The 105,269-nt window shown below is 47.4% G+C and overlaps 1 protein-coding gene across 17 annotated transcripts; it reads left to right on the top strand.

The window, feature by feature from the left end:
• The first annotated feature begins 16,319 nt into the window (after positions 1-16,319).
• DAG1 (dystroglycan 1) lies at positions 16,320-87,853 on the top strand. Of its 17 annotated transcripts, none has more exons than XM_078350860.1 (5): positions 16,320-16,462; positions 26,216-26,272; positions 40,479-40,600; positions 64,720-65,120; positions 83,049-87,853. In XM_078350860.1, the coding sequence occupies exons 4-5, from the start codon at positions 64,836-64,838 to the stop codon at positions 85,449-85,451; spliced, it is 2,688 nt and encodes an 895-aa protein (XP_078206986.1). In that variant the 5' UTR covers positions 16,320-16,462; positions 26,216-26,272; positions 40,479-40,600; positions 64,720-64,835; the 3' UTR covers positions 85,452-87,853. The 17 variants fall into 17 exon arrangements, with proteins under 17 accessions (XP_078206986.1, XP_078206987.1, XP_035131408.2 ...); XM_078350861.1 differs by having other exon boundaries at positions 26,216-26,267; XM_078350859.1 differs by lacking the exon at positions 16,320-16,462 and adding an exon at positions 16,477-16,766.
• Positions 87,854-105,269: the final 17,416 nt, after the last annotated feature.

Genomic DNA, 105,269 nt, shown 5'->3' on the forward strand with positions numbered 1-105,269 from the left:
AAACCAAAATAGAGTCAATGACGCTAAATGCCATGTAATTAAGCTGAAACTTTAAGGAAGCAGATATATCCCAAAACAGATGAGAGTTTTTTTCTAAAAACCAGAAATTCTAATCTACCTGTATTAGTGTAATTAGGACGCTCCCTCTGCTTTAACCCTTAAGTAATCTGATGTTAACCAATAATTTTTTTTTTATTCTATTTCCTTGTTCCCACCTTATAAACTTTCCCTACTTTTCTGCTCCTGCCTGGTGGGAGCTCCCACTCTGTTTTATAGAATGGAGGCTGCCCCAAATATATATACATTTTAAATAGAGACAAGGTCTTGCTATGTTGGCCAGGCTGGTTTCAAACTACTAGGCTCAAGCAATTCTTCTGCCTCAGCTTCCCAAAGTGCTGGAATTACAGGCATTAGCCACCATACCTGGCCTGTCCCAATTCTTGAGTGTCAAATAAAAACCAATTCGATTAGTAACTAAATTTGTTGTAATTTTGACTTCTGTCTACCGCCATACCACCCTGAACGTGCTTGATATCATCTGTTGTAATTTGACTTTGGACAATTCCAATTTTATTGAGTATCTTCTAAGTGCCAGGCACTGTCTCCAGTGCTAGAGGTTCCCAGGGTGGGGAAACAAAACAGATAGACTCACACTCTCTGGTATGTCCTAGTGATAACCTAGTGTGTGGTGGCTCACGCCTGTAATCCCAGCACTTTGGGAGACTGAGGCGGGTGGATCACGAGATCAGGAATTCGAGACCATCCTGACCGAAACGATGAAACCCTGTCTCTACTAAAAATACACACACACAAAAATTAGCTGGTCGTGGGATTCACGTCTGTAATCCCAGCTACTCAGGAGGCTCAGGCAAGAGAATTGCTTGAACCTGGGAGGCAGAGGTTGTGGAGAGCCAAGATCGCACCACTGCACTCCAGCCTGGTGACAGAGCGAGACTCCATCTCAAAAAAAAAGAAAAGAAATTACACATAATCTCACACATAATTAGATAGTGGGCTAAGTAGGGGTCTAGTGCATGGACACTCTGCCCATTCCAGAAGCTAAGACAGAATGAGCAAGACTGAGGTAGGTCAAGTGGGTAAAGAAAGCTGCAGATGGGCCAGGTGAGGTGGTTTATGCCTATAATCCCAGCACTTTAGGAGACTGAGGTGAGAGGGTTGCTTGAGCCCTGGGAGGTCAAAGCTGCAGTGGAGTGGTGATTGCACCACTGCAATCCAGCCAGGGTAACAGAGGGAGACCCTGTCTCGTAAAAAGAAAAAAAAGAAAGACAGCTATGGGTCAAGGGTCAGCATGTGGGAAGCCTTGAGGGGAGCCAGCAGATGCCTGGCATGTTTATAGAAACTTAAAGAGGGACCATGTGGCTGGAGTTATGCGCAAAGAAAAGCTGGAGGAAAGAGGTTGAGGTAAGTATTGAAAGAAGTGGAAGTGGAGAGGTATGGGGAGAAGTGGAGGGTGAAGAAGCAGGAGAAGGTAAGTAAAGTGGAGGCGATAGGACCAGGAGGCTGATCAGGGGGAAGGTGAGGGATTTTTATCCTCCAGCAGCTGGAAGTTGGGAAGAACACTGAGCAGGGCAGGATCACAGATCGATTTGGGTTTGAAAGTTAGCTCTGGCTGCTGCCACAGTGGACTGGATAAGCAGTGTGCTGCACACAAAGTCTCCAGCTGAGGACAGGGCCCTGTAGTCCCTCCTTTCTGCACACCACTATTCTTCGGAGGGAGAAGGTATTCAGACGACCAAGGCCCAAGAAGAAAAGAGGGGAGTGCAGGGTAGAGGCTGGCACCTCGGGCGGATAGGAGGCAGGGGGACCTCGGCCCTTGAGGAGGCTGAGAACAGCAGCAGCTGTTGCTGCTGGCAAGGAAGCGGATAGGCAGCCCATGTCTGTGGTGGCCAGTGGGTGCCAGGGTATCCAGGATTTAAAGCCAAGGACATCTGAAAGGGTGGGCAGCAGAGCCAGCAAGACAAGGGAGAAGGAGGTCCTGGCAGTTCAGCCAGGGACAGTGTCCCACCCTGATCCAGCTGTCTGGGAACAGCTGCAGGAAGAGGGAGGGAGGAGGCCTAGCAGCAGCAGGTGAGGAAGCTCTCTAGTTGCATGAGCATGGGAAAGGAGAGCTGGTGCCAGTGGGAGGGAATTGAGGGAGGGGACCCAGGAAACAGGGATAGAAGCATGTCCATACCAAAGGGACTGCCTGGTTCTCATGAATACAAATGCTGCTGGAATTCTTCAGGGAAAGAATGTATGGGTGGGCGATTGGAGTGGGGAGGGAACCAAGTACTCTCCTCTTCCTTCCAGAGGTTTCCCCAAAGGCCATCCTCCTAGGCTGCTTGCTCCCTCTCAGACCCCTCCCATCACCTCATTCCCAGATTGAATTTTCCTCTTTCCCCACACTCCTCTTTTCTTATCCACTTCTGTGGTTTGATCCTACTCCTAGGAAGAAAAGCAAACAGAAGAAGCCTGGGTGTAGTGGCTCATGCCTATAATCCCAGCACTCTGGGAGGCCAAGGCAGGAGGATCACCTGAGGTCAGAGTTCAAGACCAGCCTGGCTAACATGGCAAAACCCTGTCTCTACTAAAAATACAAAAATTAGCTTGTGTGGTGGTGCACAGCTGTAATCCCAGCTACTTGGGAGGTTGAGGCAGGAGAATAACTTAAACCCAGGAAGTGGAGAGACTGTGCCAGTGTACTCCAACCTGGGTGACAGAGTGAGACTCCGTCTAAAAATGAAAAGAAAAAAAGAAAAGCAATGGCCGGGTGCGGTGGCTCAAGCCTGTAATCCCAGCACTTTGGGAGGCCGAGGTGGGTGGATCACGAGGTCAAGAGATCGAGACTATCCTGGTCAACATGGTGAAACCCCGTCTCTACTAAAAACATAAAAAATTAGCTGGACATGGTGGTGCGTGCCTGTAATCCCAGCTACTCAGGAGGCTGAGGCAGGAGAATTGCCTGAACCCAGGAGGCGGAAGTTGTGGTGAGCCGAGATCGCGCCATTGCACTCCAGCCTGGGTAACAAGAGCGAAACTCTGTCTCAAAAAAAAAAAAAAAGAATGAAAAGCAAACAGAACCTAGGATTCTTAAGGGCCCTTTGGAAAGCTCTGGTCCACAAGGATGGAAGAATACAGAGAGAGGTCTTTGCCCAAGGCCCTACAGGCCCCACAGTCAGTCAGAGGCAGGGACCAGAGCACCTGCTTGTATACACCCAGCCTTGGGGCCCTGACCCTGGGTAAGACCTTGACTGTAAGAGCAAGTGGGCCTGGGTACCCCTGGGCTCTGCCTCCTGTGAGGTGAGGGCTCTTACTAGAAACAAGTCAGTTCCCAGTGGTTGTAGGTGTCCTGAGGAGGCCTGGGATTTCCCACTTCTCTGCCGCCCAGGGCCTCAGTGCTGCTGACCTTGAACTAATCGCTGAGAGCCCCAGGCAGCAGAGTAAGTACAGGGGGGTTTTGGGTAGAGGGAGAGTAGGGGGTCAGCTGAGGCCAGGCTTTCTCCCTGGGATTTCCCCAAAGTAGGAGGAGCAGCTGCTGGGCCCTGGAGCAGCCTTCCTCACACTTAAATGTTTTCACCTTTACATTGTATCAGCTGCTACATTCTTTTTTTTTTTTTTTTGAGAGGGAGTTTTGCTCTTGTTACCCAGACTGGAGTGCAATGGCACGATCTCGGCTCACCGCAACCTCCGCCTCCTAGGTTCAAGCAATTCTCCTGCCTCAGTCTCCCGAGTAGCTGGGACTACAGGCAGGCACCACCATGCCCAGCTAATTTTTTGCATTTTTAGTAGAGACGGGGTTTCACCTTGTTGACCAGGATGGTCTTGATCTCTTGACCATGTGATCCACCCATCCCGGCCTCCCAAAGTGCTGGGATTACAGGCTTGAGCCACCGTGCCCAGCGAGCTGCTACATTCTTTTAAGTATCCCAGGGCACAGAGATGATGAAATATTTCTTTTAATCTTTTCTGGAAAAACCCTCCACACACTATGAATGGTGTGTGGCACTGGGGACACGTCAGTGCCTCTGCAGAGAGCCACTACCATGCTCATAGCCAGTCAGACCCACCCTTGAAGGCCCACAGCCTGGACTTCAAGCTGGGGTCTCTCTCTTTCTTACCTCAAGGGCCAGTCCTGAGCTCAGCCCCCAATACCTTCCTAGTTGCTGGGGTCCCTTGCCAGGTCCAGCACAGTTAACTCATCTGGTGGACATAGACATTTTCCTGAGGGTCACGCCTATTTGCAGGAGACCCCAGCCAGAACTTCTGTCCAGCTTGGTTAAGTGACAGCTGCTGGGGGGACGTTTCAGGGTCACCGGCCCAGAGCATCCCAGAGATGGATGGGACAGCTGACTGGGGCTTTGTGCCTACCAGGTTACCCTGCACCTGTCCTGAGGGCCTCCTGCACGCTGGTGTCAGGCAGTAGCTCAGGGGGAGGCAGGTGGGGGGTTGCCCTGGAATCCATCTTAGGGCAGGACCTTCTGCCTCTGTTCCCTGCTCCCCACCTGCCCCCTTCTCTCCACTCTTTCCTTTCTCCCCATCTCTGCCATTGGCCGTCTCCATGGGTTTCCTTTTCCGAGGTAGTTGACGCTGGGCCCTCTCTGATGGGCCATGCTGGGTCTGCCCTGAAGACCTTACATACAAAGTACACCAGGAGTTATCCAGGCCCTATGGAACCCTTCCTCCACCAAGTCCCTTCCCCTTAGACCTTTCTCTCCTGGGGCTGGAAAGAGGGGAGTGGCCTCTCTGCATTCCGGGGAAGCTGGAGGTAGGGAAAGTGAGACATTTTCTCTCTAAATGCTTGTTCTGATTTGACTTCCTTGGGGCCTGTTGTCTCTCCTTCACATGACCCCCATCTCTGCCTCAATTCTGCCTGATCTCTCCTCCCCGACCCCCCTCTGTGCTCCCTCATTTCTTTCTCCACCTATAGGGGAAGGAAGGACTGTAGGCCTGGGGCTCAGCTGCTGTTCCCTCACCCCTCACCCAACTGCATTCCTTCCTGGAGGCCTGAGGGCACTGCCTGCCCTGGCCCTCTCACCCGCCTTCTTCTCCTTCTCCTCCTTGCTTCCATCTTTCAGTTTATACCCCTTGCTCCTGGGATCCTACATTTCTGACAAAGCCCAGTCTGGTTAAATCTAGTGCTGACACTGGGTGTGGTGGCTCACACCTATAATCCCAGAACTTTGGGAGACCAAGGCGGGCAGATCAGGAGGTCAGGAGTTCGAGACCAGCCTGACTAACATGGTGAAACACCCCCACTCTACTAAAAACATAAGAATTAGCTGGGTATGGTGGCATGTGCCTGTAATCCCAGCTACTCAGGAGGCTGAGGCAGGAGAACGGCTTGAACCCAGGAAGCAGAGGTTGCAGTGAGCCGAGATCATGCCACTGCACTCCAGCCTGGGTGGCAGAGCGAGACTCTGTATCAAAAAAAAAAAAAAAGCCTGGGTGCGGTGGCTCAGGCCTGTAATCCCAGCACTTTGCGGGGCCGAGGCAGGCAGATCACCTGAGGTTGGGAGTTTAAGACTAGCCTGACCAACATGAAGAAGTAACCCCGTCTCTACTAAAAAAAAAAAATTAGTTGGGCATCGTGGTGGGCACCTGTAATCCCAGCTACTCGGGAGGCTGAGGCAGGAGAATCGCTTGAACCCAGGAGACGGAGGTTGCAGTAAGCTTGCAGTGAGCTGAGATTGCGCATTGTACTCCAGCCTGGGGAACGAGTGAAATTCCATATTAAAAAAATTAGCCAAGCGTGGTGTCGCATGCCTGTAATCCCAGCTCCTCAGGAGGCTGAGGCAGGAGAATCACTTGAACCTGGAGGGCAGAGGTTGCAGTGAGCCATTGCACTCCAGCCTGGGCAACAAGAACGAAACTCCATCTCAAAAAAATAAGAAAAATCTAATGCTGTTCTCCCATCTGTTGCTCTCTCCTTTATTCCCACTCCATTTACTGCTCAGGCCTTGGCGATCTCCAGGGTCTTTGAGGCCTACCCTGCCCACTTTCTCTTAAGCTTTCACTGTGTGGCCTTTATCTTGGCTTCTGCCACTTATTCTCCAGAAAACCTAGGGCTTCCTCCTTCACCTCCTACAGGCTCTGCCTTTAAAGAGTGGATTTATCTTATATTCTGCACCACACAGTACACCCTGGTTCCCTACTTCCCTCTCATCCCATTTGTAACTACCTGATTAGTACATTTGTATTTACTAATTTTATTTACTGTTTATATTATTTGTCTAGAATTTGGGCTCTACCAGGGCAGGGCTTGTCCCTTTTATTTCTTGCTGTGTTCTCAGCATAAAATAGACTCAGTAGGGGCTGGGCACATATCCCAGCACTTTGGGAGGCTGAGGTGGGCGTATCACGAGGACAGGAGATGGAGACCATACTGGTTAACACAGTGAAACCCCATCTCAAAATAATAATAATAATAAATTCAGTACTTTGGGAGGCCAAGGCAGATGGATCATGAGGTCAAGAGATTAAGACCATCCTGGCCATCACGGTGAAACCCCATCTTTACTAAAAATACAAAAATTAGCCGGATGTTTGGCGCGTGCCTGTAGTCCCAGATACTCAGGAGGCTGAGGTGGATGAATCGCTTGAACCTGGGAGGCGGAGGCTGCAGTGAGTCAAGACTACGCCACTGCACTCCAGCCTGGCGACAGAGCAAGACTCTGTCTCAAAAAAATAAGTAAAAATAAATAAATAAATAAATTCAGTAAATATCTGTGGATTGAACAAGGAGGCATGGATGAATGTTTCACCCTGGCCCTGACTCAGTTGCATAATCTGGTCTTCTGTCACTTTCAGTAAGCAGGCAGGACCGCAGTCCACATATGAGGTCACTTGATGATGAGGTGACCAAGGGGCTTAGAGAGGGCAACTAGCTTTTGTAAAGTCATACAGTGAACTTGGCTGTAGGTCTCAGCAGGGGCTTGTTCTTTATTTTTTTTAAAGATGGGGTTTCACCATGATGGCCAGGCTGGTCTTGAACTCTTGACCTCAGGTGATCCACCCACCTCGGCCTCCCAAAATGTTAGGATTACAGGTGTGAGCCACCACGCCCGGCTATTCTTTTCTTTCTTTTTTTTTTTAGACAGAGTCCTGCTCTGTTGCCAGGCTGAAGTGCAGTGGCATGATCTCGGCTCACTGCAACCTCCGTCTCCCGGGTTCAAGGGATTCCCCTGCCTCAGCCTCCTGAGTAGCTGGGACTAAAGGCACACGCCACCATGCCCAGCTAATTTTTTGTATGTTAGTAGAGACAGGGTTTCACCATGACCAGGATGGTCTCAATCTCCTGACCTTGTGATTCGCCTACCTCGGCCTCCCAAAGTGCTGAAATTATAGACATGAGCCACCACGCATGGCCTTTTTTTTTTTTTTTTTTGATATGGGGTCTCGCTATGTTGCCCAGGCTGGAGTACAGTGGCTATTCGCAGGTGCGATCCCACTACTGATCAGCACGGGGGTTTTGGCCTGCTCCATTTCTGACCTGGGCTGGTTCACCCCTCCTTAGGCAATGTGGTGGTCCCCCGTTCCTGGGAGGTCACCATATTGATGCCGAACTTAGTGTGGACACCCAATCGACATAGAGCACTATAGTCCAGAACTCCTGGGCTCAAGCGATCCTGCCACCTTAGACTCCCGAGTAGCTGGGACTACAGACACGTGCCACTGTGACCAGCCTTTTTTTTTTTTTTAAGACAGAGTCTTGCTCTGTGGCCCAGGCTAGAGTGCAGTGGTGCAACCTTGGCTCACTGCAACTTCTGCCTCCTGGGCTCAAGCAATTCTCCTGCCTCAGCCTCCCAAGTAGCTGGGATTATAGGTGCAGCACCTGCCACGACACCTGGCTAATTTTTGTAGTTTTAGTAGAGACAGGGTTTCAGTCATGTTGGCCAGGCTGGTTTTGAACTCCTGATCTCAAGTGATCTGCTTACCTTGACCTCCTAAAGTGCCGGGATTACACGCGTGAGCCTCTGTGCCTGACCTCAGCAGGGGCTTATTCTTTACGTGGACACACTGGGGAATGTGACTGATTAGCTAACATTCGTCTTTTATTCCTTTATTAGTTCACTTCAAGATGGCCAGAGGACCGCTCTCATTTATCCCAGAAATGTTGAGGATTCCCTAGACTAGAGGTAGGGCTCTCAGAGGCCCTTCCTGTCTCTGTCAGCACTCAGCCTACAGGCAAAGGCTTTTTCACTGGATCCAACACTTTCCAGTCTTCCAGAGGCATACTCATCAGCCATGACAACAGGGTCAGAGTCAGTGTTTGCTTGGTGGCCCATAAATATCTCTGACTAAATGGCCACGGAGGGGTGCCCAAGCTGATGAGAAGGACAGGCCCAGTTAAGATCTGGCCATCTCTGAAAGGAAGAGGTGTTTCTGCCCTAGACACGCCCCTGGCTGACCCCTGAGCCAGATTTGGACTGACATGCAATGGAGAACACAATTCTGTTAAACTGGACAAATGTGGTGGTGTCCTCCACAACTCTGGGTTTAGGGGCTAGCTGGTCAGTAACTGAAGAGAATGAACAAACAGAGCCCCCAGTTTTGCTTGCTTCCACTGACTGCCTGGCTAGACTGAACCTAATCTAATGTTTAGTCCAGTGCTCAAGGCCACAGACGCAGTGTTTTGGGAATAGCCATGCAAAGTCAGCCTTGGGGGACTATCTTATCCCAGAGCCATCAGGGAGCGGAATGTAGCTAAGGGAGGGGGCATTGGATATATGCATCCACTCACGGGGAAAGGTGTCTTTTAGTTATTCAACCAACACTCCCCCTTGCTATGGGGTTCCTGCCCCATAGGACCCTATGTTCCTAGAGGGACAGGTGTGGAAGATGTGGCCCAGCTGACTGGAGGAAGGCTCTTTGCCAGCCATGTATGGAGGGGTCTGGTGGAAGTGCTGGAGTGGAGGGCCCTGCAAGGGGAGGAACTGGCTTCCGGGAAGACTGGTGGTGACCCACAAACATGCCTACTGGCAGTTTCTCCCAGATGAACTTATCAGTCCTTTCTTTCTGCCAGAGCAGCCAAACAATCTGCCTTCTGTTAAAGCCAGACAAAAGGGGCTCCTCCCTTGCCCTGACTTGGCTGGCCCTGCTTGCTAACCCTCTGCCTCAGGCAGGCCTGTGGGTCTGGCATTTGGGTTAGGAGCCTCCACCCTTCACCAGCACCCGCCCCTGCCCCTCTCTATCAGGCCTGGAGAGAAATCAGCAGCAGGGGCATCCCTCCCATAGGAAGAATCTGAGGATGAGCACTGGTCCCTGACCCTAGGCTTCTTGAAAACATGCCAGAGTAAAAAGCCCTGGAATTCTAGGACCATAGGAAACTTTGGTCCAGGTAATGTCCCTGGGATTTGTTCTGACTAGAACCATGGTCTTAATTTAAGTCACATGAGCCCCAAGCAAACACTAGGACATTTGCCTTGGGCCTTGCACAAGGCATGAACCCTTGGAGATAAATGCTGACAAGGAGGTCAAGCAAATAGGAACTTGCTTCCTTCCTTCCCAAACCAAAATTGAGCCTCTGCTATATGCCACTTGCTGTTAGGTGGTGGTTACAATGTGGGGCCAAGCAAATTGGCCTCTGGCATCAAGGGCTCATACTTCAGTATCAGATACTTAATCAGATAATCTTCCAGGAGCCTCGGGCTAAGGGTTTAAGTGTAGGAAACACTGGGGGCTGAAGGCCTAAGAGAGTTGGGGACTGACAGGCCCGAAGATCCTCATTCTTTGCCTCTTGATCAGTCCTTCCAAATCCATACCACAAGGGTTCTTTGAGTAGCTGCTCCTGGGAGTAACCTAGGACTCAGTGTTTTTTTTTTTTTTTTTTTTGAGACAGAGTTTCACTGTTGTTACCCAGACTGGAGTGCAATGGCATGATCTCGGCTCACTGCAACCTCCGCCTTCTGGGTTCAAGCAATTCTCCTGCCTCAGCCTCCCGAGTAGTTGGGACTACAGGCGCGCACCACCATGCCCAGCTAATTTTTGTATTTTTAGTAGAGACGGGGTTTCACCTTGTTGACCAGGATGGTCTCGATCTCTTGACCTCGTGATCCACCTGCCTCGGCCTCCCAAACTGCTGGGATTATAGGCATGAGCCACTGCGCCCGGCCTGTTTTGTTTTTGAGAAGGAGTTTCACTCTTGTTGCCCAGGCTGGAGTGCAATGGTGCAATCTTGGCTCACCGAAACCTCCACCTTCTGGGTTCAAGTGATTCTCCTGCCTCAGCCTCCTGAGTAGCTGGGATTACAGGTGTCTACCACCATGCCCAGCTAATTTTGTATTTTTAGTAGAGATGGGGTGTCTCCATGTTGGTAAGGCTGGTCTTGAACTCCGGACCTCAGGTGATCCGCCCACCTCAGCCTCCCAAAGTGCTGGGATTATTATCATTATTTTTAGGAGGGAGTCTTGCTCTGTTGTCCAGGCTGGAGTGCAGTGGCCCGATCTCGGCTCACCATGCCTGGCTAATTTTTGTATTTTTAGTAGAGAGGGTGTTTCACTATATTGGCCAGCTAGTCTCAAACTCCTGATCTTCTTCTTCTTCTTTTTTTTTTGAGAGCTCCCACTATGTGGGAGGGGATTCCAAAAAGCTGGAAATCCTCAAACTCCTGAACTTGTGATCCACCCGCCTCAGTCTCCCAAAGTGCTGGAATTACAGGTGTGAGCCACCATGGCCTTTTTTTTTTGTTGTTTGTTTTTTGAGACAGGAAATTGCTCTGTCACCTGGCTAGAGTGCAATGGCATGATCACAGCCTACTGCAACCTCCACCTCCCAGATTCAAGTGATCCACCTCAGCCTCCTGAGTATCTGGGACCATAGGTGCATGACATCACGCCTGGCTAATTTTTCGAGTTTTTGTAAAGATGAGGGTCTTGCCAACATGTTGCCCAATCTGGTCTCAAACTTCTCCTATCCAAGTACTAACCAGGACTGACCCTGCTTAGCTTCTGAGATCAGATGAGATTAGGTGGATTCAAGGTGGTCTGGCCATGGACAGATCTTGAACCTCTGAACTCAAAAGATCCACCTGCCTTGGTCTTCCCAAGTGCTGGGATTACAGGTATGAGTCACTGCGCTTGGCCAGGACTTCACTTTTGGCTCTGCCCTCCAACTGGTTGTAAGCAGCAAGCCTGGCCTGGAGTGGCCTAGGCTCTGTTGGGGTTCAGAAGGTGAGTTACTGGGGACCTTGTGCTGAGCTCTAGGGTGGGCTGTGCAGTACCTACTGAGGGAAAAGGCCTTGACTCTTAGAACTAAAGGGAGTAATGAGACTTTAACTTTACAACGCCAACCCAGTCTAGGGGACCATGAAGACAGCTAGATCTTTTTTTTTTGAGACGGAGCTTCACTCTTGTTACCTAGGTTGGAGTGCAATGGTGTGATCTCGGCTCACCACAGCCTCCGCCTCCTGGGTTCAAGCAATTCTCCTGCCTCAGCCTCCCAAGTAGCTGGGACTACAGGTGAGCGCCACCATGCCCAGCTAATTTTTTTTATATTTTTTATAGTAGAGATAGGGTTTCACCGTTTTGACCAGGATGGTCTCGATCTCTTGACCTCGTGATCCACCTGCCTCGGCCTCCCAAAGTGCTGGGATTATAGGCGTGAGCCACCACGCCCGGCCTGAAGACAGCTAGTTCTATCTCAACTTTGGTATGGACTCCAGTGGGGCTGGTTGGGTTCTGCTCGGGGGTGGTTAGGCCTCCCAAGTGGCTTGTTCAGGTCTGGCTAGCCAAGCCTCCTGACTTCTAAGGTCTGAAGGAACAGTGGGTTTGGGGAACCTTTACTCCAAGAAAAGGGAAGAAAGACCACAATGAAGCCCAGAGTTTAGGTTATTCTGGCCTGGGATCTGCCAAGGTTGGAGGGCTGGAGAAGAGGGAGGAGGAAAGCATCCTAGTCAGCCTGGGGCCTCAGCACCTTCACCTGAACCCCAAACCTGGGACGGCAAGGACTGGAAAGGATTTGGCTAGCAGGGCTTTAGACAAACTTTGGTTCTTTCTTTCTGCCCCTAGTACTAGAAAGGGCCTATCCTATCCTCGGGTGCCAGATAATTCAAGTAAAGCCCCTCTCTCCAGTGGAACTCTGGAAATGGTTGGGCATGGGTACTGGGACCCTGTAGGCCACCACAATGAGTCCTTATACTTCATCTAGCAAGACCAACCCCAAAAAGGAAGACGGAGAGCTACTCTGGCATCTATGAATGCTCAGTGAGGTCTGAAGAGTGATGCTGCTTTGTTTCTCTTTTTTGAGATAGGGTCTCACTCTGTTGGCCAGGGTGGAGTGCAGTGGTGTGATCATGGCTCACTGTACTCACTATAGTCTTAACCTCCCAAGGTCAAGCACCTGACTAATATATATATATATATTTTTTGTAATTTTAGTAGAGATGGGTTTTACCATGTGGGCCAGGCTGGTCTCGAACTCCTGACCTCAGGTGATCTGCCTGCCTTGGTCTCCCAAAGTGCTGGGATTACAGGGGTGAGGCACCACCCTGCAACCTTTTTTTTTTTTTTTTTTTTGAGACAAGAGTTTCCCTCTGCTGCCGGGCACCAGACTGGAATGCAGTGGTACGATCTCGGCTCACTGCAATCTCCGCCTCCCGGGTTCAAGCAATTCTTCTGCCTCAGCCTCCTGAGTAGCTGGGACTACAGGTGCACACCACCACACCCAGCTAATTGTTGTACTTTTAATAGAGATGGGGTTTCACCACGTTGGCCAGGATGGTCTGGATCTTTTATTATTATTATTATTTTTGCTTCTGCCCTTTATAAAAATCACTTTAACCCAGATGGGTCTCGATAACCTCATACAACGAGCACCCTGAATTATACTTTCTGTGCAAACACGCTGGTTATATTTAGCCACAAATTACAAGTCTGTGTTTAACAAGCACCTTCGAGGCGGGGCTGGGCAGCCTCCTGACCTGGTTGGACAAAACCCGCATGATCAGCCATGGAGCTCCCTCGCTGGGAAGTGAGGGGAGGGCGCGCAGAATACCACGCCACAGGCTTCTGAGTCTCTCTCCTCTGCGGCTCTGGCTTCTTTTAAAAACTTACAACCTGCCGGGCGCGGTGGCTCATGCCTGTAATCCCAGCACTTTGGGAGGCCGAGGCGGGTGGATCACGAGGTAAAGAGATCGAGACCATCCTGGTCAACATGGTGAAACCCCGTCTCTACCAAAAATACAAAAATTAGCTGGGCATGGTGGCGCGTGCCCGTAATCCCAGCTACTCAGAAGGCTGAGGCAGGAGAATTGCCTTAACCCAGAAGGCAGAGGTTCCGGTGAGCAGAGATCCTGCCATTGCACTCCAGCCTGGGTAACAAGAGCAACACTCCGTCTCAAAAAAAAAAAACCAAAAACAAAAATTTACAACCACAGCCAGGCCGGGCGGTGGCTCACGCCTGTAATCCTAACACTTGGGGAGGACGAGGTGGGCGGATCACAAGGTCAAGAGAGCCAGACCATCCTGGCCAACATGGTGAAACCCAGGCTCTACTAAAAATACAAAAATTAGCGGGGCATGTTGGCACGCACCTGTGGTCCCAGCTACTCCGGAAGCTGAGGCAGGAGAATCGCTTGAACCCAGGAGGCGGAGGCTGCAGTGAGCCGAGATTGCGCCATTACACTCCAGCCTGGCGACAGAGCAAGACTCTCAGGTTTATTATCTCCTCTCCTCTCCTCTCCTCCTCTGTCCCCTCCCTGGTCCTCTTCCCAGTGGAAGGCAAGGCTGCAGATCCCCACACCATGTTCCTCTGCTAGCTCCGGGCTCTGCGGAGCTCCCCTCCCAGCCGTGCCGCCCGAAGCGGGCGCTGGCGCAGGCCGCCGGTCTTGATCTCTTGACCTCATGATCCGCCCACCGCTGTAGTGCAATGGCGCAATCTTGGCTCACCGCAACCTCCAACTCCTGGGTTCAGGCAAGTCTCCTGCCTCAGCCTCCTGAGTAGCCGGGATTACAGGCACGCGCCACCATGCCCAGCTAATTTTTTGTATTTTTAGTGGAGATAGGGTTTCACCATGTTGACCAGGATGATCTGGATCTCTTTACCTCGTGATCCACCCGCCTCGGTCTTCCAAAGTGCTGGGATTCTAGGCTTGAGCCACCGCGCCCGGCTTGCATTTTTTTTTTTTTTTTTAGATAAAATCTTTTGCTTTGTTACCCAAGTTGGAATGCAGTGTTGTGATCCCAGCTCGCTACAACCTCCCATGTTCAAGAAGTTCTGCCCCAGCCTCCCAAGTAGTTGGGATTATAGGCGCTGACCATCATGCCTCGCTAATCTTTGTATTTTAGTAGAGACAGGGTTTCGCCATGTTGGCCAGGCTGGTCTCAAGCTCCTGGCCTCAGGTGATCCACCTGCCTTGGCCTCCCAAAGTGCTGGGATTACAGGCGCGAGCCACTGTGCCTGGACAAATTTTTTTTTTTTTTTTTTGGTGCTGTGACTCAGATGCGAACCGAAGTTGCTGCGTTGCTTTTTAAAAATTTATATTTATATTTATTTATTATTTTTAAAAAAGACGGGGTTTCACTATGTTGGTCAGTCTGGTCTTGAACTCTCGACCTCAGGTGATCCGCCTGCCTTGGTCTCCAAAGTGCTTGGATTACAGGCATGAGCCACCATGCCTGGCTTTTTTTTTTTTTTTTTGATACGGAGTTTCGCTCTTGTTACCCAGACTGGAATGCAATGGCACGATCTCAGCTCACCGCAACCTCCGCCTTTTGGGTTCAAGCAATTCTCCTGCCTCAGCCTCCCGAGTAGCTGGGACTACAGGCGTGCACCATCATGCCCAGCTAATTTTTGTATTTTTAGTAGAGACGGGGTTTCACCTCGTTGACCAGGATGGTCTCGATCTCTTGACCTCGTGATCCACCTGCCTCAGCCTCCCAAAGTGCTGGGATTACAGGCATGAGCCACCGTGCCCGGCTGTTTTTTTTTTTTTTTTTTGAGACGGAGTTTCACTCTGGTTGCCTAGGCTGGAGTGCAGTTGTGAGATCTTAGCTCACCACAACCACAACCCATGCCTCCTGGGTTCAAGCGATTCTCCTGCCTCAGTCACCTGAGTAGCTGAGATTATAGGCATGCACCACCACGCCTAATTTTGTATTTTTAGTAGAGACGGGGTGCCTCCATGTTGTTTAGGCTGGTCTCGAACTCCCGACCTCAGCTGGTGTGCCTGCCTTGGCCTCCCAAAGTTCTGGGATTACAGGTGTGAGCCAGTGTGCCTGGCCAAATTTTTATTTTATTTTAGGTATTTTTTTTGGGGGGGGAGAATCGCAAACAGGTATGTGTTTTTGCGAGATGGGGCATTCTTTTCCTTTCCGTAACTTGCTTCTTCTAGACACTCCTGAGGAAGGAGAGAAAGCCAGGGAGCCCCAGAGCTCTCTGCCAGGTGGCATTCAGTTCTGTGTTCAGAATGTGCTTGCTGTCAAGAGTGCAGGACTAGAATTCCAACCTGGCCACAGGCCAAGGAGGGAATGGACCCATCCTGCGCATGATGTGGAGATGAAAAGTAGCTAGACTCCACCACGGGTCTCGTTCCCAGACCCATCCAGTAATTGTCAGGTTCAGTAACTGTAAAGTCTGGGGCCTTTGGGGTGGGGGGCTGCAGGAAAGACTGGGGAGAGCTAGAGCTATTTTAGGACCCCCACCTTGAATGTTCCAGGCAGTAACCCCCGTCTTATTTTTCCCCACCCAAAGAATGCTGGCCACTAGGAGTGAGTGACCAGCGCCTGCGGGTTAGAGCTATTTTGGGCAGGAGGGCAGGCATCAGATTCCAGTGTTCCAGGCAGGGGGAGGGGAAAAGGGTTAGGCCTGAAGTGCTTTCCGACTCCCCAGCCTGCTGTGGGCGAGGCTGTAGGAGATGAGCTAGCTTCCCGCTGCTCCAGGTCCTAGCCTCAGTCTTCCCTTAAGGCCAGGAAGCAAGGCTTTCATCCTTTGCAATTGAGACAACACTTCCTGATTGTTCTCGTGGCTTATAAATACCCCTTGATTTGCATTCGAGGGAAATTAGGAAGGCTGAACGCAGTCGACGGGCGGCCAGTTGCTGGTCCAGTTCGCAGTCCTGATTATCCCTCGTTTACTCTTATAGGTCCAAAGGCCTGAAGTTGGGGGGGATCGCCCCTCCCCCACACTCCCGGTCCTGAAGGCTCCCGGTGACCGGCACCGGCCACCGGGGTGTGTCCCGGGACGGACGGGCCTGGCCGTGGGGGCGAGGCTTCCATGATGGGGCGTGACTTTTAGGGCAGGGGCGTGGTTAGCCAATGAGCAGAGAGGTGCGGGCTGGGGCGGGGCTTGCGCGCGGGTGCGGCGCGCTGCGGAGCGGCAGACGCAGGCAGAAGCGGGCGGCGCGCGGACAGCCAGTCGGCGCCGCGCGGAGCTGGGCGCTGGATTGGCTACTGCACTCGCGTGTCAGGCGGTTGCTAGGCTCCGGCCGCGCGCCCCGCCCTCGCGCTCGGCGCCCTCTCACCGCCCGGTACGTGCTCGCGCGGAGGCTGCGGCGCTGCGCTCGCGCTTTTTGGGCTTGGCGGCGGCAGCGGCGGCAGCTTCGCGCCGAGTCCCCGGGGAGCGGCGGTGGCGGCGTCCTGGGGCCGGAAGGAGCGAACACCTGCCGCGGCCCTCCCGCCGGCGCTGGGTGAGTGCACCGCCCGCCCCCTGTCGCTGTGCCTGCCTGGCTGCTCGGGCCCCCATCCCCTCTGCCGGCTGAGCCTTCCGCGGAACACCTGCTGCTGCTCGCTGTTCTGCCCGGGGCGGGGACATTGCCGCGGACGTCCTTGTGGGTGAGGAGGCGGTGCCGCCCGGGCGGAGCCGCCCCTTTGCTCTTGGTCCCTCAGGCAAAGGCTCCGAGCGTTCGGCTGCAAGGCCCGGGCCGCGCACCGCGGCGATGGGCCAGGCCTTAGCTCGGCTCGCGCTCCCGGGAACGCGGATCCTGTGTCTTGGCCGCGGTTGTGAGCGGGCCGCTTCCCGGGCTTTCTATGGGGGTCGTGGCCCACTTGGGCCGGATTCCGACTGTGGGGCGTCGAGCCCCGCCAGAGTCAGGGAAGGGCACCGCTGCCGCCACTGGTCAGAGTTGTTGAGAGCCTTGGTGGGATCCCTCACCCCTACTTGAGCTCCTTTGGAAGCCAACTTACTACCTTTTCACCTTTTCACTTTGTATTTGGCAGAGTAGGTTTATCTGGGAGTGTATTTGGACAGTGTTTCCATAGAAAATGTCGTCTCGGGTCGCAATCTTTTTGCCATAAATTCCAAGTTAATTTCCTACAAACTCAACTGGTAACTTAAAATGCATCTTTTAATCTCTACAACTTGAAAAGTTCTTATTTTTGTAAATCGAGTTATTTCAGAATTAGTTTTAATGGTGACGATGAAGTTTTGACTGGTTGGGACAAGAGCCTGGGACAGCACCTTTATAGCGCAGAGTTCTAACTTAAGATTCCAGCTTGCTCTTTCCCTAAATAATCGAGTAGAAGTGACTCCTGGCATAGAAGACAGACTCCGTGAAGGGAGGGTGTTTATAGGACCTAATTCCAGATAAAGAGTTGGATGTGCTTTCAGGTGTTTTGGAAAGTCTGGTGTAGTGGGGTATTGTAATTTTATCAGGTTCTTTGCTGTGTTCAGAGACACGATTATTTTGGAATGTTCCTGTTCTAAAAAAGAATTCCACCGTACTACAGTTTGGAGGCATAAAAATCTATAGTTTGAGTATGGGGAAATTTATTTGAACTTGTGTGTGTGTGTGTTTTTTTTTTTTTTTTTTTTTTTTGCTGTGAGCTAAGGAAGAAGACCTCACGGCCTTTGTGTTTAAAAGAGGCGGAGGGGCTGTATTTTGGAGAAATCAGATTTAAGCAGGGAGTTGAATACATCATGTGAGGATCCTATGATATATAAAAGCTTGTGTTGATATGTGCCTTTGTTAAAAGAGGCACAGTGCACATCCTCACTGTTCTTAAAAATTGATGTGGCAAAATCGGTTTATTCATTTTAACAAATATTTTGATTCACTACTTGCCAAATTCTATTGTAGATCCTGGGGACCCATGTAAAAGAGTCTGCTTCGGGGTCAGTGGGGACCAGGGAACCCATGATTAATAGTGTCTGCCCACTAAGCATGCTTGAATAGTAGCCTGAGGAGAGAGGGAATTCCATAGCTGTGGCTTGCATGGCCAGCAGGAATTAGTGGGGGACATCAAGGCCTGGACACAGGGAACCACATGTACATGAGCACCTAAAATAGTGCTTGGGAGTCCTCCAGCTTGGCAGTTGAGAGCTCTGGGTCTTCCTTGTTGTGCTCAGGAGTTCCAACTTTATATGTGGGTACAGGAGTCTGGGGAGTCTTTTTTTTTTTTTTTTTTTTAAATAGAGACAGGTTTCTCTTTGTTGGTCAGGCTGGTTTCAAACTCCTGACCTCAGGTGATCCACCCACTTCTCGGCCTCCCAAAGTGCTGAGATTACAGGCCTGAGCCACCACACCCAGCCAGGGGAGTCTTTTAATCAGTATAGTGGTGTGACTTGGACCTGTGTTTAGAAAGATATTGCTGGTGGAGTGTCAGGGTGAGGAGGGGGTCAGGACCTCTGGCAGTTAAGTTAGCCAACAGAGGAGTGATGGGGAGGGAGAAGGAGCCATCAGAAAAGACTGAGGGCCGGGCGCGGTGGCTCACACCTGTAATCCCAACACTTTGGGAGGCCGAGGCGGACGGATCACAAGGTCAAGAGATCAAGTCCATCCTGGTCAACATAATGAAAACCCATCTCTACTAAAAATACAAAAAAATGAGCTGGGCATGGTGACGTGTGCCTGTAATCCCAGCTACTCAGGAGATTGAGGCAAAATTGCCTGAACCCAGGAGGCGGAGGTTGCGGTGAGCCGAGATTGTGCCATTGCACTCCAGCCTGGGTAACAAGAGCGAAACTCCGTCTCAAAAAAAAAAAAAAGAGAGAGAGACTAAAAAGGTAGAACGGAGGGGATGTTGCCCCATGATGGTGGGGGAGGAGCTGCATTCTGGAATTCATGGGCTGGAAGACCAAGCATAACCAAGGATTTTTTTTTTTTTTTTTTTGGAGACAGAGTTTCACTGTTGTTACCCAGACTGGAGTGCAATGGCACAATCTTGGCTCACTGCAACCTCCGCCTCCTGGGTTCAAGCAATTCTCCTGCCTCAGCCTCCGGAGTAGCTGGGACTACAGGCGTGCACCACCATGCCCAGCTAATTTTTGTATTTTTAGTAGAGACGGGGTTTCACCTTGTTGACCAGGATGGTCTCGATCTCTTGACCTCGTGATCCACCCTCCTCAGCTTCCCAAAGTGCTGGGATTATAGGCTTGAGCCACCACACCCGGCCATAACCAAGGATTTAAATTCCCTCTTGACTACCTGCTACAGCGGCCCACAGATTTGCTGGTGTCTGTTAAGTGTTGAGGATGGTGGGATTTGGAGGGACTGCTTAGGGACCACTAATACTGGAGTTGATGCATAGGAAAGGAGGCCTGGGATTTGATTTTTAAAACTTTATCTCCTGTCTGTGTGCGGTGGCTCATGCCTGTAATCCCAGCACTGGGAGGCCAAGGCAGGTGGATTACCTGAGGTCAGGAGTTTAGGACAAGCCTGGCCAACATGGTGAAACCCCCGTCTCTACTGAAAAATATAAAAATTTGCCGGATGTGGTGGCAGTTGTCTGTAATCAGAGTTCCTCGGGAGGCTGAGACTCTGGAGTTCAAGAATTATTTGAATTCAGGAGGTTGCAGTGAGCTGAGATTGTGCCATTGCAATCCAGCCTGGGTGACGAGTGAAACTGTTTAAAAAAAACAAAAAAAAGGCCGGGCGCAGTGACTCACGCCTGTAATCCCAGCACTTTGGGAGGCCGAGGCTGGTGGATCACGAGGTCAAGAGATCGAGACCATCCTGGTCAACATGGTGAAACCCCATCTCTACTAATAATTCAAAAATTAGCTGGGCATGGTGGTGCGCACCTGTAGTCCGAGCTACTCAGGAGGCTGAGGCAATAGAATTGCTTGAACCCAGGAGGCGGAGGTTGTGGTGAGTCGAGATTGTGCCCTTGCACTCCAGCCTGGGTAACAAGAGCAAAACTCTGTCTCAAAAAAAAAAAAACTTTGTCTCCTACTTGATCCTGAGGTATTGCATTTCCTCTTGGGAATAGTCGGTATCTTAACCCGTTAGAGTCAGTGTATGTCCATCCTTGTAGTAGCAGATGAGAGCATGTTTCATTTTTTTTATTTTTATTTTTTTTTTTTGAGACAAGGTCTCTGTTGCCCAGTCTGGAGTGCAGAGGTGTGATCTTGGCTCGCTGCAGCATTGACCGACCTCCCTGGCTCAAGTGATCCTCCCTCCTTAGCCTCCCCAGTAGCTGTGACCACAGGCTCACTCCATCACTCTTGGCTAATTTTTTTTTTTTTTGAGACCAGGTTTCACTCTGTATCCCTGGCTGGAGTACAGTGGTGTGATTTTGGCTCACCACAACCTCCGTCTCCTAGGTTCAAGTGATTCTCCTGCCTCAGCCTCCAGAGTAACTGGAATTACAGGAGTGCGTCACTGCACCTGGCTAATTTTTTGTATTTTTAGTAGAGACTGGGTTTTACCATGTTGGCCAGGCTGGTCTTGAACTCCTGACCTCAGGTAAATCCTCCTGCCTTGGCCTCCCAAAGTGCTAGGATTACAGGCATGAGCTACCATGCCCAGCCTTTCTTTTTTGAGATGGAGTTTTGCTCTTTTGCTCAGTCTGGAATGAAGTGGTGTGATCTCAGCTCACTGCAACCTCCGGCCTCCCCCCCACCATGCCCCATGCACCACCATGCCCAGCTAATTTTTGTAATTTTAGTAGAGATGAGGTTTTGCCAAGTTGGCCAGGCTGGTCTTGAACTCCTCAGGTAATCCACCTGCCTCAGCCTCCTAAAGTGCTAGGATTACAGGCTTGAGCCACTACGCCCTACCCTAATTTTTCTATTTTTTATAGAGATGGGTTTTTTCCATGTTTCCGAGGCTGGTCTCGAACTTCTGAGCTCAGGTGATCTGCCTTCCTCAGCCTCTGAAAGTGCTGGGATTACAAGTATGAGCTACTACGCCAGCCATCTCCTTTTCTATTTTTTTTTTTGAGATGGAGTTTTGCTCTTGTCACCCAGGCTGGAGTGCAGTAGCGTTGTCTTGGCTCACCACAACCTCTGCCTCCTGGGTTCAAGTGATTCTCCTGCCTCAGCCTCCTGAATAGTTGGGATAACAGGCATGCACCACCACACTTGGCTAATTTTGTATTTTTAGTAGAGACAGGGTTTCTCCATGTTGGTCAGGCTGGTCTTGAACTCCCTACCTCAGGTGATCTGCCTGCCTTGGCCTTCCAAAGTGCTGGAATTACAGGCGAGAGTCACCTTGCCTGGCTGCCTGGACCTTTCTTTACCTCATTGTTTGGCCTTTCCCACTCCCTGTGTCAGTGATCTCAATGTGTACCTACATGAGCTGCGGTCTAGGGTCTTTTATTTCTGCTTTCTGTGTACCATTGCTGATGCTTATGAAAACTCTTTATATTGACTGAGGAGACTGAATCACAGAAGAAGGAATGTGCCCAAGGTTACACAGTTGTCATGTGGCAGAGTCGGGATTTGAACTCAGGTTGAACATTTGGCTGTCTGTACTCGTTGTGTGTTTATGTTGTATCAAATTGTTAATGGTGTAACTCAGTCGGGTGCTTCTCTGGTGAAGACCAAGCCTGGGTGCCAGGTGTCGGGTGTAAGATAAGACAATATGGGAGATGTGATCAGGGAACCCAGGTGGAACTCTGGAAACGTGCTGTGAGGGACCGGTTTCAGAAACCAGGGCTTGTCAGACCCTACTTAGGGCCTGTGCTGATTGCTTTGGGGACCATGTGGAGGTAAGCTAAGGAAGTTGGTTCCTAGTCCAGGAAGGGAGGGCAGACTTCAGGGGAGGAGTGCATTTGAGCTGGACCTTTAAGAAGGATTAGTGGTTTGACTGGTAAAGGAAGATAGCAGAAAGATTAGAACTCTGATAGGAAGAGGTAAGGAGAGGCAGTGGCCAGGAGTGGGAGGAAGACTGGGTACCCTTTTTTTTTTTTTTTTTTTTTTTTTTTTTGCTTTAATTCCTGAGATGGTATCTTGCTCTGTTATCCAAGTTGTAGTGCAGTGACATGATCTCGGCTCACTGCAGCCTCTGCCTCCTGGATTCAAGCAATTCTCCTGCCTCAGTCTCCTGAGTAACTGGAGACACCTCAGCTTCCCCAGTGACTAGGACTACAGGGGCCCGCCACCACGACTGGCTAAGTTTAAAAAAAAATTTTTTTTTAGAGACAGGGTTTTACCACATTGCCCTGTCTAATCTTGAACTACTGAGCTCAAGCCATCTGCCTGTCCCAGCCTCCCAAGTGCTGGGATTATAGGCATGAACTACCATGCCCGCCAGATACTTTTTTGAGTGTTCTGGAAGGTTGGATTGGGGCCAGAGGAGTTTAGAGTTATATAGGAAGAGTGAGCTCTGATGGTGTGATAAACTTTTGGATTTTTTTTTTCTTCCTGAGATGGAGTCTCGCTCTGTCATCCAGAGCTGGAGTGTAATGATGTGATATTGGCTCACTGCAACCTCCGCCTCCTGGGTTCAAGCAGTTCTCCTGCCCCTGCCGCAATCTCCTGAGTAGCTGGGATTACAGGCGCGTGCCACCATGCCTGGCTGATTTTTGTATTTTTAGTAGAGATGGAGTTTCACTGGCCGCGTGTGGTGGCTCACGCCTGTAATCCAAGCACTTTTGAGTCCAGGGCAAGCGGATCACCTGATGTCGGGAGTTCAAGACCAGCCTGACCAACATGGTGAAACCCCGTCTTTAAAAAAAAAAAAAGAGAGATGGGGTTTCACCATGTTGGCCAGTAGCTGGGATTAGACATCCACCACCACACCCGGCAAATTTTTGTATTTTTAGTAGAGATGGGTTTCATCATGTTGGCCAGGCTGGTCTCAAACTCCTGACCACAGGTGATCTGCCCGCCTTGACCTCCCAAAGTGCTGGGATTACAGGCATGAGCCATTGTGTCCCACCTGTACTTGCCTTTTTGAGTTGGGTTTATTTTGCCTGTAGCCTTTTTGGTAAGAGGCATGCAACTAGCTAGTTGTTGGAATGACAAGTGTGGCAGACCCATTTTATGGATGGGCAAAAATCCCAGTGAGGACTTGTGTATTTTTTTCTAGCCCAGTAGGAAGTTAGTGTTGAGAAGTGTGATTCAACGTCCAGGTTCCGAGGAAAGTGTGCCATTTACATTAGAATTGCTGCAGAATGTGACTGTTGGAGGACTAGAGACTTTCAGAGTATCAGAAAATAAGAAACGCTGGTATGAACATCAAAAGGGACCCCGAGGCTGGGTGTAGTGGCTCAGACTTGTAATCCCAGCAGTTAGGGTGGCTGACTCGGGCGGATCACTTGAAGCCAGTCGTTCGAGACCAGTCTGGCCAACATAGTGAAACCCCAACCCTACTAAAAATACAAAAATTAGCTGGGTGTGGTGGTATGTGGCAGTCGTCTCAGATACTTGGGAGGCTAAGACAGGAGAATTGCTTGAACCCAGGAGGCAGGGGCTGCAGTGAGCAGAGATGTCACCACTGCACTCCAGCCTGGGTAACAGAGGGAGACTGTCTCAAAAGAAAAAGAAAAAAGGGACCCAGATTGGGATGAGAGAGAGTATTGAACCTCAAGTGAACTCAGGTGGGAATAAATTTGAGTAGTGTGTTCTTGTGTGTGTGCTGTGTATTGGTCAAGGATTTCTGGCTCTCTTTCTGGAGTAACTTTTACCCCCTTCCACTTAAAGAGCATTTGTGTGCCTTTGCCATTGTTTTCTTTTTTCTTGAAATGAAGTTTTGCTCATGTTGCCTAGGCTGGGATGCAATGGCGTGATCTTGGCTCACTGCAACCTCTGCCTCCCAGGTACAAGTGATTCTCCTACCTCAGCCTTCTGAGTAGCTGGGATTACAGACATGTGTCACCATGCCTGGCTATTTTGTATTTTTAGTAGAGATGGGGTTTCTCCATGCTGGTCAGGCTGGTCTCGAATTCCTGACCTCAGGTCATCTGCCCACCTCAGCCTGCCAATGTGCTGGGATTACAGGTGTGAGTCACTGTGCCCAGCTTGCCAGTGTTTTCATGCTGTTGCTTTTTAAGCCCCTTTCCTCTACTTTTTCTTTCTTGCTTTTTTTCTTTTCTTTTTTTTGAAATGGAGTCTTGCTTTGTGGCCCAGGCTGGAGTTCAGTGGCGGGATCTCGGCTCACTGCAACCTCTGCCTTCCGGGTTCAATCTCTTCTCCTGCCTTAGCTTCCCAAGTACCTGGGACAACAGGTGAACTGCCACCGTGCCTTGCTAATTTTTTATTTTTAGTAGAGATGGGGTTTCACCATGTTGGCCAGACTGGTCTTGAACTCCTGACCTCATGATTTGCCTGTGAGCCACCACATGAGCCACCATTGCCTGGCCGCCTCTACTTTTTTTGTGGTGATACTCTAGACCTGGAGTAAAGTGATGGCAGTTTTTTTTTTTTTTCTGAGACGGAGTTTTGCTTTGGTGCCTATGCTGGAGTGCAATGGCATGATCTCAGCTTACTGCAACCTCTGTCTCCCAGGTTCAAATGATTCTCTTGCCTCAGCTTCCAGAGTAGCTGGGATTATAGGCATGCACCACCATACCTGGCTAGTTTTTATTTTTTGAGCCAGAGTCTTGCTCTCTCCCGGGCTGGTGTGCAGTGGCACAATCTTGGCTCACTGCAACTTTTGCCTCCCAGGTTCAAGTGATTCTTCTGCTTTTGCCTCCTGAGTAGCTGTGATTATAGGCACATGCCATTATGCCTGGCTAATTTTTGTATTTTTTAGTAGAGACGGGGTTTTCTCCATTTTGGTCAGACTGGTCTTGAACTCCCAACCTCAGGTGATCTGCCCTCCTTAGTCTCCCAGAGTTCTGGGATTACATATCTGAGCTACTGCACCTGGCCAGCAATTTCTATAAATAGGAATTTAGAGTAGCTTACAAAATTACACCAGTCAGAAAGCTTAATTTAGCCTTAATGAATAGCGTTTCCTATTTTCCAATTTCTTAGGTTTGAAAGCTAAGCATTTTCTTAGTCTTACTTGGGGTCCAAGGTAGAAAGATGGATGAGATGCAGTAGTAGAAGATCATAAACTAAGGGTGTCAAAGTTGGTGAAGCTGGTCTGTATTCTGTGTTAGAGTGAAGTAAATCTGAAGAAACTTTAGCAGTATGTTGACTTAATTTATATTTATGGTTTTTTTTAAATTTTTACTTTTTTTTTTTCCCTAAGACACGGTTTTACCATGTTGGTCAGGCTGGTCTTGAACTCCTGAACTCAGGTGATCTGCCCACCTTGGCATCCAAAGAGCTTGGATTACAGGTGTGAGCCACCATGCCTAGCTATGTTTATTTTAAAAGCAGGATTCTACTGGGAACAATCAGCTGAATATTTAAAAAATTACTTTTATGACCAAATGTTTTTATCTTGCTTGTCTTGAGATACATTTAATAGGGTTGAAGTTTTAGGCAAGGTGCAGTGGTTCATGCCTGTAATCCCAGTGCTTTGGGAGGCTGAGGCGGACGGCTCACCTGAGCTCAGGATTTCGAGACCAGCCTGTCCAACACGGTGAAACCCTGTCTCTGCTAAGAAATACAAAAATTAGCTGGGCATGGTGGTGTGTGCTTGTAATCCCAGCTACTTGGTAGGCTGAGGTAGAAAAATTACCTGAACCCAGGAGGTGGAGGTTGTAGTGAGCCAAATTTGAGGTTTTGTAGTGTTGAGGTTTTGCTTCTCACTTATACCCTCTTGAGCTAATCGTTTAAAAAAATACCACTGTCTAAAGTACAGACAGTGAAGTTAATTTTACTATTTATAATTTTTGGTTCTGGATTGACTATACAGAAAATGTTTCATTTTCTTTTTTTTTTTAAGATGGGGTTTCACCATGATGGCCAGGCTGGTCTTCAACTCCTGACCTCAGGTGATCCACTCACTTTGGCCTCTCAAAGTGCTAGGATTACAGGCATGAGCCACTGCGTCCGACCTGTGTTTCATTTTCTTACTGTGACCTTTGGCAAAGAAGGGTAACAAATTGGTGGTGTGGGCAGGAGATTCAGTGGCATTCCCCACTTCCTTTGGAATTGGTCAATGTGGTCTAATTCTTTGTCAGTTGTGGGCATTCACCAATATTGTTTCCTCCTTTTCCTGCAGGGCCTCTGCTCTCCAGGAAGATAAGGCTTTTAAAGCAACCTAGCACTAGAAGGTGAGGTAAGGTGCTTGAAAACAGATGTTTCTGCAAAAGAAAGTTGAAGAATAATCATATACTGGCCAAAATGATAACCACATAATTTTATTTATTTATTTTCATTTTTATTTATTTGTTTATTAAAAACAAAAGTCAACATGGTGAAACCCCGTCTCTACTAAAAATACAAAAAATTAGCTGGGCATGGTGGCGCGTGCCTGTAATCCCAGCTACTCAGGAGGCTGAGGCAGGAGAATTGCCTGAACCCAGGAGGCGGAGGTTGCGGTGAGCCTAGATCGTGCCATTGCACTCCAGCCTGGGTAACAAGAGCGAAACTCTGTCTCAAAAAAAAAAAGACAGGGTTTCACCATGTTGGCCAGGCTGGTCTTGAACTCCTGACCTCAGTTGATCCGCCCGCCTTGGCCTCCCAAAGTGCTGAGATTACAGGCATGAGCCACCATGCCTGACCTTATTTATTTACTTATTTTTTGCTAGACACCTCTTTCTGTAAACTTCTTTATTTTTTTGAGACAAAGTCTCACTCTCTTGCCCAGGCTGGAGTACAGTGGTATGATCTTGGCACACTGCAACTTCTGCCTCTCGGGTTCAAGTGATTCTCCTGCCTCAGCTTCCTGAGTAGCTGCGATTATAAGTGCCCACCACCACACCTGGCTAATTTTTGTAATTTTAGTAGATATGGGGTTTCACCTTGTTGGTCAGGCTGGCCTCCAACTCCTGACCTCAGGTGATCTACTTGTCTTGACCTCCCAAAATGCTGTGATTACAGGCTTGAGCCACCTCGCCTGGCCAGACCTATTTATTTGCTTTTGAGACAGGATCTCATTCTGTCATCCAGGCTGGAGTGCAGTGGCATGATTATAGCTTACTGCAGCCTTGACCTCCTAGGCTCAAGCTGTCCTCCCACCTTAGCCTGCCAAGTAGCAGGGACTAACTGTGCCCAGCTAATTTTTTAAATTTTTTTGTGGAGATGGGATCTCACTATGTTGTCCAGGCTGATCTAAAAACCCCTGGGCTCAAGCAGTCCTCCCACCTCAGGCTCTCAGAGTGCTGGGATTATAGATATGAGCCATCATACCTGACTTAGAATTTTTTTTTTTTTTTTGAAACGGAGTTTCACTCTTGTTGCCCAGGCTGGAGTGTGATGGCGTGATCTCAGCTCCGCCTCCTGGGTTCAAGTGATTCTCCTGTTTCAGCCTCCTGAGTAACTGGGATCACAGGCATGTGCTATTTTACCATGCCTGGCTAAGTTTTTGTATTTTTAGTAGAGATGGAGTTTCTCCATGTTGGTCAGGCTGGTCTTGAACTCCCAACCTCAGGTGATCCGCCTGCCTTGGCCTCCCAAAGTGCTGGGATTACAGGTGTGAGCCACCACCTCTGGCCGACTTAGAATTATAAAACATTAATGGTGGGGGAAAAAGCTATTGAATAATACATAGATTTAAAATAAATAGTGTGGAAGTTAATAGTGGAAAGAGGCTGGGAGCGGTGACTCATGCCTGTAATTCCAGCACTTTGGGAGGCCGAGGTGGGCGGATCACTTGAGGTCAAAAGTTTGAGACCAACATGGCGAAACCCTGTCTCTACTCAAAATACACAAATTGCCCAGGCATGGTGGCTCATGCTTGTAATCCCAGTACTTTGGGAGCTGAGGCAGTTAGATCACCTGAGGTCAGGAGTTTGAGACCAGGTTGGCCAATGTGGAGAAACACCATCTCTACTAAAAATGCAAAAATTAGCTGAGCGTGATGGTGGGCGCCTGTAATCCCAGCTACTCAGTAGGCTGAGGTAGGAGAATTGCTTTGAACCTGGGAATCGGATGTGAGTCGAGATCGAGGCACTGCACTCCAGCATGGGTGACAGAGAGAGACTCCATCTCAAAAACAACAACAGCAATAAACAAAAATTCCCTGGGGGTGGTGGGGGGCACCTGTAATCCCAGCTACTCAGGAGGCTGAGGTGGGAGAATCACTTGAACCTGGGAGGCGGAAGTTGCAGTGAGCTGAGATCCCACCTTGTACGCCAGCTTGAGTAAGAAGAGTGAAACTCCGTCTTGGGAGGGGGTGGGGGGAAGGAAAGAAAAGGAGCATGATGGCTCACGCCTGTAATCCCAGCACTTTGGGAGACCGAGGTGGGTGGATCACGAGGTCAAGAGATCGAGGCCATCCTGGTCAGCATGGTGAAACCCCATCTCTACTAAAAATACAAAAAATTAGCTGGGCATGGTGGTGCATACCTGTAATCCCAGCTACTCAGGAGGCTGAGGCAGGAGAATTGTCTGAACCCAGGAGGTGGAGGTTGTGGTGAGCTGAGATCGAGCCATTGTACTCCAGCCTGGGTAACGAGCAAAACTCCATCTCAAAAAAATAAAAAATACAAAAATAAAAATACAAAAATTAACTGGGCGTGGTGGCGCATGCTTATAGTCCCAGCTACTTGGGAGGCCGAGGCAGGAGAATTGCTTGAACCCAGGAGGCAGAGGTTGCAGTGAGCCAAGATCGTGCCATTGCACTCCAGCCTGGGTAACAAGAGTGAAACTCCATCAAAAAATAAAAATAAAAAAATTAGCTAGGTGTGATGGTGTGTGCATGAAATTCAGCTACTGGGGAGGTCAAGGCAGAATTAAAGTAGAAAGAAAAGAGAAAAGGAATCTGGGCTCATGCCTGTAATCCAGCACTTTGGGGAGGCCAAGGTGAAAGGATTACTTGAAACCAGGAGTTTGAGACCAGCTTTGGCAACAAAGCGAGACCTTGTCTCTACAAAAAAAAAAGAAAACATTAGTTGAGTATGGTGGCATGTACCTATAGTTGTAGCTACTCTAGAGGCTGAGGTGGGAGGATCTTTTCAGCCCAATAACTTTTAAAAAAAATTTTTTTGTAGAGACAGGGTTTTGCCATGTTGCTCAGACTGGTCTCAAACCGACTAGCTCAAGTGATCTGCCTGCCTCAACCTTTCAGACTGCTGGATTACAGATGTGAGCTGCTTTTCCCGAGCCTGGGAGTTTGAGGCTGCAGTAAGCTTTGATCACACCAGATCATGCCACTGCACTCCAGCTGGATGAGAAAGTGAGACCCTGGCTAAAAAAAAAAAAAAAAAAAGAAGAAAGTAAAAATTCCTTGTTTTCCCCCTTCCCATTTTGTTTTTTCTGTAACTAGGGAATATAACACATGGTACAAACTTTAAAAGTTCAAAAGGATTATACAAAGAAGGGAAAGAAACCTATCTTCCATCCATCTTTCTCAGTCTCTGGTTTGCTTTCCCAGAGGCAATTGTCATCCCAATCTCAGTGTTCCCTGCCCTTAGGGACATGTGCAGCCACAGAATTCTTTTTTTTTTTTTTTTTAATTTTTTATTGGATTATAGGTTTTGGGGTACATGAGCAGAGCATGCAAGACAGTTGCGTAGGTACACACATGGCAGTGTGCTTTGCTTTTCTTCTCCCCTTCACCCACATTTGGCATTTCTCCCCCAGAATTCTTTTTTTTTTTTTTGCGACAGGGCCTTGCCCTCCTGCCCAGGCTGGAGTGCAGAGATGCAGTTTTGGCTCACTGCAACCTCTGCCTCCCAGGCTCAAGTGATTTTTGTGCCTCAGCCTCCCACGTAGCTGGAATTACAAGCATGCACCACCACACCCACCTAATTTTTGTAGTTCTAGTAGAGACAGGGTTTCACTATGTTGGCTGGGCTGGTCTCAAATTCCTGGCCTCAAGTGATCTGCCCACCTTGGCCTCCCAAAGTGCTGGGATTACAAGTGTGAGCCACCACATCCAGTGTGAATATAGCATTTCTTTTTTTAAATTTATTTTATTTTTAAATTATTTATTTATTTATTTATATATTTTTGAGACAGTTTCGCTGTTGTTACCCAGACTGGAGTGCAATGACACAATCTCGGCTCACCGCAACCTCTGCCTTCTGGGTTCAAGCAATTCTCCTGCCTCAGCCTCCCGAGTAGCTGGGACTACAGGTGCGCACCACCATGCCCAGCTTTTTTTTTTTGAGGGAGAGTCTGCTCTGTCGCCAGGCTGGAGTGCAGTGGCACGATCTCGGCTCACTGCAACCTCCACCTTCCAGGTTCAAGCGATTCTTCTGCCTCAGTGTCCTGAATAGCTGGGATTACGGGTTTGTTCCATCACGCTGTGCTAATTTTTGTATTTTTTTTTTTTTGAGACAGAGTCTTGCTCTGTTGCCAGGTGCCAGGCTGGAGTGCAGTGGCGTGATCTCGGCTCACTGCAACCTCTGCCTCCCGGGTTCAAGTAATTCTCCTGCCTCAGCCTCCCAAGTAGCTGGGACTACAGGTGCACGCCACCACACCCAGCTAAGTTTTGTATTTTTAGTAGAGTTGGGGTTTCACCATGTTGGCCAGGATGGTCTCAATCTCTTGACCTTGTGATCCACCTGCCTTGGCCTCCCAAAGTGCTGGGATTACAGGTGTGAGCCACCACACCCAGCTAATTTTTCTATTTTTAATAGAGACAGGGTTTTACCACGTTGGTCAGGCTGGTCAGGCTGGTCTCAAACTTGTGACCTTGTGATCTGCCCGCCTTGGACTCCCAAAGTGCTGGGATTACTGGCCTGAGCCACCGTGCCTGGCCTGAATATAACATTTCTAATGGTTAATCTGTTCCTAGTTCCTAGACAGTTTGGTCCTTTCTTTTTTGTTTTTCTTCTTCTTCTTTTTTTTTTTAGCTATCTCCTACAGGAAGGAGGTTATTTCTTTGGTTGTAATAGATAATGTTGCAATTAACATAACTATATAAAGTTTTTTTTTTTTTGGGGGGGGAGGAAGGCAGGAAGGAAGGGAATAAAGACGGTAGGGAGGAAGGAAGGGATGAAGGAAGGAAGGGAGGGAGGAAGTGGGGAGGGAGGGAGGGAGGGAGGTAGGGAGGGAGGGAAGGAGGGAAGGGAAGAAAGGAAATCAAGCAATGAAAGAGACATTGCCGACCTGGATCTAGAGGTTTACAAGTTGATTTTTTTTTCTGAGAGAAGGAAAGAAAAAAAAAAAATAAGTAAAGGATAGGAAGAAAGAGGGAGAGTAAATGGAAATATTGCTTTATTTTGAAAAAAATTGGGTATTAATAATGGCCAATCAATGTTTCATTCAAACTTATGGGTAGGTTGTGATGTGGTATTGACAAGAATGTATATTTTGTGTATTTGAAGTGGAGCGCTCTATAAATATTTATGAAGTTTACTTGTTTTGGATCTGAGTTCAAGTCCTTGATATCCTTATTAATTTTCTGTCTCATTGAATCTAAGTCTCCTATCTGGGTGTTAGGATCGTTAGCTCTTGTTGTTGCATTGATCCTTTTACCACTATATCTTTGTTGCTTTAAAATCTATTTTATCCGACACAAGAATTGCAACTCCTGCTTTTTATTTATTTATTATTTATTTTTGCTCTCCATTTGGTTGGTAAATCTTTCTCCATCCCTTTGTTTTGAGTCTTTGTGTATCCTTGCATGTGAAACAGGTCTGGATGTAACATGCCGTTGGGTTTTGGCTGTGTCTTTTGATTGGGAATTTAGTCAATTTAAATTTAGGGTTACTGCCATTTGATGTTGACTGGCTGTTTTATCCATTTGTTGGTGTAAATTCTTCTTTATGTTGGTGCTCTTTACTTTTTGGTGTATTTTTAGAAAGGCTAAATACTGGTTGTTTCTTTCTGTGTGTAATGCTTCTTTCAGAAGCTCTTGTAAAGCAGGCCTGGTGGTAATAAAATCTCTGAGTACTTGCTTGTTCATAAAAGATTTTATTTTTCCTTCAGTTGTGAAGCTTAGTTTGGCTGGATATGAAATTCTGGGCTGAAGGTTCTGTTCTTTGAGGATGTTGAATATTGGCACCCACTCTCTTCTGGCTTGTAGAGTTTCTGCCGAGAGATCCGCTGTAAGTCTGATAGGCTTGCCTTTGTGGGTAATCTGACCTTTCTCTCTGGCTGCCCTTAGTATCCTCTCCTTCGTTTCAACCCTGGTGAATCTAACGATTATGTGCCTTGGGGTTGTTCTTCTTGAGGAATATCTTTGTGGTGTTCCCTGTATTACCTGGGGTTGAATGTTGACCTGCTTTGCTAGTTTAGGAAAATTTTCCTGAATAATATCCTGAAGGGTATTTTCCAGCTTGGATTCATTCTCTCCGTCGCATTCAGATACACCTATCAAACGTAAATTAGGTCTTTTCACATAGTCCCACATTTCTTGGAGACTTTGCTCCTTCCTTTTTATCCTTTTTTCTCTAATCTAAACGTGTTTTCTTCACGTTTTATTTCATTAAGTTGGACTTTGACCTCTGATATCCCTTCTTCTGCTTGAACAATTCGAGTGTTTAAACCTGTGCATACTTCTCGGAGTTCCTGTATTGTATTCTTCAGTTCCATTAATTCATTTATATTCCTCTCTACGTTGTCTATTCTCAATAGGATTTCATCAAACCTTTTTTCAAAGTTCCTAGTTTCTTTACATTGGGCTACAACATGTTCTTTTAACTCACTGAAGTTTGTTATTATCCATTCCTTGAAGAGTGATTCTGTCATCAGGAGGCGCTCGTTCTCCATCAAGCCTTGTTCCATTGTTGATGTGGAACTGTGATCATCTTTAGAGGGAGAGGTGTTCTGACTTTGAGTATTCTCAGCTTTTTTACTCTGGTTTCTTCCTGTCGTTGTAAATTTATCCTCCTGTCGTCTTTGAAATTACCAACTTTCAGATTAGGTCTCTTGAGTGGATGTCCAGGTTGTTAGTTCTCAGGGCTCTTTTCTGCCCAGGATTCTCCTGTCGGGCTTCCTTCTTGTTTCCATAGTAGGCGACTCTGCCTTCCTGGGGCTCCAAATCTCGGTCAGAAGGGGAACCAGTCTCGTTTACTCTGCGTCGAGCACTGCCGCGTCGAGGTGCCGGTGGAACCGCTGCGCCGACCACGAGAGTCGCGCTGGCGACTCGTGTGTTTCCACCACTGGGGGATCTTCTGCTCCGTGAGCGACCAGACTTTGTCTGAAAGTGTGGCGTCCTCTAGTTCTCCGCGCCTTCCCTCTATATAAAGTTTTATAAAAGTTTTTTTTGTATCATAATATAGAATGTGAATTGTGATTTACAGTTTTGTAGAAACACATTTATCCATGTCAAGTAAGGCAGATTTGTATTGATTTTTATTTTTAAATATTGTGCACGTTTTCTGTAGTCCCTTTTCTGTGACTTGTATGGATTTGCAATTTTTATAGCCATGTCAGGACCCAATCTCAGTTTTCCCTGCCCTAAGGGACATGTGTAGTCACAGATTCATTCTTCCTGAGGAAGTCACAGCCCTTGGTTACCCTAAGTTTAAGGGAGTGTGCCAGTTGTGGGCAACTCAAGGATGAATGAAGCAGTTAGGAGGTTATGTCGTATTCAGGCAAACAGTAGCCAGTGGCCAGCTTGGTTCCCTGTTTTGGCATTTACTCTTCATTTCTATGGATGTTGTTTTTGTACATAAAATATAAGAATCTACAAACAAGCACCTCTTACAGAGTTCTTCCTAATTGGTACACAGTTTTCTGTATCTATAGGTTCCACAACTGTGGATTCACCCAAATGTGGATTGAAAATATTTGGGTAAAAAAGGATGATTGGATCTGTATGAAACAGGAATAGACTTTTTTCCTTGTCATTATTCCATAAATGTTGCAGTATAACAATTATTTTCATATCATTTACATTGTATTACGTATTATAAATAATCTAGGCATGATTAAAGTATACAGGAGGATGTTCGTAGGTTATTTGCAAATATTACACCATTTTATATGAGGGACTTGAGCATCTGTGGTTTTTGGTATCCTGGAACCAATCCCTCATGGGTACTGAGGGAAGAGTTTGTAAATGTAGTGGAATTGGAATCAAATTCTTTTGATTTTGCAGATATCTCTGTTTAGCCTCTTCACTGTGCTGGGAACATTTCCCCCCAGGCATCCCAGGGGTTGATAGGGATTTACTTAAGAAGATTCCCAAGGCTGTCTATGGCAGAAATGAACTGGTTCTGCCTTGGTTGTCATAAACACCTCTGTTAATTAGCTCAGTTGTTCTCCAGGGGTAGATTGATTCTCTAGCCAGCTTTTGCCAAGAAAAATGATGTAGTCAATAATGGAATTTCAAATAAGATTTCCTTTTTATTTGGCTATTCATCAGAACCTGGGATACCATCCATTTTCTAGGCCCTAATTTTACTATGCAGTTTCCATAAAACACCTGAAAAAAAAAACTAAACTAAAAATTAAAAATTAAAAAAAAAAAACACACACACACACGTGTATCTGATTACTGTAAATGTCCTGTAAATACTCCTGCTTGGGCTGGTAGGTCATCTTTTTTTTTTTTTTTTTGAGATAGAGTTTCACTCTTGTTGTCCAGGCTGGAGAGCACTGGCGTGATCTTGGCTTACCACAATCTGCCTCCCAGGTTCAAGTGATTCTCCTGCCTCAGCCTCCCAAGTAGCTGGGATTACAGCCATGTGCCACCATGCTCAGCTAGTTTTTGTATTTTTAGTAGAGACAGGGTTTCACCATGCTGGTCAGTCTGGTCTCGAACTCCCGACCTCAGGTGATCTGCCTGTCTCAACCTCCCAGAGTGCTGGGATTACAGGCATGAGCCACCATGCGTGGCCTGTGGGTCATCTTTATGTCTAATCTGCCCTGACCTCTGGGGAGGTCAAGGATGCCTTGCCTTTTAGAGTTTTTTTTTTTTTTTGAGATCGAGTTTCGCTCTTGTTACCCAGACTGGAGTGCAATGGCGCAATCTCGGCTCACCGCAACCTTCATCTCCTGGATTCAAGCAATTCTCCTGCCTCAGCCTCCCGAGTAGCTGGGACTACAGGCATGTGCCACCATGCCCAGCTAATTTTTGTGTTTTTAGTAGAGATGGGTTTTCACCATGTTGACCAAGATGGTCTCGATCTCTTGACCTTGTGATCCACCCGTCTCAGCCTCCCAAAGTGCTGGATTTATAGGTGTGAGCCACCATGCCCGGCCTAGAATTTTTTATATTGGAGACCAGTCTGATGAGTAGCCATTGAGCAGGGGATGGATTCTAAGTCTTGGAGAAAATAAGAAAGTTCTGCCTCTTATGTGTGGTATGATTGAAGAAGTTGTGTTTTCTTTGTTTTTTGAGAGGCAGGGTCTTGCTATGTTGCCTAGGCTGGAATGTGGTGGTATAATCATAGCTCACTGCAGTCTTGACCTCCTGAGCTCAAGCAGTGCTCCCACCTCAGCCTCTTGAGTAGTTGGGATACCAGTATGTGCCACTGTGCCCAGCTAATTATAAATTTTTTTGTAGAGATGAGGTCTTGGCTATGTTGCCCAGGCTGGATCCTCCTGCCTCGACCTCCCAAAGTGTTGGGATTATAGGCGTGAGCCATCATGCTCAGCCCAGAAATATCTTATATTTTTAGACTTTTAAGGAGTGCTAGAAGGATTGAATTGCCTGAGTGGAGAAATTTGATAGGAGGAGACTGGAAGAGAGGCTCTTTATTAAAGATCTAAAAATAGAATTCGTTAAAATCACAAATGGATAACAGTAGGATTCCTGTCTCTCTCCTGCTTTGGGTTTGTGCTGCCAGCTGTTGCTTCTGCTTACCTTGAAAATATAATGGTATTTTGTCAGAAGAGTCAACAGTATAGTCCTAAAACACTATGTTTGCAAGTCTGTGCTTTTTCCAGTTTTAAAAGTAGTTTAGAAAGTGACCAGCTTCTAGCCGGGTGCGGTGGCTCACACCTGTAATCCCAGCACTTTCGGAGGCTGAGGCAGGTGGATCATGAGGACAGGGGTTCGAGACCAGCCTGAGCAACATGGTGAAACCCTGTCTCTATTTAAAAAAATATAAAAATTAGCCGGGTGTGGTGGTGCACACTGTAATCCCAGCTACTTAGGAGGCTGAGGCATCAGAATTGCTTGAACCCAGGAGGTGGAGGTTGCAGTGAGCAGAGAGCATGCCACTGCACTCCAGCCTGGGCTACAGAGTGAGACTTTGTCTCAAAAAAAAAAAAAAAAGAAAAAAGAAAGAAAATGACCAGCTTCTTTGATACAGGGAAGAGATCTTAGCAGGAGATGTTGGTTCTTCTGCTTGTGGTGCCAACCCTAACCTGACAGGGCCTGAGGAGTCCCCTGTCTCTTCAGAGCCCTGAGACTTTTTCCCTTCTAGTTGGACATTGCTGACTAGAGAGGGATCTCCTATGTAGGCCCTCTGATTACCTGATTTAATCAGATGATACCGCTGGTATTTTGGAGGAGAGGGTCCCCTTTCGATTCTGACAGCTGGAGATGAAAATGGCTTCTGTTTTCTTCCTGTGGAGTCCTCTGCTGCCTTGAGCTCCCTATGCCCTTTCCATCTGTGTGTGAGGGGGTGCAGGAATGTCCTGGCCTACCCGCTTCCATCCTGCTATGGGCTTCCAGGGAGAATGGGGCCCATTGTGGGCTGTGCCCAAAGGCACAGGCCTCTGCCTCAGTGTCAGGCTTACTGTGGCCTCTGTCGTTTGCTCTGTCGTTTGCTGTGGTCACTGGGTGCCAAGGGCCTGGGAGTCCAGGAAGCCATTGTTGCCTTTTTTTTTTCTTTGAGATGGAGTTTTGTTCATTGCCCAGGCTGGAGTGCAATGGCGTGATCTCCACTTTGCAACTTCCGCCTCCGGGGTTCAAGGAATTCTGCCTCTGCCTCCTGAGTAGCTGGGATTACAGACATGTGCCACTATGCTCGGGTAATTTTTGTATTTTTAATGGAGAAGGGATTTCACCATGTTGTCCAGGCTGGTCTTGAACTCCTGACCTCTTGATCTGCCTGCCTCGGCCTCCCAAAGTGCTGGGATTATAGGCATGAACCACTGTGCCCAGCCTATTTTTTAATATTTTTCTTTTTTGAGACAGAGTTTGCTCTTGCTGCTCAGGCTGGAGTGCAATGAATGGCGTGACTTCCTATACTTCCCAGGCTCAAGCAATTCTCCTGCCTTAGCCTCCTGAGTAGCTGTGATTATAGTCACCCGCCACCACACCCAGATAATTTAAAAAAAATTTTTTTTTTTTGAGACAGTGTCTTGCTCTGTCACCAGGCTGGAGTGCAGTGGCGCAATCTTGGCTCACTGCAACCTCCACCTCCCGGGTTCAGGCGATTCTTTTGCCTCAGCCTCCCGAGTAGCTGGGACCACAGGTGTGTGCCACCACACCTGGCTAATTTTTGTATTTTTAATAGAGAAGGGGTTTCACCATATTGGCCAGGATGGTCTTGATCTCTTGACCTCGTGATCCGGCCACCTTGACCTCCCAAAGTTCTGGGATTACAGGCCTGAGCCACCGTGCCTGCCCAATTTTTAAATTTTTAGTAGCAACAGAGTTTCGCCATGTCAGGCTGGTCTCGAACTCCTGACCTCAGGTGATCTGCCTACCTCGGCCCCCCGAAGTGCTGGGATTATAGGCGTGAGCCACTGAGCCACTGCGCCCAGCCCCAGTCTTGATTTTTTAAATGGTTGCCTCAAACTCTGTCCTATGATTTTTCTGTTTAAAAACTTTTTCTATGTTTGAATGCTATTTTAAAGGAGTTCCTTGCTTCTCCCTATAGGGTATAGCTTGACTATAAAGAAATGGAGAAATTTAGAGCAGCCAGAATTGAGTCTTTCTTCATATCTATGTCATCAAGCCGGTTGGGCTTCGGTGAATATGGAAGGCTCTGTGGGCTGTGGTCATGGCCTCACCTGCTGGTCTTAAGTTCTGAGTAGAGAGACTTGCCTTACAGGATAAGAGGTGTGTCCATTGCTAGTGCTGCTTCTATGCTGGCAGGTGGCTGAAGTTGTGAGCACATGGAGGGGCAGAATCTTGATTCATTGTAGGGTGGTCTCAGATTCCACACCCAGGAATTTGTCAGCTGGTCTTGGTTTTCTTGTGTGCAGGCCCCACTGTAGCTTACCCTGAAATTTGGTAGGCAGCCTAAGCCTGTGTCTTGTGTGAGGGTAACTCGGTGCTCACCTGAGAGACAGAACCACGGTGTGATTGCTGTCACTGTGAGGACGGAGTCTTGTTCTGTTGCACAGGCTGGAGTGCAGTGGTGTGATCTTGGCTCACTGCAACCTTTTGGAGGCAAAAGGTCGTGTCTGGACTTTATCTTTGTTGTAATGACCCTGAAACTCTGGCCTGAGTCTTTGAAGTAGAAGTTGCCCCAAGAGAAGGTGTCATGTAATACAGCAGAATTTATCAAGTCTTTCCTTAGTACTGGGAAACTTAACATGTGACTCTGGTATTTTTGTTTGTTTTGCTATTATTTCACATTTAATTTCATTGTTGTAAATACTTAAATGATTTTGAAGTCAAATAAATACAGATTTTTTTCATCTTTATGTCCACCTAGATGGCTTAGACCTCAGGTGGTAGACCAGGTTTCGTTTTGTTTTTCTTTTCTTTTTTTTTTTTTTGAGAAAAGGTCTCACTCTGTCACCCAGGCTGGAGTGCAGTGGTGTGATCATGGCTCACTGCAGCCTGAATTCCTGGGCTTAAGCAATCTCAGCCTTCTGCACAGTTGGGACTATAGACGTGCGCCACCATGCCAGCCTATGTTTTTTCTTCTTTTTCTTCCTTTTTTTTTTTTTTGAGATGGAGTTTCGCTCTTGTTACCCAGGCTGGAGTGCAATGGCGTGATCTCGGCTCACTGCAACCTCCGCCTCCTGGGTTCAGGCAATTCTTCTGCCTCAGCCTCCTGAGTAGCTGGGATTACGGGCACGCGCCACCATGCCCAGCTAATGTTTTATATTTTTAGTAGAGATGGGGTTTCACCATGTTGATCAGGATGGTCTCGATCTCTTGACCTTGTGATCTACCCGCCTCGGCCTCCCAAAGTGCTGGGATTACAGGCTTGAGCCACCATGCCCAGCCTATTTTTTTTTCTTTTGTAGAGACAGGGTCTTGTTATGTTGCCCAGGGTAGTCTCAAACTCCTGGACTCAAGCGATCCTCTGGACTCAAGTGATCCTCTTGCCTCAACCTCCCAAAATGGTGGGATTACAGGTGTAAACCACTATGCCCAGCCTATTTTCTTGTTTTGAATCCAAGTTTTCTGAGGGTTGTCCTTTAGGGAGGAAAATGTAAGAAATTCCAGAGTCAGGGAGGCATGGGCTGTGCTCTGGGAGAGGCCTGGGAGGCATTGCTCTGGAGCCGCCTGTAGGAGTCGATGTCAGACTGCCAGCAGAAGTCAGGGTGGTGGCCGGGCATGGTGGCTCACGCCTGTAATCCCAGTACTTTGGGAGGCCAAGGTGGGCGGACCACGAGGTCAGGAGATCAAGATCATCCTGGCTAACACGGTGAAACCCTATCTCTATTAAAAGTACAAAAAATTAGCCGGGCGTGGTGGCACGCACCTGTAGTCCCAGCTACTCAGGAGGCTGAGGAGGGAGAATTGCTTGAACCCAAGAGGTGGAGGCCACAGTGAGCCAAGTTCGTACCACTGCCCACCAGCCTGGGTGACAGAGCAAGACTCTGTCTCCAAAAAAAACAAATATGGCAGAGTGGTGAGGGGAGGGCTATGTTCTGCAAGAGATTTATACCACTGCATTTTTTTTTTCTTGAGTCAGAGTCTTGCTCTGTTGCCAGGTGTCAGGCTGAAGTGCAGTGGCGTGATCTTGTCTCACTGCAACTTCCGCCTCCTGGGTTCAAGCAATTCTCCTGCCTCAGCCTCTGGAGTAGCTGGGACTATAGGCATGTGGTACTATGCCCAGCTAATTTCGTATTTTTTAGTAGTGACGGGGTTTCACCGTATTGACCAGTATGGTCTCAATCTTTTGACTTCGTTATCTGCCCGCCTCGGCCTCCCAAAGTGCTGGGATTACAGGCCTGAGCCGGCCTACTACTGACTTTTTTTTTTCTTTGAGACAGAGTTTCATTCTGTAGTGCAGTGGTGTGATCTCGGGTCACGGCAACCTCCCTCCTGCATTCAAACAGTTCTTGTGCCTCAACCTCTCAAGTGCTGGGATTACAGGTGTGCACCACCACACCTGGCTAATTTTTATATTTTTAGTAGAGACGGGCTTTCACCCTGTTGACCAGGCTGATCTCAAACTCCTGACCTTGGGTGATCTGCCCACCTCAGCCTCCCAAAGTGTTATAGGTGTGAGCCACCATGCCCAGCCTGATAGGAATATTCTTGACAATGTCTTCTGGGTGTATACCTAAGGATGAACTGTTAGATACATAGTATTTGATCTTTTTTCTTTTTTTTTTTTGAGATCAAGTCTCACTCTGTTGCCCAGGCTGGAATGCAATGGTGTGATCTCAGTTCACTGCATCCTCTGCCTCCCAGGTTGAAGTGATTCTTCTGTCTCAGCCTTCCCAGTAGCTGCGATTACAGGTGTGTTCTGCCATGTCGGCTAATTTTTATATTTTTAGTAGAGATGGGGTTATTTCATGTTGCCCAGACTGGTCTCAAACTTCTGGATTGCTCAAACAATTCACCTGCCTTGGCCTCCCGAAGTGCTGATATTACAGGTGTGAGCCACCACGCCTGGCCTGATGTTTTAATTATTGAGAATTTTGTATTTTTTGTAGAGATGGGGTTCTTCCTCTGTGCCGAGGCACATGACTATCTATCCCAGATGGCTGCACTGGCCTAGGATAGGTAGTTCTTCCCCCAGTTCCCCAAGATAGATGGTTCTACCCCCAGTACCTGGAGGGTACAACCTCCAGAACATCTGGGCTCCTGGATTCCTTCCAGCCCCTGACCTCAGTTGGAGGGCAACAGCCAACAAACTTAGATTTGGGCATATGAATTTAGAAAAGGCTAATGTTTTCCAGAGCAGTGAAACTACAATATAAAGGTTAGACATGAGAACCCAGAATTATTCTCTAGCTTCCCTCTCCTGCCCTTTGTGTGCTCAACACTTGTATCTGAGTTCTTGCTACCCTGAGCCCTGAGTTCTTCTGGAGTTGGCCCAGGAGGTGCCTTGGTCCAGAAAGATGCCTGGGAGGAACACATGGAAGCAACAACAGCACTATGTGTATGTTATTATTTGGAGTAATTAGCCCCATAAATTCTTGATAGCAGTTTTCCTGAGGTACTCAAGTTTTACTAGAAAAACATAGCATCATGTTTTGATTCATTAGTTGTCTAGATGCTCACCCTCCTGTATTATCATTACCAGCTAACTATTAAGTACCATTACTCCCAGCTTGAATTTATGACACCTGCTACCCACCATGCCCATTAATCAAACAATAAGGGAAGGGCAACTGCTGTCTCATGTTGTTTCAAACTGCCTCATCTCCTTCCTCTTCCATCTCATGTTATTTTTTATTTTTTGAGATGGAGTTTCACTCTTGTTACCCAGGCTGGAGTGCAGTGGTGCAATCTCGGCTCACTGCAACTTCTACCTCCTGGGTTCAAGCAATTCTCCTGCCTCAGCCTCCCAAGTAGCTGGGACTACAGGCATGCGCCTCCACGCCCAGCTAATTTTTGTATTTTTAGTAGAGATGGGGTTTCACCATGTTGACCAGGATAATCTCGATCTCTTGACCTCGTGATCCACCCGCCTTGGCCTCCCAAAGTGCTGGGATTTTAGGCGTGAGCCACCATGCCCGGCCCCCATCTCATGTTATTAATTAAAGAGTTTGACAATACTTAAATGTTAGTGAAAATAAGGGAAAAGTCACTTGTATCTTTAGGTGAGAGTGTAAATTGAAGGATATATTGCCAAGTCTGACAATTCCAATGTACATATCCTTTGACCCAACAATTCCACATCTAGGGTTATATCTTTAGGTATGTTCTTTTTTTTTTTTTTTTTTTTTTTTTTGAGACGGAGTTTCGCTCTTGTTACCCAGGCTGGGATGCAATGACGCAATCTCGGCTCACCGCAACCTCCGCCTTCTGGGTTCAGGCAATTCTCCTGCCTCAGCCTCCTGAGTTGCTGGGATTACAGGCACGCGCCACTATGCCCACCTAATTTTTTGTATTTTTGGTAGAGAGCTGGGATTACAGGCTTGAACCATTGCGCCCAGCTTAGGTATGTTCTAAGAAGAATGCAAGGATGAATGTGAGAACACCCTGAAGAACAAAACATGCAGGATACTTAGACATTTGAATGTGCCACACACAATAAAGTGAGCCCTACTCACTGGTGCTAAGGTCTCTGAGTTCTACTAAATTAAGAAAAGGAACAGTTTTATTTATTTTTTTGACATGGAGTCTTGTTCTGTCTCCCAGGTTGGAGTGCAGTGGTGTGGTCTTGGTTCACTGAAACCTCCACCTCCCAGGTTCAGACAGTTCTCCTGTCTCAGCCACCTGACTAGCTGGAATTACAGGCGCACTCCATCATGCCCATATAATTTTTTGCATTGTTATAGAGATGGGGTTTCACCATATTGGCCAGGCTAGTCTCAAACTCCTGACCTCAAGTGATCTGCCCACCTCGGCCTCCCAAAGTGCTGGGATTACTTTGTGAGCCACTGTGCCTGGCAAAAAAAGGAATAGTTTTGAAGAATTTGATTTCATTTGAACTTTAAGAATGAAATAAAAAGAGATGTACTTGTTTAAGTGTTTAGCAGTATATTCAATGTGCTATTTGTGGAGAGCTACTGAAGAAACAGCCTACTCACCTGAGGACCTGGGAAGGAGACCTGTTTTTCACTTGTGTCCTAGTGTGGTGTTGGAATTTATTTTACCTCCATGTGAATTACTTGTATTGTATTAAGTCAAAAGGGGAGGACCAGATAACTGATGACATCATTGTGAGATAGACTGGGAATCAATAGTAGGGAATCGGATACTAGGAAACACTGGATGCCCACATTTTGCCCTTAGCTCTGGGACCTCTGAACTTGGTTGTCGTCTGATTGGGGTTTTTTCCCTCTAGGAAGGAAGGTTCCTGGGAAGGGGAGATAGAATCTATTTTTAATCTTAAGAAAACATAGCTCAATATAGTAATTTCGGACTCCAATGTGACGTTTTCTTCCATTATAACCCAACTCACTTTTTTTTTTAGGAGTAAAAAGGCACGTCTCTTTCTTGCTCATAGATGGTTCAGAAAAAAAAAGTGCCTGCAGAACCCCAAGTCACTTTTAAAACAAACAAAATCCTTTTTTTGTATATTTTGTGTTTGTGATGTTTCTAGAGGAAAATGCTTTTAAAATATCCTTACTTCCTTTCGTAAACTTGGAGGGCTTGGGACCTGGTGGGGTATGTGTTTTGAATCATGCCCTCTGGGGGATTAGTGCGTGGAATCCGGATTGCTGCTGGACAAAGCGCTGGGGCATGAGGTAAGTGGGGTGTAGGAGGCTGAGGGTTATATAGCTGTCACAGTTTACAGAGCGTACCTGCTGACTTCGCTTCACAATTACTGGTACATAGATCTGCTTTGCCACAGAGGTCCTGAGAGGAGACTTGGACCATTTTCGGTGTTCCTTCTCTTACCACTTATTTTTTTCCATTTTCCATGGCCATGTAGTTTTGTAAATTTTAAAAATTTTGATATGATTTTAAATTTACAGAAAAATTGGGAGAACAATTAAAATACTCCCAAATACTCTATATAGAGTCACCATTTGTTTACATTTTGCTGTGTTTGCTCTGTCATTCTCTTTTTTTCTGAACCATCTATGAGTAATTGACAGAGACATGCCTCTACTCCTAAATTTTTTTTTTGAGACCGAGTCTTTCTCTGTTGCCAGATTAGAGTGCAGTGGCACAATCTTGGCTCACTGCAACCTCCACCTCCTGGTTTAAAGCAATTCCGCTGCCTCAGCCTCCCAAATAGCTGGGACTACAGGCACACGCTGCCACGCCTGGCTAATTTTTTATATTTTAGTAGAGATGGAGTTTCACCATGTTGTCCAGGTTGGTCTCCGTCTCCTGACCTCGTGATCTGCCCTCCTTGGCCTCCCAAAGTGCTGGGATTATAGGCAAGACTCTTCAAGACAGAGTCTTGCTCTGTCGCCTAGGCTGGAGTGCAGTGATCCAATCTGGGCTTATTGCCACCTCTGCCTCCCAGGCTGGAACGATCTTCCTTCCCTAGTCTCAGTAGCTGAGACTACAGGTGCAGGCTAACATGCCTGCCTAATTTGTTTTTTGAGATGGAGTCTTAACTCTGTCATCCAGGTTGGAGTGCAGTGGCATGTTCTTGGCTCACTACAACCTCCGCCTCCCAGGTTTGAGTGATTCTCCTGCCACAACCTCCCCGAGTAGCTGGGACTACAGGTGCGTACCACCACACCAGCTAATTTTTGTATTTTTAGTAGAAAGGGGGTTTTGCCATGTTGGCCCTGCTGGTTTCAAACTCCTGACCTTAGGTGTTCCACCTGTCTTAGCCTCCCAAAATGCTAGGGTTATAGGTGTGAGCCACTGTGCCTGGCCCTCCTAAATTCTTAATTGTGTATTTCCTAGGAATGAGAATGTTATCTTACATAACCACAGTATAGCTATCAACATCAGGAAATTTAAGACTGGTAGAAGAATATTGTTTTGTTATCTTTTTTTTTTTTTTGAGACAAGGTCTGGTTCTGTCACCCAGGCTGGAGTGCAGTGGCGCAATCTTGGCTCACTGCAACCTTCACCTCTCAGGCTCAAGCCATCCTCCCTCAGCCTCTGGAGTAGCTGGGACTATGGGTGCACACCACCACCCTGGCTAATTTTTGTAGAGATGGAGTTTTGCTGTGTTGCCCAGGCTGTTCTTAAACTCCTGAGCTCAAGTGATTTGCCCACCTTAGCTTCCCAGAATGCTGGAATTACAGGCATGAGCCACTGTGCCTGGTCAAGTACTGTTATCTAATCTAGAGTCCGTATTCAGTTTGCCTCAATTGTCCTAGTACATCTTTGATAGCCCCATATGAGTTGGCATGTTTGTTTTGATGATCAACTCTGATTAAAGAGACACCCAGCAATTTTCTCCACTGGAAAGTTGATGTTTTCTCCTTTGTAATTAGTAAGTCATTTATGGGGGAACACTTGAGACTATGTAAATATCTTGTTGCTTTCCTTATCAAATTTTGACCCTCTATCTTCAGCATCCAGTCACGCTTCTGAGTCCATTATTCCTTCTTCATTTGTCATCTTAGTCTAAGGAAGAGCTTTCTCTTCTCCTATGTGTACTTATTAATTGGTTTATTTTATTCATATTAATAGCTTATTCAATATGGTGTAATACATTTATGTCACTCTTCATTTCTTTTTTTCCTGACACACAGTCTTGCTCTCCTGTGTTCAAGTGATTCTCCTGCTTCAGTCTCCTAAGTAGCTGGGATTATAGGTGCGCACCACCATGCCTGGCTAATTTTTGCATTTTTAGTAGAGACAGCGTTTCTTCATGTTGGCCAGGCTGGTCTCAAACTCCTGGCCTCAAGTGATCTGCTTGCCTTGGGCTCCCAAAGTGGTGGGAGCCACTGAGCCGGGCTGCTGCTGCCTTTTTTTTTTTTTTTAACAGGTGTGAACCACTGTGGCTGCCTTTTTTTTTCCCCACCTATTTTTTTAGAGACAGGGTCTCACTTTATTGCCCAGGCTAGTGTACAGTGGCACGATCATACCTCACTGCAGCCTTGGTCTCCTGGGCTCAAGCAATCCTCCTGCCTCAGCCCTCTTGAGTACCTGGGATTACTGGTACATACTACCATGGCTAGCTAATTTTTTTCTGTTTTTGATAGAGATGGGGTCCCACTGTGTTGCCCAGGCTGGCCTCAAATTCCTGGGTTTAAGTGATCCTCCTGCCTCAGCTTCCCTCAGTGGGATTACAGCTGTGAGCCACTGATCCCAGCCAGGTGTTTTTTTTTTTGAGACGCAGGCTCATTTAGTCACCAGGTCAGAAATGCAGTGGCAGGTTCTTGGCTCACTGCCACCTCTGCCTCCTGGGTCCAAGTGATTCTCCTGCCTCCGTTTCCCAAGTAGTAGGGATTATAGGCACCCGCCACCATGCCTGGCTATTTTTGTATTTTTTGTAGAGACAGGGTTTTGCCATGGTGTTGGGTCTCGAGCTCCTTACCTCAGATGATCTTCCTGCCTTGGCCTCCCAAAGTGCTGGGATTGCCGGCGTGAACCATTGCGCCTGGCCCGAAGTCTATTTTTTTTTTTTTTTTTTTGAGACAGAGTCTCACTCTGTCTTCCAGGCTGAAGAGCAGTGGCGCAATCTGGGCTCACTGCAACCTCCACCTCCCAGGTTCAAGTGATTCTCCTGCCTCAGCCTCCCCAGTAGCTAGGATTACAGTAGCTGTGGTGCGTGTTACCAAAACCGGCTAATTTTTGTATTTTTAGTAGAGATGGGGTTTCACCATGTTGGTCAGGCTGGTCTCCCACTCCTGACCTTGTGATCTGCCCACCTTAGACTTCCAAAGTGCTGGGATTACAGGTGTGAGCCACCAGGCCCGGCCTGGCCCCTGTATTCTTAAGACCACAAAACTTTTGATTTAAGGTTCACTGGACAGATACACAACAAGAAGGCATAAATCTTTATTTAGAAGGTAAGTCCTTTAAGTAGTTAGCTCCCAGTTGATAATGATTTGGACTGGGTGTGGTGGCTTATGCCTGTGATTCCAGCATTTTTGGAGGCCAAGGTGGAAGAATTGCTTGAGCCCAGTAATTTGAGATCTGCCTGAGCAACATGGTGGGGTCCCATCTCTGAAAAACAAAAAATTAGTCCAGGCGTGGTGGCTCATGCTTGTAATCCCAGCACTTTGGGAGGCCGAGGTTGGCAGATCACAAGATCAGGAGTTCGAGACCAGCCTGGCTGATGGGGTGAAACCCTGTCTCTACTAAAAATACAAAAATTACCTGGGTATGGTGGTGGGCACCTGTAATGCCACCTGCTCAGGAGGCTGAGGCAGGAGAATCACTTGAACCTGAGAGGTGGAGGTTGCAGTGAGCCAAAGTCATGCCACTGCATTCCAGCCTGAGTGAGAGAGCTAGATTCCATCTCCAAAAAAGAAAAAAAAAATCAGCCAAGTGTGGTGCTATACTTATAGTCCCAGCTGTTTGGGAGGCTGAGGTGAGAGGATCACTTGAGCCTGGGAGGTTGAGGCTACAGTGAGCCATCATCATGTCACTGCACTCTAGTGCAGGTGAGAGTGAGACCCTGTATCTTTAAAGGAAATTTTAAAAAGGTGCTGTTGTAATTTATATATTCCTAAGTACTGGATGGGAAAGGGGAATAACACCTACAAGGTACTTTTCAGTAGTGGCTTTAATCTACTGATGCATGGAAGATGTTTTCTTCTTACAAATAGCCCTGGGATCTCCTGAATTTCCAGTTTGGGCCTCTGTCAGGCATGGATTGACCCCTACAGTTCAGGTGGATGGAGATCCCACCAGCCCACAGCTTATTTCTTAAGATGCTTTATCTTCCTTTCCCTTGTATCTTCAGTTGGGATCTAATGTGAGCACATAAATGCCTTGTAGAATTCCTTTCCAGTCTTTATGCAAATCATTTATTTATTTATTTATTTTTGAGACGGGGTCTTGCTCTGTCACCCAAGCTAGAGTACAGTGGCATGATCACAGCTCACTGCAACCTCAATCTCTCAGGCTCAAGTGATCCTCCCAACCTTAGCCTCCTGAGAAGCTGAGACTATAGGCATACGTCACCACCCCCAGCAATTTTTTTATATTTTGTAGAGACAGGGTCTCCTTGTGTTGCCCAGGCTGGTCTCAAACTCTTGGACTCAAGCGATCCATCCACCTTAGCCTCCCAAAGTGCTAGGATCACAGGCATGAGCCAGTGTGCCTTGCCTGCTTTTCATTTTTAATCCTTGGGTTCTAAAATGCAGGAATTAATTTCCAAATAATTAGTACAGAGTAGAATCCCACTTTTTCCTGTGTGCTGAGAGAATGATCAAAAACCACAGAAAGGAGATGGAGATAGAAGAAGGTAAGAGCAAGGGCATCTTTAAGGATTTCTTGAGTCTTGTTAACCTGGGTGTAAATTCTGCGTGGCAGGCAGCAGCTGAGGATTCCCTGAAGTTTTGAGGAGGAGAAAAGCTCTTGAGAGTAACAGGTTTTCTTGGTCTTACTTTGTATAGAAGAGCCTGAACTGGACATACTTCTCCAGATCGGTGCTGTGGTCCTTATCCTTCGCTGTGGAAGGCTAGCAATGTGGGAGCTAGCAGGGACTAATCCAAGAGCCTTGCCTTTACCAGGTCACTGGGAACTGCTTCTGTCTGATGCCTCTCTAGGCAAGCCTGATTCTGAAGTCAGGAGTGTTGCGCATCCCTGTCCTTAGTGTTGGCCTGGCCCACCATTTCACTGGTCATAGAATAGCTATCGCTTTGCAGAGCAGGGATTGTGAGAATAAAAGAATGTCTTTTGGCTCTTTTGCTTTAGCTTTTGGAAGTACATCAGTTAGAGAAGTTTGTGATTTTTTAGGATTTGTAGCTGTGGCAAGGCTGAAATAGGTAAAAGGGCCAATTAGAACCATCTGTGGGAGGGAAGGAATTCTGTTAGCAGGAAGGAAAACCTGAGCAAAGGGAGTGGGTGCTAGTTTTGTCTTGTTCTTTTATAAACAAAGTGTGTTGATATTGGCAGTTTCTGGGATGGGTGAAATGTTTTTGATGGTTGAGCATTAAGAATGTAGCCAAAAACAAGGATGTGGCTAGAAGCAGGTCACAACTTTAAACACTGAAGATTGAAGCATTTGCCTCTATAAATACTCTGCAATATGCAAGAACTCCCACTTACCTGTTTGACTCCTGAAGAACTGGGCTTAGGGTCCCAGGCCTTTATTATAGGGCTGCTGGCAGGGTCAAGGGCTGGATTACCTGGAGCTTCCCTGACACCTCACTCCTCTGTTTTGGATTCTGATTAGCCAATTAGGTCAGAAAGGCCAGCAGCCCGAAAACTTTTTCTAAATTTAATTCATCATAGCTAGATTAGCATATTAATTTTGAGCTATGGCACTTAATTTTAATCTTTTGTAGTGTAATGGAAAAAATACCAGAAAGTTCAGCATTGAACTTCAAAGTGTGAAATCAGGTATCATTGTCTTTATGCTTGTTGAATTATTTAGGGGATTTAGTGGCAGTTCCTTTACTGTACTCTGTGGGCGTCTGCTGAGTACCTGCTTGGTGCCAGGCATCTACTGGGGGAGAGAGCAGCAGAATAAATGCTGCCAAGACCCCTGCAGTGAACCTCTTCTCCCCCATTTCTCTCAAGGGAACCACAGGCATCCAGCCTTGACCCACAGTAGACATTGATCATCCTGCCCCCACAGCATAGCCTCACTGTACCTTTGTACTGAGTTGGGGAGGAGGTAGGATAGCCAGGGGGAGTTCGGGGAAGTCAAAAGGCGACTTTTAGTTTCTATTATAGTAAGCACTTGGAAAACGGCTGTTTATAATGTATTCGTATAAGTACTTGGTTTTTTACCACTCATGTTTCATGATTTAGTGATGTATATAAATCTTAATTGAATATTTTTGTGTGAAACTTGGAAAGACTGCATCTATAGCAAATAAAGCCTCACACCTAGCACAAGGTAGGCAGTTGGTAAACTTGCTGAAGTGTTAATTGTTGGGCTGTCTTCAGATCATTGTAGTCTGCTTAATTGCACTTTTGGATGCTACATGGGTACAAGGATGTGGTAATTCATTCCTCCTTGGATTCTGCTGAGGCTGGCCACCCACCTCTCACACTTATTTCCCTACCTCCACCCCACCTCCCACTCTAGCTGCTGTAGCCAAATGGACAGTAAGGGCCAGGCACGGTGGCTAATGCCTATAATCCCCAGGCACTTGGGGAAGCTGAGGCAGGTGGATCAGTTCGAGACCAGCCTGGCCAATATGGTGAAGTCCTGTCTTTACTAAAAATACAAAAATTAGCTAGGTCTGGTGGCGGGTGCCTGTAGTCCCAGCAACTCGGGAGGCTGAGGTAGGAGAATCACTTGAACCGGGGAGGCAGAGGTTGCAGTGAGCTGAGATCGTGCCACTGCACTCCAGCCGTCTCAAAAACAAAGAAAAAACCCAAATGGACGGTTAGATCTGGTGCTTGTCTTTGGCCTCAGGTTATCCTTTTCTGTCTTCAGTGCCTTACCTGGGCACTGGTGATTAAAAGATTGGACCTTGTCATCATGGGAATATGCCCCTAAAAGCCTCCTAAAGAAAGTATTTTTTTCTGAAGTCTAATTGAGGTAATTCTTTTTTTTTTTTTTTTTGAGACGGAGTTTCGCTCTTTGTTACCCAGACTGGAGTGCAGTGGCGTTGCTCACTGCAACCTCTGCCTTCTGGGTTCAAGCAATTCTCCTGCCTCAGCCTCCCGAGTAGCTGGGACTACAGGCGCGCACCACCATGCCCAGCTAATTTTTGTATTTTTAGTAGAGACGGGGTTTCACCTTGTTGACCAGGATGGTCTGGATCTCTTGACCTCGTGATCCACCTGCCTCGGCCTCCCAGAGTGCTGGGATTATAGGCATGAGCCACCACGCCCGGCCGAGGTAACTCTTAAGTAATGTTTTTAAAAATATTTATTATTGTGGCAAAATATACATAAAGATGGTATATTTATTTATTTATTTTGAGACATGGTCTCGCTTCGTTGCCCAGGCTGGAGTGCAGTGGTGGAATCATGGCTCACTGCAGCCTTGACCTCTTGGGGTCAAGGAGTCCACCCAACTGAGCCCGAGTCACCGGGACTACAGATGTATGGCCCCATACCTGGCTAATTTTTAAAATTTTGTTTTGTTTTGTTTTGAGATGGAGTCTCACTCTGTCACCCAGGCTGGAGTGCAATGGCATGATCTCAGCTCACTGCAACCTCTGCTTCGTGGCTGCAGGTGATTCTCCTGCCTCAGTCTCCTGAGTAGCTGGGATTACAAGCATGTGCCACCACACCCAGCTGATTTTTGTGTTTTTAGTAGAGATGGGGTTTTACCATGTTTGTCAGGCTGCTCTTGAACTCCTGACCTCGTGATGTGCCCACCTTGGCCTCCCAGAGTGCTGTGGTTACAGGTGTGAGCCACCATGACCGGCCTAAAATTTTTTTGTAGAGATGGGGTCTCACATATGTTGCCCAGGCTTATGTTTAATATACCATCTTAACCATTAAAAACTTTTTAGGGGCTGGGTGTAGTGGCTCTTCCCTATTATCCCAATGCTTGGGGAGGGTGAGGTGGGAGGATTATTTGAACCAGGAGTTTGAGACCAGCCTGGGCAACATAGTCAGACCCTATTTCTACAAAATAAAAATTTAAAAATGGCTGGGCATGATCACCTCACACCTGTAATCCCAGCACTTTGGGAGGTTGATGTGGGCAGATTACCTGAGGTCAGGAGCTTGAGACCAGACTGGCCAACATGGTGAAACCCCCGTCTCTACTAAAAATAAAAAAATTAGCCAGGCATGGTAGTGGGCACCTGTAATTCCAGCTACTTGAGAGGCTGAAGCAGGAGAATTGCTTGAACCCAAGAGGTGGAGGTTGCAGTGAGCAGAGGTTGTGCCACTGCACTGCAGCCTGAGTGACAGAGCAAGACTTCGTTTCAAAAAAAAAAAAAAAGGGGTGGGGCTGGGCTTGGTGGCTCACACCTGTAATCTCAGCACTTTGGGAGGCCAAGGCAGGCGGATCATCTGAGGTTAGGAGTTCAAGACCAGCCTGGCCAACATGGTGAAACCCCATCTTATTTAAAAAAAAAAAAAAAAAAGAGCCAGGCATGGTGGTGGGAACCAGTAGTCCCAACTGTGGGAGGCTGAGGCAGAAGGATCACTTGAGCTCAGGAATTTGAGGTTACAGTGAGCTGTTATTGTACTACTACACTCCAGCCTGGGTGATAGATTGAGAGATTGTCTCAAAAAAAAAAAAAAAAACAAACCTAAAACCCACCTTTTTAAATTGTAAAAAACACAATATAAAACTTTCCATCTTCAAAGTCAGGTATACTGTTTGGTAGTGAGTAATGTTTAACGCAGTATATGGACTTCATTGGAATGTAGAAGGAATTCTTTCAGTGAGCCCCATCACGTGAGATGTTAAAATCTACTCAGATTAAAAGCTATGGTTCAGTGGAGAATGACTGTTCAGTCCTGGGTTTTGAACCTTGCCTTTCTTCCCTTTCCCTAGAACATATCTGCTCCTGGGTGAATTTATACCCAGGTTTTAAACCTTTGCCAATCAATGTGAGCTTGTAACTCATGACCTCGCCTTCTCCGGTCGGAGCCACTTTGAACCCCTTTGGTTTCTGTCTTTGTTGGAAAAAAATCAAATCACTACCAGCAGAAGCCACAGCCCTTTATCTGTGATAAGTGAGAATTTGCAAGAATTTTCCAAGTGAGAGTAGTGTTCAGTGTATAGAATGTTATGTAGCGCTTGCCTCTCAGAGGTGGTATTTTTTCTCCCATATATATATATATATATATTTTTTTTGGAGACAGAGTCTTGCTCTGTTGCCAAGCTGTAGTGCAGTGGTGCAGTCTCAGCTCACTGCAACCTCCGCCTCCTGGGTTCAGGTGATTTTCCTGGCTCAGCCTCCCGAGTAGCTAGGAATGCAGGCGTGCACCACCATGCCTGGCTAATTTTTGTAATTTTAGTAGCGATGGGGTTTCACTCTGTTGATCAGGATGGTCTCAATCTCTTGACCTTGTGATCCTCCCATCTTGGCCTCCAAAAGTGCTGGGATTACAGACGTGAGCCACCATACCCGGCTCTCCCACATACTTTTTTTTTTTTTTTTTTTTGAGGCGGAGTTTTGCTCTTGTTACCCAGGCTGTAGTGCAATGGCGTGATCTCAGCTCACTGCAACCTCCACCTCCTGGGTTCAGGAAATTTCTCCTGCCTCAGCCTCCTGAGTAGCTGGGATTACAGGCACGCGCCACTGTGCCCAGCTAATTTTTTGTATTTTTAGTAGAGACGGGGTTTCACCATATTGACCAGGATGGTCTCGATCTCTTGACTTCGTGATCCACCCGCCTCGGCCTCCCAAAGTGCTGGGATTACAGGCGTAAGCCACCGTGCCTGGCCTTCTCCCACATATTTTTACCTTTAAATCTCTCACTGTATATGCGAAGCCTGGCTCCCTTTGGTTGGTCCTCCAGCTCCCTGATGGTGTCTTCCTGGGGCTGACTCCATTATCACTGGTGGTATTCCCACATTGCCTGCTGTTTAGGTAGGAACCTCCCCCATGTCAAGGAAACCTCATCTACCTCCTGAACTGAGCAATTTTAGGGTGATACCTTGAATCTTCACCTGTCACTTGGCTTTAGACCATCCTCATCTGATGCCAAGGAGTCATAAAGACCTGTTTTTAACTGGAAGCAGAGAAATCTGCCTGGTTTTTTTTTGATATTTGGAGCTCAAATAAACAGTGACCTCACACCATTGTGTTGAGTACATCCTGTTGGCTATCAGATTGAGCAGTTTTAAACTGGTTAACCTTTCAGAAACTTTATTGTTAGACTGACAGTTAATTTTAACTTCTGAGTATCTGGTTGAAGTGTTTTTTGCTAGGTTGAACCTGAAGTGGTTATGTTAATATTTCTGCTTTTTATGTTTTCTAAAACCATTTAAAATAGGAACATGGACTTATATTATTTTAGTCTGGTTTTAAAATGAAATATACTATTTTCTCTAAATTTTTTTTTTGGAGATAGGGTCTCGTGTCACCCAGGCTGGAGTGCAGTGTTATTATCTCACTACAGTCTCAACCTCCTGGGTTCAAGCAGTCCACTCACAGTCTCCCAAGTAGCTATGATTACAGGCATGCACCACCATGCCTGGCTAATTTTTGTACTTTTTTGTAGAGACAAGATTTCATCATATTGCTGAGGCTGGTCTTGAACTCTAGCATTCTGCCCACCTTGGTCTTCCAAAGTGCTGGGATTCTAGGTGTGTGCCACTGCACCTGGCCATTCTTTAAATATTTTAATTACTGTGGCCAATGATAGTGATTTAATAGCTTAAGTACTGTTTTTAGGTAACATAGCTATTGGGGAATAGGGACTCCTAGGAGTGGCAGGAAAGGATACCTCTGCCAAATTTTGAGTGGTTAATAATGGGTTGAGTCTCCCAACTTTTCCTTCATTCTTCGGAAGCAAAAACTAGTAGGAAGCTGTTCTTTCAGAGTTTTTAGGTTAAAATGTCTGAAAGTTTCAGAGCCGGGTGCAGTGTCCTGAGCCTGTAGTCTTTTGCTGCTTGGGAGGCTGAGGCAGGAGGATCACTGGGGAGTTCAAGGCTGGTGAGTTACAATTCTTCCTGTGACTCGCCACTGCATTCTAGACTGGGCAACATAGTAAGATCCTGTCTTAAAACTAAAAACAAAGATGCTTTAAAAAAGATGTCTGGGCCGGGTGCAGTGGCTCACGCCTATAATCCCAACACTTTTAGAGGCTGAGGTGGGCAGATCACGAAGTCAGGAGATCAAGATCAGCCTGGCTAACACACTGAAATCCCTTCTCTACTAAAAGTAAAGACAAAAAAAAAAAAAAAAAAATTAGCTGGGCATGCTGGTGCGTGCCTATAGTCCGAGCTACTTGGGAGGCTGAGGCAGAAGAATCACTTGAACCTGCGAGGAGGTGGAGGTTGCAGGAAGCCCAGATCATGCCACTGTACTCCAGCCTGGGCAACAGAGCAAGGCTGTATCTCAAAAATAAAAAAAGAAAAACCCATTTTTTTTTTTTTTTTTTAGATGGGAATTTTGCTCTTGTACTTCCAGGCTGGAGTATAGTGGCGCCATCTCAGCTCACCACAACTCTGCCTCCCGGGTTCAAGCAATTCTCCTGCCTCAGCCTGCAAGTAACTGGGATTATAGGCATGCGCCACCAAGCTCGACTAATTTTATATATATATGATATATATTTTTTGAGACAGAGTCTTGCTCTGTCGCCAGGCACCAGGCTGGAGTGCAGTGGTGTTATCTCAGCTCACTGCAATCTCTGCCTCCCAGGTTCAAGCAATTCTCCTGCCCCAGCCTCCTGAGTAGCTGGGACTACAAACACATGCCACCACACCCAGCTAATTTTTATATTTTAGTAGAGATGTGGTTTCACTATGTTGGCCAGGATTGTCTTAATCTCTTGACCTCGTGATCCGCCCACCTCGGCCTCCCAAAGTGCTGGGATTATAGGTGTGAGCCCACCGCACTGGCTTAGTTTTGTATTTTTAGTAGAGATGGGGTTTCTCCATGTTGGTCTAGAACTCCCAACCTCACGTGATCTGCCTGCCTCAGCCTCCTAAAGTGCTGGGATTACAGGTGTGAACCACTGTGCCTTGCCCACTATGAGTTTTTCTATGGATGAGGAAACCTTAAGTTTATTGCAAATTGAGATGGTGCCACATGTGTGTTTGTTTCTCACATCTATTGAGTGGAAAGTATTTATTAACTGAGTTCCCTGTGTGCATGGGGCACCCATAGCTCTGGGGAGACAGCCTGAGTGGAACAGAGCTGCCTGTATCCTGGCGATGGGATTCTAGGGGATCTCTGTTTCCCAGGGGCATAAGGGCCTGGCTCCTCATGGCCATCTTCCCTTTCCTCCCACCAAGCAATGTGCTTTGATTGCATCTTCCTGGGGGATGGTATTGGTGATAGTGACAGGAAGGGCCAGTGGAATCCTTAACCTGCTGAACCTTAGCCTTGGATGCCTGGTGTCCTTGCCAGTTACTATAATGTTTTTGATTTCCTGGTTATGTCCCTGATGACTGATCTTATAAGCTTTAAATATACCTGCCTCTAGGGCAGCTTTAATATATTTTGGTTACAAAGGTCACTACCTTTTAGGTACTATTGATAACTTGACATTTTACTTCTCCCCATCACTTCAGAGTCCCATGTGTCATAGCTGGGAGGAAGGGAGTGCCTGGTCATTGGCAGACTTGAGGCATTTGCCCTACCCCAACTAGCTCTGGTCCTCTGGCTAAGGGTGTTTATCTGCAGTGAGTCACAGGGTCTCGGACCTGGGACAGTGCTGAGAGCTTAGACTCAGTTGTGGGTACTGCACTGGGTGCTGGCACAGAAGAATAAGGTTCCCATTTCCATTACTCATTCCCCAAAAAGGAGAGCTTTGATAGTTCTGTCAGCCAGACAGTGGGGAATCCAGCTAAGACATGTTCTTGGGCTACCTTGAGCACTTCCTACTGTTCTAGAGGATATAATGTGAAAGAGTGTGAGGTGTTACACTGGGTGGCTGCGTCAGGAAGACTAGGTGGCTCTGGCCAGAATCTTTCTGTGGTTCCCGAGCACTCTTTTCTCCCACACGTTCTGGCCACCAAGCTATATGTGACCATGACTGAGTATTTACCTCTGTTTGGGCCCTCCTCTGAACTCTGAGGAGGAGGATCTCTATAGTGCCTCTATCTCTGATCAAGTATGTGAATATGAGACTGTGTAAAGAAACTTTGCAGAGGGACATTCTGATACAAATATATAGATGCAGTGTATCAGATTCTTAGCACAGGCAGACATGACCCTTGCTTATAGGAAGGCACCATCGAAAGACAAAAGGGTATTTTATTACCAAATTGCAAAACATTTTTCCTCCTTAGAGCATGGAAAACCAACACATAGTAGTTGGAGTTGTGCCCTGAACATCGCCTGCCTGCTAAATGCAGAACACTTAGTCATGTGCATGAAACAGACACCCCATGTCGTCATGTGTCCGCAGATAGCAGACAGCTTATGTTCCTGGTAGGGCAGGGTGTGTCTCATAACTGATGCTGTTTTCAAATAAGCTGAGAATTTAAAAATTGAGACTCAGATTAGAAAAGTAAAAGATCAGCTGGATCTTTTACTGAAGTAAAGACTAAAGATTATGGGAAGTAGCTAAAAGTAAGGTCCCATTTCTCCTCATTAATTCATTAGGTATATGGTGTACCTCTGGCACTGGATGAGTGCTAGGCACATATTAGTGATTGCAACAGATGTATCCCTGCTCTCCCACAACTCAAGAGTCTTGTGGGGGTGTTGGTTGAGCTGAGCTATTTGCTAAATAAGAATTAAAATGTGACTAGGCATGGTGGCTCATGCCTGTAATCCCAACACTTTGGGAAGCCAAGGCAGGAGGATTGCTTGAGCCCCTGAGTTTGAAACCAGCCTGGGTAATATAGTCTATATCTCTTCAAAAAAGTTTAAAAATTAGCCTGAGATGGGTAGATCACCTGAGGTCAGGAGTTCAAGGTGGGAGGCCGAGGTGGGTGGATCACCTGAGGTCAGGATTTCAAGACCAGCCTGGCCAACATGGTGAAACCCTGTCTCTACTAAAAAATACAAAAATTAGCCGGGCGTGATGGTGAGCACTTGTAACCTGAGCTACTCGGGAAGCTGAAGCAGAGAAAATTGCTTGAACCCAGGAGGCGGAGGTTGCAGTGAGCCAAGATTTTGCCACTGCACTCCAGCCTGGGCAACAGAGCGAGACTCCATCTCGAAAAAATAAAACAAAATGCATAAGAAAGGAAAAAGCCAGTAAAGAAAACACTACAACAGTAAAGAAAACTGTAGGCCAAGCACAGTGGCTCATGCCTGTAATCCCAAGACTTTGGGAGGCCAAGGCAGGGGGATTGCTTGAGCCCATGAGTTTAAAACCAGCCTGGGTAATGTAATCTGTATCTCTTCAGAAAAATGGAAAAATTAGCCTGGTGTGGGACACACCTGTAGTTCCAGCCATTCAAGAGGCTGATGGGAGGTTTGCTTGAGCCCAGAGATTGAGGCTGCTGTGAGCTGTGATTACACCATTTCTAGCCTGGGTGACCAAAAAAAAAAAAAAGACAAGGAAAAGAGTTGAAGAAAAACCTTCAACTTGGAGCATTTTATAGAGGTCTGAGGAGAAGACCCCCACCAGAGTACTGGGAACATTGGTTGTTGAGAAGGAGTTGCTGGTGGAGGAGCCCTCAGAAGTCACTGGGAGTTAAGTGGTTCTTGGAACTGATAACCACACAGTCTCTCCATCTATGTACGTGGTCATTTGGTGAGTGGCACTTAAAACTGCTGGTGAGCCTGTGGTGGGCAAAAATGACCCAGCCATCTAATGAAGGCAGGGAGGAAAGGTCCCTGAAGAATGGGTCTGAAATCCTATGAGAACCGCCTGGTCCCATGGGCCTTGGAGTGTGGAACAAGGTAGTAGAGAGGAAAAAGGATAGTTTTACCTGTTGGTTATCTCACATTGATGAGAGGGATCAAATCAAATTATATCATGCTAAATTGTAAAACATCTTCTATAGCAGGTGAATTTCATTTCCTTTCTCATACCTTTGTAGAGCAGCTCAGTGTGTTTTTCTGAGACTTTAAGGGGCAAGCAGTGTCTTAAAAACTAAGGATGTATGCAGACATTGCTTTTGGGGTCTGGGGAGTGTGTAAACCTGAGTGGCACGGACACTAGGAGAGAGAGGTGGACAGAGATGGGGTACTGGGGAGGGCAGAAGCCCAGGGGTTGAGATCCGGCTTTTTGTTGTTCAGAATTTGCTGAATACATGCATGAAGATAGAGCTTTCCAGACCTAAGAAGATAGTGAAATAGAGCAAGAGTTGCTGGTTGTTGTAGGATTTTTAAATTTGGAGATCACAGGATTCAGTCAAGCTCTGCACCTTCATGTGTTTCTCTTTTTTTTAACTTTCTTTTTTTTGAAATGGAGTCTCACCCTGTTGCCAGGTTGGAGTGCAGTGGCGTAATCTCAGCTCACTGCAACGTCTGCCTCCCGGGTTCGAGAGATTCTCCAGTCTCAGCCTCTCATAAACATTTTACCATGATGGTATTGTATCTTTTCGTCAGTGAGCACTTTTCACTAAGTGCTTTTTGAGATTTACTCATGTTGATACTTGTTTTAGTATCTTTTTAATTGTCCTACAGAGTTCTGTGATATTCCATGAAAGCCTGTCGATGTATTTTCCAGCTCATGGATATTAGGATTGTTTTTAACTTTCCAGTGTTGCAGTGAACATGCTTGTGCCATCTCTCCATGTATGTTTGCAGTTTCCTTTGGCTGTGTGTCTGGGAGTGGATGGACACAGCTGGGTGGTGAGTCTCCAGGGCGTTGTGGCAGCTCATCCTCTCACCAACTGCCATGCGGTCCTGTCCCCTCAGTGGTGTCACATTAGAACATTTTGGCCCATCTGATTGGTTTGGAAAGGTTTTTGCTTTTACTTTACTTTTCTTTCCCCTGATTCTTGGTAAGATGAGTGTCTTGTAAGTTTACTGCTATTCAGATTTTCTTCTCTGTGAATGACTTGTTCTTTCTTCCTTTATTGTTTTAAGTTGCTTGATGTTTTTTGGTAAGGATTGATTAGCTATCACATGCATTGAAAAAGCTCTTTCCCAGGCTGTGGTTAGCCTTTTTTTCTTTTTTTAAAGTGTCCTTTAGGGATATAAAATTATTGGCCAGGTGCTGCGGCACAAGCCTGTAATCCCAGACGTTTGAGAGGCCAATCCCAGAAGGTGGTTGGATTGCTTGAGCCTAGAATATTGAGACCAGGCTGGGCAACATGGTGAAACTGTCTCTACAAATACAAAAACATTGGCTGGGTGCGGTGGTGCAGGCCTGTGGTCCCAGCTGCTTTGGAAGCTGAAGTGGGAGGAGCGCTTGAGCCCAGGAGGTCGAGGTTACAGTGAGCTGTGATTGTGCCATTGCACTCCAGCCTGGGCCACAGTGTGAGACCATGTCTCAGAAAAGAAAGGAAATTTGCCAGGTACAATGGCTCATACCTGTAATTCCAGCACTTTGGGAGGCTGAGGCAGGCAGATCACAAGGTCAGGAGATCGAGACCATCCTGGCCAACATAATGAAACGCTGTCTGTACTAAAAATACAAAAATTAGCTGGATGTGTTGGCACATGCCTGTAATCCCAGCTACTTGGGAGGCTGAGGCAGGAGCATGGCTTGAACCTGGGAGGTGGAGATTACAGTGAGCCGAGATTATGCCACTGAACTCCAGCCTGGTGACAGACTGAGACTGTGTCTCAAAAATACAAGAAAAACAACTTTTAAGTTTCTGTTTCTTTTTTTTTGAGACAGGATCCCACTGTGTCAGATTTAAAATTTGAATTCAGTTGATTTTAAGATTTAAAAGATTTTTTGAGAGGCTGGGAGTGGTGGCGCACACCTGTAATCCCAGCACTTCGGGAGGCTGAGGCGGGTGGATCACCTGAGGTCAGGAGTTTGAGACCAGCCTGACCAACATGGAGAAACCCCATCTCTACTAAAAATAAAAAATTAGCCAGGCATGATGGTGCATGCCTGTAATCCCAGCTGCTTGGGAGACTGAGGCAGGAGAATTGCTTGAACCCAGGAGGTAGAGGTTGTGGTGAGTCGAGATCCCGCCATTGCACTCCAGCCTGGGCAACAAGAGCGAAACTCTATCTCAAAAAAAAAAAAAAAAAACCAAAGATTTTTTGAGATAATTGTGGATTCACATTCAGTTTTTAGAAGAGAGATCCTATGTACAATTACCCAGTTCCACGATGGTAATATCTTGCAAAACTGTAGTACAATATCACAGCCAGGATACTGAAAATGGTATAGTCGGGGTACAGAATAGTTCCATTATCCCAGGATATTTTGTTGTCCTTTTATAGCCACATCTATCTACCTCCCTCACACTCTGACCCCACTAATCTGTTATCCCTGGCACCTACTAATCTGTTCTCTGTTTCTATAATTTTGTCATTTCAAGAATGTCATAAAAATGAAATCATACTGTATATAACCATTCGGGATTGGCTTTTTTTCCCCACTTAGCAAGATTGCTTGGAAATTCATCCTAGTTGTTGAGTGTATCAATAGTTCATTCATTTTTATTGTTCATTAGTATTCCATGGTATGCATGTACCATAGTTTGTTTAATCATTCACCCATTGAAGGACATCTGGGTTGTACCATTTGTTGAAAAGGCAATTTTTTTCCCCATTGAATTGCTTTTGCACTGTTGTCAGAAATCACTTGGGCATATTTGTATAGGTCTATTTCTGGATTCCCTATTATGTTTCATTGGCCTATGTATCTGTCTCTGCACCAATACAGTCTTCTTTTTTTAATTTTAAAATTATTATTGCTGTTTTCGAAGCAGGGTCTTGCTCTGTTGCCCAGGCTGGAGTGCAATGGTGTGAACATGGTTCACTGCAGCCTTGACCTCCTGGGCTCAAGTGGTCCTCCCACCTCAGTCTTCAAGTAGCTGAGGCCACAGGTGCATGCCACCACATTTGGCTAATTTAAAAAATTTTTGTAGAAATGAGGTTTTGTTTTTTTTTTTTTAAAAAAGATGGGGTTTCACCATGATGGCCAGGATGGTCTTGAACTCCTGACCTCAGGTGATCCACCCACCTCAGCCTCCCAAAGTGCTAGGATTACAGGCATGTGCCACCATGCCTGGCGAGTTGAGATCTTACTATGTTGCCCAGGTTGGTTTCTAACTCATGGGCTCAAGTGATCCTCCTGCCTCAGCCTCTCAGAGTATTGGGATTATAGGTATGAGCCACTGCACCTGGCTCTTATTTTTTTTTTTTTAATAGAGACAGGGTCTTACCTTGTTGCCCAGGCTGGTCTCAAACTCCTGGGTTCCTTCGTCAGCCTCTTGTGTAGCTGGGATCACAAGTATATGCTTAGTTTTCAGCATACATATTCTGTACATGTTTTGTTAGATTTATACCTATGTAATTTTTTTGTAGTTTAAATGATATTGTATTTTTAAATATGGTGTCCACATGTTTATTGCAGTATATAGAAATACAATTGATTTTTGAATGTTTTTGTATTCTGTAACCTTGTTGAACCCACTTATTATAGAACTAATATAGGGACTATAAGGAATTTTCTTACAGATTCCTTGGAATTTTCTACATAGACAACTATGTCATCTGCAAAAAAGGACCGTTTTATTTTTTCTTTTCCAATCTGTATGCCATACTTTTTTTCTTTTTCTCTCTTTTTTTTTGAGACAGAATTTCACTCTTGTTGCCCAGGCTGGAGTGCAGTGGCATAATCTCGGCTCACTAAAACCTCTGCCTCCTGGGTTCAAGTGATTCTCCCACCACATAGGCCCAGCTAATTTTTTGTATTTAGTAGAGATGGGGTTATACCATGTTAGTCAGGCTGGTCTCAAACTCCTGACCTCAGGTGATCTGCCCACCTTGATCTCCCAAAGTGCTGGGATTACAGGCATGCACCACTGCACCCAGCCACCATACTTTTTTTCTCACCTTATCGCACTAACTAGAACTTCTAATATTATGTTGTGTAAGAATGGTGATAGCGGACATTCTTTGCCTTGTTTCTGTTCTTACGGATAAAGCACCAGTCTGTCACCAGTAAATATGTTAGCTGTGGGGTTTTTTGGTAGATGCTCTTTAGCAAGTTGAGGAAGTTTCCTCTGTTCCTGTTTTTCTAAGAGTTTTAAAAATTATGAATCAGTGTTGAATTTTGTCAGATACTTTCTCTGCATCAATTGGTTCACGTGATTTTTGTTCTTTAGCTGGTTAATACGGTTAATCTTCAAATATTGAGCTGATTACTTTTCAAATATTGAGCTCTCCTTGCATCTCTGGAATAAGTACCACTTGGTCATCGTATATATTTCTTTTAATATATTGTTGAATTCTGTTTGATTAAGTTTTGTTAAAGATTTTTGTGTCTGTTTTTATGTTGGATACTGGTCTGTAGTTTTGTTGTAATATCCTGGTTTGATTTTGGTATCTGGATAATGCTAGTTTAATAGAGTGAATTAGACCAAGTGTGGTGTCAAATGGCTGTAGTCTCAGCTACTCAGGAGGCTGAGGTGGGGGATTGCTTGAGCCCAGGAATTCAAATCCAGCCTGGGCAACATAGCAAGACCCCGTTTCTTTTTCTTTTTTTCCTGAGACAGAGTTTTGCTCTCGTTGCCCAGGTTGGAGTACAGTGGCGCCATATTGGCCTGCTGCACCCTCCATCTCCCGGGTTCAGGCGATTCTTCTGCCTCAGCCTGCTGAGTAGCTGGGATTACAGGTACTCGCCACCACGCCTAGCTAATTTTTTTGTATTTTTAGTAGAGATGGGGTTTCACCATGTTGGCCAGGCTGGTCTCGAACTCCTGACCTCAGGTGATTCGCCCCTTGGCCTCCCAAAATGCTAGAGGTGGAGGCTATAGTGAGCCGAGATTGCGCCACTGTGCTCTAGCCTGTGTGACAGAGCAAGACTCCGTCTCAAAAAAAAAAAAAGCGCTTAACATAAGGTGACTGTTCTAGATTTAGAGACAGCGATCAGACTTGATGTATGTATCTTTTCTGGGGGTTGGAGTGGGGGACAGAGACAGGGTTGCTCTGTGGCCCAGGATAGAGTACAGTGTCGTGTTCATAGCTCAGTGTAATCTTGAACTCCTGGGCTCAAGTGAATAGCTGGGACTATAGGTGCATTCCCCTTCACTAACCTAGTTTTTTTGTTTTGAGACGGAGTCTCATTCCATTGTCAGGCTGGAGCACAGTGGCATAATCTTGGCATACTGCAACCTCCGCCTCCCAGGTTCAAGAGATTCCTCTGCCTAGTCTCCTGAATAGCTGGTACTACAGGTGTGCACCACCATGCCCAGCTAACTTTTATGTTTGTAGTAGAGATGGGGTTTCATCACGTTGGCCAGGCTGGTCTCAAACTCCTGACCTCATGATCTGCCCACCTTGGCCTCTGAAAGTGCTGGGATGACAGGTGTGAGCCACTGCATCCAGAAGTCACCTTACGTCTGGGGATGTCAGCATTTGGAGAGACCAGGCCAGTTGTCTCGCAGAAGATCCCACATTCTAGATTTGTGTGATTTTCTTTGCGTGGCTCCCAAATTACATGTAAATTGGAAGTTAGGTCTAAGCAGTGCCACCCAACAGAAATACAACATGAGCCACATAGGTCACTTAAATTTTTCTGGAAGCCACATGAAAAAAATCAGCAGATGATGTTCTTTTTTTTTTTTTTTCCTTACTCTGTCACCCAGACTGGAATGTAGTGGTACAGTCTTTGCTCACTGCAACCTCCACCTGTCAGGTTCAAGCAATTGTCCTGCCTCAGCCTCCCGAGTAGCTGGGATTATAGGCGCCCGCCACCATGTCTGGCTAATTTTCATATTTTTAGTAGAGATGGGATTTTGCCATGTTGGCCAGGCTAGTTTCAAACTCCTGACCTCAAGTCCGCCTGCCTTGGTCTGCCAAAGTGCTAGGATTACAGGCATAAGCCACTGCACCTCACCTATTTAATACATTTGTTTATTATTTATTCTTTGTTAATACTTGTTTACTTAATATGTTTTATTGAATCTATCCACAATATTACCAAAATATATATCATTTTAGTATGTAATCAATATTTAAAAAGTATTAATGAGGCATTTTACATTCCTTTTTTATAATGTTTTCAAAATCCAGTGTATATTTTACACTTAATGGACCAGTTACATTTCCAGTGCTAAGGAGTTGTGTGAAACTGGTGGCTTCTGTATAAGAGAACATGGGGGTAAGAGGCTTGATGCAACTCAGAATAGACGTTTTTGGCAGTAACTCCTGGAGGATAGTATATGACTTCAAACCACTGGAATTGCTCAAATCTGAATCTGTTTTTCTTTCTTCTTCTTTTTTTTTTTTCAGGCTCTGTGTGCTCCGGAATGGAGCAGGTGTGCAGAGGGTGAGGACCCAGCTCTGGAACCAAGTCACTTGCTCCTTTACTTAGCAAGACTATCGACCTGAGCAAACTTGGGCCTGGGATGAGGATGTCTGTGGGCCTTTCACTGCTGCTCCCCGTCTGGGGGAGGACCTTTCTCCTTCTGCTCTCTGTGGCCATGGCTCAGTCTCACTGGCCCAGTGAACCCTCAGAGGCCGTCAGGGACTGGGAAAACCAGCTTGAGGCATCCATGCACTCAGTGCTCTCAGAACTTCATGAGGCCATTCCCACAGTGGTTGGCATTCCTGATGGCACAGCCGTCGTTGGGCGCTCATTTCGAGTGACCATTCCAACAGATTTGATTGCCTCCAGTGGAGACATCATCAAGGTGAGACTGGATATAAAGCATACATGAGGAAGAGTTCTCATTTGCTATTTTAGTTTTGGTGTATTTTCCTTCTCAATTCTAAGCTTCATCAATTCTGAGCTCAGTTCATCCAATACACCCTTAAAAGAGGGACAGCCACTGATGTTCTTAAGAGGATCCCTGTATACTCAGAATCGCATCCTAAACTTTATTCTTGCTCCCATTCTGAGGGCATCACCATGTAATAGCCTTTACTCTGGAAGTTGTACTGATCACTGATTTAGGGATTTGGTGGAAGGGTCTGTCACTTGTATAGGGGAAGGTTACCTTTCATAAACCACAGAGTTAAACCCAAGAAATATAGGGCTTTTATGCTTTGAACTTAATTTTTTAATTTTATTTTATTTGAGACGGAGTTTCGCTCTTGTTACCTAGGCTGGAGTGCAATGGCGCGATCTCGGCTCACCACAACCTCTGCCTCCTGGGTTCAGGCAATTCTCCTGCCTCAGCCTCCTGAGTAGTTGGGATTACAGGCACGCGCCACCATGCCCAGCTCATTTTTTGTATTTTTAGTAGAGACGGGGTTTCACCATATTGACCAGGATGGTCTCGATCTCTTGACCTCGTGATCCACCCGCCTCAGTCTCCCAAAGTGCTGGGATTACAGGCTTGAGCCACCGCGCCTGGCCCTGAACTTATTTTTAAAAATAAGATATAAATGAATATGAATTCTACTCTAATTTGCTGATTTGTTTTCTAATGTAATTGATCACTTAAGAACAAAAATTAGGCTGGGCATGGTGGCTCACGCCTGTAATCCAAGCACTTTGGAGGCCAAGGCGGGCGAATCACCTGAGGTCGGGAGTTCAAGACCAGCTTGACTAACATGGTGAAACCCCGTCGTTAAAAAAAAAGAACAAAAATTAGTACCCAAATTTCAGCCTTACCCTTTATCCTTTGGAGAAGCTACCCAGAGAACAATGGAATCTGAGGCCCATTTAGAGAAGAGTGTCTTGGCTGATCCAGGATAGAAATCAGGTGAAATAGGAAGTTTTTATGTGAAAAAGCACCATCCTCTGTCTGGGTTTGTGGAACCGTGGAATTTCCCCTAGATCCTGAGTGAGTCTGTTTCATGGACAGGTGGGTTGATGTACCCCTCTGAACATCTTCTAGAGCAGAAGTTAGCACACTTCACCCAAGCTGGAGTGCACTGCATGGCTCACTACAACCTTGATCTCCCAGGCTCAAGCGATCCTCCCGCCACAGCCTCCCAAGTAGCTGGGACTACAAGCACATGCCACTACACCTGGCTAAGTTTCGTACTTTTTGTAGAGATGGGGTTTTGCCATGTTGCCCAGGCTAATCTTGAACTCCTGAGCTCAAGCCATCTCGCTGCCTTGGCCTCCCAAAGTGCTGGGATTGCAGGGTGCCACTTCATCAAGCGCCAGGCAGTAAATATTTTAGGCTTTGCAGGTCATATGGTTTCTGTCAAAACTCCTGACTCTACTTGTGTAGTGTGAAAGTAGCCTTTACAATATGTAAGTGAATGGGCAATAAAACTTTACTGTGGATACTTTTTCTTTTTAAATTTTTTACACTTATAGTCCCATTCTGACATGAAACAGATTTTTGAATTTCATATGTCAAGAAAGAAATATTCTCTTATTTTTTTTTGAGACAGGATTTCGCTCTGTTGTCCAGACTGGAGTGCAATGGTACAGCCAAGGCTCACTGCAACCTCAACCTCCCAGGCTTAAGCCTTCTTCCCACTTCAGCCTCCCAAGTAGCTGGGACTACAGGTGTGCACCAGCACACCTAGCTAATAAAATTAATTAATTAATTATTTTTGAGACTAAATTTTGCTCTTGTCATCCAGGCTGGAGTGCAGTGGCATGATTTTGGCTTACTGCAACCTCTGCCTCCTGGGTTCTAGCGATTTTCCTGCCTCAGCCTCCCTAGTAGCTAGGATTATAGGCGCATGTCACCACACCTGGCTAATTTTTAAATTTTTATTTGTTTTCATTAATTAATTTTGAGATGGATTCTCTTTCATCCAAGCTGAAGTGCAGTGGCACAACCACAGCTCACTGCACCTTCCATCTCCCGGATTCAAATGATTCTCTTGCCTCAGCCTCCAGAGTAGCTGGGATTACAGGCATGCATCACCATGCTGGGCTAATTTTTGTACTTTTAGTTGTCCAGGGTGGTCCCGAACTCCTTTCCTCAGGTGATTCACCTGCCTCAGCCTCCCAACACCCAGCTAATTAAAAAAAAGTTTTTTGGAGGCGTGGTGACTTACACCTGTAATTGCAGCATTTTTGGAGCCTGGGGGAGGCAGATTGCTTGAGCCCAGGAGTTTGAGACCATCCTGGGCAACATGGTGAAACCCCAATTCTACAAAAAAATAAAAAAATCAGTTACAAAAAAGTTTTTTTTAAGACAGTGTCTTACTTTGTCCCCTAGGCTGATCTCAAACTTCTGCTCCCTGCCCTGCAACATTCTTTCTCTAGAGGTGTGGACTACCTGTGAACTAAAAGTATTCTAAGATCTATACTTTATTATGTATTTTTTTGTATCTTCTCTGCATTCCAACTTGTACATACATTTAATGTTCTGGCTTTCTATTGGTGTGTTTCATAAACCACAGAGTAAATCTAAGAAATATAGGACTTTTATGCTTTGAATTTATTTTTTAAAAATAAAATATAAATAAATAAAATAGGTGGTTTAAGACAGCCAGCTTGTTTTGCTCAATATTTTTTTGGCCAGGAATTCAGAGATAAGGAACTTTATATCTGTTTTACATGGTATTAGAGTGGCTCATCTGGGGCTGGGGAATCCACTTCTGAGTCAGCTCGTTCATGGCTGGTAAGTTGATGCTGCCTGTTGACAGGGAGCTTAGCTCAGGCTGTTGGTCAGTGTCCTTGGTACCCCTCCATGTAGACCTCTCCATGGGCTGCTTAGGTGTCCTCAAAGCACAATAGCTGGATTTTAAGATTAGATATTCCAAGAAATGGGAAAGGAAGCTACCAATCTCTTAAGATCCAGGCTTGGGAACTTGTATAGCAACACTTCCATTTTACTCCATTGGTCAAAGCACCTACTGGCTCTGATGGGTGTTTATCAACTTGCCCCCCTTGACCCACAAGCCCCGGGCTTCTAGATTAGAAATGGCTACAAGTTCTATGCCACTCTTTCCTTGGAGAGGTGAGTCTGTGCCCTTTTCCCTGAATCTGGGTGGACCTACCCTTTGGCCTGCGCCCTTGTGGTCACCTCCCTTTCCCTGTCAGTCCCCTTCTTTTTAAGTCATGGCTTGTTCTCAGGGTGACCTTGTGGTCTCTGAGAGCCCACATATTTCTGAAGATCTTGGCCCATGTGGCAACTGACTTTCACAGAACTCTTTCTAGTTTGCAGAGTGTTTGCATAAAGTTTCCTTGTAATCTTTGTAATATCCCTACATGCCAGATGCTAGTCTGACCATTAGATACAGAGTGGTGGTTCTGGAGGGTACATACATTTCTTGCCCAGCTTCAGATTTAATCCTGAATATCCATACGCTGCATTGGTTCTTTGTTCCAGTAGCCATTGGAATGTTTTTGTTTTGTTTTGTTTGTTTGTTTTTTTGAGATGGAGTCTTGATCTATTGCCCACGCTGGAATGCAATGGCGTGGCCTCAGCTCTCCTCAACCTCTGCCTCCCAGGTTTGAGCGATTCTCCTGCCTCAGCCTCTTGAGTAGCTGTGATTATAGGCTTCCGCCACCACGCCCAGCTAATTTTCTTGTTTTTAGTAGAGATGGGGTTTCTCCATGTTGGCTGGGCTGGTCTCGAACTCCTGACTTTGTGATCCACCTGCAGGTGTGAGCCATCGCACCGGCCCACATTGGAATGTTTTTACACGGCTTAATCTTGGCCAGAAGTGCCTTGAGGTGATACAGCAAACTAGATATTCGCTGTATCTGGCAGAGAGATATTTAACAGGCTTATTCACCAGGAGCAGTAAAGAGATTTTACTGGGAAAACAGGATTTTATCTGAGCATATTTATCTGTGGAAAGCAGATCATTTAGTAGCTGATGAGCTTGTAGAGAAACAGATGAAGATGTGTGACTCTTCATTCCAGTCTTAACCACTAGGATTATATGAGTTGGAGAGTCAGAAGGTCAGAAAGCCTGTTCTTGTTCCTAGAGCTTTTGGTTCCCCATCTGTAAAGCAGGATTTTAAAAGTCTTTGTATTAAAGGAATTTTTTTCTTATTATAATAATGTTGCATAAATGTGCACTGTGGAAAATATAGAAAGGGAAAAAGAAAATCTGTGGTTTCTACCACTCAGAGTGATGTTCTCTACCTTTTTTTTTTTTTGCTCTGTTCCCCAGGCTGGAGTGCAGTGGCACGATCTTAGCTCACTGCAACCTCCACCTTCCGATTCAAGCAATTCGTCTGCCTCAGCCTTCTGAGTAGCTAGGATTACAGGCATGTGTCACCACGCCTGGCTAATTTTTTTGTGGTTTTAGTAGAGACAGGGTTTCACCATGTTGACCAAGCTGATCTCAAATTCCTGACCTTGTGATCCACCCACCTTGGCCTTCCAAAGTACTGGGATTACAGGCATGAGCCACTGTGCCTGGCACCCCCTCTGACTCTTGACTGTGTGTTTATTGATCCAGTATTAGTACAAATTCACTGTTTCCTAATATTTAATTGTTTATAACTTATTGTTCTTACTTACTGTGGTGCTCAAATTGCCTCAGATTTGACCATTGGGAGCCTCTCTTAAGTTGGTTCCTGTGTTATTGCGATATACCCCTGTCAGTCATTTGAGTGCTTCCTTATTTTGTGGGATAAGATGCTTCAGGCCTGTCTTATATTCACCCTCCCTCAGCCATTTCTTCAAGTAGCCTGATTCCGTTTGATGTTACTGGGGATTCATATCTGGGTGTTAAGTGAGTTCATTGCCACTGGGATTTCCTTGCTTCTATGAGCCTTTCAGCAGATAATGTGGCTCCATTTTTAGATAACTAAGTGGTAGCTAAGTGACTTATCCTAGAGCACATAGCTTGTAGGGACAGAGTTAGTTTGTAGGGAGCACCCAAAGGGCTTCCTGAGGCTGTAGTATATACGGTCTTATCTTCAGGTAATTGACCTATGTTTATTTTGTACTTCAGCATGCTTTGGAATTATAATTTAATGCTTTGTTATAGTCAGTTTTAGAAGACTTCCCTCATAGTTGTTTGTTGTCCTGCCTGTCACCTCTGACACTGCAGGGCTGTGGAAGAGAGAGACACTGGGTATGCCTTGACATGGATGGTGTCATATGTGATGAGACAAGTTTGCACAACCTGCCATGCATGAGGGCATCTTTGAGCCAGAGGAGAAGCTGACCTATCATGGGGCCCAAAACTGATTGCTTGTCTTTCTTTTTTTTTTTTGAGACAGAGTCTCACTCTGTTGCCCACACTGGAGTGCAGTGGCACCATCTTGGTTCACTGCAACCTCCGCCTTCCAGGTTCAAGTGATTCTCCTGCCTCAGCCTCCTGAGTAGCTGGGACTATAGGCACCAGCCACGACGCCTAGCTAATTTTTGTATTTTTAGTAGTGATGGGGTTTCACCATATTGGCCAGGATGGTTTCAATCTCCTGACTTAATGATCCACCTGCCTTGGCCTCCCAAAGTTCTGGGATTACAGTCTTGAGCCACTGTGCCTGGCCAATGGATTGCTAAGTAAATTGCTGGTTTACAGTTCTGGCTCTTGGGAGGGAGGTTACAGTACCACAGATTTGGGAGATCATGGCCAACCTTGGTGAAAGTGAAATGAGAGTCTGAGTGAAAGGTGATGACTGGCTGGTAAGCGATCATCATTCCCTGTTTACGGTTCTGGATACTTGGCATAGGACCTGTTTCAAAGTAGATGCCTAATTAAAGGCTTCCTGTGTGATAAAGCTTAACAGAGCTGGAGCAACAACTGGAGGATGTGTGGGGCATTGGTGGGTTACAGAGCTCCGTGTGGGGAATTTGAGAAGTTGTTGGGAGCCCATGGAGTTGGGGTCCTCAGCAGAGAAAGGCCAGTGCCCACATGTGGCAGGGTAGTCAATTTGAGCGAAAGTAAATGGAGAGAGAAGTGGATCCATAAGGGACTTTTCAAAGGGTTTCTTCCCCAAATATCAGAGGAGTAATAAGCAGCTGATGAGGAACTGAGGTAAGAGATACTGAGCTTGGCCTGGCTTCCTCCTAAGCCCCATGTGGGGTATCTAGATGAGGAATGGTCTATTTGGACAGGGCCTAAATGAAACTCAGGTGGAACATGATCTGCATGGTCTGTCCCAAGACCTGGTAAGATTAGATGGCATGGTTATCGTACTTGCTGACCAGTTAGGGGATGTGCTTGGGTGTTGATGGTGGAATAATCCAGTGTTTGTAGCACGCTTAGATGCTGGTCTGTTGAAGGGCTAGAAAATTAATTTCTCTATTGCTTCTCGGCCTTTTGGTTAAGGTCAAGTGTGAAAATTAATTTCTCATTCTAAATGAGCTGTGTTGGCTGCCTGTAAAGCCTAGCCTGACCTGTGTGGGCTGCTGGTTACTTTATTTCAGGAGGTTGTGCTGCCTGGTGTCAGTCTGTTGATATACCCAACAAAGCGCCTGAAGCAAGTGTTTCACTACATTTTATATTGGTGTATACTTTACACATCACTCTGCAGGGTCAGGAGAAAAAAGAAGGGACCTGTCTGCCTGGAGGGTATAGCCCCAAGATCCTGGCTCCTCTGCTCTGCCCCACACCTGACATTTTCATGTTCTGAGAGCCCTTGTCCAGTCTCAGCCTGGCCAACACTTGTCGCTTAACCTGTTGTTCTACAGCTCTGCGTTGAGAATTGATGTTCGGTTATTGACCCCAGCTTAACTCCCACATGGACTGCTTTGATCAGATGTGTGAGAAAGGGCTGTGGGCTGCCTTGAGGTCCTCATGGCCAGCATTGAGAGACCTATGCCATGGGGCTCCTATCTCCTCTCTTGTGGCCTCAGGACACCCTAAAGCAGATAGTCTTGGTGTTTGCTCCCTTGAATCAGACTGGATGGCTGTATACAAAGGTCATTCCAGGTCTTGACTGTCCTTGGATCTCACAGCTACTTTTGGAACTGAGAGTACCCTTTCTTCTTACCAGGGTCTGTGGGGATGGGTCCCACAGAAGCCAACCTGGCCTTTGCTCAGTGGATCCTGGCCTGTCCTGGGCTGGCCATAGTATAAGCCACCCATCCTGACTCTTGTCTCCCTTGGGTTTGATGCTGGATCCCTGCAGGCACTTCTCCTCTGACTTGAGTGTGGGACTGGCTGAGAAATATAATTATATGCCCTGAGATGTTCTAACCTCTCCTCGAAGGTGGTTAGGGAGAGACATTGTTACATCTCATGAAATGCCTGGGCTACCCCTCTTCACCCTCTCAGATGTTTCATTTTGGTGGAGACTGCAAGGATGCCTTTTCATCCCTGCTTCCCTTCAGCCTTCTTGACTGGACAATGTGGACCTTCCTTCAGCCCAAGATGTTGGCAGGCTGGAGCAGCCCTTCCTGGGGCTGTGCTCTCAGCTGCTGGCATGGCCCCCCAATTGTTCCCCTGAGAACAATGGGCACTCTCTTTGGCTAGGAAGGGGAGTTCATGAAAGGAGCATTTCTTTGGATGCTTGAGAGCTTTGCAGCAACCCTGCCTGTGTGAGATGAACTGCAGTTTCTTCCTGCCTTGAGTGGGTGTTCCCCATTTCTGAATGGACCCCTTGTGAACACAGCACACCGGGAAGTGCGGGTTGGCGATGGAAGGCATCCTTGGGGGTGGGCTGTCAGAATGGCATTTGCCCAGACTCATCAACTCAAATACTTATTGAAAATATAGGCTTCTGCGTTTAAAAAAAATCACTGACAAGGACTGAAAGAGAACATGACAAAGTGAAATAGATGATGTCAGGGCTCCAGATTGAAGGACTGATTGTGAGGATTTTAGTAGTGGCTGTAATTATGTTAAGCTGCCCTTTACTTTTTTGGGGAAAAATATTAATTTTTGTTTTTAGATGAGAACAGTGAACATGAGATAAAATGCTTCATAGCTCACACCAGAAGGGCATTGGTTGGGTTGAACAGTGTGTTCAGTGTGCGATCCTGTGACCTTGGTGTTTGTGGCAGGGGCCTTGTGCTGCTTTGAGGTTTGTGTGTGTTAACAGCAGGACCAATGAAAATCTCTTGTGGGTGTGGCTTTGCTTTACTTGTCAAACCAAGGGCCACATGTACTTACTTCCCTCATGATGTTTTACCTCAGATGGGGACAGAGGCCTGATCCTCTCACCTCAAGCTATAGGCTCTTCCTGTTGGCATGTGCCATCTCCCTGCAGCACAGCCATGTGACTGCCCATGCTCCTCATTAGTGGAAGGCCACAGATATGGGATAACCCTGAGTGTGAGTCAGCACCAAGGCTTACGCTCCATCAGAGGGTCCATCTCCTGCTTCCCTGAGCAGAGGACACACAGTCAGCTTGCAATGAGGAGGCCTTGACTGCATTGTGGGAGTGAGTGCCTCCAGGATGTTGTCTATGGTACCCAGCCATAGATGGCTGCAGATTGGCCCAGCTCTGCAGCCCAACTGAGGGATGAGGGAGCTGAAGGGTCAGGAATTTGTGACTAGGTCTGAAGGAAGGCAGGGACTTTGCCAAGTCAGGCCTCTCTACAGGTCTAAGCATTGGGATGTCACAGGGCAGCAGTTTGTATCACTTTGAAATGGATCACTAAAAAGACCTCTAGGCATATCTGTTGGGGGACACAGGGAAGGGCGCAGACCACACTTTAGGGGCTGACATGTCCAGAGGTGTTGGTGGAAAATGCCACCACAAAGGCCCAAAGTTCCCTCCAAAAGATTTGTAATGAGAAGGATGCTAACCAAATCAGTTTCTCAATGATATGTTATATTTAGGATCCTTCTTTACTGGCCATCATCAGCTGTGAAAGTGCTCGTCCATCTCTCAAGAGTCTTTGCTTGCCATTTCTAAGTCCTATAACTCCTGCATGGATAAGACATCATCTCGTGGGCCCTGAATGATAAAGCTTGTGTTTTCTTGGTTTCATAAGCCAATTATAATTATTTGGCCCTAGAGAGAGCCGAATTCTTTAGTTTTATTTTTCAGCTGTACATAACTGACTCAGACTGTGGGTGGAAACCTGGTTTTATGAGAACTAAGTAATAGAAACTCCTCCACCCATTTGCTCTTCAGGTGTGGAATGGTACTGGCTTGGGGTGAAAGACTTTGCTTATGTTTCATGGTGTTTTTGTTTTTTGAGAGCATCTTGCTCTGTCACCCGGGCCAAGGTATAGTGGCACTTTAGCTCACTTTAGCCTTGACTTCCCCAGTCTCAAGCAGTCTTCCCACCTCAGCCTCCTGAGCAGCTGGGACCACCATGCCTAGCTAATTTGTGTTTTTTGTAAAGATGGTGTTTGTTGTGTTGTCCAGGGTGATGGTGTTTAGTGCCTACAGGTGCTGTATCTTTATCAGAATCAGTGTTTGATGGTCTATTATGTGTAGGAGGGCACCAGTAAAGCAGCTGGAGGGAGTGTCCCAGAGACTGAGGAATGACCAAAACCTTCAAGTTTGGCAGTTCCTGGTCGTTGGTCATGGTGATTTATTGTGGGTGTCACTGGGCAGGTAGTTTTAGAACTTTTTTTTCTTAAAGACTGTGTCACACTATGTTGCTCAGTCAGGTCTCTACTCCTGGGCTCAAGTGATACTTCTGAGAAGCTGGGATTATAGGTGTGAGCCACCATGCCCAGCTCAGTCTTTGGAACTTTTTGTGGCTCTGCCCAGGTTTTATGGTTTGATTCTTAATGTTTTGGAACACTAAGAATGTTCCAAAGAATGTTTACGGGTCAGGATTTCTGAAGTTGGTCAACGGCTTTTCAAGATATTTTTTTCCTTTCTACCTCAGAAGCACATTGTTTCCAAGGATTGCTGAAACTGGAAAGTTTTCTGATCTTTTGGGTGGCCTGTGAGCTAGAGCCTGTGATCTCCTTAAATCAGGCTTCTTTGTTTAGTTTCTGCCTCCTGCAGATGTGCCCAGTAACTGAATGTTTCCTGCCTCGAGTGGGTGTCACTGCTTTGGAGCTGGGAGAGGTAAGCCCTGTTGACTTTATAGTTGCTGTCTGGTGTTTGGTGATGGAGGGTAGAGTGACCTGAAATGCTGGAAGAGTTCCATGGTGGGACCAGCTTATCACCCCAAACACATGTGCCTCTGTGCCTCTGCTGCTGAGGACCTGACAGCCCCAATTCTTGCCTCTTTTCTGCCCTTCCTCGCCTGGCAACCCTTAGAGGATTAGTTGTGGGTGTCTGTGATACAGTAGGCAGAAATCTTTATAATAGGCAAACCAAGGACTCTAAGGATAGTCAAAATCCCATGTGTAAATATGCCAGGATATAATGTAACCCCCCCCCCTTTTTTTTTGAGATAGAGTTTTGCTCTTGTTGCCCAAGCTTGGAGAGCAGTGGTGCGATCTCGGCTCACTGAGTCTGTAATCCCAGCCTCCTGAGTAACTGGGATTACAAACATGTGCCATCACGTCTGGCTTTGTATTTTTTTTTTTTTTTTTTGAGACAAAGTCCCACTCTGTTGCCAGGCTGGAGTGCAGTGGTGCAGTCTTGGCTCACTGCAACCTTTGCCTCCTGGGTTTAAGCAATTCTCCTGCCTCAGCCTCCTGAGTAGCTGCACCACCATACCCAGCTAATTTTGTATTTTTAGTAGAGACAGGATTTCTCCATGTTGGTCAGGCTGGTCACAAACTCCTGACCTCAGGTGATCCACCGGCCTCGGCCTCCCAAAGTGCTGGGATTACAGGCCTGAGCCACTTCGCCTGGCCTTTGTTTTACTAATTAATTATAGAAACAAGAAAAGGTCTCACTGTGTTGCCCAGGCTGATCCTGAGCTCCTGGCCTCAAACAGTCCTCTTGCCTTGGCTTCCTAGAGTGCTGAGATTACAGGTGTCAGCCATTGCGCCTGGTGTAGTCCACCTGTTTCAGATTGAAGAGGTGAAAGCAGGTCTTTGGGTTCTCACCTGCAGCAGGTTCCCCCTTCCCCTGTGCCCCTTTAGTGTTTTCATCCACTTCTGGCAGACAAGTGTTGACAGGCAACTCCCTGAGCTTCCCTAGCCTCAGCTTTGTTTCTCTATGTGATTTTGGCTCCCCCATTGCCTGTAGCCTCCCCACAAAGCATCATACCTTAGATGCTTTGAGCCTCTGCTTTGTGGTATAAGCAGGGAGACAGGACCCCACTGTGCACTGGCTCCAAGGTCAGTTGGGAAGGAGGACTAGGGAGTGGAGCCTGGACATGCCCTGGGCTCTCTTGTGCAGCAGGCTCAAATTACTTACTGAGTCTTTCAGAGCCCATGGGAGCTATAGGAATCATCATTGGCAGAGTCCGTCATGAGCCTGGCACTATAATCATGAGGTTGGGATTGTTGCCCTGATTTTATAGGTGAGGATATTAGGGCGCAGGTTGGGTTAAGCCCCAGCCAGCCTGGAGCTGGGATTCATAGTGAAAGATGGGCCTTCTCATGGAGTAGGAGAATGAGGATTGTTATCCCCATTGTTAGGGGGATGAGTCCAGGCTTGTCATTGGGCTGCATGTGTGAGAAGGAGCTTTCATATCCTATTTCACCCTTAGGCCCTGAGAGGAAGAGAAGTGATCCAAAGTCTTTAAGTTTTGAAAGCTGAGGACGTATCCAGAGTTCCATGGACTGAGGGGCTCCTGCTTTGTTAAGGTAGAGCCGGTGCTTTATCCTCAAGCACCTCCATGATGAGCTAAGCCCTGAGCTGAATGCCTTTGGGAGGGTGGGGCTCTTAGTGGAATCCTCTGGGGACTGTGGACACTGCCAAACCTTCAGGCATATTCAGACTTCCCAGGTCAGGGCTTTCCCCAAATGGCCTTGAAAATGCAGAGGTGCCACTGTGTCTGTGACTTGACCAGGTTCCTTGTGGAAATTAGGTTTGTTTTGCTTCCTGTAGCCTTTCTATTATTAAAATGAATCATGGCTGGGCATAGTGGCTGACACCTGGAATCCCAACACTTTGGGAGGCTGAGGCAGGAGGATCACTGAAGTCCAGGAGTTCAAGACCAATCTGGAAATGTAGTAAGACCCTGTCTCTACAAAAATATTTTTATTTTTATTTATTTATCTATCTATCTATTTATTTATTTATTTTTTTTTTTGAGATGGAGTCTCTCTCACCCTGTAGCCTAGGCTGGAATGCAGTGATGTGATCTCAGCTCACTGCAGTCTCCGCCTCCTGGGTCCTGGTTCAAGCAATTCTCCTACCTCAGCCTCCCAAGTAGCTGGGATTACAGGCAAGAGTCACTAATGCCCGGCTAATTTTTGTATTTTTTAGTAGATATGGGGTTTCACCATGTTGGCCAGTCTGGTCTCGAACTCCTGACCTCATGATCTACCTGCCTCGGCCTCCCAAAGTGCTGGGATTACAGGCGTGAGCCACCGCGCCCGGCCTCAAAAATATTTTTAAATATTGAATCTTGGTCAGGCCTGGTGGCACACACCTGGCTCAAATAGTCCCAGCTACTCAAAAGGCTGAAGTGGGATGATCACTTCTGTCCAGGAGTTTGAATTTGCAGTGAGCTGTGATTGCACCACTGCACTCCAGTCTGGGTGACAGAGTGAGTGAGACCCTGTCTCAAAAAAATGTATATTTAAAGACTGAGCATGGTGGCTCATATCTGTAATCCAGGAGGATTACTTGAACCTGGAAGTTTAAAGCCAGCCTGGGCAATCTAATGAGACCCTGTCTCTACCAAAAATATTAATAAATAAATAAATAATTATCAGCTACTTGGGAGGCTGAGGTGGGAGGATGGCTTGAGCCTGGGAGGTTGAGGCTGCAATGAGCCATGATCATACCACTGCACTCCAGCCTGGTCAATAGAGTGAGACCCTTATATCATGACCCTTATATATGCATATATGTATATAAATAATCAATTGCCACTCCAAATGCTGCTTGGGCCTGATGTCACCAGTACATGGAGATGCAGGGGTTTTAGAACGTTCAGGTTAGTACTTTTCCTGAGTAGTACCAATGACCCTGGAGTGACTGCCTACTTCAGGGCTATAGATCTAGATACCTGTCCTGCAGCCAGATAATGGGGAGTCAAAATCTGCAGAGGTGAAAGCAGGTGACTACATTGGAGAGGCTTGGCTCTTGTATTTGTTCTTGTGGTGCTATAAAGAAATACCTGAGACTGGTAATTTCTAGAGAAAAGAAGTTTAATTGGCTCATAGTTCTACAGGCTTTACAGGAAACATAGTGGCTTCTGCTTCTGGGGCAGCGCCAGGAAGCTTCCATTCATGGCAGAGAGCAAAGGGGGAGCTGGTACTTCATACAGCAGGAACAGGAGGAAGGTTGGGGGAGGTGCTACACACTTTTTTTTTGAGATGGAGTTTCACTCTTTTGCCTAGCCTGGAGTGAAGAGGAGAAATCTCAGCTCACTACAGCCTCCACCCTCCGGGTTCAAGCGATTCTCCTGTCTCAGCTTCTCGAGTAGCTGGGAATATAGGTACCTGTCACCATGCCCAGCTAATTTTTGTATTTTTAGTAGAGATTGGGTTTTACCATGTTGGCCAAGCTGGTCTCGAACTCCTGACCTCAGGTGATCCACCCAATAGGTGTGAGCCTCCATGCTTGGCCCACATACTTTTAAACAACCAGATCTTGTGAGAACTCTATCATGATAACAGCACTAGGGAGATGGTGCTGAACCATTCATGATAAACTGCCCCCATGATCCAGTCACTTCCCTCAGGCCCCACCTCCAACACTGGGGATAACAATTTGACATGAGTTTGGGAGATTTGGGCAGCGACACAAATCTGAACCATATTAGCTCTGTTTTTCTGACATGACTTGCCCTAAAGACATAGATAAACTTTACATGGATACAAAGCCATGGGCAGACATAGTAGTGAAATAATTTGGCCATGTGCAGTGTATCACAACTGTAATCCCAGCACTTTGGGAGGCCGAGGCAGCTAGATAGCCGGAGGCCAGGAGTTCAAGACCAGTCTGGACAACATGGCGAAACCCCATCTTTTTAAAAAAAAGAAAAAGAAAAAAATTAGCCGGGCATGGTGGCACTCACTTGTGGTCGCAGCTACTTAGGAGGCTGAAGCTGGAGTATCACTTGAACCCGGGAAGCAGAAGTTACAGTGAACTGAGATGGTGCCACTGCACTCCAGACCAAGTGACAGAGTAAGACTCTGTCTCAAAAAAAAAAAAGTGAAAGGATTTCTTCTCATTAGTCAAAATAAAGCTACCAGTTTTCATCTCCTATCTCCCAGTTTAAATTGAGCATTATAACTTGCTTTGGTGAACCCTGAGGTTTTCTTCAGTGTTTATTGTTTGTTATGTGATATTAACATGTGTTAAAGTTACATGGCATAGTTAAAGTAAGTGTATGGCTTCCAAGAAGGCCTTCAATGTGGGAGCCTTGCTCGTAGAATGGCTGAGTTTGTTCTGCAGGAGCTGCCTGTTAGCAGAACTTTGGCTGTTCAGGTCAGCAGAATAGGAAGAGAGCCAGGCTGAGAAGCCTTGAGTTGGCAGGGCCTTTCTTTGTTTTCTCTGTTAAAAAATGCACTTGTGTACTTGAAGACAGATTTGCAGAAGCACCAGGCTACTCACTTAGCAACACTGATGGAGTGCCTAGTCACTCAGGAATGTCCCATGGGTCTGGCCAGCCATTTGGCGCCCACTTCTAGAGCTTCTTCTGGTCTCCCCCAACTTTTTTCGGTCTCCTCTGCAGGTGACTTCTCTTTGGTTGGCTTTACCCAGACCTCTGTTCCAGGCCTTTCCTGTCACCTTTCTTCATCCTCCCTCTGCATGTGAGCTCTTGTCCAACTGGTGGCCATTGGGATGGAGTGGAGTTAAAAAATAACCCTCAGGTGACCAAAAACTGGGGTCTATATCCTAATTCACCTACTCTCCACCTCTCAGGACTCCTACTCCTAACCTACTCCTGTAAGATATCTGATGGTTTTATGAACGCTCCATTTGGATTTGGGCCTTACTTATTTGCTTCATGGTTGTTGTTGTTTGTGGCAAAATAAGAGCATAAATGTGTTTACATAAGGATGTGCCAGTTTTCTTATTTAACATAAATGAACTGAATACTGTAAAGCTTAGATTTTTCAGCCAAAACGTTTGAAATAAATGGGGTTTTTTTTGTTCTTTTTTTTGAGACAGAGTCTTGCTCTGTCATCATCCAAGCTGGAGTGCAGTTGGTGTGGTCTTGGCTCACTGCAGCCCCTGCCTCCTGGGTTCAAGTGATTCTTGTGCATCAGCCTCCCGACTAGCTGGGACTACAGGTGTGCACTATTATGCCTGGATAATTTTTGTATTTTTAGTAGAGACAGGATTTTGTCATGTTAGCCAAATTGGTCTCAAATTCCTGACTTCAAGTGCAGACCTCCCAAAGTGCAGGGATTGTAGTTGTGAAGCCACCATGCCCCAGCCAATACATGTGATTTTTTTATAGCTAAAAAAGATTTTAAAAGAAAAAATATATTTAGTATTTTTCATGAATTTGAAGACACCCATATTTACAGATATTTTAACATTTCTGATGTTTGATGGTGGGTGACAGGGTGGGAGATTTTTAATTAGATGATGGCACATCTTAAAGTTGATGGAATGTAGTATCACAAAAGAAACACTATTTGTGGGCTGGGTGCAGTGGCTCACGTCTGTAATCCTAGGACTTTGGGAGACTGAGGCGGGCAGATTGCCTGTGCTCAGGAGTTCACGACCAGCCTGGGCAACATGGTGAAACTCCATCTCTTCTAAAATACAAAAAATTAGCTGGGCATGGCATTGTGCCCTGTAGTCCCAGATACTCAGGAAGCTGAGGCAGGAGGATAGCTTGTACCCGGGAGGTGGAAGTTGTAGTGAGCTGAGTTGGTGGCACTGCATTCCAGCCTAGGCAACACAGCAAGACTATGCCTCAAAACAAAAACAAAACACTATTTGCTGACCCTTAATGAGTGGCTCAGAAAGCAATTAGGAAATGATAACCTCAATAATGATAACTCCTTTTTTTTTTTTTTTTTTTGAGACGGAATCTCACTCTGTTGCCTAGGCTGGAGTGCAGTGGTGCGATCTTGGCTCACTGCGACCTCTGCCTCCCGGGTTCAAGGATTTCTTCTGCCTTAGCCTCCTGATTAGCTGGGACTACAGGTGCGCACCACCATGCCTAATTTTTGTATTTTAGTAGAGATGGGGTTTCACCATGTTGGCTAGGCTGGTCTTGAACTCCTGACCTCAGGTGATCCATCCACTTTGGCCTCCCAAAGTGCTGGGATTACAGGGGTGAGCCACTGTGCCTGGCCCAATAATAATAACCCCTAACAATGTTAGTCATGACATAGTTTCAAAAAAAATTTTTTTTGATATAGAGATGGGGTCTCACTATGTTGGCCAGGGTAGTCTCTAATGCCTCCTGGCCTCAAACATTCTTCCCGCCTTGGCCTCCCAAAGTTTGGCATTATAGGTATGAGCTAATCACTCAAGTAACTTGTCTTTTGGCAGGAGGAAGCCCAGGGAACCGGAGCCACTGGGGACCCCAGCAGTCATGGCTTTAGCTTTCCTGCCACAGGGAGGGAAGCATTTTAGGGTCTCCCTGTTGATAAGCAGTGGCCATGAAGGGCAGTCCCTGGGCTGAGGCTTGCAGTGAGATGTACTGTCTGTTGACCAATGTGTTTCTGGACTTGGTACAGGACGATGGAGATGAGAGTGCCTTCAGGCCAAACAGAAAGCGGGTGTTACGTTTCTTGCACTGGGGCAGGAGTAGGTGTTTCCTAAAAGTGAGATGAGCCACAGATGAGGCCAGGGCATATTTTCCTCGTCAGCTGATGGTGGAGGTTTCTATAGTGACATTTCCTTTGGTGCTCTGAGTATCACCAGTTATATCTCTGTGGAAAGGGACTTCCACACTGAAAGAAGTCTGGGAGATGCTGTTGAGTTGGAATAAGGTGATGAGCTCCTTAGGCCTGCTTCTGTGCCTGGTCTCTCCAAGGGCAGAAGAGGGCTCTGTATATTTCCTGTACTTGATTATCTGTAGAACCTCTCTCCTAGAGAGATCAGAGCTCCTTGGGATTCCTTTGGTAAGCACTATTCTAGAATAGTTGATTCTAGTCCCTGCTTTCTGGGCACCACAGTTTGTCTTGAATTTGAGAAACAGGGTAAATGAAAACATTAGATAAACTAACTCTGTTTGCTACACAAATGTGTCCCCACTACACTTGAATGTAATGTGATGATGTTCTGTGACTGTTCTGATGGTGATTTTGGATGCCGACCTCACTGAGATGACCCCAAACGTGAGTCCTACAGGGCGTTAGCTCTCCCTAGTACCCAGACCTGTGTACATCTCCATTTTGGGGTAGGAATGGTCCTCCAGGCCAGGCATGTAGTGTGAGCAAAGATGTGATGTCTGCAGAGGGTCAGGGGAGAAGTCTGAGGCAAGGCTGGAAAGGAGTGCTGAGGGCTGGGATGAGACACTGTGACTTGATTCTGCAGGTAGAAGGGGCAAGTAGGTGGCAGGGTGTGTCACTGTTATAAAATCCACAACAGTCATGAGCTCCATGGCGTTAGTTCTCAAGAATGAGACATGTACTTGAGTGCCAGCACTGCTGTCTCCCCACTGTGTGGCCTTGGGTGAGGTATTTGCCTCCCAAGCTAACCCATCTCATAGCTCTAGTCTTTTGTGACAGGTAAATAAGTTCAGTTTTGTCCCTCCAGAGGCAAGGAATTGGCTTCCCCAGCAGGAACTCTGAATTACACCTTAAGCCTATCACACAATTCAGGTTAACTGTTGTAATCATATTCAGGTTATGCACTGACACTAGTACTTTTATGCTTGTGTCTCTTCTAGGTATCAGCGGCAGGGAAGGAGGCTTTGCCATCTTGGCTGCACTGGGACCCGAACAGCCACACCCTGGAGGGCCTCCCCCTTGACACTGATAAGGGTATGCATTACATTTCAGTGAGTGCTGCACGGCTGGGAGCCAATGGGAGCCACATCCCCCAGACCTCCAGTGTGTTCTCCATTGAGGTCTACCCCGAAGACCATAGTGAACTGCAGTCCGTGAGGACAGCCTCCCCAGACCCTGGTGAGGTGGTGTCATCTGCCTGTGCTGTGGATGAGCCTGTGACTGTTCTGACAGTGATTTTGGATGCCGACCTCACCAAGATGACCCCAAAACAAAGAATTGACCTCCTGCACAGGATGCGGAGTTTCTCAGAAGTAGAGCTTCACAACATGAAGTTAGTGCCAGTGGTGAATAACAGACTATTTGACATGTCGGCCTTCATGGCCGGCCCAGGAAATGCAAAAAAAGTGGTGGAGAATGGGGCCCTTCTCTCCTGGAAGCTGGGCTGCTCTCTGAACCAGAACAGTGTGCCTGACATTCGTGGTGTGGAGGCCCCTGCCAGGGAGGGTGCTATGTCTGCTCAGCTTGGCTACCCTGTCGTGGGTTGGCACATTGCCAATAAGAAGCCGCCTCTTCCCAAACGAGTCCGGAGGCAGATCCATGCCACACCCACACCTGTCACTGCCATTGGGCCCCCAACCACAGCTATCCAGGAGCCCCCATCCAGGATCGTGCCAACCCCCACATCTCCAGCCATTGCTCCTCCAACAGAGACCATGGCTCCTCCAGTCAGGGATCCTGTTCCTGGGAAACCCACGGTCACCATCCGGACTCGAGGTGCCATTATTCAGACCCCAACCCTTGGCCCCATCCAGCCTACTCGGGTGTCAGAAGCCAGCACCACAGTTCCGGGCCAGATTCGCCCAACAATGACCATTCCTGGCTATGTGGAGCCTACTGCAGTTGCTACCCCTCCCACAACCACTACCAAGAAGCCACGCGTATCCACACCAAAACCAGCAACGCCTTCAACTGACTCCTCCACCACCACGACTCGCAGGCCGACCAAGAAACCACGGACACCCCGGCCCGTGCCCCGGGTTACCACCAAAGCTCCCATCACCAGATTGGAAACTGCCTCACCGCCTACTCGTATTCGCACCACCACCGGCGGAGTGCCCCGTGGCGGAGAACTCAACCAGCGCCCAGAGCTCAAGAACCATATTGACAGGGTAGATGCCTGGGTTGGCACCTACTTTGAGGTGAAGATCCCGTCAGACACTTTCTATGACCATGAGGATACCACCACCGACAAGCTGAAGCTGACCCTGAAGCTGCGGGAGCAGCAGCTGGTGGGCGAGAAGTCCTGGGTACAGTTCAACAGCAACAGCCAGCTCATGTATGGCCTGCCTGACAGTAGCCACGTGGGCAAACACGAGTATTTCATGCACGCCACAGACAAGGGGGGCCTGTCAGCTGTGGATGCCTTTGAGATCCACGTCCATAGGCGCCCCCAAGGGGATAGGGCTCCTGCAAGGTTCAAGGCCAAGTTTGTGGGTGACCCGGCACCGGTGTTGAATGACATCCATAAAAAGATTGCCTTGGTAAAGAAACTGGCCTTCGCCTTTGGGGACCGAAACTGTAGCACAATCACCCTGCAGAATATCACCCGGGGCTCCATCGTGGTGGAATGGACCAACAACACACTGCCTTTGGAGCCCTGCCCCAAGGACCAGATCGTTGGGCTGAGCCGTCGGATTGCTGAGGATGATGGAAGACCTCGGCCTGCCTTCTCCAATGCCCTAGAGCCTGACTTTAAGGCCACAAGCATTGGTGTGATGGGCGCTGGCAGTTGTCGGCATCTACAGTTTATCCCTGTGGCACCACCCAGGAGAGTGCCCTCAGAGGTGCCGCCCACAGAGGTGCCTGACAGGGACCCTGAGAAGAGCAGTGAGGATGATGTCTATCTGCACACAGTCATTCCAGCTGTGGTGGTCGCAGCCATCCTGCTTATTGCTGGCATCATTGCCATGATCTGCTACCGCAAGAAGCGGAAGGGCAAGCTTACCCTTGAGGACCAGGCCACCTTCATCAAGAAGGGGGTGCCTATCATCTTTGCAGACGAACTGGACGACTCCAAGCCCCCACCCTCCTCTAGCATGCCACTCATTCTGCAGGAGGAGAAGGCTCCCCTACCCCCTCCCGAGTACCCCAACCAGAGTGTGCCCGAGACCACTCCTCTGAACCAGGACACCGTGGGAGAGTACACACCCCTGCAGGATGAGGATCCCAATGCGCCTCCCTACCAGCCCCCGCCGCCCTTCACAGCACCCATGGAGGGCAAGGGCTCCCGTCCCAAGAACATGACCCCATACCGGTCACCCCCTCCCTATGTCCCTCCTTAACCTGCAAGCGCCTGGGTGGAGGCAGGGTAGGGCAGGGGCCTGGAGACAACATGGTGTTGTCTGTGGAGACCGGTGGCCTGCAGACCATCGCCCACCAGGAGCCGACACCTGACCTAGCACACACTGACACAGGGGCCTGAACAAGCCCGCCCTCTCTGGTCCTCCCAAACCCCAAAGCAGCTGGAGAGACTTTGGGGACTTTTTTATTTTTATTTTTTGCCTAACAGCTTTTGGTTTGTTCATAGAGAATTCTTCGCTTCGTTTTTGATGGCTGGCTCTGAAAGTACTGTGTGAAGTGGAGGTGGCAGGAGCGAGGAACCATGAATGAACTCGCAGGCAGTGCCGGGCAGCCCCCTGGCTCTCTGCGTTTTGCCTTTAACACTAACTGTACTGTTTTTTCTATTCACATGTGTCTAGCTGCAGGATGTAACATGGAAAACAGTAACTAAAGATTAAATTCAAAGGACTTTCAGAAGTTAAGGTTAAGTTTTTACATTTAATCTGCTGTTTACCTAAACTTGTATGTATAATTTTTGGGTGGGTATGGGGAATTGCTTTGCTAAAAATAAGCTCCCAGGTGTTTCAAACTTAGAGAAGACCAAGGGACAGTATTTTTTATCAAAGGAATCCTATTTTTTCACACTATGTCAACTTGGTTGCTCTGATACCCCAGAGCCTGGTTGAGGGCCTCCCGGCCCTGGCTCATGCCAGGGCCCTGGTGCTGGGTTTGCTCTCCCTCTGTTGCCAGGGGCTGGAACCTGGAGGGGTCTCTTTGGCCACGGACATCCCCACTTCCAGCCCATATACACTAGTGGCCCACCACCAAGGGGTCTTCATTTCCATGAAAAAGGGACTCCAAGAGGCAGCGGTGGCTGAGGCCCCCAACTTTGGTGCTCCAGGGTGGGCCAGCTGCTTGTGGGGGCACCTGGGAGATCGAAGGTCTCAACCACATCAACCTATTTTCTTTTACTCTTCTGTGCGTTTTTTTTTTTCTTCCTAAAAGGAATAATCAGTTTTTGAAACACTCAGTGGGGGACATTTTGGTGAAGATGCAATATTTTTATGTCATGCGATGCTCTTTCCTCACTTGACCTTGGCCGCTTTGTCCTAACAGTCCACAGCCCTACCCCGACCCACCCTGACCCACCTATCCCTTTTCTCTGGCACTCCAGTCCCGGCCTTGGGCCTGAACTACTGGAGAAGGTCTGGTGGTTGGGGAGGAGTGCCAGCAATAGTTCATAGTAAAAATATGTGGGCTCTCAAAGCTAATTTTTTACTAAAGTTTTTATACAGCCTCAAATTGTTTTATTAAAAAAATTAAAAATGATGATGCTTACAGCAGTTTGTACAAGCTCTTAGTGTTGATTCCATGGAACTGACGGCTTTGCTCCTTTTGATTTTTTTTTCCCCCTTCTTTTCCTAATGGTTTAAGTTCTGGAATTACACTGGGCTTCTTTTGCCTTTTTTAGCAGAACATCCGTCCGTCCATCTGCATCTCTGTCCCATGACTCAGGGGCGCCCACTCTGCTTGATTCTCCTCCTTTGGAAGAAACCATTTTAAGCATGACTTTTCTTGATGCCTGAGAGTTATTTTGGGTACCTTTTAGGGAGGAATGCCTTTCGCAATAATGTATCCCTTCCCTGATTGAGGGTGGGTGGGTGTACCCAGGCTCCCTTTGCACACGGAGCAGCTAATTCTAAGCCATATCGACTGTTTTGCAGAGGATTTGTGTGTGCTGCCTCAGGAGGGGAGGGCTGGTAGGAGGGGAGGGGTCTCCGTCCTACTGTTCTCCAGAGGGCATTTCCCCTTGCGCCTTCTCCCACAGGGCCCAGCCCCTTTCCCTTGCCCCAGTCCCCAGCGGAGTACTCTGGAGTGAGCAGTGTGCCCCTGTGGGGGAGCCTGTAAATTCAGGCTTTGTGGACCACTGGTGACTGGGCTCATACCTTCAAGCCAGAGTTTCCCTGGTGCCCCAGAGACAGGAGCACAAGTGGGATCTGACCTGGTGAGATTATTTCTGATGACCTCATCAAAAAATAAACAATTCCCTATGTTCCAGGTGAGGGCTTTGAAAGGCCTTCCAAACAGCTCTGTCACCCCTAGCAACTCCACCATTGGGCACTGCCATGGAGAGAAGTGGCTGGCCCAGAATGGCCTGTTGCCATAGCAACTGGAGGCGATGGGTCAAAATAGCAACAGCAACAATGCCTTTGCAGGCAGCCTCCTCCCCTGAGCGCTGGGCTGGTGATGGCCGCTGGACTCTGAGATGGAGAGCCAATCTCACATTCAAGTGTTCACCAACCACTGATGTGTTTTTATTTCCTTCTATATGATTTTAAGATGTGTTTTCTGCATTCTGTAAAGAAACATATCAAACTAAATAAAAGCAGTGTCTTTATTACAATGCCGTTGCCTCTGGGCATCTGTTTCCCTGGCATCTGGAGAGGTTCCTGGACATGAGGGGTTGGGGGCTCATGTTGACAGAGGAAAAAGGAGACTCAGCCAGGTCTACTTGGTGTTGGCTGGTTGGCCTCCATGTAAGCCTTACCATTTCTGTGCTGGGAGGGGTAGGTGTGCACTCCAGAAACTGCCAACATGTAATGCCCCCTTCATGCCTCTTCTGCCTGTGAGCCAGCTAAGACAAGTCTCTTTCATTCTCAGTTCCTCATCTGTAAGGGGTGGGAGATAGCAGAGAATCCAGTGAGATTGGCTGGGAAGGAGGATGGTGGGAAAGATGTTACAGGTTTTCTGCCACAGAGTGGGTCAGGCTCTGTACCTTCTGGGTAGGAGTTCTTCAGGGCAAGGCTCTGTGAAGATAGGGATCTAAGGATGCCTTTCCTGCAGCTCTACCCCAGCTCCTTCCTGCATTGTCGTGGGCTTGGGACTGGCTAGTTTCCCAGGTAGCCTCAGGCAGGTTTGGTGTTGGCCTCAGGGTGGAAACAATGGTTTCTGGCCAGGCTACTCTGCCCTGGTTGTCCTGTAGATTCTGAGGTTTGGGGGGTAGCCTTCAGTGCCTGGCCTGGGATGGACAGGCCAGCTGAGTAGGCTGAGCATGACTCAGTGCCCAGGAAGGGGCAGATGGGTTGTCCTAGGACACCGCTCAGAGTGTGGGAGGCAGGAGATGCAGCTGCTGTGTTTTAAGGGGCATAGAGGCAGAATTGAGCAGTTGATCACAAAACAACTAGTGCCTCTTCTGGGCTCAGTTCTGCCACCACTGACTCCTCTGCTCAAAGTTTTCAAGACCCAGAGAGGCTGGTTCCATACTGCAAATAAGAGCTGAGTCTCAGGGTGGGGGGTTGTTGAAGATCCAGCAACTACTTGGAGTTAGGACCTGAATGGGCACCACGCTAAGTGCCAGGAAAGGCTGTCCCCAGCACACACTTCACTCCCTGGGCCTAGCAGCAGCAGCCAAAAATTACCCATCCTTACTCTCAGGAGCTTCTGCTTAACATCTAACCTGAAGCCACTGCGTAATGAGTGGACTCACTGTTCTGAACTCAAGTAAGGGAATACTTGGTCTTGACAGAGAACATTAAGGCCAGAAGGACCTCTGTGACCTCTGCCCTGCCATGCTTCCTTTGGGAGATGGGGAAATATCCGCTGTTTAGCCCTGCAGACCCTTGACCCCTGGCACTCCTGCCAGGTCCCTGTGACCTTTCCTTGATTTGGATGGGGACTGCTCAGGTCTTTTTCTTTCTTTCTTTTTTTTTTTTTTTGAGGTGGAGTTTTGCTCTTGTTGCCCAGGCTGGAGTACAATGACATGATCTCGGCTCACTGCAACCTCTGCCTCCCAGGTTCAAGCAATTCTCCTGCCTGAGTCCCCAAAGTAGCTGGGATTATAGGCATGCGCTACCACGCCTGGCTAATTTTGTATTTTTAGTACAAACAGGGTTTCTCCATATTGGTCAGGCTGGTCTCAAACTCCCCACCTCAGGTGAGCCGCCCACCTCAGCCGCCCAGAATGCTGGGATTACATGTGTGAGCAACTGTGCCCAGCGTGCTCAGGTCTTTTAAGCTGGGGATAGAGGGTCGTAGACAGGAGGGCAGGAAGGAACATCAGACCCACAGGAATCTGCCTTCCCACATTCCGCTGACCTGGAATCACTCTGGCCTGGCTTGGAGACAGTGCTGGTCTCTAGAAAATGCTAGAGGAATCTGCATTTTCTCCTGGCATTAAGGCACTGCCTTGGGCCAAGATCTTTGAGCTAGTCCTGGGGTCAGGGCTGTTAGCTGGAGCATCTTCTGGTGTGTCTAGGGCAGTCTGACCTCTAGAATACCGTAAGTTTGGTGGGGACTGGAGGCTCCATACTACTTACCTCATTGCAGCCCACAGCCTGGCCTCCCCTTGTTGCTAACAGGCTGAACAAGCTCCTAGGAGAGGCCCTTTCCTAGCTCCCCTAAAGCATGGAAGGAAGGACCAATTCAAGAATCAGTCTTTCGAGAGTTAGCTTCATTTCTCTATTTGTTTTCTTCTGTTCTTTTTTTTTTTTAGAGACCAAATCTCGCTCTGTTGCCCAGGCTGGAGTGCAGTGGCACGATCTCAGCTCACCGCAACCTCCGCCTTCTCAGTTCTAGCAATTCTCCTGCCTCAGCCTCTTGAATAGCTGGGATTACAAGTGCATGCCTCCATGGGGTTTCACTCAGGCTGGTCTCAAACTCCTGGGCTCAGGCAATCCACCTGCCTTGGCCTCCCAAAGTGCTAGGATTACAGGCATAAGCCACTGCACCCAGCCTATTTCTTTTTTCTCCCTCCCTCTCTCCCTTCCTCCCTTCCTTACTTCTTTTTCTCTCTTTCTTTCACAGGGTTTTATCATGTTGGCCAGGCTGGTCTTGAATCTGACCTCTGCTGATCCACCCATCTTGGCCTCCCAAACTGCTGGGATTACAGGCGTGAGCCAGCATGCCCGCACCCCCCCACTTTTTTTTTTTTGAGACAGAGCCTCTCTCTGTGGCCCAGGCTGGAGTCCAGTATCATGATCTCAGCTCACTGCAACCTCTGACTTCCAGGTTAAAGTGATTCTTTCTTTTGTTCTTTTTTCTTTTTTTTTTTTTTATAAGATGGGGTTTCACCATGTTGGTCAGGCTGGTCTTGAACTCCCAACCTCAGGTGATTCACCCGCCTTGGCCTCCAAAGTGCTTGGATTACAGGTATGAGCCACCACGCCCGGCCAAAGCGATTCTTATATCTCAGCCACCTAACTAGCTGGGATTACAGGCATGTGCTACCATACCCAGCTAATTTGTGTGTGTGTAGTGATAGTTTCACCATCTTGGCTAGGCTGGTCTTGAACTCCTGACCCTCAAGTGATCCTTCTGCCTTGGCCTCCCAAAGCACTGGCATTTCTATATCTTAAAAGTACAAATCCATTGGTGACTCTTCCTGTTTTGGTCATCGTCTTGACTACTACCTTAGGGCAAAGCGAGTGAGGCCCAGAGAGGACAAGGGATTTAGTTGGTCCAGGTCTTGTGGATAGTGTGAGGCATGTTCAACTCTAAGTCTGACCCAAACACTTCAGGTTTTATTCTTTTTTTTTTTTTTTTTTTTTGAGACAGCGTCTCGTTCTGTCGTCCGGGCTGGAGTGCAGGATCTCGGCTCACTGCAACCTCCACCTCCTGGGTTCAAGGGGTTTCACCATGTTGGCCAGGCTGGTTTTGAATTCCTGACCTCAAGTGATCCTCCAGCCTTGGCCTTCCATAGTGCTGGGATTACAGGCTGAGCCACTGCACCCCGCCAAGTTTAATTCTGATAATAAAATTTTCTTCCTGTTGAGAGCAGCAAATAATTATTTGAAGCCCTTATGGAGGAATGCTGGATACCATTTCCCTGTGGGGACCGTAGAAGATGCAGAGGATAAGGTACGGCAAGAAGTTCAAAGCGGGGCTCCCATCAGCTGGAGTTGGGGTGCTCCTGCAGAAGGGGCCCACCCAAACAGCCTACCGCCTGGGCCCCATGGAGACCTGGTTGCTGGGGCCCTGGTTAGCCCCCCCACCCCACCCCCAGCTTGGGTGGAGATTATCCTAGAGTCTCAGCTAGGGTTGGGTGAATTGTTCAGTACATGTCCCTGTGAAGGCTCCGTGTGGCGAGACGCAGGGCCTTGGGCAGGTTCGGGTTGGGGATAGGGAGAGCTCTCAACCTTGGTAGTGGCTCCAGGTGTCCCCCAAGGTGAGCCCAGCAGAGTGGACTGCCAGCAGCAGCTCTGGGCCGAAAAGGGAGTCAGTGTCCGCAGGCTCCCAGGAGGTGGCGCCGGAGGATTAAGCCGCTAGCTAGGCTTAAAGCGGCGGCCTGTAGGCGGGGCTAAGAACGCCACCAGCTCCGGGAAAGCGCGAGCCGCTGGAAGGCCAGCGGTGGGCCGAGCTGAGGCGGCCCGGGAGTGGACGAAAGTCTCCGGCAGGGCGGGGCCGAGCGGGGCTGTGGGCAGGGCTAAGGCCGTTGGGCGGCGGGGCTGAGCCCGCAAGTAGCCCAACCGCTGGGAGTCCGTCCCAGCCCGGCCGCGGGTTGGTGGTGTAACTGGGCTTGTCTTCTCCCCACCACTGCCGCACAGTCCCTGAGAACTTCGGGGCGAGTGTAGCTGCAACCTGGGGAACCTGTGATTCGCCAGTGCCCTTCTCCTTGGGCAAGGGAAGCCGGCAGGCAATAAAGAGGGGCGAGTCTGGTTAGCCCCACTACCCACAGCTCTGGTGGAGATTATCCTAGAGTCTCAGCTCTGGTCGGGGAATTGTTCTGTCCATGTCCTTGTGAAGGTTCCGTGTGGCGGGACGCAGGGCCTTGGCAGGTTCTGGTTGGGGATAGGGAGAGCTCTCAACCTTGGTACTGGCTCCAGATGTCCCCAGGTGAGCCCAGCAGAGTAGACTGCCAGCAGCAGCTAACCCCTCTCCCCGGGCAAGGGAAGCCGGCAGGCAATAAGAGGAGCCCAGGCTTCTGCTGCCGAGACCCCAGTCAGCAAACCTTGAATTCAGAGGTTGGGAACCAGTAAGGAGTCCTCCTGTGCGCAGTCCCTCGCCTTAGCTTTTGCCCGCCTCCAGGTTTCCCGCGGAGCCCAGCGTGGGATCTGTACACCGTATAGATAGAGCTCAGCGCTTGCAGGAGCCTCTGTCTCTCCTTCCTCCAGCCCGAGAGCTCCTGAGGGCACTGCCTTAAGCGGGTAACCTGATAGGGTACTGTGAGATCTGGGAGGGTACTGGATGGAGATGAGGAGCTTGTGTGATTGGGTCCTCCTACTTGGCATTAGAAGCAGACAGGGATGAGGCTGCTGGCGACTCACTCTTTCCCTGACTCGGGGCACCCTGAAGCCCCAGGAAATACCTTTCCCAAAGCTGTCTTCACAGCTCCAGGCACACACTGGGGACAGTAGGGAACATCTAATTGGCAGCTGGCCAGGGCTAGGGCTGAGGATGCTGTTATCTTCTGTCCACATGGTGTTGCATCCTTAGGCTATAGAGGTTTAAACCAAGTTTGGGGCCTGCCAAAATGGTCCAGAGCTCAGGCCAGACCAACTCCCTTTCTAGGAAATTGGAGCCAGTAGTCCAGGGTCACTTCCCACTTCCACTGCAAAAGGTCTTGAGAGAGGCTAGGTGTGGTGGCTAACACCTGTAATCCAGCACTTTGGGAGGCTTGGGGGGGGGGGTGGATCACCTGAGGTTAGGTGTTCAAGACCAGCCTGGCCAACATGGTGAAACCTTGTGTCTACTAAAAATACAAAAATTAGCCAGGTGTGGTTGTGGGAGCCTGTAGTCCCAGCTACTCAGGAGGCTGAGGCAGGAGAACCGCTTGAACCCAAGAGGTGGAGGTTGCAGTGAGCCAAGATCATGCCACTGCACTCCAGCCTGGGCAAAACTCTAAGGAAAAAGAAATCCACATTCAATTGGGACTTACTGATATTATAAAACCTAAATGGTTAATTTTCGTCTGCACCATGGCCTGGCCACAATACAAATTGGATAATGTCAGTTACTGGCCTGAAAATGGCACTTTCAATTTCCAAATTCAATGTGATCCTTTTTTTTTTTTTTTTTTTTTTTGAGGTGGAGTCTTGCTCTGCCATCCAGGTTGCAGTGCAGTGGTACAATCTCAGCTTACTGCAGCTTCCAGATTCAAGCGATTCTCTTGCCTCAGCCTCCCTAGTAGCTGAGACTATATGCATGCACCACCACACCTGGCTAATTTTTTTGTATTTTTTGTAGAGATGGGGCCAGGCAGGTCTTGGGCTTCAGACCTCAGATTATCCGCCCACCTCAGCCTCCCAAAATGCTGGGATTACAGGCGAGAGCCACCACGCCCAGCCCAAGCAATCTTAACATTTTCTTACAACAAAATGGCAACTGGTCCAAGGTCCCCTGTATCCAAGTTCTCATGTATTTACACTCAAAACCTTCTCTCCGTCAGTCTTGTTCCCCTCATTGAATAATATTGCCAAATGAAAATTCCCAGTCCCCTTTTCACCCTTCCCCTTCAGCCTCTGAGAGCAATTTTGACCCCGATGAGGAACCTTCCACCATATTTCCAGCCCCAGGCTCCCCAGAGCTACCAGCCCCATCGCCACCTCCCTAACTCCCCCCTCCACCTGTCACTCATTCAAAAAACAATCAGACCCCAGCCAACCTTCCCCTCTGTGAAGCAGCTGGGGCAGAAGGCATAGTCAGGGTGTATGTTCTCTTTTCAATCTCAGAAATGTCAGAGATTGAGAGGAGTTTTGGCCCCTTTTCACTGGCCCATCCTACTTCCGGAGGAATTTCTTTATGTTATTACTCAGTCATGTAAACTTACTTGGCATGATATTTATGTTATCCTCTCAGCCACTCTCACCCCAGATGAGAAAGAGCACATTTGGCTACCTGCTGAAGCCCATGCCAACACACTTCATCAGCAGGATATGGTCCATAGTCCTGTTGAGGCCATCGTTGTTCCCCAAGCTGACCCCAAATGGACTTACTAATGGGGGACCCTGGCATCCAATGCCATAACCATAGGGTCACTTGTCTCCTGGATGGCATGAAAAAATGTGCTCATAAGGCAGTAAATTATGAAAAAGATTAGAGAAATAACCCAAGGCCCAAATGAAAATCCAGCTCTTTTCCTATCAAGGTTATTAGAGGCTATGCTCAGATACGCAAAATTAGACCCTGAATCACAAGAGGGTCAAGCCTATCTTCACTTACATTTCATTTCACAATCAGCACCAGGTATCACAAAACAGCTGCAAAAACTAGAGGAACCCCAAACCCCACAAAGGAGCCTTTTAAATCTGGCCTTCAAGGTCTTCAACGATAGGGAGGAAGAACATAAAATGCAAAAGGACACACGGGCTAAAATTAAATACCAGATGTTGGCCATTGCCCTCCAGAGAGGTTCCAAAGAAAAATCACCTTCTCAGGGCCCTAGCACCTACTTTCAATGTGGGGACACTGGGCAAAGGCCTGACCAAACCTACAGCCCCCAACAAAGCCTTCCCCTATATGCAGCAAATGGGGACATTGGAGAATGGACTGCTGTTAACAAGAATGCCCTTCCTGTTCAAAAACACCCTCCAGTCAGTCCCCAGATCCACCCCAGGGATATCTCTCCTCCTTTTTTTTTTTTTTTTTTTTTTTAAGTTGTTGAGATGGAGTCTTGCTCTGTTGCTCAGGCTGGAGTGCAGTGGTGCGATCTTGGCTCACTGCAACCTCCGCCTCCCAGATTCAAGCAATTCCCTGCCTGAGCCTCCTGAGTAGCTGGGATTACAGGCACCGGTGACCACACCTGGCTAATTTTTGTATTTTTAGTGGAGACAGGGTTTCACTATCTTGGCCAAGGCTGATCTTGAACTCCTGACCTTGTGATCCACCTGCCTTGGCCTCCCAAAGTACTGGGATTAAAGGCATGAGCCATCATGCCTGCCTGACACCTCTCCTCTTTGTATAGGCTGAAGGCTGACAGTCCCCAGGATCCCTTGCCCCCTTGTTGTGTGAGTCTCCAGAACCCAGCATAATTGGGATGGCATCTGGTAAGCCGATCTCCTTCTTATTGGATATTGGGGCAAGTTTCTTAGTTCTTCCAGAGTATTATGGACCCCTAAATCATTCCTCCATTTCTGTTGTTGGGGTTGACAGCCACCCTACCACTCACTCTCAAACAGCTCCATTATACTCCACCTTATTCAATAATGCCTTTACTCACTTATTTGTAGTAATTTCACAGTGTCCTATACCCCTTATTAGAAAGATACTCAATAAAATTCGGGCCACATCACAATTGAATGCCTTGCTGCAGGTGCCTGCATACTTGCTCCTTTGCCAGCCAGAAAACAATGAAGCCCAAACCCAGTCCCCAACAATTTCAATCCAAGGAGTTAACCCAACGGTATGGGACACTTCTCAGCCCACTGTTGCCATATACCACCAGCCGTTTCCAGTAAAACTTAAGGGGCCGGGCATAGTGGCTCATACCTATAATCCCAGCACTTTGGGAGGCCAAAGTGGGCAGATCACAAGGTCAGGCATTCGAGACCAGCCTGGCCAATATGGTGAAACCCCGTCTCTACTAAAAATACAAAAATTAGCCGGGTGTGGTGGTGTGTGCCTGTAGTCCCAGCTACTCGGGAGGCTGAGGCAGGAGAATTGCTTGAACCCGGCAGACGGAGGTTGCAGTGAGCTGATATTGTGCCACTGCACTCCAGCCTGGTGACAGAGCGAGTCTCCATCTCAAAAAAATAAATAAAATAAAATAAAACTTAGGGACCTCTCCCAAATTGTTTTGCAACCCCAGTATCCTCTCAGTAATGCTGGACTCAAGGGAATAAAACCCATCATCACCAGCTGCCATTTTAATAACCACCAATTCCCCCCACTGCAGCAAAATTAAAGGGCAGAGCTCCCCGGATACATTTCTCAACACTTAACAGGGCTCCTCCTCCTAAACCCAACCTGTCTCAAATTTCTTACAGGACCCACCAAACTCAAGATCCCTTGACTTCCCAAAATTCTTTAACCACCAACTCTTTCAGAAATTTCATTCACTGCCTTGTAGACCTTTCCTGATATCCAGGCTCCCCGCACCTCCCATAATTTCTTTTTCTTCCTCTCATGAGCTATGGCTGCAGGAAATTTTCCCACACTACACTCCATCTCAAATATCCTTTTTTTCCTTTTGTTCTTTCTCTCTTTCTAGCACCACTCTTCCTCTTTATTTAAATCGTACCTTGCAGCTGTCTTTCTACTCACTAAAACAGGCCAACTTCGACTCCACAGACCCCTGGTGGGTCTGCATGCCCCTTTTGTCCCCAGTATACCATTATCTCCCTGCACCTTTAGAAGCCAGGACGAATTCCTCAGCGACCCTCACCATTACTAAAACTACCTTAAGATCTGCATTCTGGGAACCAAGTACTAATCCTGCCAGGGCTGTAGCCAAAAAGGTGCATTAGCCACATGATTACAGGACATATAGAAACCACCACTCCACTCACTACTCAGGCCCCTATAGGTGTCACCTGCTCCTTAAATGGAGTTCAAGTAGGGTCTTTAAAATGCTCACACTGTAACCTCCCTCTCTCTCACACACACAACAGATCCTAGTTATTCCTCTACATCCGGAAGAAGTGACCCATTCTCCAAGTCATCAGCTACAGCCACTCCCACTTACCCATTAAGATTTTCTCTCCCTAGAAGTATTAACGCCTATGAATGTGGCCAAGGGTCAGAGGTTTTTTGTTTTGTTTTGTTTTTTTGAGACAGAGTCTCTGTCGCCCAAGCTGGAGTGCAGTGGCGCCATCTTGGCTCACTGCAACCTCCGTCTCCTGGGTTCAAGCAATTCTCCTGCATCAGCCTCCCAAGTAACTGGGACTACAGGCACCCACTACCACTCCTGGCTAATTTTTGTATTTTTAGTAGAAATGGGGTTTTGCCATGTTGGCCAGGCTGGTTTCTAACTCCTGACCTTGTGATCCACCCGCCTCAGCTTCCCAAAGTGCTGGGATTACAGGCTTGAGCCACTGCATCCGGTCTCAAGGGTCAGACTTTTGCAATGAGCGAGGGCCAGCTTATACATTGCCTTTATTCAATATCTATGGTAGACATGAAAAATCCAAATGCCAACTTCTTTCCCTTCTGGGTCCAACCCAATTCTTTCTCGATTCATCTAAACTCATACCTCCTTAACTCATTACCCTCTTCTCCGACTATTAACCGACGCCCACCTGGCTTCCTCCTTTGTGTCATTTGAATGGGAAGGAGGATCAGGTTGGGATGCCTCAAACTACCACCTATTATTTCAAGCAGACGTTGCCACCTGTCTAGCCCCTCCAGCCCTTATTTCTTCTTATGCGGACATAATTTCTACAGGTGCCTGTCTGCTAATTGGACTAGAACTTGCACTTGACCTTAGTTATGCCTCCCTTGTCTGTTGCCACAACAAGAATTTCTTGTGGGGGAATTTCTCCTCCCACTACACACACACACACACACACACACACACACACACCCCAAAACAAAAAGGGCAATATAGCTAATTCCAATCCTTAGTACTCTCGAAATCTCCTCTGCAATAGGCTTTAGTTCTGCAAGTTTAGCTTTTTCAGTTGCCCTGTCTACCCAACTAAAGAAGGGACTAATGGAACTAGCAACTCAGCTGGATCACATACAAGATCAAATAAACTCCCTTGCTGCAGTAGGACTTCAAAACCACAGAGGACTAGACATCTTCACTGCAAAAAAGGGAGGCCTATGCCTCTTCCTGCAAGAATGCAGTTTCTTTACAAACAAATCTAGATTGGTAAAAGAAGGAATATCCAGACATAAAACGATATACCCAAACAACCTGCCAATGACTTTTTCAGTTCTTTCTTCCCTTGGGTACTCCCTTTCATTGTCATCTGTTTAATATTAATGTTTTTACCCTGCTTGCTAAATTGTTTTCAAAAGTTCATTTTAGAAAGAGTCACTTCAATTGCTCAGGCCACCACAACGGGACATATAAAGGCAGAATTTTGTCTCTACTAAAAATACAAAAATTAGCCAGGTGTGGTGGCGTGCACCTGTAATCCCAGCTACCCAGGAGGCTGAGACAGGAGAATCGTTGGAACTTGGGAGAGGGGCTGCAGTGAGCCAAGATTGCACCACTGCTCTCCAGCCTGGGCGACAGAGCAAGATTCTGTCTAAAAAAAAAAAAGGCGGCCGGGCGCGGTGGCTCAAGCCTGTAATCCCAGCACTTTGGGAGGCCGAGGCGGGTGGATCACGAGGTCAACAGATCGAGACCATCCTGGTCAACATGGTGAAACCCCGTCTCTACTAAAAATACAAAAAATTAGCTGGGCACGGTGGCGCGTGCCTGTAATCCCAGCTACTCAGGAGGCTGAGGCAGGAGAATTGCCTGAACCCAGGAGGCGGAGGTTGCGGTGAGCCGAGATCGCGCCATTGCACTCCAGCCTGGGTAACAAGAGCGAAACTCCGTCTCAAAAAAAAAAAAAAAAAAAAAAAAAAAAAAAAGGCAGCATTCCTGCCACAAGGAATGATTTCATCACCAGAGGAAGGCTACCTCCTCCCATACCATTACCCCTAAACCAGCAGGAAGCAGCCAGAACAAGTAGCTGCCCCTCTGCTAAAAACCCAAAGATATAATTAAAACAAAGAGGGGAGAATATAAGGACTAACAATAGCGATGCCATTTTACAACCTTGACCACTATGTTCTCAGAAACAAAGCAAATGTCAACCTTGCCTATAGCTTCAGCAGAGCATAACGGCCCTAACTACATCCACCCCCAGCTGGAAAAGTCCCCAACAGTCCCAACCAACCAGTACTTCCCCAACCTCTCCCCAATATAAACTTTATTATAAAATCCTCAGCTTGTTGCCAGACTCCTGACTGGGACCACTCGAAGGCTTACTTCTGTAAATAAACCTGTTTGGCTGTTGAGGTTACCTTCTGTCTCTTGCTCTCTTCCTATGCATCTTCCTAACAGTTTCCTGGGGGATACTGAAGATGTGTATTCCTGGGCTTCTTTGAGTAGCACGTGGTATGCTTGGGGCAGGGGGCAACTCTGTCTTTCTGTGTCCAGTGTAATGATTAGAATGCAAATGAGAGGCTGAAGAGGTACTGAGTGTGACCCCAGTGGCTCTGACTCAGCAATCACTATGCCCCAAACCCTGCCCTGGGTCCAGGCAGCACTCGAGCGCACTCCTGGAACTCCATCCTCTTCGGAGAGGCTCATGATAAGGCAGGGCTAGGAGTGGGATATGCCTACACTGTGAGCCCCAAGAGGATCCCTGGAGCAGAGCTGGAGATGGAAGGTGGGCCTGGTTGGAATCTCAGCTGAACATGTGGCCTTTCTTGTTCCCTTGGTAGCAGATGATGTCCTTTGCCCAGCCTTAACAGGAGTTTTCAGTCTGCACTGTCAGCTCATTGTCAGAAAGACTGCCTTCTCAGAAAGCTGATTTCCAGGTCAGACCTTCCAGCTGCAGGGGTTACTAATACAAACATAGCTGTGGTAACTCAGATGTTGCTACCCAACTGATACCTGCTACCACCTAGCCCAGAACCTGGAGGAGCCAAGAGGGGTTCTCCTCAGACAACCCTGATGCCTGAGTGTGACTTTAGTTCTCATGGCCTGGCCTGGTGATGCTGTAACCACACCCACCGCTAGGGTAGTGGTCCTGTACTGAGGGCCAGAAGTCAAGCCCTCCAGGTTCAGGGCCTGGTTTGAGCAGCAGACAGGCTTCAAGATCCCAAGCTCAGTGAGGGCAGAAGGGCTTAACAGTCTTGGTTTCTGCTGTATCCTTGGAGCCTGGTACAGTGCTGTCCTCATCTTAGAGCTCAAAAAGTGCCAATTTTTTGTTTGTTTGTAAGACAGAGTCTCGCCCTATTGCCCAGGCTGGAGTGCAGTGGCAGGATTTCAGCTCACTGCATATTTGCCTCCTGGGCTCGAGTGATCCTCCTGCCTCAGCCTCCTGAGTAGCTGTGATTACAGGCGTATGCCACCACACCTGGCTAATTTTGTATTTTTTCTAGAGATGGGATTTCACCATGTTGTTAGGCTGGTGTTGAACTTGGGCTCCACCTCAGCCTCCCAAAGTACTGGAATTACAGGCATGAGCCACCATGTCTGGCTCTATGGACCTTTCTCCTCACCACAAGGGTCTTGCTTTACTATCAGGGACTCACTCCCTATTCCATTCTATCTTTCCTGGAAGGCAGAAGCCTTTCCAGTGGCTTCTAGGAGTTCCCTGGGCACTTGGTAACGATGACAGAGCAAGCAAGCCCCTACTACAATCCATCCTGATTAGGACAGAGATAGAGCTCAGTGGAGAGTGGCTATGTCCCATGGCCTGAGATTCCTGATGGTAAATGGTGATTCTCAGAAATGTCATTGGGTTTGCAGTAGAAGAGGCACAGAGGAGTCAGGAGGTAGGGACCTCTCTGAGAGACTTCCCTGAAGGCATGAAAAACTGAGTCTGGTGGAGGGGCTGAGCAAGCTGCCTCTTCCCAAGAATGGTCAGAGTCATGCCTGAACCACTGTTGTCTGGAGTAAGACATGTGGGCTGGTCAGGAGAGGGCATGAGTGCATGACTTTCCACTTGGTACTGTTCTTCCCCAGTCTATGGAACAGAGGTGGATGGGGGACAGGATCACAATAGAGATTCTGGTATCATTTTCTGTTGTTTATTGAAAACAATTTGTGTGCCTATCTCTCTCTTCCTGCAAACAGAGCTCCTCAAGGGCAGATCGCACAGTTTTCTCTGGACCTGGCATTGAGTAGGAGTAGGTATGTGCCGGCTGAAGGAGGATGAGTGCATGCGTGCATGAATGAGATAGGCAAAGTCAGCCCAGAGGCTTGTTTGGGGGAACACAGAGGGACAAGGGATGCAGTTTGGCTTTTCTTTTTTTTTTTTTGCGATGTCTTGCTCTGTTGCCCAGGCTAGAGTGCAGTGGTGTGATCTCAATTCACTGCAACCTCTGCCTCCTGAATTCGAGTGATTCTCCTGCCTCAGCCTCCCAAGTAGCTGGGATTACAGACACCCGCTAATGTGCCTGGCTAATTTTTTAGTAGGCACATTAGCGGGTGTCTGTATTTTTAGTAGAGATGGGGTTTCACCATGTTAGCCAGGCTGCTCTCATTCTCCTGACCTCGTGATCCACCCGCCTCAGCCTCCTAAAGTGCTGGGATTATAGGCATGAGCCACCGAACCCAGCCAGGATGCAGTATGTTTTGACTTAGACGCTTATGACTTGGGAGAACCATGTCTTCCTTATTTTTTCTTGTCATAACAAGCCTTCAGAATCATGCAACTCTAATAGCAATGGGCCTTAATTAGCTTTCTTGGTAGCAATGCATGGGCGGTGGGGTTAGGCTGGTGGTAAATATTTCTGACAATTTTTACTGCTTTTTTCTTTACATAATGCAAGCAAAGATTTGCCAACTGGAACAGTAAAGAAATTATGTAGGCAAGGCATCAAGCAAATTCTGTACCTTCCAGCCTTATTCCTTTCTCCTACTTTACCAAGGGCCATGGCCAGCTGAAGACCTCAGTATACAAGTGAGGTTGACCAGGCCAGCCCAGGTGGGCTACTGAGCAGAATAAAAATACAATCTCTTGTTTGTAGCCTCATGCCAGCCTAAGGCTTGCTTGGGGAGCTGCTTCATTATCTATGTTAGTGGGCAGTGCCAACAAACTTCAGCCAGGAAAGAAAGCCTCTGCTTCTTTTTTTTTGGTCAGTTTGATCTAGCTATATCAATGAAAGCCTCTGCTTCTCTGGGCTTCCTTCCTTCCTCTTCGGTTCTGTTTCTCTCTCCCAGAGAAGGATGGGGGCAGGGAGCCCATTTCCTGAGTTGCTTCTCATTGGGAGGGGAGACAGGGCTCAGCAGCACTTTAGCAAAAAGAAGGGTGCAGAGATCAAGGAAGCTTGTAGACAGAAGCCAACTCTCTCAGCCTCTCTGGAATAGTCCAAAGTCTATGTCATCCTCTAGATGTAGTCTGTCCTGTGTCATCCCTCTTTGTTGTCTTCCTCCTCTGATCTAACTCCTATTCTTGCCTACAAAGTTTGCTATTCTTCTTCACCCACATAGACATCTTCATCTTTGGATCTTGTGTTTCCCCATGGAGGTTGCCATTCTGAAAGCATCAGCCCAGGGTGAACTGGACTTATGGGTAAGCAGGAGTCTGACCTCTACCTCTTCTCCCCTTCTTGGGGATGACCTGCATGATGTTTTGTCCATGGCACAGCTGGGTGTAGTTCCTGAGGTCCTGTCATCTCTTCCATGATTTGCCTAATCATTTCCACTAATCCCAGCAGTGAGCTGGCTCTGATTGGGCCTTTTCCCACCTGGATGTTTTTTTTATTTTGTTTTGTTGAGATGGGGGTCTCGCTCTGTCACCCAGGTGGGAGAGCAGTGGCACCATCACAGCTCATTGCAGCCTTGACCTCCCAGGCTAAGGTGATCCTCCCACCTCAGGCTCCCAAGTAGCTGGGACTACAGGTGCATGCCACCACACCCAGCTAGTTTTTGTATTTAGTAGATGAAGGGTTTTGCCATGTTGCCCAGGCTGGTCTCAAACTCCTGAGCTCAAGCAATCCACCTGCCTTGGCCTCCCCAAGTGTTGGGATTGAGATTACAGGAGTGAGCCACTGTACCTAGCCCTGGATTTTATTTTATTTTTTTATTCCATTTTACCTCTCTATAAGTGTCTGAGAGCATAGGCTAGAAAAGCAAGCTGACGCATGTCCGTCAGTTCCATTTAGGCATGTAGATTGATTGTCCTCCCATCTGGCCATCTCTAAAATGGCTGACATGTGTCACATGTTATGCTGAAGTGGGAAGAAGATACTTTTAACTTTTAGCAAGTGAAGCTTAGGGGACTGGGAAACTCCTGCAGGGTCTCTAGGTCTATCCCGTCCCTGGTGGGGCAGCAGTTGGACCCAGGAGGAAGTAGTATTTGACATATCACACAGCTGGCTTGCACAAACTGAAAGATTTGTTTATTTATTTGTCATAAAGCACAGTCAAGTCTAGTGAATTTTCCTGGATGAATGAAGACAGCTCATCAACACCTTCTCCACGAGGATTAACCAGATTCAATCCCTGCACTCTCCCTGTTACTTATTAGGTCAGCAGCTAAAGCCAAAGATCTCTCTGGGTGCCTTTAAGCCTGGTGATTGGTGGACCCCTTGGAGGCACAGGTGAGGGAAATGCTCAGAGCATCATGGAGAACCCAGCACAACTATCAGCCCCTGAGGGCCTGCTGAAGGCCAGTCCTGGACCAGTCAAACAAGGTCCTGCTGTTGAGGAGCCCCAGTCTAGATCAAGAGGAGGTAAAAGCCTGAGACAGTGAATGAAAATGGGAGACTGAATCAGAACCCCAGATAACCAGAGGTCAGCAGCATCCCATGGTCAGCAGGAGTCCCTGGGCTGAATGCAGGGGTGAATGAGCACAGGGCAGGCATGTTCCTGGGGATTCTCCTCAAAGGAAATGGAACTGGGAGAGTTTGAGAAGAGAGGAGGGGCACCTCTAACCCACATTTTCAGGTCCTCCTGGGCCCACTGTGCCTTTTGTCACCAAGGCAGCAGGGGCCATGGAGGTCTACTAGCAGCTAGGAATCCACTGTGAGGAGGGCAACTCCCCAGGCCTGCAGGCTGCGTAGAGCTAATTAAGTGCACAGGAACCAAAGCCATGTTGATTTAAATCTGTGGAAAACAATAGCTCCTGTGGTTTCTACAAAAACAAAAAAATTAACATCCTTTCCACCGTTTCAAGTAGCCTGACCCACACTGACTGGGGTCTGTGAAGCCATAACAACCTGGGTTGAGATAAGGTCAGGCCTCTGGCCTGTACATAGTATTTGTGAGCATATTCTTCCCCAGGAGGAAATATGTGGCACAAGACCACCACATCCCAGACCACCACCAGGGAGACAACTAATAACAGAGTTGTCATATGTGTGCCAGGCACTTGCCCTGGTGTTTTACCTACATCAGGCTGGGCGTGGTGGCTCACACCTGTAATCCCAGCACTATGGGAGGCCAGGATGGGCAGATCACCAGATGTGAGGAGTTCGAGATCAGCCTGGCCAACATAGTGAAACCACATCTCTACTAAAAATACAAAAACTAGTCAGGTGTGGTTGTGGAAGCCTGTAATTCTCATCTACTTGGGAGGGTGAGGCAGAAGAATCGCTTGAACCTGGGAGGCGGAGGTTGCAGTGAGCCGAGATTGTACCACAGTACTCCGGTGTGGGTGATAGAGCAAGACTCTGTCTTCAAAAAAAAAATTATATACCTACATCAGCCACTCCACCCTTATAATCCCCATATAGAGGAGCTACTAATATTCTAACTTTGCAGAATAGGAGATGGAGGCTCAGTAAGCCTAAGTCAGTTGCCAAGGTCCCATCTGGGGAGGGGCAGGGATGAGATGCAGACTCTTCTGGAGTCTAAATGTGCACATGTAGTCACCACTCATGAAGCTGAATCAAACATCCAGCAGCACAGGAGGAAACATGGCAAGGACCATCACATGCAGGAAGAGAGGCTCTCTTCATCCTAGGTCATCCCAGAGGGGCCAGGCAGTTTAGTGTGAAAGACGGGAGGTATAAGATCAGGAGAAAACAACAGGAGATGAGGGCTCTGCATTTCCTCTTTCTCTGCTCCATCCCAGAGGTAGGGAGGAACAGCTCGGAGTGCCTAGGGGCAGGCCCAGGGGGTCCTGGCCCCTCCTCAGCAGAACTGACACAGCCACCAGTCTGTCCAGCAGGCTAGCAACTGGTGTTCCCTGGGATCCCTGGATTATTCCAGGTCCAGTTAGAACAGCTGACACCCTATCTGATACATTCCACATCATTAGGAGAGTTAAATG

The sequence above is a fragment of the Callithrix jacchus genome, chromosome 15, assembly GCF_049354715.1.
Source record: "Callithrix jacchus isolate 240 chromosome 15, calJac240_pri, whole genome shotgun sequence".
Classification (NCBI taxonomy): domain Eukaryota; kingdom Metazoa; phylum Chordata; class Mammalia; order Primates; family Cebidae; genus Callithrix; species Callithrix jacchus.

What these genes read in the sequence shown, in the direction of transcription:
- DAG1 (XM_078350860.1), top strand. Translation starts at nt 64,836, where the DNA reads ATGAGGATGTCTGTGGGCCTTTCACTGCTGCTCCCCGTCTGGGGGAGG. An exon ending in CCAGTGGAGACATCATCAAG is followed by an intron (nt 65,121 to 83,048) that starts GTGAGACTGGAT and finishes TGTCTCTTCTAG; the next exon opens with GTATCAGCGGCAGGGAAGGA.